Here is a 106,741-nt window from a genome sequence, read left to right on the forward strand (position 1 = left end):
AAAACAAAAAAACAGGTTCAAGCGTAGTACTATTTGTGCAAAAGAAAAAGGAGGAATCAAGAATCTAATTCATATTTGTTTACATTTACATGAAGAGACTCTGGAGGGATACGTAAGAAACTAATAACAATGGTTACCCACTTGTGGGGTGAGGGAGAACTGGGTAGGGGGGGATAGGGTGGTGGGGAGATCTTTTAATACAGTATAATTTTTGAACACTGAATATCTTATCTATTCCAAAAATTAAATTTAAAAAAGTAGAAACCTTGAAAATTAAATATATGATAAACAATACTTAAAACACTCAACAGATCAGCTAAAGAGTTGACTGGACAAATCTAAACACTAGATTAGGGAAATCTCCCAGAATACCGTCCACAGAGATAAAGAGACAGAACATTTGAGAGAAAAGTCAAGAAACTTGAAAGATAAATTAAGATATTCTAATACCCCATTTAACAGTAATTCCAGAAGCAGAAAATAAAGAGAATGGAGGAGATGAGGAAATCCTCAAACTTCCCCACGTCCAAATAAATGTATTAATCTATAGAATGAAAGGGACCACAGAGAACCAAGCAGGAAGAACAAAAGAAATCCACCCCTAGACAAACAGTGCTGAAATTTTAGAACACTAGAGAAAAAGAAAAAATTGTAGAGCTTCAGAGAAATACACAGTTTAACTACAAAGAAATAGGAATCAGGCGGCATAGACTTATCAACCACATTAGATGCCATGCCAGCAGGTAATGGAGAATTATCTTCAAAATTCAGAAATTTTTTAACCTAGAATCCTATACCTAGTCAAGAGTATTCATGTGGAACAGCAAAATTTAAAAATATTTTTTAAACATGTGAAGGCTCAGAAAGTTTACCACCCACAGAATCTCTGGGGAAAAAAATTTACTTAAGGACTCATTCAATCGAAACATATAGTGAATCCAAAAAGGAGGAAAACAAGAGATAAAACAATCAATGATGAGCAAATAATCAGTAAAACTTATGACTGTTGATGCATAAAGTACACAACCCCCAAATCTCATATATGCAGATTATCTTTAAACATCAAGAGAAAAAAATGTTTAGATATGTGTGAAAACTTAAGGATACCAAAAGAGCTCAATTTCATCTGTCATCAGGGAAATCCAAGTTAAAACCACAATGTGATACCCACCAGAATGACTAAAATAAAAAAGAAATTACCAGGAGTTGGCAAGGATGTGTGGCGACCACGTATGCTTCTTGGGTACATAAGTTGATGCAACCACTGTTGAAAACTGTTTGGTAGTATCTACAAAAACTGAGCCTATGCGTACCCTATGACCAAGCAATTCCACTTCTAGACATATACTCAACAGAAGTGCACACAGCCCGTTTGCTTAGGGCTGGCCTGTAAATGTATATAATATTGCAAATACCAATAGAACTAGGAATCATAGTGGAAGTCTTTAACACAACTCTCGGAATCAATAGGTCAAACAAAAAAAATAAGTGTACAGACAATATAAGTTATACAATATAAGTTATAATTAATAAATTTGAGATGAACATATAACTTTGTACAGGGAAAAGTCACTAAAACCGACAGTTTGTTAGACTACAAATTAATTTGTTTTTTATCTTTCAGCAATATAGCAGAATTGAAGTCCCCAGACCTTCCAGCTACAAAGTATCTTTTAAAAATACTAGAAATAAAAAATATATATATATATATAAAACTTTGGAATCAATAGGTTAGAGAAACCTGGTGAAGTCAAAATATAAAAATGTGGACACAATTAAAGGAATTTTCAGGTATTATAAAAACAGAAAAATATGTTATCATTGATGGAACTTCTAAAGAATGTACTTCAGGGAGAAGGAAAGTGATCCAAAGAAGAGTATCTGTGATCAAGAAGGAATGAAGAGTGAAGACAATGGTAAACAGGTAGATAAGTTTAATATTAACCTAGAAAATAATAATAATAATAACAGCAATAATGTCTGCTTTGAAGGGTTAAATTAAAAATAGAGCAAAGGGCAGATGGGAGGCCACAGGAATTAGAGGCCCTTGCCTCCATCAGAAGGAGATTGATTACATAAATGATCTAATCTTTCGATTCAAAGGCTAGAATTTGAGTAAAATAAACTCAAATTGAGTAGAAAGAAAAAGAACAGAAATTAATGACATAGAAAAAGAAAAATGAATAGGATTAGTCAATACATCCAAAATCTGGTTCTTTGGAAAGACTAATAAAGTAAGCAAGCATTAAGCAAGTCTGACCAATTAAAAAAGAGAAAAGGCAGACATGCACACAACACGCACGCGCACAAACACACACACGTATGAACAAGAAAAAGAGTGCGCCACAGATATGAAAGACTTTTTTGCTTGCAACAGGCTACTATACACATTATGCTAACATATATTAAATATCAACCATGTTAATGATTTTCCAGGAAGATATAAAGTATTAGGTTGACTTTGGAGACAGAAAACCTGAGAAAAGTCAATGATAATGGAAAAATCAAGAGGTAGTTAAATACTGATACCAACTTCCTTAAAAACAAAAACAAAAAAAACACCAGCAGCCCAGGCGGTCTGCAGTCAGATTGTGCCACACTTCAAGGTGCAGATCGTTCTTCTGCTTCAAAGCATAGAAAATAATGGAAACTTTCCCCACTTAATCAGTGAGGACAGCATAACCTTGATTATGAACTCAGACAAAAATGGGAGGGTGGTGAAAAAATATATACCAATCTCTTACAAATATAGATACCAGAACCCTAAATAAAATGTTAGCTAAGTGAATCTATCAAACAACCCAGACGTGTATTTTAAATTATCCCAGGATTTTAGAGACAGAAAAGCTAGCAGAATAATCACCTATGTTTAATAATGTTAAGAAGAAAACTACATGGTCGTCTCAATACATGCTATACAAAAGCATTTGGGGGAAAAAATCAACAAAACAGAAACTTAATCTGATAAAGAAGATACTTAGTGAAGATACACTGGGAACATTCCCCGAAAACCAAGCCCAAGACAAAAATGTCCTGTTTTACCCTTAACAGTCCACACTGTGGAGAAGGTGGTCCATAAAAAACAAGGAATGGGGCTTCCCTGGTGGCGCAGTGGTTGAGAATCTGCCTGCCAATGCAGGGGACACGGGTTCGAGCCCTGGTCTGGGAAGATCCCACATGCCGCGGAGCAACTGGGCCCGTGAGCAACAACTACTGAGCCTGCACGTCTGGAGCCTGTGCTCTGCAACAAGAGAGGCCGTGACAGTGAGAAGCCAGTGCACCGTGATGAGGAGTGGCCCTCGCTCGCCACAGCTGGAGAAAGCCCTCGCACAGAAACGAGGAACCAACACAGCCAAAAATAAACAAATAAATAAATAAATAAAATTTAAAAAAAAAAAAAAAAAACAAGGAATGAGCACAAACGTTAGAAAGAGACATCTGTTGCTTCTTAACAGAAGAAAAGATTACGCACCACAGGCAGACACATCAACTTGAAAAACTATTAAAACAGAGTTCAGATCTAGTTTGGGGCACAAAATTAAACTCGCTTGCTTTGCGAGTTCATCGTACAAAGCCATTTGCTGTAGAGTTAAGGCATCAGGGTTGACAGGTTTTGCTCCCCTCACCCCGTCTTAAATGAAACAACATCTTGTTTGAAACTAGACGACAAAAATCTTCTGAAACCAAAATTTGCTCCGAAGGGTTGACTTGTGCCGACTCCATGGGACTTTATCTGCTGCCTGCAGCGCCCGCAGCTGCTAATGGATAAGCGTGTCGACCAGTCCGCGAAATTCTCCCGATAGAGGGCAAGGGAGAGCAGCTTCCCCGGAACGCGTTATTTCTAACCGTACACCGCTTATTATATAAACTTACCTGATGGCAAATGCACGCCCACAAAAAAAAAATGAGGTATTCAGGGTCCCACTTCCTTTAAAAAAAGAAAAAAAAAAGAAAAGAAAAGAAAGAAAGCATCTAAAACTAACTGTGCTTCCAGGATGCGCAGGGAGGAGGCGTCCCCGCTGCGCTCCTGACAGGCTGCGCGCATCCCGGGCCACCGGGCATCCAAACGGCGCCGGGGCTCCAGGTGCGCCGCGCGGGCCCCGCCAGCGCAACGGTGCCCACGGCTCCGCGGAGCCGGGATTCCACGGGCCGGTCGGCCCCCGCCACGCAGCACTCAGGACAGCTCCCGCGGGGCCGCCGCTCGCCGGGCCGCGGGCGCCTCTGTGGCCCAGTGTCCGCGGCACCGGCCTCCGTCCTGAGCTCCTGGACACCCCCGGCCCGGAGGGGAGGCCGGCCACCTGCCGCGCCACCCGCGACCCGGGTCCTGGCACCCGACTGGGCGGGCAGGACGCCGCCTCAGTGACGGGCAGCCCCGCGCCCCGCGCCGGACCCCGCATCCCGGACCCCGCACGCCGGATCCGGACACGCAGCCCGCGTAAACGACGCCGCTCAGCCGTGAGGAATGGGCGGTCGGCGTGGCCCCTACTCACCAGCCAGCTCGGCTCTGCAGCCCGCAGCCGCCGCGGCTCGCGCGCTCGCTCCCTCACTCCCCGAGGGGGCCCCCGCCACCAAGCGGCGCCCCGGAGGCGCCGACAGGGGGCGCGAGCGAGCAGCGCGGGGCAGCCTGGGAGATGTGGTCCCGCGGCCCTGCGCCGTCTCCCGCCCGCGCAGTGCCGGGGCCGCCCAGCGTGGTACCTGGACCCCCAAGCTCTGTGCCCGGGCCGCCCAGCGCGGTACTTGGACCGCCAAGCTCGGTACCCGGACCGCCCAGCTCGGTGCCCCGACCGCCAAGCGTGGTACCCGACCAGCAGCTTCAGCATCGCCTGGGGACCTGGTGGAAAGGCAAACTCTCCCTCCCCATGAGGCTACGCAGGGTTTGCTGCATTGAAAACTCTAGGGGTGGGGTGGGGGTGCCAGCAATCTGCCTTTTGCAAGCCCTTCAAGTGACTCTGAAGTTTCCTCAGGTTTGAGAACAACTGCTCTACATTCCCCCGACCCCCCCACCCCCACCCCCACCCCCGCCAAGGGACCTCATCTCACCTATGGCATCAGTTACACACATAGCACACACACATCCATACGTCCCCAGGTGCACTGCCGGCCCAGACCGCCCCTCTCCCTCCCGCCGGCAAGTCTCAGTGTCCACCCAACATCTCCTCGAGGATGCCTCTGAGACACTCAGACTCATCAGGGTCAACACCAGACTCGGGATCCCCACTACCCCCTTCTGGTTCTGCTCCAGTGCGCCTCGTGTCCACTGCATTCATCGACGCGGAAGTCACCTAAGACCTTAGCGGAAGCCGAAGGGGCCGAATGGCAGGACACTTAGTCATACTTGAGAGAGGATCGGAAGAGGAGAAAGGAAGGGAGCGAGGAAAAAAACAACCCGTCAAGACGTGGGGGGAGGGGAAGGACAGGTGCCAAGTGTAAGGTGTAAGAGTTCCCTGGAAGTGTTACTGAGGGAGGGTTGTTTAAAGATGTTGAAGTATTTATGACAAGAATTCAGTTAAGAGGAGCTGTGGGCTACACAGCAAAGAACAAGATAGCTCACACTGTATGATTCCTAAGAAGTTGTACATATGTGAGTGGGCAGGCAGAGTCTGAGGGCAAGTAGAGGGATGAGCCAGGGCTAGAGGTTCTCAGGGGCCATATGTCCCCACACCTTCCCCCCACTCGCACGCAGGAGAACTTGCTGCGTCTGGATACGCTGTGGTTGTCACACTGGGGATGCCACCGCCATCTAGTGGGTAGAGGCCAGGGACGCTGCAGCATATAATGTTGGCACAGGACGGCCCCGCAACAAAGAAAGATCTGGCCCATATGCCAAAAGTGCTGAAGCTGAGAAGCCCTGAGAAAAGAAGAGAGGAAGTTGTCTGTGAGGACAGACAGGTGTGCGTGTGTGTGTGTGTGTGTGTGTGTGTGTGATGCTGAATCTAAACTGAGCAAGAAAAGAAGTAAGAGGGAGAAAGCTGAATGGCTGAAGGAAGTAGTGGGTCAGACAGACTGGAAGTTCTGATGGAGGGCAGTGATTTATTTATCTTCCTGGAGTCATTGAAAAACCAAGGTAGAGAGGAGCTTCTGGTAAGGGAATAGGATGGTCACGGAGGCCCAGGTCAGGATGTGAGGATGGACGTCTAAGGTGGGGGAGAGGCAGGGTCCCTGAGTACCATTATGTCAATTGTACAGCCTGGGGTTGGGGCGGAGGAGTGGAGTAAATGAGAGACCAAGGCCACGTACGTGGATGCGGAAACCACTGACACACACGGCAAGAAAGTAGAGAGATACCAGGAAGGGGAGGGGAGAGGGTGGTAAAGGCAAACGGTTGAAGGCTTGGACAAGAGTGCCGGGGGAGTTGTGGGCTGGCCCTGTAGAGAAGAGCAGGCTCAGGTGTCCTTAGGAGTTCTCAGTACAGTCAGTGTTTCCATCAAGGCAGAGGTGGAAAAGTGGAGCCCCCCAGAGTGCTTGAGGATAAAGAGGGATTTGCAGATATTCCAGGGGATTCTGGGTTGGGATGGGAAGGGTTTGGGAGGTGGGTTTGCAGAGGCGTGAGGGAGGAGAGGGGAGCAGGGGAGAGCTAGATCAGGAGCAAGAAATACAGAGCATGGGGGGACGTAGGGGTGGGGTCCTGTCTTATATCTTGGAAGTTGATTGAGCCTTAAGACCAGAGAATTTGCAGGGGGGAGGGGGGAGGAGGAGACATTCATCCTGGCAGCGTCTGTAATCTCAGCAAGTCCTGTGACAGCAGAGCCCTCACCCTGAAATGGTGAGTCTTAGTTACAATAAATTCCTAATAGAAAACCTATTTCATTCCTGGAATAATCTTACTATCATATATTTTTTTAATTGGGGCTTGATTCGGTTTGCTAATACTTTAGGATTTTTACACTGATATTCAAAAGTGAGAGTGGGCTATAATTTTCTTTTTGAATGTCTAATACTGTTTGGTTTTCAGAATCAAGTTTATGATCAACATTTGGAAGCTTTTGTTCTTTGCTTTTACTCTGGAACAATTGAAGTAGCATGAAATTTTTCTGTTCTCTGCAGTCTGATCACAGTCCAGGTGAAACTGTGTGGGCCTGATGCTTTCCTCGGGATGAATAACTCTTTAACAAGCTTCTTTATTTCTTCTGTGGTAATTTCACAATTTAGATTTTTAAAACTCTTATAGAGTTAGTTTTGATAAATTATAGTTTCCTCAAAACAAATTGTCCAGTTCATCCAGATTTCCAAGTGTATTTCCATAAAGCGGAGCAAAGCATTCTCTTGGGAATGTTTTTTTAAAAAATAAATTTATTTATTTATTTTTTTTTTGGCTGCATTGTGTCTCTGTTGCTGTGCGCAGGCTTTCTCTAGTTGCGGTGCACGGGGGCTACTGTTCGTTGCAGTGCATGGGCTTCTCATTGCGGTGGCTTCTCCTGTTGCGGAGCACAGGCTCTAGGGCATGGGGGCTTCAGCAGTTGTTACACACAGGCTCAGTACTTGTGACTCGCAGGCTCTAGAGTGCAAGCTCAGTAGTTGTATCCCAGACCACGGCTCGAACCTGTGTCCCCTGCACTGGCAGGCAGATTCTTAACCATTGTACCACCAGGGAAGTCCCTCTCTTAGGAACTTTTTAACTTCCCCCTAATTTCTTATTTTGTATATTTTCGCTTTCTTATGTTACAGTTTAAAATTGTATTTTTCTTTTCAAAGAATCAGCTCTTAGATTTATTTTTTAGTTCTATCATTTTTTGTTACTATTGTTTCCTAATTCATTAATTTCTGCTTTTATCTTTACTAGTTTATTTATTTTTTTATTTCTTCAGGGGTATTTTTGTTGCTCTTTTTCTAACCTCTTGAATTGGATGCTTAATTTTTCAATTCTTTTTGTAAATGTAAGTGTTTAAGGTTAAGACCCAGCCTTTAGATACAGATATGTACTATCTTAGATATAGCGCATAGTTTCTGATGTATCTCCATGATTGCTATTTTGTAAATATTTTTAAATTTTGGTTTTGACTTATTTTTTAAGTAGAATGTTTTTTTAATTGAAGTAAAGCTGACCTACAATATTATATTAGTTTCATGTGTAAAACATAGTGATTCAGTATTTTTATATATTACAAAATGACCACCACTGATGTCGAGTTTTTTAATCTGAAGCAAGAGTATGAGAGTTTTTAAAATTCCAGGCATTAGGGTCTTTTGTTTCTGATTTTGTTATTAATGTTTAGTTTTATTTCATTATGATCAGAGATCAGAAATCAATGTTGCCTGTACTACTTTATATTTTTTTAATATTTGAGTTTTCATTTGCAGCCTAAATAGGGTCAGTTTTTGTGAATGTTTTAAGGGCACTCAAGGAAAATGCATAGTCTCTGTTTTTGGCCTAAGGATTTTGATATGTATCAATGAGATATAACTTATTAACTATATTATGTAGGTCTTCCATATCCTTAGATGTATTTTGACCCGATGTAATCTGAGAGAAGTAAATTAAACTCTTTTACTACTACTGTGTTTCTTATTTCTCTGGAGTCCTACTTTATAAATGACGATGCTATGGTATTTCTGCACAAATAGCCCTCTTATACATTCCTCTTTTCATTATAAAGTGACCTTCCTTGTCTCATTTAACCTTTTGACCTTTCCCCTGAATTTAACCTTGTCTGCTATGATGACAAGCCTGATGAATTTTGCTTGCTTTAGCCCAATATCCCTTGGCCCTTTTATTTTCATCTTTTCTGAAGCCTTTGTCTTAAGTAAATCCCTTGAATAGGGCACCAAGTTTTGCTTTGTGATTCAATCTGGAAGTCTCTTTTCTTGGAATAGATGAGTTTAGCCGTAACATGAATGTGAGTTATTTTATGCCACGTTTTCAGCCTTTTTAGTCCTTCTTTATTCTTATATTGCATGCTTTGTGTTTGCTTTGCCTTTGTTCTAGGTGTGTTTCTCCTGATCATTTGGAAGGTTTGCATGTTTATTCAAGCAGCTGCCTTTACAACGATAACTTGACAGGATACTCTATTTCTCCAGACTGTTTCCGTTGACGCCATTCTGAACAATGAAACACAACACTTTTCCTCTTTTTTCTTTACCCCTTCTCCTTCTCTGCACTCAATGTCAAATGATTTCATCTTTCTTTAGTGTTTGTTTTTTTTTCATTAAATATGTTTATACATACCTCTGTTACTTGATTTTTTAATCAGTTTTAAATGAGATATTTCAATCCCTGTGTATAACAGATGAGGAAATCAGTGAGTTTAAATGCCCCCTCTTTTCTTTCCCTTTACATCCCTATTTTTGTTAATTCTACCATTCCCACATTACTGGGTTTGTAAAATCATCCGTTCTGCTGTGACCATAATCCCCACATTTGTTTTCGTCCCAGTCCTACGGTTAAACAGGTTCAGAATCCCTTTCACCAAAGCGTTTCCCCTGGATCATTTCGTTTTAGATTTCACCTTGTGATCTCATCTTGTGAAGATCCTGCTTCAGTAGTTTCTTCAAGAATTTATGGAAATGATAGTGTCTGATGAGCTTTTCATGTTCAAAAATGTTTGTTGCCTTTATCCTGAAAAGGTTTGACAGACTATAAAATTCTTGGGTGACATTTTTTTTCTTGAGGATGTAGGTATTGCTTCCTTATCTGCTAGCACTGAATCTTGCCATAATGAAGTCTGAAACCAGCCTGACTTCTTTTTCCTTATATGTGATTTAATTGCCTTGCTGCCCCTATGAAATCCATAAACCTCATTGATGTACATTTTGGAGTTATCCTTCTGTGCTTGTGTTTCCTGGGACAGAGTGGATTGACTCTATGGATTCAGCTCTTCTTTTTATCTGATCATTTTTCTTAAATCTTTAAATATTTGTTTTAATACTTTATTTCAGTCTAATTCTTGGGTGCACAAGCACCCTTTTCCCGTTGTCCCTGGAAAGTGCCAAGGTCTGCCCTCACCTTGGTAGTAAACTTGGCTGGCTCTTCCCAAGAGATCCAGGTTCCTCCTGTTTGACTTCTGTCAGCCCTCACCTGTTTTGGAATTAACACCTGTCTCCTAGCTTTATTAAAAATGGTGTTTCTGCTTCTGTCTCATATTGCTCCTTACTCTTGCGTAATTTCTGAAAGAGGACTGGGAAATTCCAACTTTATTTCACCATGTCTAAGCCAGATCCACTTTCGACCCTTTCTCAGCCCCTTCTATTATTTTAATTTCACCTGCGTCAGGGGACCATATCGTTGATTGTCCAAACCTGGATACTATGAGCGTGAAAGAGGGTGATATTAACGTGATGCTGGGACTCGCACTGTAACCTGGGATTATCTCTGGGGAAGCAAGAGGTGTGGCCACGCTTCCTATGGGGTGCTTGTCTTTGAATTGTCGAGTTTGGAGTTTCCATGTGCAGACCTATTTCAGCTGAACAGCCTTGCTCCCACCCTGCCTGGCACAGTTACAGGTCCCGGCACTGGCCCTGTGGGACCCGCAGTCCAGACCCCCAGTCCAGGTGTTAGCTGGGATATTAAAGGTACTGCAGATCCCGTCACCAAACCAGAGGCTGGCTTAGCTCAGTCCCCTGTCCTCCGCGGTCCCCGAATGGCTGCTTCACAAACTGTAACCCTGGACAGGTATTGGCTGCAGCTTTTCTTAGCACCATTTCAGGAGCCAGGAATCCCCCCTCAGGCCCTACAGCCCCATCTCTCATGAGGCCATTTCAGTTCTTATTGCCCACAAGTCGAGCCCCCAGCCTCCACTGCCTGATTTCAGACAGGGGCCCAGCAGTCCAGCGGCTTCAAGCCCGCAGCCCACTTTGCATCTCTGCCCCCCTCTAGTCCATGGAGATGCGTCAATGTCTTTGAGCCTGGATACATACTTAAATTTTGTTATTTTTATATTTCTTTGCTATATTTGAGGGATGAGTTTACAGTGCTATATTAAATAGAAATATCTGTGTGATTTCTACTTTGGGAAATATTCCATTCATAAATATTAGGCCACAAAGAAAAAAATCTCAAAAAGTTCCAAAATCAACAATCACACTGACCCTAATGCAATAAAATTAGAAATTAACCACAACATGATGTTACAAAAATGATTCAGGTCAGGGAGGAAAAAATAAATGAACATTAAAATTATCCACTGTCTACAGAAATAACCGGCAACATGAGAGTTATCTGTCAAAGCCTGGGGGAGGTTGACAAAGGAGGACTCAGGAAAATTGATCACCGTATGTGAATTTATTTGAAAACAAGAAAAACAAGCCCTAAAAATAAAGGAATCAAGTTTTCAACTCTAGAAGCTAGAAGACTGTAAGTGGAAGGAAAGGATTAATAAGAGTAAAGGCAGAAAATGTGTGACCTGGTAATAAAACAAAATACTGGTCCTGTACCTCTACACTCCTACACCCAATGCCCAATTTTCAGTTCTTTCCTTTTTTTTTTAGGTCCTAGTCATTTGAAAAAAATTTTATTGAAGTACAGTTGATTTACAATGTTGTGTTAATTTCCGCTGTACAGCAAAGTGATTGTTATACATATATATATATATTCTTTTTCATATTTTTTTCCATAAAAACAGCAAACATTGGCAAGCTCAAATTTACACCCATTCAGCCGAGTGCAGAGAAAGACGTCCAGCCCTGCTGACCGGTTTTGCTTCAAAATGCAAGGTCCCTTGGCCCTCGGCATTCCCCAGAAACCCAACTGTGTTTCTCTCCCTCTTCCTCTCCCAGAAAGTTATTTCCTTCCTTCTTTGTCCTCAGACCTCCAGCACTTCCTTCCCCTTCCTCAGCCTCAGCTGCTGACCTTGCTGAGAACCGAATGCATCCAAAGGGGAACTTCCACGTCCCGCACATCTCTGTACACTTGCGTCCAGACAGGCCTCCCCACCGGTCGGTCAGGATGGATGAACAGTCCTGGGGTCCCACCTCGGTTCTCCCCCTCCCCAATCCCCGCTCCGGCGCACCTCCCACCCGGCACTTCCTCCTCACTCTGCTGCTTCATCAGCTCGCTGCTCTCCCAACAGCACATAAACTTCGTGATCTTTCTCCCGTCTGATAAATATTCTTTTATTTCTTTTTTTTTCTTTTTTTTGATTAAATATTCTTTTAACCTCACCCCTCCCTCCAGCTACTATCCCACAAGTTTCTTTCCATTCCCAGAAAACTTCCTCCAATGATCTGTCTGATGTGCTGACTGTGTCTCTCTTCCCCTTCTCCTGCGAGCCCCCTCCCACCAGACTTTTGTCCCTGGCCCTCCAAGAAATACTCTGGTGGAGGTCATCAAAGACCTCTACACTCCTACACCCAATGCCCAATTTTCAGTTCTTTTTTTTTTTTAGGTCCTAGTCATGAAAAAAAATTTTATTGAAGTACAGTTGATTTACAATGTTGTGTTAATTTCTGCTGTACAGCAAAGTGATTCAGTTATACACATATATATGCATTATTTTTCATATTCTTTTCCATTATGGTTTATCACAGGATATTGAATATAGTTCCCTGTGCTCTACAGTAGGACCTTGTTGTTTATCCATCCTATATATAACAGTTTGCATCTGCTTATCCCGAACTCCCACTCCTTCCCTCCTCCACTCCCCTTCCCCTTGGCAACCACAAGTCTGTTCTCTATGTCTGTGAGTCTGTTTCTGTTTTGCAGATAACTTCATTGTGTCATATTTTAGATTCCACATATAAGTGGTATCGTATGGTATTTGTCTTTCTCCTCCTGACTTACTTCACTTAGTGTGATAATCTCTAGTTGCATCTGTGTTGCTCCAAATGGCATTATTTCATTCTTTTTTATGGCTGAGTAGTATACCATTGTATATATGTACCACATCTTCTTTATCCATTCATCTGTTGATGGACATTTAGATTGTTTCCATGTCTTGGCTGTTGTGAATAGTGCTGCTATGAACATACGGGTGCATGTATCTTTCTGAATTAGAGTTTTCTCCAGATATATCCCCAGGAGTGGAATTGCTGGATCATATGGCATCTCTATTTTTAGTTCTTGGAGAAACCTCCATACTGTTTCCCATAGTGGCTGCAGCAATTTACATTCCCACCAACAGTGTGGGAGGGTTCCCTTTTCTCCACACCCTCTCCAGCACTCGTTATTTGTAGACTTTTTAATGGTGGCCATTCTGACCAGTGTGAGATGGTACCTCACTGTACTTTTGATTTTCATTTCCCTAATAATTCGTGATACTGAGCATCTTTCCATGTGCCTCTTGGCCATCTGTCGTTATGTCTGCTTTGGAGAAATGTCTATTTAGGTCTTCTGACCATTTTCCAGTTGGGTTGTTTGGTTTTTTGTTGTCCAGTTTTCAGTTCTTAATTCTACCTGACCTTTCAGCAGCATCTGACCCAGCCCATCCCTTCCTCCTCTTAGTAATACTTTTCTCAGCCACACTCTTCGGGTTGTCCTGCTCCTTCTGGATGGACCTTCTCAGTCTCCTTTGCTGGTTCGTCCTCATCTTCCCACTCTCTTGACCTTGGAGTGCCCCTGAGTGCAGTCCTTAGACCACCACTACACTCACTCCCTTCGTGAGCTCACCCTGTCTCAGGGCTTTAAATGCCATCTATATACCAGGGACTCCCACATTTTTATCTCCTGCTGGGAGTTCTCCTCTGAGCTCCATCCTCATATATCCAACTGCAATCCTCAGCATATCAAATGCAATTTGCTCAAAAGTTAACACCTACTTTTCTCCTCAAACTTGCTTTTCCTGAAGCCTTTCATATCTTAGTTAATGTCAAATCTAGCCTTCAGATGAAAAATGTTGAAGTCATTCTTACTCTTCTCTCTTACACACCATATCCAATCTTTCTGTAAATCCGGTTGGCCCAATTTTTAAATCTATTCCTAAATCAATGAATTCTCATCATCTGCCCTGTGACCACCTGGTCCAAGCCACCTTCCCCTCTCACCAGGTGGTCACAGGGCACTTCAATATATTTAGCTCATGGTGAGATGAACCACTGAAAGAAGCTCCAGGTTTGGGTTCCATCCTTGGCATTAAAAAAAAAATGTGATAAGAAAATTCAGAAACCAGAAGTACATTTGAGGGTTTTGCTGCCACCTAGAGGACTGATGTAGTACTGAACTAGGCACCCTGAAATGCAGAGTCCCAAAGAGTAGGCTGCTTTTAACAGAATACAGCAGAATTATTTAGAGTTTTGAATAAGAACTTTTAGACGTTTTATGCAGGGATTCATAACACGTTGGATCATGGGCTCATGTTAAGATGTGATGAAACAATGAACACTCCAGATAAATGCACAAACCAATCCCACACATTTCCAGGGATCCTGGGACCCCCCCCCCGCCAAGACCATAGCCAGGTTCAGTCTCCAGTTAAGAACCTCTCTGTTACATGGGAATTAACTACAACTTCAGAATTCAAATTCAATTCAATTTCAAATATAAATACACTTTTTTCATATGGAGGCACATTCCTGCATGTGACATTAGCTGCATATACACAGGGAGCCATTGCAGGAATGAAGACATTTCTGGGTCTATAGATGGGATTAAATGAATGGCCAAGGCTGAGAGCACTGGTTTTGGGGTCAGACAGCTGCATTCTGAATCTGGGCTCTGCCACTGAGGCAGAATCTGTTAGTTGCCCCTAATACCCATCCTTACCCTCTGATATGGAACGAGAACCCCCAACTATATGAAATGTGTTGCTTCAGAAGAAACAAGGCTCTAGGTCCAGCCCCAGTGTTGACCCTCAACACAACAGGATGTTGACCCTGCTTTGTTCTGAGCCAATCAAAACACGGCTCTGTCTAGATGTCGCCAACATGCCACCCTTCCCGCAAATCCCAGAATAACTATGCTGTGCCTTGTTTGCTGAGTCCTCCCTGTGGGTGCTCAAGTGTGCAGTCCCTCCTTGCAGGAGGTAATGGCCTGATTTTGTTGGATGGCAGGTTCGTCCCTGGGGGCTTGGGCTGCCTGGGCCATGACCGTGTGCCTGACACATCTCTGCTTCTGGGCTTTGTCCCCAGTAGACTCTGCAATATTTATATTGTGTGATGCTGGGAGCATGTGGGTTTGTGCTGCCTTCTCACGACCATCTTCTGAAACCTGTCCAGGGATTTCCTCCTCGCTTTCCTCAAGTCCCGCTGCTCTGCAGGTGTTTCTCCCCTCACACCCCTCAGCCACAGGGTCCACTCTCAGAACACTTAGAACAGAGACTCCCTCTGCAACCCCAAGAGCAGCCATATCTTTCTCTCCCACCCCCTCCAGACTGGGTGATCATAGCACCTGGCAGCCTATGTAAATGAGCCACTGGAGCAGGTGGACTCCTCCCTCTGGAGCTGTGCCATGGCAGCACTGCTGGCACCTGCACAGGACGGGTGATATTCCAGGAGCCGGAGCACGAATCTCAGGGGGACGGGGATGGTGATCAAGCAGGCAGCCAAAGGTTGGTAGAGTGAAGCCACCAGACCTTCCTGACCTTCCTCCAAAACAGGGCACCTGTATTGATGGTCCCTTCCTGGGGGCCACAGTCTCTGCCCCCAGTTGTCCTGAATTCCTGTGAGTGTCCTGATGAGGTCCTTTTCATACCCCAGGGCCTAGAACAGGGCCTAGACCTTCAACACAAATAAATAACGAAAGCTGGCTTCCCTGGTGGCGCAGTGGTTGAGAATCCGCCTGCCAATGCAGGGGACACGAGTTTGAGCCCTGGCCTGGGAAGATCCCACATGCTGCAGAGCAACAAAGCCCATGCGCCACAACTACCAAGCCCGCGAGCCACAACTACTGAGCCCGCGAGCCACAACTACTGAAGCCCATGCGCCTAGAGCCCATGCTCCAAAGCAAGACAAGCCACTGCAATGAGAAGCCCACGCACCACAACGAAGAGTAGCCCCCGCTCGCCGCAACTAGAGAAAGCCCACATGCAGCAACGAAGACCCAACCCAGCCAAGAATAAATAAAATAGATTTATAAAAATAAATAACGAAAGCAATAGAACCATTGCAACAGTAACAGCTGTAGCAGCTACTACCTGTTGAGTGACTGCTTTAGGCTCAACTCTGTTCTAGGCACTTCCAATACATTATCTTTATTTTTTAAATTAATTTTTATTGGAGTATGGTTACTTTACAATGTTTTGTTAGTTTCTACTGTACAGCAAAGTGAATCAGCTATACAGATACATATAGCCCCTCTTTTTTGATTTTCCCATTTAGATCACCACAGAGCATTGAGTTCCCTGAGCTATACAGTAGGTTCTCATTAGTTATCTATTCCAATATATTATCCTTAAATGCACAACCACCCCCAAGAGGTAGGTGATATTTCCATTTTACAGATGCCACTCATCAACGGTAAGTACTTTACACAAGAACAAATATTGGGCTGGGGTAGATATCCGAATCACTGTTCCCAGACCTACATTCTTTCCGGTAAGAAATAACACTCTGGAACGGAACATTTAGGAGCCAGTGGCGTCAGTCTTCCTGGCTAACCTGGTGGAGACAACGGTTAAGAGATGGACTCACCTAGTCCTGCAGCTGCCGTGAGGAAACACCAGACAGGAAATCCCCGTTGGCCCCGTATACACAGACCATCCCCAGAACAGGGCCTCCCTCTTTCTGGGATATGGCCTCACCATCCCTCTTCTTCTCTCACATTGCAAGGGGGACAACTCTGGTCTTGCCAGCTCCCTCGTGGCACAATTAGCTAGCGGTTTTATCCGCTTGGCTACAGGGTCGACTTGTCTGACAACACCAAGGGCAAGGCTCAGTTTCTCTACACATTCATCTGTTATAAAAAATTCTTTAAAACATCTGTGCTCAAAAGCACCGTGCAGGCTTGAGTGGTCTTCGGATGGAAAGTTCATCCTTCAGCACCTCGGTCTGAGGAATCCCAGTTCAGGCAGGTTCTGGCCTCTGCTTGTGGCTCTGCTCGGCTTACAAACAAAAGCTGTCTGGGGGCGTCTGCGTTTCTGCCGCAGACCCGGATATCACACTTGCTTTCTGAGTCCCCTAAGTCAGGGCAAAGAGAATCAGGAACTGAAAATCATTCAGCCACTTCACATTCTCAAAAAGACACCTGTGCAAAACCTGGTTATTATTTTCAAATGAAATGAGTCATCAGGTTTGACAAACCAACCCTTTACGCAGCATGGCACAAAGAAAGAGGGCTTTAGAGGCAGAGGAAACCGTGTTCCAATCCTTGGCTCTGCCGTTTTAGCTGAAACGTTTTAGGCAATTCATTTGCCCTCTCTGAAGACTCATTCGCTCATTTGCAAAATGAGGCAAATAATAACACCTCAGATCTCAAGCTGCTGTGAGAATTAAATGTACCATTACTTTAATAGAATAAAAAGTCCCTTGGACGATATCTGGCATTCAGTACGCACTCAGCAAATGTTAGACTCTCATCTCTAGCTTTTCGTCTAGATACTGAGCATCTCAGGACAGATCCCTATAGTAACAGAATATGGGAGAGATGCCACCCAAATTCATTTTAAATGAATGAGATTGAGGGTATTGTACACAGGCAATTAAAGGAAGGGACAAGAGGACTGACGATAAAGGTTCGAGCTCGCTAGTCCCCTTTTGGGGGAAGGGAGACAAAACAATTTGCGGTTAAATGTCCAGCCTACCCCCTAGTCACTAGAATCAGGCAGACTGGTTAAATCAGAGCCCACCTGAGACTCTTTTTCATCTGCAAAATTAGACCTCTTATGGGAATTAAGTTTTCCAAAAGTATGTCTGGTAAGTGCTCAAAAATGATAGCTGAAAGATGGATAGACCTAGACATTATCATATTAAGCAAAGTATGTCAGAGAAAGACAAATATCATATGATATCACTTATATGTGGAATCTAAAGAAAATGATACAAATGAACTTATTTACAAAACAGAAATAGACTCACAGACAAAGAAAACAAACTTATGGTTACCAAACGTGATAGCAGGGGAGGGGGGGAGATCAATTAGGAATTTGGAATTAATATATACACACTACTATATATAAAGTAGGTAAACAACAAGGACCTACTGTGTAGCACAGGGAACTATACTCAATATCTTGTAATAACCTATAAGGGAAAAGAACCTGAAAAAGAATATATATAACTGAATCACTTTGCTGTATGTTTGACACCAACACAACATTGCCAATTAACTATACTGCAATTAAAAAATGATAGCTGAAATTCTCACCTTAAATTAGCACGTTAAAGAAATGGGCAGTCAAACCTCCAGGCTCCACAGATGCCCTGGAATCCGTGCACCTTTGCGACCCTACAAACCCATTCCCTCGGCTGCACTCCTGGCCGCTCTGAACTTGCCGGTCTGGGGTAGGGTGGTGGGCGGGGGGGGGTGAAGCGCGTGGTGTTTGCCCACTGCCTCCTCTGATCCCTGACTTGGGCCATTCCGGACCTTCTCGGTCTCAGCTGGCTCTACTGCCAGCTCTGCACCATGTCCGGACGGCTTCGCGCAGCGGTAAAGGGACAGCACCTCACCTCCCGCCCCACGCTGTGCCTCCCTCCCCGGCTCCGGCTCCGGGGCTCCCATACTGACCGCGCCCTGAGGTCTGTACCCCAGCGCTGAAGCGCAGGAGACTCGACGCCCTGTGGGGTGAATCCCCGAGCAGTGCGGGCTGGGAGCCGGTGGGCGCAGTTTGTACACTTCCCCGGACGCAGTTCCGCGGACCCGGCGGTCCTTCCCACTCACGGGCAACCCTCTCGGTAACACCGGCTCCCACTGGCTCCGCCCCCTTCCCCGCTTCCCTCCCCCCGTGAAGGCACCCTTAATGCAGCCCTGCTGGGAGCCCTCTGCTGCAGGCTTTGCTTTCTATGGTTGAAATTTGGGAGTTAGGATATTCATCAGTATAACAGCAATAAAAGCACTGTTATAAACAACAAGGTCCTACTGAATAGCACAGGGAACTATATTCAATATCCTGAGATAAACCATCATGGAAAAGAATATTTTTTAAATGTATATATATGTACAACTGAATCACTTTGCTGTACAGCAGAAATTAACACAACATTGTAAATCAACTAGACTTCAATGAAAATTTTTAAAAAGGCACTGTTGCTGGTGGGGAGTGGAGGTGCCAGTCCCCGCCAGCGAGCAGGGAGCCCCATGCAGCAAGATTACTCAGGCTCTCACCTGTGGCCATAGGTGTAGCTGAGGCACTTAGTGTCCCGGGGTAGCAATACCTGTAGTGACCATGCGGTGGCCTGGCTGCCAGTTGAAAAATGGAAGGGGTGGGGGGCTCAGGGTGGCTAATTACCAACTGGGGTCACCCCAAGAAAGCCACCGACCCCTTGTAAGGAGCAATTGCAGGACGGACTCTGCTGCAGAGCAGGCCCACAGTCTAACTGCAGGAGTGGCAGAGCTGAAAAAGAGTGCGTGGTCCCAATGGGACCCCACCTGATGGGCAGGCGTGGAAACCAACCTGTGAAGTGGGGGCATTTGAGAGGATACCCCTGAGCAGCTGAACCTGCAGACTCTTCGAGCCCCCTCTCCTCTCAGAGGAGGTGGGACCACAACCTCAGGGGAGGCAGGTGCCCTGCAAGGTGCCTCCGGTTCTGCTGGAGATCTGCCCTCCACTCCTGATGGCCTCAAAGCAAACAGCCAAGGCCAGGTCTCCACACAGCCATCCCTGCTCTGATGAGAGGAAACAGCACATGTGCCAAAGGACTCGTGGGGGCCACTGCACCTGGGCAGAGACCGGGGTCACATGGGAGGGTTTTGAAGCTGTCGGACTGGGGACCAGGTGGAATATAAGCCTGGGTAAGGGGAGTGTTTTCCCACTCGGGGGCCTTTGTCTGAAAGTCAAGATCCAGTGGTACAGCAAGAACACCCAGGGCTGTTCCAAATAGACTGTTGGGATGGAACTTGGCCTAGAGAAATGGGGACTGACATAGTCTTGAGGAAAGGTGAGAAGGGCTAAGGAGGTGGAAATGTTGGAATTGATTTACTGTGTAAGAAGGACACAGCCTCTATTAAGGCCACTGGCCTGAGGTGCTTAACGGTGGCAGTGCTCTGTCGGCTAGTGTGGCCAGTGAGAGGTGGCCATAAACGGGAAGAGGAGGCCAGGTGACTGCACTGAAATATCAAAGGAAGGCGAGTGTAATTATTGTGCCAGAAAACTAGGCTGGACCAGCTCTCAGGGGTCCTTAACCCACAGGGATCTGGGGCAGTTGTTATTGGGTCACTAGTGGGTCACTGTGTTCCTAGTGGGAAGAAAGATGGACAACCGACCAGGACACGCTGACTTATATAATTTAAAAAAAATCAAGAGCTCATGAGCAGAAGGCTGATGTCAGCTGTCCTAATGGAAAATCACGTTCCCTCCCAAGTTTCCAAGTATAAGTAAGTTCACAGGCCCAGCACTCATTGTTTGATAGGGAAGTCAGCTCTCCTTAAGGAAGGAACTTGCAACACCACCATACCTATATATAGCAAATATTTCCCCAATCATCCCCCCAGAGAAACTTGAGGTGATTTTCCAGGGTATCTATGCACCAGGGAAGGGAGAACACCAGAATTTCCAAGGACTTTGTGATATGGGATCTGTGATAAGACTGACTGAAACCCGAAAACTCAAAACATCACATGCTCCTGTGCTTAGAACGAAGGCCTATGGAGGTCAGATGATAACTAGTCCTAGCTCCAGTTTAGCTGACAGTGGGCCTAGGGAGTCTTCAGACCCACCCTGTGGTTATTTCCTCAGCCCCCAAGTGGGAACTAGAGTAACACAGCAGACACTCTCTGTCCCTGGCCCACACCCCCTGGGCACTGAAACCTGACAGCTTTACTGCAAACACCTGTGACTCTTTGTGTGTGGTCTTCCTTTAGCAGCTGGGCTGTGTCTGGAGCAGGTTGGACATGCCAGAGGGCTGACAATCCTAGGTGAGAAAGGTGGGGAGTCAGAATGTCCTGTGTCCTGCCAGAGGCTCCATCAGCTGACTGCATTTCCTGGGAAGTCCCAGAGGTCACTCCCTTCTCTGAAACAAGAAGGAATGAATTAGTGAGAAGGCCACTGGGTCATGAGGACCTGAATGGTGGCCCAGGACTTAGGGGAGGAGATGCTGCTATGGAACTGTGCTGCCTACTGTCAAGGGTCATAATGGGACTCCAGAATAGCAGAGCCCATGTGACAGCCCTAAACTGTCAGAAACATGGTGAATATAATTGCCACACCCAAGGTGGGAAAGGTGCCGAGGGTGACTTGACCCTCAGGATATGTGGAATGGCTGATCTAATGATGATTATGTCCCTGGAGGGAGATTGATGGGCAGTGTCATGGACTGAATGTTTGTGTCCACCCAAGTTCACATGTTGAAATCCTAACCCCCAGTGTGATGCTATCAGGATAGGGACTTTGGGGGTGATTAGGTCATCCGAGAGCCCCCGTGACTGGGATCAGTGCCTCTGTAAAGAAGACCCCAGAGAGATCTCTTGTGCCATCTGCCTTGTGAGGACACAGAGAGAAGACAGCCATTTATGAATCAGGAATCGGGCTCTCACAAGACACCAAATCTGCAAGGAATGAAAGTTCACTGGAGGAAACTACAAGTCCCAATGATGACAACTTCTCATTGGCTGAGCTGTGGTGTTTTCCATTGGCTGGGCTTGTTGCTGGGTGAGAAGAAAGCCTTCCTTCCACCCTCTGTGGTAGTAGAGCAGCGGCACTTCCTGTTCGGGGGGTGTAAGGTACCTCTCTCCATCTCCCCATCAGTAACTGATGTCTTCCTGTTGGGGTAAGTAATGGTGAGGGTTAGGGTGGGAGACCTCCCTCTAAAGGCCTTCTCAACTCCAATTTTAGTTGAGGTTTCCTTTTATTAATTATTAATTTTCACAGTAACCACATTAAAAAAAGTTCAAAAAGCAACAAGTGAAATTAATACCCGTATTTACTTAGCCCAACATATCTAAAATATTATCTTTTCAACATGGAATCAATAAAATATTAGTGAGCTGTGTTAAATTATTTTTTCATACCAAGTCTTCGGTATCTGGTGTATATTTTACACATACAGCACATCTTAATTCAATTACCCACATTTCAAGTGCTGAATAGCTACATGTATCTAGTGGCTACCATGTTGGACAGTGCAGGTCTGAAGAATCCTTCATCATCTGGACGTTCTGCAGAGCATGACACTGGGGCACTATATTGATGACATCATGCTACCTAGACCCAGCGAGCAAAAAGCAGCAGGTATTCTAGATGCCCTGGTAAGACACATACATGCCAGGAGGTGGGATATAAGCCCTACAAAGATTCAGGGGCCTGCCACATTGGTGAAAATTTTAAACCTGTTAGATGTTTGTGTAGAAAACAATTTAACTTGCCCAAAGGGGAGTCTGGCCTTAGCCCTGGGCTGCAGGGAAGTTATCTCTTTGCCCTTGGAATGTCATGTCTGATAGGAGTGTTTGGTTTTATTTGGCCTTGGGCCAGCCATCTAATAACAATGTGATTTGGGATGGGGCCTTTGGGTCATGCGATATCAGGCGTGACCTCTTGAGGGCCAGGTGACTGAGATCAGCCACAAGGGCAGTTAACCACGCTTATTTGATGGCGCCCTGCCCCGCCCCAAAAAATCTTTACACACCGAGGCTTGGGTAAGCTCCCCTGGTTGGCAATCCTCCATGAATACCGTTACAAGTCAATGCCTGGAAGAAATGCTGTCCAGACTCCATGGGGAGAGGACAACTGGGAGCTCTGTGTTTGGCACCTCCCTGGATTCTGCCCTTGGTATTTCTTCCCTTGGCTGATTCTAACCTGTATCCTTTAGCGGTAACAAGCTATAACTGTGAGTATATAACAGCTCTCGGTGAGTTTTGCAAGTCCTTCTGGCAAATTATCAAACCTAAGGGCGGTCTTGGGGCCCCCCAAACTTGTATTTGGTGTCATAAATTAGGGTGATCTTATGTGGACTGTGCCCCCTCACTTCACAGTTGGTTACTTTCACAATGTTATTAAATGTTTATTTACAACTATCTATATATTTAATACTTTCTTTGCTCTTTATAATGTCTTGCATATCAGACTTTCCATCTGATATCACTTTCCTTTGGCCTGTAGCAAATTCTTTAGAGTATCGTTTAGTAAGTTCTGCTGGTGACAATTTTTTTCCTGTTTGTGTCTGAAAATGTCTTATTTTGTGTCATCTTTGAAATGTATTTTGGATGAGGCTTGTAGTTACTTTTTCCAGCAGATTTAATTCCACAGTCTTCTGGCTTCCATTGTAGCTGTTGAAAAAAATCAGCAGCCAAAGTGTCATTCCTTTGAAGGTAATCTATTTCCCCCACCTCAGCAATGTTTGATAATTTTTCTTTGTTTCCTCAAGTTTCATTATTAATAATCTAGGTGTGTGTTTCTTTTTCTTTATTTTTGTGTGGAGTTCATAGTCCTTCCTGAACTGGTAGGTTGGTTTTTGTCATCACTTCAGGACAATTATCAGCCATTAATTTTTCAAATATTTCCTCTGCTACATTCTCTCTCTTCTCCTCTTCTGGGACTTTGATCAAACATATGGTAAACTTTCTCACTGTATTCTCTATTTCTCTAAACTTCACTACATGCTTCATTCTGGATATTTTCTTCTGACTCATCTTTTCACAAATTCTCTCTTTAGCTGTAACTCAGTTTACAGATCTATCTAGTTATTTTGTGTTTCAGTTCTAGAATTTCTAGTTGCTTCCTTTTCATATATACTCTGTCAGTTCTTATAGTTTCCAGTTCTCTACCCAAATTTCCAGTTCTCTGCCCAAATTTCCAGTTGTTTTTTATATCCTTGACTATAGTAAGCAGCATTATGTTAAAATCTATGTCCAATAATTCCACTGCCTGGTGCTCTGGTGTGACTATTCTATTACCTGCCACTTCTCTTGGCTCTTGTTCCTGACATATTATCTCTTCATGTGTCTGATATCTGTGATTGTGTGTTAGGCATTATTTTTGAAAAATTGTTTGTGGAAATAATTTGAGAATTTGAATGTTAGTATCTTATTCCAAGAGGATTTGCATTTGCTTCTATCAGGCACCTGGAGCACTAGCAATCAGGATTTTCTTAATTTACTGTTAGGGATTAAGGTTTCCTGAGTCACACAGATGACTTGAAGCTGGGTTGCATCCTGGCAAGGGCTGGTGTAGATTTTTCAGAATCCCAACCCAAAGCAGGCCCTGGGCTCCAACTTCTGTCTTTTTAGTCTGTGTTGCTGTCAAAAGCATCACTCAGCTTCTCAGTCTCTTTTCCATGAACAGTGGATGCTCCCAGAACAGGAGGCCCCAAACGCAGGACATGATTCACTGGATTTTGTTTTTCTTCTCTATCTTCACCTGGTAATTCTTTATTACCTTCTTATTTCTTCAATGTCTTTTAATATTTTGTTCACCCTTTTCAGCTTTCCTCAGCAGGTGGGTGGCTGGTCCCAATTACCTGTTCCACTGTTATTAGAAGTGAAAGTCTCTGTTATGCAAATGTAAGAGATTATTATTGTTATAATTTCCTGACTACTTGTTTTGGGTTCCTTTGATGGGAAAAATGTGCGCTAAACTCCCATTTACTTGGCATGATATAGAGATTACAGAAGAAATAAATTTTGTTAAGCCCAAATTGCTTTGATTCACCTTTGATTAAAACTAAAATCAGAGGCCACAATTTTTTTTAGAGATAAATTTTACAGAGCTATTGATACAAATGCTTTTGATAATGTAAAACACTGGGTTATGAATTAGCCTTTGTTAGACAGTTGAGGAGAATTTTAAGTTATATGAATATATATTCTGAATTTTGTTAAAAACCTTAGTTTTTATCTGCTTATTAAAAAGGTACAAGGAGGGCTTCCCTGGTGGCACAGTGGTTAAGAAACCACCTGCCAATGCACGGGGCATGGGTTCGAGCCCTGGCCCAGGAAGATCCCATAGCCTGCGGAGCAACTAAGTCCATGCACCACAACTACTGAAGCCGGGGCACCTAGAGCCTGTGCTCTGCAACAAAAGAAGCCACAACAATAAGAAGCCCATGCACCACGACGAAGAGTAGCCCCTGCTCAGTGCAACTAGAGAAAGCCCACGCACAGCAACAAAGACCCAACACACACAAAAATAAAAACAAATAAATAATTTTTTAAAAAAGTACAAGGAGCTTTCTTTTCCTATAATATCAAACAATTTGTTTGAATAGTTTCCTTGATGTTATGAATTTTTGATATAGAAAACTAACATGTGTTCGAATATTTGTTGTAGAACACCATTCATTTGATTTGTAAATCGTATTTGTCGTAGGAGATTAATTTTATTCACTGGCTTTGTGATAATTAACTTGCTGATTTTACCTCACTGATTTGTTGTAATTAATACAACTGGTAGAAAAAGCCTGTGAGGATTATCTTAAAATTAGGAACATAATGAAAGAAATTCCTTCTGGTAAAAACTAATTTTGTTTCACAAAAATTAAATTTGTTTTACGTGTAAATTAAAGTGGCTCTAACAAATTAACTTAGAAATGCAATGCAAAGTGTCAATTTGTCACAACTGGGTATTCAGGCTAATGGAATCTTCTTGCTTATTTTGATATTGTTGTTTTATTTTACCTCTATTCATATGTAGATCATCACATTCCAAAAGATTAAATGATAATTCTCTTAAAGCTTCCCTAAGCATATAAACACTTTAACAGGTGGTGATTCAGAAGGCGTCTGCACTGCTAAATATCTCTCATCCCCTCATTCTTGCCCAATAAATAGACATCTCATGCTGGAACATGGGGTAAATGGGAATTAGCAGCAGGTGGAGGGAAAGACAGGAGGAAGTGGTACAAGCAAATGTCCTTGAAGTCAGACTGATGGTGATTGAAATCCTGTCCCTACCCCTTACTAAGCTTTGTGATCCTGGGTAAGTTAACTTGAGCCTCGGAGTCATCAACTGTAAATTGGGGGTAATGATGGTAGCCACCTCACAAGGGCTTTTGTGGGGGAGAAGGTGAAGGATTACCTAAGATTGTGGTTATAAATCACTCAGTCCCTTGAGAGCATGTGATAAGTACTGTATAAATAATGACGGCTATTATTAGCTGACTGGTATGCATTTCGCTGTCTCGGGAATAAAGGCAGCTGCAGAATTTCTGCTAGGAGGGGCTCCGGAACAGAGATCACACTGGAAGGCGCGATAGGACCCTGCTTTTAAGTTGATTCTTTGCGTAGTTGAAGAAAAGAGGAAGGAGATTTAGAGGGACTGGAGCGCTTCCCCCCCCCCCCGCCCCCGCACCCCTTGTGCGCTGCTCCCGTCCCGGAGATGTTCGGGGCTTGTCTTGCCCTCCTCCGTCCCGTCCCATTCGTTCCAACCAATCAACCAGTCAACAAACACGAAACAGCCCTGCCAAGGGGTTGTGGACTCTGGAGAGAGGGCGCCGCACTTCTAGCTTGGAGGGTGGCCGCCCTGCGCTCAGGTCCCCGCGAGATGCCCCTTACCCCTTACACCGACCCAATGGGAACCCACCGAGACCCACCCCAGCCCCGCCCGTCCTGGACGTCAGCCCCATCTCCCTTTCCAAGGAGCAGGGGCAGCATCCGGGGTTTCACCGGCCACAGACCTCAGAGAGTGGTCCCCCTGAGCCAGGCTGGTGTCAGCGCACTGCTGACCCGCTCGGACCCGCTGCACCCTCCACCGTCAGACAGGGGTCCATTCCCAGCACCTGCTCAGGTCGGGGACACACTCGGGCATCCAGAGCCGCGGCCAGTCTCCTGTTCCCGCCCGGCCACTCTCCCCACCCAGGGAGAGGCTTGATCTTGGCTCTGGAGCCGACTCTGAGGTCCAGGCTTCGCCTCCAGTTAGGACGTGACCTTGGGCAGGTTATGTCTGTGTGTCCGGTTTCCCCCATACCGAGATCACCCCCAAGGACCATCATCAATCTGGAGGGTTTGGCACCTGCGCTCAGAGAACTTTCAATACGCATCAGCTGTGACTACCTTACATGCCCCGAACCCAGACAAATCTATCAACCTGCTCTGATTGTATGGTGAAAAGACCCCGGGTTCTGGTTACAGTCTCAACTGTAGTCTCAACACAGACACGCTGAATAATCTGGGACCAGTTGCCCCTTCTCTCTGGACCTCTGCTGCTCCGTCCGTCACCTGATGGACGTCAGATTTGAAAAACCCATTTATTGATCTTACAGGCTCCTCCCCGGCAGGAGCGCCCAGCTACAGGGATTACGCAGTCCTGTGGGAGGGGCCCCACGGGTGGGAGGCTAGTCACTCTGCTTTAGGGGTGAGGGAGGTCAGAGGTTCATAGGAAAATGGCATTTGAACGAGGCTGGAAGGATGACCCACTGGAGTCCGCCCGGTAAATAATGGCGAGGCTTTTATGTCGCTGCCCTTTCAGAGCTGAGCGTTCGCAGGGATCGCGTCCTGTAGTAGGCCCACGCTCATCCTCCACGGCTGAGGTCGCGGGGACCGCGGAGCCGCACAGAGCAGGTGGTGCCCGGAGTCCGCATCCCGGGACCTGGCCCGCATCTCGAGGCCCGCTCCGGGGTCCGCTCGCTGGGAGCACGGGGGTGCGGCCGCTCTAGCCGCCAGTGCCCTGGCCACACTTGGCCGTGGCAGGGGCCCCGCTTCCGGTAGGGTTGGGTTGACTCGGCTCGGGCAGCGCCCGCGCAGTCCGAGCGCACGAGAGCAGCGGGTTCCCGGGCCGAGCGCAGGCCGCGCGCGCGCGTCACGTGGGCGGCGCGGGCGCGCCCCGCCGCGGGAGGGGGCGGGGTCGGCGCGCGGCCTCCCGTGAAGCCCCGCGCGGGGAAGGACCGGAACTCCGGGCGGGCTGCTTGTTGTTAACATGGCGGCGGGAGCTACCGGCACGTCTCCAGGAGGCGGCGGGGCCCACACCCGGAAGACGGGTCTATTTTCGGCCTAGCGCGGCGGCCGCTGCGGACCCGGAAGTCCGGGCCGGTTGCTGAATGAGGGGAGCCGGGCCCTCTCCGCGCCAGTCCCCCCGCGCCCTCCGCCCCGACCCGGGCCCCGCCATGTCCTTCTTCCGGCGGAAAGGTAATGAGGGGCGCGGACGGGCGCGGGGCCGGGCCTGGGGCGGCGGGTGGTGGCGAGGCCGAGGCTGAGGCCTCTGCGCGGAAGGACGCTCTGTGCGCCGGGCCCGCGGTCTTGCGAGAGGGAGCGGGGCCTCCGCGCGGGCGGGCGGGCGCGCGGGCGCCCAGCCGGTTCCGAAGTGTGTGCCGGGACCCGCGCGGGGTGGTGCCTTTTGCGGACACCCAGCTTTTCGGAGGCGGGGTGGTGCGTGTCTTTGCGTTCGTACCAGAAGAAGGGAATTCCTTCCGTACTTTCTTTACGGAAGTTTCGGACTTGTCAGAATATTGAGGGGTTTATGTCTAAAAGCAACACGTGAAAAAATTGTTTTCTTCACCTAGTGCTCTTTTCCAGTTTCCCCTTTTTTCGGAGGGTGGGGTGGGGGAGCGGGATTCTGCTGTCCCTAAAGTGACAGTGCTTAACTTATGGCTAAAAGTCCCCTAACGAAAACGACTCCTTCTTTTGATGAATTAGCAAGTTTACGAAGTACTGGAACCCAAACTTCAGAAACAAACTGCTTATATTTCTGATTTTCAGTAGTAGCTGCCCAATTTTTGAGTAGAGGCAGCTTGATTTTGAGCCTGGGTAAGGTTGTTGGCGTTTCGTTACCTGTACGTATCCAGAGTGGACAAGTGTGGGCCTTCTGGGTTGATTAGTGGTTCTTGTATCGATTCTCGTTGCTTCCGGGAAAATTTACCAGACAAAAACGGGTTTTTGGGAAAGCACTAAACTAAATCAGGGACTTGGGTTCACGTGACAGCTCTGCTACTAACTCCGTCACCTGGGACAGAAAAATGTTAACCTTCTTTCCTCTCTCACCTGAAAATTCAATGATTCCTAAAGGCCCCATTCAACTCTATAAATTAAAGATTTCCTTATAAGTACGCACAGAGTTTTAATAACTGATGCCATGTGATGAGTGAATGAAACCATGATGAGTGAATGAAAACCACTCAATGAATGAAAGCGGTAAAATGGTACAAGGAAGGTTTATCGGTAAGGTACCTTGGTATAGGTAATAGCTCTCTAATTTGTTTGAGTGTTGGAATGGTTAGTTGTAGTGTTTTTTTCGGGGAGGGGGGGAGCATTCTGTGTATAATGAGGCAAATTGCACGTTGCACAATAGACTGTTGTCTCTATTCAACAAATACTTTTGAACGTCCACTGTTTGCCAGGCACTGTGCTAGGCCCTCAGTATTAAGCACTGAACAAGACAAAACCTTTATATCCATGGAGCTTGTTGTCTGCTGGGGTTGATGGACAATAAATCTCTCTCTCTGTCTCTCTCTGTCTCTGTCTCTCTCTGTCTCTCTCTGTCTCCCTCTCTCTGTTTCCCTCTCTCTGTTTACAAATTGAATACAGTGTTATGAAAGAGCTTGAGAGAAGAAACATATTTCGGTTTGATGTTAGTCAAAGGCCTCAGCAGGTGACCTTGAAACTTAGATCTGAAGGAACAGCAGGAGGTAACATATAGAGGCCAGGGAAGAGCATTCTAGGCACAGGGAGTAATGTGTTCAGAGGCTGGGAGGCAAGAGTTTGGTGCCCTTCAAGAAAGAAAAGAAGCCCACTGTGACTCGGGCTTAGAGAGGTAGACAAGGATCAGATGATTCAGAGCTTTGTAGGTCACGGTTAGGTGTTATTCCAAGTGCAGAAACAATATTACTTTTAAAATTTTAAAGAGGGGTGATTTGATCTCTTTTTATGTTTTAAAAAGATCATTCTAGATGCTTTTTGGAAACTGGATGTGGCAAGAATAGAAACTGGAGATGGTCTTATTTAGGGATCCCATCCAGTCTCTGAATACCATTTTTAAATACCACCTATCTGCTGATGACTCCCAAATTTATACCTCCAGCTTGGATTCTCTGCCCTGAATCCAGATTTTGTATCCAGCCGTTGGTCCACTTTATACCTCTACCTAATAGATGTCTAATAGATAAATCTTTAGCTTACTGTATGTAAAATTTCCCCTTAGATTTAGTCCTCCTAAACCTGTACATCACTTTTTCTCATCTTAACAAATTACATTTCTGGCCTTTTAATTGCTCAGGCTAAAACTTTAATACCTTCTTGAACCTCTTTCTCTCCTACTGTATATCTGATCTGTTAGGTCTACCCCAGAATATACCCAAATCCAACCATTTCTCACCATCCCTGACCATTAACACCCTGGTCTAGGGAGTCATCTCTATTTAGGTTGGGTGGTTAAGGAAGTCCTCTGAGGGTTGTCATTCAGATCTCAGCTTAAACGTCAAGAGGAAGCCAGTTTTATGAAGATCAAGGAAGCAGCATTATTTTGCTATAGGCTTCAATTTGGTTTCCCTTCTTCCATTCTCAACGCCTCTGGTGTATTTTCGAAATGCATTCTGCCACACCTGTGTTCAGATTCCCTCAGTGGCTTTCTGTACGTGGCCTCCATAATCTAGGTCCCGTTTCTTCTCTGTGTTCACCTCCTGCTTTCTTTCTCCATCATTCTTCCATTTATATTGGCCTCCTTGTTGTTAAGTACATTCCCACCTCAGGGCCTTTGCACTTATTCTCTCTGCCTGGAAACCTCTTCCCACAGATATGTGCCTGTTTTGTCCCCCATCTTCTTCAGGTTTTTGATTAATTGACATCTTAGTGAAGCTTTCTCTGACCAGCTTGCTTAAGATTGTAGTCCCCAGGCCCTGCACTCCCATCCCGTCACCCTACTTTATTTTTTCTATAGCATTTGTCACCATCTGCCGTACTATGTGTTTTATTAGGATGGAAGATGATTTCTGTTCATGGCTGTATCCCCATGTCGAGATTAGTGCCTGGGATATAGTTACAATATTAGTAAATATTTGTTGAATAATTAAAGTAAGAAAAATATTAGGAAGTGATAAGTGCTGTGCAGGGAATATAAACAGTGATGTGGGAGCAGATCACCAGATGACAATTTGTGTTTGGATAGTGAGGGAAGGCTTGTCTGAGCAGATGGTATTTAAATTGAGGTCTCAATGAGGAAGGAGAGCCAGCCTTGCAAAGGTAAAAGGAACTGCATTCTGGCTGGAAAGAACTGGTAATACAAACATCCTGAGGCAGGAAAGAGCAGGGTTTGTTCAAGGACAGAAAGAAGGCTGAAATGTGCTGGGAGTGGAGGGCAATGGGGCATGTTTTAGAGGTAGAGATAGCATGACTTGAGTAATGGTTGGAGTGAAGGAAAACTGGGAAAGCTTTGGAAAGCTTAGAGCTTGAGGTAGGAGGAGTCCAGAGCTCTCTTCCGGCAGTTGTGAGTTTGCAGAAACTCTTGGACGTCCGCGTGGATATGTCAAGGAGGCAGTTGGATGTACAGGTCTGTAGTTCTGGGAGGGGATCAGAATTTGAGTTCTGAATCTGGACCTAGAAGTATTTTGCATAAATGATGGTTAAAGACACAGGCGTAAATGAGCTTATCTGTGGAGTACATATGGGATATGAATTAGTTGTGTTGAAAGGCTAAGTTACCGTAACAGAGAGACACTAAGTACAATGGCTCAAACAAGGTAGACCTTTATTTCTGTCTTGTGTAACCGTCCAAGTCCCTGGTCATCAGGTGGCTTTGCTTCACGATCATTCAGGAATCATTTTCCTCCCATTGTGTTATTCCTCTTTCTCTTAGGGTATAGTCTTGTGTTATCAAAGCCAGATCATAGTCCCTTCTGTCAGCTTTCTGACTCCTGTTAAGGGGAAAGAGAAGCTTTGGCCAGAAATGGCACATACCTCTTCTGTTCACATTTCATTGCTGAGGACCGAGTCATATGGTCACAGTTAATTAACTCAGGGGCTTCTGGGAAATGGAGAGAAGCTAGCCAGTTGTGTGCCAGGATACATCACTCTTACTAGGAAGGCCAGGTAGAACCCTCTACAACCCTCTACACTGGCCAGGTAGAATCTCCTGCCATGCTGTAGACAAGGAGAGAGTTCCGGGGTTAATCCAGCTTTTAGAAGTTGAGGAACATGAGTCATTGGCAAAGGAGAATCGGCAAGAAAACGCCAGTGACATAGGAGCACAATATCATGGAAGCTAAGAGAGGGTAATATTTCAAAAAGGAGGGGTAAATGGGGAAGGGGCTGGAAGGGGCCATTGGGCTAAGGGTGGGGGGGTTGTTGTTTTTAAGATAAAAGATGCTAAACACATTTGTTCTAGGAAGGATCCAGTAGAGAGGGAGAAAATGATACCGAAGAGAGGTTACTTGCAAGAGTGAAGTTCTTGAAAAGACCTTAGGAGTTGGGATTAAAGCCTGGCTGTATCAAGATTTGATTAGGATACACTGAAGCTGGAAATGGCAATTGATACAACCACTTGTTTAAAAGTTTAAAAATCTTCAAACAATGCTATAGCTTGTTTATGAATACATAAATATATTAAAGAGTAAAAATGATGGAAACCATAAACATTCAACTTCTGAAATTTTTTTCTCTAGGAAGAGGGGGAATGAGTTGAGGGAGGGACTTTAGTTGTAACTGCAGTGTTTTATTTCTTTTAAAAATTCTTCTGAAGCAAATATGGCATAATGTTAAGATTTGCTAAACCTGAGTGTTCCTCATATTAAGGTCTAGTCTTGCCTTTGTTTTAAATGTTTCATAATAATAAATTATTATTTCTTATAGAAGAAATAGTAGTGCAAAATAAGATGACAGAAATAAACCACGTTAAATGTAAATAGAATAAAATCTCTATGGCTAAGAAATCTAACAAAAGTCCGTATAAAGGTGGACTAAAAGATAAAGACTCAAGTTGGGTAATAAGCCAAAATGCACCTATTTACCAGAGACACAACCAAAACATAAGGACGTAGAGAAATTGAAAATAAATGGATGCAAAGATATATCAGGCAAATGTTAACTAGAAGAAAGTTTGTGTGGTAGATGAAATACTTTAAAGCATAAGATACCATTAGGGCTAAGAAGGCCTGTAGATTATGATAAAACGAAAAGGGTACTAGGAAGATAAACTTTTGAACTTGTTTGTACCTAAATCAGTTTCAAAAGGTAAAAAACAGAATGTACAGAATTACCAGGAGAAGTCAACAAATTCGTCGTCATAGTTAGAGTTTTAAGAATGTTCTTTTTTAGAAATTAAGAGCAGTAATCACAATAAAAAGAAATGGGCTAACCCAGATAATAAAAAGATGGTGATCTTCAGATTGGTTTCCTGTACTGTTTAAATGTTAAAAAGGTCATGGGAAAGTTAAAAGTAAAAGGATGAAGACACATATCAGGGATATACAAACAGAAGGAAAGCTAGCATAGTCTTCACAATAGCACACACATGAAAAAAAGATGGAAAAGTTAAATTTGTGAGGGAAAGGGAACAAGAGTCATTATTCACAGATAATATGATTGCATACATAGAATATTCAAGAAAATCTAGGCTTCCTTGGTGGCACAGTGGTTATGAACCCGCCTGCCAGTGTAGGGGACACGGGTTCGAGCCCCGGTCCAGGAAGATCCCATATGCTGCGGAGCAACTAAGCCCATGTGCCACAACTACTGAGCCTGCGCTCTAGAGCCCGTGAGCCACAACTACTGAGCCCACATGCCACAACTGCTGAAGCCTGCGCTCCTAGAGCCCGTGCTCTGCAACAAGAGAAGCTGCTGCAATGAGAAGCCCAGGTACCACAACGAAGAGTAGCCCCCACTTGCTGCAACTAGAGAAAGCCCGCACGCAGCAACAAAGACCCAACGCAGCCCAAAAAATTAATTAATTAATTAATTTGTTTAAGAAAAAGAAAAAACATAAGAAAACTAAAGTGGGCTGTGTCAGATCCCGTAAGTTTCTCACTTGGCTTGAGCTACCATGCTCCTTCCTTCCTGCATGTGATCTTGCTAGTGTGTCTGCATTAGAATTTCCAGTGTTTTGTGTAATAGAGGAGAAATGGTATAATTTTTTAAAAAATTAATTAATTTATTTTATTTTTGGCTGCGTTGGGTCTTCCTTGCTGCGTGTGTGCTTTCTCTAGTTGCGGAGAGTGGGGGCTACTCTTCGTTGTGGTGCGTGGGCTTCTCATTGCGTTGGCTTCTCTTGTTGCGGAGCACAGGCTCTAGGCACGCGGGCGTCCGTAGTTGTGGCTAGCGGGCTCTAGAGCGCAGGCTCAGTAGTTGTGACGCGCGGGCTTCGTTGCTCCATGGCATGTGGGAACTTCCTGAACCAGGGCTTGAACCCTTGTCCCCTGCATTGACAGGCAGATTCTTAACCACTACGGCACCAGGGAGGCCCGAAATGGTATAATTTTTTAAGAGACAGTTGTTAAAGCTTGAGTAGTAGAAGTTTTAGAATGTTTGTAAGTTTAGAATATTTGTATTTGATGCTGTGGCAGGGATACACAGGAAGTCAGAGATGTTACACAACCAGAGAACTCTGTCTTTTTCTTCCGGTTGCATCTAGTAGTGAGTGGCACATGGTAGTAATGTTAACTAGCGTCTTAAGTTTACTGTGTCTTAGCTCGTCTTGTAAGCCCTTTACAAGTACTTATGTTTTCATCCACAACCCTCTCAGGTAGTCTCCACCGTGGCTGATGGAGAACCACACTGGGCAAGTACATGTTCGGTTTTGGTATGCTGGCTGGGAGGTGCTCTTGAGATGTCCATTTACACACGTTATCTTAACCACACAGTAATTCTACAGTCCGAGTTTTTCACCAGAGGTAAAAGAGTGATTTTTTTAGGGTCTAGCAGACCAGGGTTGAAATCCTGCCTGTTGAAATAACTCTTTACTAGCTCATAACAGTGACCTAGTTTTGTAAATGAAGGAAGTTGAGACTCAGAGAATTAAAGTAACTTGTCCAGCATCACATGGCTGTTGAATGGCAGAGCCCAGATTTGAACCCAGGTGTTCTGACCTTGTCTCTCCTTAAGCTCTGAGCGTGCTTGACCAAATGCTGTTCAAAGATCACTTCCTGAGAGAAACTTCCCCTGACAGCTGCCCTGCCCCACTCCAGGGCAGCTCACCCGATGTTGCGGAACTTTGAACACACTCACCTGTCAGAATAGAGCTGGTGTGATTTTTACAAGGTCTGGAAGGGGGTTTCTGGCTGTAGAAGTTGGTCATGGTGCTCTCTTCTCTTCCAGTGAAAGGCAAAGAGCAGGAGAAGACCTCAGATGTCAAGTCAGTTAAAGGTGAGTCAGCAGGTTGCAGTGATGAACTCTTTCATCCAGTTACGTTCTCCCTTCTTTTCCCATTAACCGTCTCTGCCTTCTTTTATGACTGTGACATATTTCCCTGTTAACTTATATACTCTTCAGCACCCACCATATAATAGACTTTTACTAAGCATTTATTGGTTGTCCTAGTGATTTCAGTGAACCAATGTCATCCTTACTAATCACACATTTGATTGTTCCCCAAAAGCAATTAGTTGACTGTATTTAAAAAAAAAAAAAGCAAAAAATACTCTTTACTGAGTAGTCTGACAACTGGCTTATGAAGCCTGGTTTTCTGTGGTTTATCTGGAAGTATGGATGCTTACAGTTTTCACTTCCTTATTACTTTGGATGAATGGCCTTAACCTAAAATTTATTTGGAGTCCTTTATTGAAATCAATATATTGTCCTTATTTATAGGCAAGAGCATGTTTTTTTTAGATTGTAATCTCTGTAGTTTTGACTGATTTCATTATGTCAATGTACAAAAATTGAAAAGGGAAAATTATAGTGAAAATTACTTTCATGACCATTACGTACAGATTTCATAGATGTAATTTATTTACGTGAATTCTAAAGATTGCCACTTATTTAGATTTTTCTTTTAAATGTTTGTATGTTGTGTGGCTAGCATTGAGTAGTAACTCCATATGCTCAAATTGCCAGAGGGACACTAATTATAACCTAGAGGTTTGTAAGATTAGGGAAGAAGTAGGGTAGCTTACAGCCTTATTTTCTGCTTATTTCTGATAATTTAAAGCCAGTTGGTTCATATTGCCTTTTTTAAGGAGAATTTGATTGATATTGGTAAAGACTTCAAGCCCTCAGCAAGCAGAGGCTTGTGAAGACTAGCCTTGATTGCAGTAGCAGGGGGACTTTGATGTCCGAGGCACACTAGCCTCTGACACTGTGACCTGGGGGAACTTTCCTCATTTGTACAATGAGGGGATTGGCCTACCTAACTCCTCAGTCTGTCCCAGGCTAAAACACTCCATGCTTGTACTCTATTTATGACGTACATAGTCTGTGCCCACGTTCACTGCCTTAACTTCAGAATAACACAGACGCAGCAGGGAAACAGGCCCTCAAGAAGTTTGCAGTCTGATTAGAAGGACATACTCAGACCCAGAACAGTAGCAAATAAACCAAAATCATAATAACTATGGTTTATTGAGCACCTGTTCTGTTCTAGGTGTTAGACAAAAATTGTGGCTGTAACAGTGAACAAAAAAGACTTGGATCTAGATCCTGCCCTCGTTGAACTCACAAATTGGTGGTAGGAAGAGGAGCATGAATCAGATGATGCACAGATGGCTTGGGCTAGATCAGCAGTAATGGAGATAAAGAGATCTGGGGCCTCCCTGGTGGCGCAGTGGTTGGGAGTCCGCCTGCCGATGCAGGGGATACGGGTTCGTGCCCCGGTCCAGGAGGATCCCATATGCCGCGGAGCGGCTGGGCCCGTGAGCCATGGCCACTGAGCCTGCGCATCCGGAGCCTGTGCTCCACAACGTGAGAGGCCCGCGTACCGCAAAAAAAAAAAAAAAAAAGAGAGAGATCTGGACAGAGCCGTGTGGGAGGTGGAATAGATAGAGCTTTGTTCTCGATTAGGTATGAGGGCGAGGAAGCTAAGGCTGGCACCCAGCTTTCTGTCAGGCCTAACACTGTGGCTGGTGGAGAACCACACTGGGCCAGTACCTGTTCCTTTTTGCTATGGTGGCTGGGAGGTGCTCTTGAGACGTCCATTTACACATGTTATCTTAACCACACAATAATTCTGCAGTCCGAGTAACCAGATGAAAGAGTGCTTTTCTATAGTCTAGCAGACCAGGGTTGAAATCCTGCCTGCTGAAATGCCTCTTTACTACCTCATTGTTGACTTAGGGCAAAGCACTTAACTTTGTTCTGTTTGTGTATTCATCTCCAAAATGAGGAAAATACTGGCCTTGCAGCATTGTTGTGAGAGATAAATGAAATAATGTACCCCCAAAAAAGTACATCGAGAAACCAGTACAGGGCTTCCCTGGTGGCGCAGTGGTTAAGAACCCACCTGCCAATGCAGAGGACACGGGTTTGAACCCTGGTCCGGGAAGATCCCACGTGCTGCGGAGCAACTAAGCCCGTGCGCCACAACTACTGAGCCTGCACTCTAGAGCCCACGAGCCACAACTGCCGAGCCCATGTGCTACAATTACTGAAGCCCGCACGCCTAGAGCCCATGCTCCGCAACAAGAGAAGCCACCGCAATGAGAAGCCTGCCTACTGCAACAAGAGTAGCCCCCTCTCTCCGCAACTAGAGGAAGCCCACATGCAGCAACGAAGACCCAACTCAGCCAAAAATAAATAAATTTACTTAAAAAAAAAAGAAAGAAAAGAAACCAGTACAGTGCCTTGTACATAGTAGGTTTTATATTGGTAGCTATTACCATCTAGTTTTAACAGAGTAGGCCCTTGATATGTTGGATTAGTTGTTAGTTATTAGTATTACAGGGAGTTCAGAGGAATTTGAGATCAGCAGACGGTTTCTGGAGCATAGGGAAGCCTTTATAGAAATGAGACTTAATGTGTATGAAATTTGAATGATAAGAAGGATTTGAGTGAAAGAGTCAATTCTTCCTCTTTGCCCTACCAGCCCAGCTTATTTCTTTGAGTATATACTGGGCAGAAGGACCTTCAGACTACTAAAAGGAAATTTTTAAGATAGATTGAGGTCACATTGTAGAGGATCTTAAAGACCAGAAAAGAGTTGAGACAGAGAAAACAGGGAACCACTATGGGCTTTTGAGCAGGATGTTGATGCTTTACATATGGCATTTATAGAGGTTAGTCTGGAAGAATCATGTAGGATGAAGACCCTAGAAGTGCTTTGCTGTGATACAAGAAGACCTGTACTAAGGGTGTGGTGTTGAAAATAAACAGGTCAGTATCTTGAAGGAAAAGTCAACAGATCTTGCCAAGTAAACAGGTACAGTGAGGAAGAGTGGGTCCAAGCTCTTGAGCTTTAGGGACTGGTGGATTGACAGAGATAGGGAAATTAGAGGAGAATTAGTCTGGAAGAAAATGTTTTAAGTTTGACGTTTGGAAAAATTGGCCTTGAGATGGTAAAGATGACAAATGAGAGGTTGGTTAGTAGCAAATAATTAGAGCCACAGGCTGGAAGTCGAGCCCAGAGGTCAGCCTGAGATCAGGTCAGGGTCCCCTCTGCCTCCAGCTCTGCAGGGGTGAGCCCTTGGAGCTGGCACCGGGAGGGCCCGAATCAAGCACATGTGTGAGACTTTCCCCTTGAATCAGCCAGAGTTACAGTTAATTCTGTTTTGTCTATTTTAGATAATTTAGATTTTAGATATCTGTTTTAGCTAAAGTTTTATCTATTTTACAGACATATCAAGGTCCCACTTAAGTTTATTTGGGTGGGGGGAGCTTACAGCTAAAAAAAAAGGCTTGGAAAATATTGCTCTAGTAATAACTGAAGGTTTGAGAATAAATGTGCCTTCTAGCAGAAGCAGTAAAAGAACAGAGAACCTTGGGAAGCGGAGGAGTGGTGGATGCCATGTCTGGCCCCATGGGCGCTGATACGTGCATTAAAGAGGAGAGGGAGGAGCTCTTGGGAGAGGAGAAGGGGGAAGAGTGCGGGACCACGAGGCCTTGGGGCTGGGATGCTAGGAGGGCGAGTGTGAGAGAGGTGGCTCTAACAGAGAAGTTAAAGAGAGAAGAAGGCTTGCACAGATGAGTTAGTATTATTTCACATCATCATACACGTCTAATTAGGAAACAATCAGAAAGTCTCACTGTTCTTGATGCAGGGTATTTGTATCTTGTCTGTACAAAAACCTAGATGTTATTGTTTATAAACCTACCAAAATGATTCTGCTCCCTTCAATTTATCATAAAAATAACAAAAAACAACTTCCTTCTAAAATTGAAAAAATCATTTGAAGACAACTCCATTGCATAATTCTCCCAACTCTTATTGAGTGACTGATAAATACATATGCCTAAGATAAACATTCTCATCTGCTTTATCCTGTAAACACATCTCACAGTAATAGATTGAATTACAGTACTATGTATTCTTCATAGAAGGTATTATGTGGTGTCACTCAGATTCTGTGTCTGGGAACCGTTTGCTAAGATGGAGAGCACTTATCTGTTGACCAATTTATCATAAATTGACTGCTCAATAAAATAAGTGGTGCTAGTAGGCAGAAGTTTAGTCATCTGAGAGTACTTATATTGAGGGTGTGGAATGCTCAGTGACCTGTATGTTTCTAGCCTTCTTGCTATAGCAATGCACAAAACCAAAACTTCTTAAAAACCTTTCATGAGAGTCTTTGATATTTGTCTAGAATAAATGGGATAGGTGGAATGTTAATTCAGCTGTAGCAACAAGTTCATAGGGTTACTTTGACCATATTATAATATGAAGTTGATGATTTCCTGCTAACACATTGGTGACTAACTTCTTTATTCTGAAGTCAAAAGGATGATATTAATATTTCTTCAGACTACTAAAGAAAATATGTGAATTTTTAAGTATGCTTCATCTTTAGGCAGCTTGAACTTTGATCAGTTTTTATTAGATGGTGGAATTTTGTTACTCAATTAAAAAGTAAAATAAGTATCAGGAGTATTTTTCTAATTTTTTTCCCGTAAGCTTTTATTTTGGAATTTTAATTTTGTTCCTTCAGCAAGCATTAAGGAATTGAAAAGGGTCCATGTTTCAGAATGTTTGCTGCCTTTGGTACTTTCTGTCTTCAGTAGAGTTCTCAAAGAGAACTCAAAGAAAGATCTCTCTCTCTTTTTTTTTTTTTTTATTTTGCGGTACGTGGGCCTCTCACTGTTGTGGCCTCTCCCGTTGCGGAGCACAGGCTCCGGACGCGCAGGCTCAGTGGCCATGGCTCACGGGCCTATCCGCTCTGCGGCATGTGGGATCTTCCCAGACCAGGCATGAACCCGTGTCCCCTGCATCGGCAGGCGGACTCTCAACCACTGTGCCACCAGGGAAGCCCGATCTCTCTTTTAAGTTACATTTTTGGCACAGTATTTTGAGAATTACAAATAATACTAGGACATTTCTTTCCAATTTTCTGCTGCTTGGTTAATTTACCGTTTCCCCAAGTATTTTTGTTGAGTGTATGTACTTAAGAGGAGTGTTACAAAATCTAATTTTTAAAGTTCCCTTAAAGCCCTCTTAGGAGACAGTTTTAGACTATCAAATTGTGTTTAATTTTTTACAATTTTTTGAAAAATTATAGCTTCAATATCCGTACATTCCCCACAAAAAAGCACTAAAAATCATGCCTTGCTGGAGGCTGCAGGACCAAGTCACGTTGCAATCAATGCCATTTCTGCCAACATGGACTCCTTTTCGAGTAGTAGGACGGCAACACTTAAGAAGCAGCCCAGCCACATGGAGGCCGCTCATTTTGGTGACCTGGGTAAGTGACTCTGAGTTTTTGTTAACTTCCTAGGAGGAGGGAATGAGTATAATATGTGAAATTCCGAGGATACCGAAGGATACCGAACTGTGTAATTGGATGGGACTTTGAAAAAAATGTTTTAACTGAAATAACAGCTATAAGTGTAATTAATGGATGACTCCATGTTGTGTTTCTATAAATATAAAAAGCATGCCCAGTAGAAAAATGGGCCATTTCCAGAAGAAGAAATACATTTGGCCACTAAATATATGAAAAGGATGTCTCACTGCAGTAATACTAGTGAAACGCAAATTAAAATAATGAGTTAATGTTCCCCCTAACACACTGGCAAATATTTAAAGTTTGATAATTGGGATGTTAATGTAGATGCAGAGAAATAGCCACTCCTGTATAGCAGAAGTATAAATTGATATAGATTTTTTGGAAGGCAGTTTGCAAGTATTTATCAAAAGATAAAGTATAAGATGTAGCCCTCAGATATGCTCCCATATGTGCACAAAAATGTATGTACAAGTATGTATGAGGCTATTCATTGCAGTAATGTTTATGATAGCAAACAATTAGGAACAACATACAAATATCCATTAATAGAGAAGTAATCCAATTATGATATACCCATTCTCTGGAATACTATGTAGCTATATGAAAGCCTTCAGAAGACATTGAGAAATGTCTAAGATATGTTAAAGTGAAAAAAGGTGGTCACATAGTGGTATTTATAGTAGGATCTCTGTTATGTTAAAATAATTCCTCCCTCTCCCCACAAAAAAAGAAAAGACGTGCAGGAGATCCTTGTTTTCTGAATATTTGTTGCCCAAATTTCTGTACTTATAAAAATTGTATGTCAGTTTATCATAAATTGAAAAAAATCTGTGAATGGATTGACTTTACTAAAATTAGTCCCTCTTTTTTTTTTTTTTTTTTTTTTTCTTTTTGCGGTATGCGGGCCTCTCACTGTTGTGGCCTCTCCCGTTGCGGAGCACAGGCTCCGGACGCGCAGGCCCAGAGGCCATGGCTCACGGGCCCAGCCGCTCCGCGGCATATGGGATCCTCCCAGACCGGGGCACGAACCCGTATCCCCTGCATCGGCAGGCGGACTCTCAACCACTGCGCCACCAGGGAGGCCCCAGTCCCTCTTTTGATATCTCTCTCTGCTTAACATTTGTGTGTATTCAGAGCTGAGGTGTCAGTCTTTGTGGGTCACCCTCAGCAGTGCACTGCAAATGACATTTGTGTTGGTCACAAAGTAAAATTGTAAGTTTCACTGGATTACTCGTATGTCTGGTGGGAATGTAAAATGGTAGAGCCACTCTGGAAAACAGTTTGGCAGTTTCTTATAAAGCTAATCATGCAGTTACCATATGACCCAGCCATTGCAGTTTTAGGCATTTATCCCAGAGAAATGGAAACTTATGTCCACAAAAAATCTGTACACCAGTGTTCATAGCAGCTTAAAAGCCAAAAACTGGATGTCCTTCAACAGGTGAATGGTAAACAAACCGGTACATTCATACCACAGAACACTACTCAGCAGTAAGAAAAAAAGAATAAGCTGTTGATACACATAACAGTTTGGGCAAATCTCAAGGGGATTATGCTGAGAGAGAAATGTTACTCCATTCTGGGGATGGCAGAGAGGTAGAATGGGAGACAGAAGAGTGCTTGCCATTGCCTGGGGTGGAGGAGGCAGCTGTGAGAGGCCGCATGAGGCACCTTTGTGTCACGGGGCTGTTCCGTGTCTTGGTGGTGTTTACACGTATCTACACATGGGACAGAATTGCATAGGACTAAATACACAAGTGAGTGCTGGTAAAACGGGGGAAATCTGAATACGGTTGGTGGATTGTGTCAGCGTCAGTATCTTGGTGTGATATTGAACTGCAGTTTAAAAGATGCTACCATAGGGGAAACTGGGTAGAGGGTGCACAGGTTCTCTCTGTGTTACTTCTTCTACGTGCGCCTGAATCTGCCAGTATCTCAAAATTAGAAGTTTGATTTTAAAAAGTGCTTAAAGTCTTACAATGGATCAAGATTTCCCTGCAGTTCATGAAAAGAGATGTTGGCAGAGATGAACTAGTTAATATTGACAGTAGGATAGTTAGCAAGGATGATGATACACCAAGTGCTTCAGAAGAAACATCAAAGGATTAAGAAAAGCCCTTTTGAAAAACTGATGAAGCCCTCAGTAAATTTTATGAAAATGAGCCTCTTTACGTCATGCTTTGAAAGTTAAACTTTTTATTTTTTTCTTTATTCTGATAATTAGCTTGTGGTTATAATCATAACCTAAATTTAGTTAACTATAAAATAAACTTCTATTAAGTTTTATTAAGTTTGGTTTTATTTTTCAAGATAAAATCGCAGAGCTAGCTCTTTATTTTGTTATAAATAATGCTAAGAGTTCATAACATCTTTCTAGCTATATCCACACATCCACAATTTTTCCTCAGGATAAGTTCCTAGAAATGGAGTTACTGGATTGAAATCCAAAGAGGTCTTGCCATTTTACATTCTCATCATCCGTTTTGCTATGCCCTGGTTAGTGCTTGTTATTTTTTTTAAAAAACATCTTTCAGTTTGACAGGCAAAAATGTTATCTTCTATTAATTTGCTTTTCTGAGATTTTTAATGAGGTTGGGTTGTTTAAATATTTTTATTGTAAGTTTTGGCGGTTGTTGTCTGTTACTGAACTGCTAACTCTTTTGCTTCTTTTAGGCAGATCTTGTCTGGACTACCAGACTCAAGAGACCAAATCAAGTCTTTCAAAGACCCTTGAACAAGTCTTGCATGACGCTGTTGTCCTCCCTTATTTCATTCAATTCATGGAACTTCGGAGAATGGAGCATTTGGTTAAGTTTTGGTTAGAGGCTGAAAGTTTTCACTCTACAACTTGGTCCCGAATAAGAGCACACAGTCTGAACACGGTGAAGCAGAGCTCACTGGCTGAACCTGTCTCTCCTTCTAAAAAGCACGAAACTACAGCAGCTTTTGTAACCGACTCTCTTGACAAGAGATTGGAGGATACTAGCTCAGCCCAGTTGGAAGGAATTGACCTGAATGATAGAACTAGCAACGCTCAGAATCACTTGCTGCTTTCCCAGGAATGTGACAGTGCCCATTCTCTCCGCCTGGAAACGGCCAGAACTGGAGCTCATCGAGGTTCCGTGGAAACCCAGGAATCCTCCAGACTTATAATAGCCAGTAGAAATAGTCCCTCTTCTCCACTAAAGGAATTATCAGGAAAATTAATGAAAAGTAAGTGTGTGATTTTTGTCTCTCTTTATCCTGTTTTGTTGTGTATTTAAAAAAAATTTTTTGAATCTGTTTACAAAGTGAAACTTGAGATGGGGAATAAAAGGGTTGGAATAGTTTTCTCCCACGCCCACTTGCAGATTTGGGAGTATTTGGGTAGTGCCCTGGAGTAGGGTCCGTGTATGAAAAAGGCAGAAGGTCTGTCTACAGTGATTGGATCCTCTAAGAAAGACGTTGGCAGAATTAACAAATGAAGAAGGGTCAGGGGTCATGCTGCTTTTTCCCTTCCACAGATTTTGAAATCAGATCCTTACCCAGATAGGCTGATTTCAGCCCTGTCTCAGTCTTAGTTTTATTAATATTTTACTGTAGTTTGCAGATAAAATTATTTTTTAATTGCCAGCAGGTGACATTAATTGAGTTCTGTGCTAGAGGTGTACTTGGATTTCATGGAATAATCACAGCATCTCTGTGAGGTAGGCAGTTACCCCATTTTACATGTGAGAAAGCCACCGTTTAGGAAGGTGGAGGAGCCTTCCAGCGTTACACAGCAGGTGGGAGCTGGGATTAAAGCCCTGGCATCTCAACACCAGCACCTCTTTCTCTTTTCTATTAGTTTGTTCACTTTTCAATGATCACCTCCTGGAATTCTGATTAGACAGCTTCCAATCCATGCTTGTCTGCTTCTCTTTTATCGTTTCTTTTCTCAGAGGTCTAGATGATTTCTTTTCTGGATTTTCCTTGTGTGTTTTTTTCTTTTCTCTTTACTACGAAGACTTTATGAGGGCAGTTTTAAGGTCCACAGCGTAATTGAGGGGAAGGTACAGAAATTTCCTGTATGCCCTTCTGCCCCCGCACTTGCGTCGCCTCTCCCACTGTGAATATCCCCCACCAGAGTGGAGCACGTGTTGGCATCAGTGAACCTGCCTGGGCACATCGTAATTACCCAAAGTCCATAGTTTACTTTAGGGTTCACTTCTGGTATTGTATGTTCTCTGGGTTGGGGCAAATGTATAACGACATGTAACTGTCATTATGGTGCCATATAGAACATTTTCACTGCCCTAAAAATCCTCTGTGCTCTACCTGTTCATCTCTGTTTACCTGCTAATTTGACCCTGGCAACCACTGATCTTTTTCCTGTCTCCACAGTTTTGCGTTTTCCAGAATGTCATGTAGTTAGAATCATAAATAATAGCCTTTTCAGATTGGTGGTGACTTCTTCAGATCTTTTAGTTCATTGATTCTCTCTTAAAATGGGTCTAATCTGCTATTGAGTCAATCTTTAACATGTTATTTTAATCTAAAAGTTAGTGAATTTTTCATTTATAGAAATTTTGTTTCTTCAGATTTGCCTGGTCATTTTTTAGTTTCTTAGTCCTTTAGTCCTCCATCCCACTTTTGAGCCTTTTATTTATTTATTTATTTAAATTTATTAAACATATATTCATTATCTGAGAAGCCCAGTATCCCAGTTTTTGTGTATTTGAATCAGCATTTATTTGTTTCTTCAGATTCACACTCTTGGTAGCCTGTGATTTTAACGGGTTTTGGCTGTGAATATATGTCTTTGGATTTTTATCTTTGGTAATTCTTTGAGGACTCTGATTACAAATTGCGTTTTTGCAGAGTGTATTTACATTTGCTTTTTTAAAAATTTATTTATTTAATTCATTTATTTTTGGCTGCATTGGGTCTTCGTTGCTGCGCACGGGCTTTCTCTAGTTGCGGCAAGTGGGGGCTCCTCTTCCTTGAGGTGCATGGGCTTCTCATTTGCGGTGGCTTCTCTTGTTGCGGAGCACGGGCTCTAGGCGCGCGGGCGTCAGTAGTTGTGGCACGTGGGTTCAGTAGTTGTGGCTCGCAGGCTCTAGAGCACAGGCTCAGTAGTTGTGGCATGCGGTCTTAGTTGCTCCGCGGCATGTGGGATCTTCCTGGACCAGGGCTCGAACCTGTGTCCCTGCACTGGCAGGTGGATTCTTAACCACTGCACCACCAGGGAAGCCCCTGCATTTGCTTTTGCCATGCTTCTGGGGCCAACTTCATTACTATCCCATTATCACTTAAAACTGAATTTTTGTCTTGGGTTTTTCAGGCCCTAAACTCTTAAGGCCTTCTGCCTGGTTTTGGTCTAATCTACTCTGTTTGGGCCCTGGGCAGCTGCCCTTGAAAGTGCAAGCCTCAAGTCTCTTGGAGTTGGTGGATTTTCTCAGGTGAATGCCCTCTCTCTGGTACTTTTGCCCATCTTGATTTGTACTGACTCCTACAGGTCCACAATTCCTTGTCTGCAGTCCAGAAATCCAGAAAGCTTTGCCTATCACAAGTTATTTTTTCAATGAACAAAACTTGACCTGAAGAGATGTGAGCTTATTGCAGAGTCATGAATGTGATCGTCTCACATGCTGCTGGGGTATTAAAATGGTATATATAGGGACTTCCCTAGGAGTCCAGTGGTTACAGCTTCGAAAACAGTATTGTAACAAATTCAATAAAGACTTAAAAAATTTTTTAAATGGTATACATAAACACAGTGCGTTACCTCTGTAAAAACCTCAAATTCCGAATTCTAAAATATTAGTGGTCCCAAAGCTTTCAGATAAGGAGACTGCTTGTACTTGTTTCTGTTTCTCACTGTTTCCCACAGTCTCTGATGTAGTTTTCAGAAGCATTTGGGGAGAATTCAGTATTAGGAAGTGTTTCTTTGAACATCTAGTGAGGCCTGTTTCTGGAAATGAAAGTCCAAAGTCTGTTTCTTTGATTGTAATAAACTTTATTGTTTTGGGAAACTGTCTTTGTTTTGGTGTTAATTTATTTCAACAGCAGTGGAGTAATTAAAAGAGTACTAGTTTTTCATTTTTTGTTATTTAAAAATTTTGCATGCAGTGAATTTGACACCTTTTGATGTGTACTTGAGTTTTAACACATGCATAGATTCCTGTAACTATCATCTGTTAACTTTAATAATATAATAGCCAGTCATTTTACCAGCAGAAGCAAGTTTACTTGGAAATAGCCAGAGGAATTGCAGTTTGAGATAGGCGAATTGTGGTGGACTATAGGCAAATCCAGAGAAGGGGAGCTTGCTTTTTTTATATGGAAAAGCTGGGGCGCCGGTAATAACCGGAGACCATCACAGGAAGCTGGGGGTCCAAAGTGTGGAGCCTTCTCATTGGTTGGGCTGCTACGGTGTCTGATTGGCTAGGCTGCCCTGGGGCAGAGAAAAGTTTTCTTCTTCCTGCTGGATGATAGAATAGACAACATCTTCCTGTTGAGATGCAGGTGCTGGTCTCTTCCTGTTTGGGGTAATGAGGATGCCTCACGGGGCGTGAGAGCTCACCCTATAGGCCTGTCCCCACTCCAACTTTAGCTGAGGTTTCTTTAATTCCACACATCACAATCAAGATGAAGAACAGGGCTTCCCTGGTGGTGCAGTGGTTGGGAGTCTGCCTGCCGATGCAGGGGACACGGGTTCGTGCCCCGGTCCGGAAAGATCCCACATGCCACGGGGCGGCTGGGCCCGTGAGCCATGGCCGCTGAGCCTGTGCGTCCGGAGCATGTGCTCCGCAACGGGAGAGGCCACAGCAGTGAGAGGTCCGTGTACTGCAAAAAAAAAAAAAAAAAAAAAAAGATGAAGAACAGTTCTGTCACCTTTGTAGTTAAACCCTGTATCCCAGCACTTGACAACTACTGATCTATTTGTCTCTTTTTTTTTTTTTTTTGCCTTTTCTGGAGTGCCATATAAGTGAATTTATATAGTATGTAGCCTTTGAGACTGGCTTCTTTCACTTAGCATAATGGCTTTGAAGTTTACCCATGTTGTTTCTGTCATTGCTTTCTATAGCCAAGTTCCGCTGTATGGATGTTCTGTCCATCCACCTGTTGAACCACGTTTGGATTGTTTCCAGCTTTTGACTATGAATAAAGCTGCTATAAACATTTGTGTACAGGTTTTTGTGTGGACAAAAGTTTTTATTTCTCTGGAGAAATACCTAGTAGTGGATTTATGTGTTAAATGTGTGTCTAATTATATAAGAAACTGCCAGACTGTTTTGTAGAGTGGCTGCACCATTTTGCATTCCCAGCAGCAATATATGAGAGTTCTAGTTGCTTTATTTCCTTGCCAGCACTTGGTGTAATCAGCTTTTTGTTTATTTGGGGGTTTTTTTAGCCATTCTAATAGATGTGTGGTGGTATCTCATTGTGGTTTTACTGTGCATTTCCCTAATGTCTGAGGATGTTGAATGTTTTTTCATGTGCATATTTGCCATCTGTATCTTCGGTAAATTGTTCCAGTCTTTCCCAATATTTTATTGTTGAATTTTGAGGTTCTTTATATGTTCTGGATATAAGACCTTTATTGGCTATGTGACTTGCAAATGTTTTCTCCCAGTTTATAGTTTGACTTTTCATTCTCTCAACAGTATCTTTCAGAGACCAAAAGGACTTTTTTGATTAAGTCCAATTTATCAACTTTTTTCCTTTATGGATTGTGCTTTTGGAGTCATGCATAAGAGCTCTTTGCCTAATCAAAGGTCATGAAAATTTTCTCCTGTGTTTTCTTCTAAAAGTAATATGATTTTTTACTTAACATTTAGATATATGATCTATTTTCAGTTAATATTGTATAAGCTGTGGTGGTTAGGTCAAGTTTTTGTTTCGTTTTTTTTTTTTTGCGGTACGCGGGCCTCTCACTGTTGTGGCCTCTCCCGTTGCGGAGCGCAGGCTCAGCGGCCATGGCGCACGGGCCCAGCCGCTCCGCGGCATGTGGGATCCTCCGGGACCGGGGCACGAACCTGTGTCCCCTGCATCGGCAGGCGACTCTCAACCACTGCGCCACCAGGGAAGCCCTTAGGTCAAGTTTTTTTCTTTTTTCTTTTCACGTATGGATCATTCCATACATTATTAGTTAAAGACTACTCTTATGCCATTGAATTGCCTTTGTACCATGGCCATATTTGTGTAGGTCTATTTCTGGACTCTCTGTTCTGTTCCATTGGTGTATATGTCTGTTCCTTTACCTGTACCACACTGTCTTGATTACTGTAGCTTTGTAGTGAGTCTTAAGATTGGATAGTTTGAGTCCTCCAAGTTTGTTCTTTTTCAAAATTGTTTTTTCTATTCTAAGTACCCCTCCCACCCCCGATATAAATTTTAGAATAATCTTGCCAGTATCTACAAGAAACCGTGCTGGGATTTTTATTGGAATTGCGTTCAGCCTATAGGTCAGTTTGGGGAGAATTTACGTCTTAACTGTATTGAGCCTTAAAATCCACAGATATGATGTGTGTCTTCATTTACTTGGGTCTTTGATTTCTTTCCTCCACATTGAATAGTTTTCAGCATACAGATCCTTAATGTGTTTTGTTATTTGGTGCTATTGTGAATAGTATGTTTAAAAATTTTTTGTTTCTAGTTTTTTTCATTGCTACTACATAGAAATATCAATATGATTGACTTTTATATGTTGACCTTCTATTCTGTGGCCTTATTACTCAGTTGTTATTTCTAGGAGCTTTTGTGTAGATTGCTTGAGTTTCTTGTCTTGTTCCTGATCTTAGAAAGTATTCAGTCTTTCACCATAAAGTGTGAGGTTAGCTGTGGGTTTTTGTAAATACCCTTTATCAGGTTGATGAAGTTCCCTTCTCTTAATAGTTTACTGAGAGTTGTTGCTGTTTGAATCATGAATGGTGTTGAATTTTGTCAGATGTTTTTTCTGCATCATTTGATATGACCATGCGGTTTTCCTTCTTTGGTCTGTTAATATGATGGATTACGTTGATTTTTTTTTTTTAATATTGAATAAGCTTGCATTCCCAGGGTAAGCCTCATTTGGTTGTGGTGTATTAGTCTTTTTATATGTTACTGGACTTGATTTTCTAATTTTTTTTTTTTTTTTTTTTTTTGATTTTCTAATATTTTGTTGAACATTTTTGCATCTGTTTAGATGGACATTGGTCTGTAGTCTTCTTATACTGCTTTTGTCTAGTTTTGGCATCAGTGTAATTCTGGCCCCATAAAATGCAGTGTCATTTCGTGGAAAACAGCTGACAGTATTTATTGCCCAGTGGTAAAATTTAAGTTTTCAAGTGAAACTTAGAATTTGGAAAACTTCTATTCACCACCGTGTGCTCTAACAGCTTTATAGAGTGTTCTGATAAGATCATTGTGATATTAATGATGTGATTTCTTTTTTTATACCATATGATGCAATGCATCAACATTTGTAAGATCTTCATAAGTCAGCAAACCAATATTTTCTACAATATTTGAAAATATATGATGTTATAAAATCAATCAATGAGTAAAAGACTCTTTAAACATGGGAGATAGACCAATAGATATTAATGTAACAGAATACAACAAGTTCATTATATGGTTTCAGGTTCTACCTTCTAATTAACCTTTAAGGAACTACCACTTTTCAAGTTTTAGTATAGTATCAAAGAAGAATATATCCACAGTTATCTCAGAAAGCTATTAAAATACTCCTTTTCCCAATTACACATCTCTGAGGCCAGCTATTCTTGATATAAATAAAAGAAAACCATTTCTCTATTCATAACACTTCTGACACCAAATATGTGGGTTTCCCACACTAAGCAATTTTCTAATTCTCTGTGGACAGTAACTGGGTACCCTATAGTTTAATTTATTCTGGCACTACCCGGAGTTATTGCAGACCCCCCCAGGTTAAGGGCTCAGTCCAGAAGACTGTCCCTCCACTTCAGATGCCAGTCACAGGTCCCAAGTTGTCACCTGTACTTCCGGCCAACCAGCTATAAATCAGGGGTTCCCACTACCCCTTCCTCTTTCAATAATTTGCTACAACAGCTCAGAGAACTCAGGGAAACACTTTATTTATGTTTATTAGTCTATTATAAAGGATATTGTAAAGGATAGAAATGAACCGCCACGTGAAAGGGTACATAAGGCAAAGTCCAGAAGGGTCCCAAGTGCAGGAGCTTCTGTCTCTGTGGGGTTGGGGTGCATCACCCTTCCGGGACATGGATACATTTCGCCAACCCAGAAGCTCTCTGAACCACTTCATTTAGGGGTTTTACGGTTCTATCACATGGGCCCAGTTGAGTAAATCATAGGCCATTGGTGATTAGCTTGATGGTCCCCAACCCCTCCACCCTCCCCAGAGGTTGGGGAGTGGGGCTGAAGTTCCGTGGTTGCTTCTTTGGCAACCAGCCCCCACTCTGCAAGAGTCACCTCATTACCATAAACTTTTCCCCTGGTTGAAATCAGAGGCTTATTATAAATAACAAAAGATGCTCCTCTGGCCCCTGCCACTCAGGAAATTGCAAGGGTTTTAGGAGCTCTGTGCCAGGAACCAGGACAAAGACTATACATACATATACACACACACACACATATACATACTGTATATATACACACACACACACACACATTTCTTCTCATATCATGAGAGCACAATATATTTCAACCAAAACAAAAAAGCGCAACAGATTGAATGCCAAAGCAGATTTGAGAATCTAACAGTTTGTTATCAAGACAAATAGAGATGCAAAAATGTAAAATGATGCCCTCTTCTTATTAATTTTTTTCAGTTTGGGAAACAGTTATTTTCTGTAAAAAATGGTATTTATGTTAAATTTTAACAGATTTAATATTGTTAATTTAAACTGAATAATTTTTTCTCATTTTAATTTTTAATACCTTACTATCTATAGATAAAACTCACATAAACAAAAGCTCTTTAGGGTCCTCAGTAATTTTTAAGATTTCAAAGTCCCAAGACTAGGAAGTTTGAGATTCACTGTTTTAACGTTCCAGGGTTGTTGAAGGTCAAATGAATGTATTCATGAATATGAAATTTGGTAGAATATGTAAAATGTAGACTTAAAAATGATTTTTGAGCTCCCGCTCTGTAAGTCCTTCAGGTTAGGACTTTGGAAAGTAGAAATGGAACGAGGATGTGTAGAGTGATGGCTGTTACTCACCAGCTTGTCAGCTGAGGGGAGGAGGGCCACGGGGTCACGTGTAACTCCTCTGCTCCAAGAACCAAGCGGTGCGGAAGCAACGTTACTGTGGAGGCGGTTTTGTCCTATGTATATTTACAAAGATACTTATTTGTAATAAAAGAAGTGTTTGTGTGTGTGTGCCTGGGCGCACAGCAAACAAACCCTGCTATTCATGAATATGGTCCGTTACTGGTCCAAGTTGCTTTTTGATTTTTGAAGTTGTCCCCTTCTTCCCTTGCAGGTATAGAACAAGATGCAGTAAATACTTTTACCAAATATATATCTCCAGATGCTGCTAAACCAATACCAATTACAGAAGCCATGAGAAATGACATCGTAGGTAAGCAGTGCTTGAAGCTATGGCACCAAAAAAAAAAAAAAAGCCTATTTTTGGTTATTATTAAGAGAATTTTTCATGAACATGTAATTCAACATATACCTTCCTTGTCTGTTTTCAGGGTACTTTATTATATCTGATTGTAGCTCACTTCAAAAGTTTCCCTCTTACTTGTTGGACCCAAATAATGAGATTTTTTTACTTGAATAATAGTAGCACATGTTTACTGAGTACTTACTGTGTCCCAGACAATATTCTAAGCATTTCCCATTGACAAACTCATTCAATCTTCTAAAGAACTTTGCAGCATAAATACAGTTATTATTTTATAAGTGAGGAAGCACAGAGAAGGTAAGTAATTTGCCCGAGGTGACAGCTCAGACACGGCAGTTAGGACTTGACACCAGACCCCTACATGGTAACGAGTATGCTGTTCGGCAGTGTTTTTCAAACTCTGGATTGGGACCAGTCTCCCCATAGGTCCTCACCCCCCTGCCAAAAAAGACCGGACTGGAAACATCAAAGTGCTTCACAGTAGTAAGGGCAAATACACACCACTTCAGAACATTGTTTCCATCATATGTACATATATATACTGAGTCACATAAATACATTTTTCTGTAGGTCATAATAAAAATGTTTGAAAGCTTTGACTATGTTGTATCAGAAAGACTTCAGGTACACCTGTAATCACAGATACAAGGGTTGATTTTTTCATTGAACAGATTTATTATACTCCCATTAAGTCCTAGCACTAAGTTTTGAGTTTTTAATACAAAAATTAAGTGTTTTTGATTTCTGAACGAAAGCCTGTTATTCTGCTCCTAGCAGAGTCGTCCCAGCGTGGGGCTCTTTCGGTCTTTTCTCGTCACTGGGGACAGCAGAGCCCCTCCCGGTCTCAGCTGAGCCTCTTGAACTGGCCGCGTACTTCCAGGGCACACCTGCTGTCTGCCGCAGGCTGCCCGGTGCTGCCCCCATTGTTTCCCTTTTCTTCTCCCTCGCAGACGCCTGTGACACACGGGTCTTGTGGCTGTTGGTGGCTGTCCCCGTCTGCTTGTATTTTGGAGTTTTCACCCAGTTTTGTTGCAGATGTTGTCATGGGATTTTGGTTTTTCTATGTAGTTCCTCTGTTTCTATCTGAATATTTGTTGCTAATATTTGTTGCTAATATTTTTAGACTTTCCTAGACCAACTGTGCCTAATAATAACTGTTAGGTGTCCAAACAGATTAGCATTTGGCTATTTGAGGAATTGGTTGGCTAGTAATTCCACTGGGTGTTTGTACCAATTGATAACTAAACTGTCTGGGGTAGGTGAGAAAAGGAGAGAGTTTTGAGTCAGACATTTTAAAATGAAGTGTCACTGCAGTTCTAATTTTCCTTTCCTTAAACTTTATCAAATTAACGATGTAATCCCATGAGGGGAAAAATCCGAAGGATCAAGTTGATAACATTTAGTGATCAAGAAGTTTCCATTCCAGTGTGTATTACTATGCGTTTTAAAATGTTAATTACCTCTATGTCTTTAGACCACTCACTTTTCCTCTTTGGGCCTCATTCTTTTGAATCCTGCCCTAATTATTTATCTCCTCTTCAAGCTGGAATATTTTAATATAGCTGTACTTCAAGTTAAGTTATGGTTTGAAGAAGCCTCCACTTAAGCTTTTATTGTGTATCCTGCCTGCCTGGTTTTGTTGTAGATGTTATCTCTGGGGTTTTAGTGTTGCTGTTTAATTTCTTTGTCTTTATGTGGGGAATTAATTAGATTGACCTCGAAACTGTGCTTCCACTGCTTGTTCCATCTTCCACAAATCCTTGAAGTGGTGGAATTTTTAAAATATTGTGGAGGTACAGTTGACAGAATATGCTGATGGTTTGGAAGTGAGTGGTGTGAGAGGAAAAAAGGAATCAAGGGCTTCCCTGGTGGCGCAGTGGTTGAGCGTCCGCCTGCCGATGCAGGGGACACGGGTTCGTGCCCTGGTCCGGGAAGATCCCACATGCCGCGGAGCATTTAGGCCCGTGAGCCATGGCTGCTGAGCCTGCGCGTCCGGAGCCTGTGCTCTGCAACGGGAGAGGCCACAACAGTGAGAGGCCCGCATACCGCAAAAAAAAAGGAATCAAGCATGACTTCATTTTTTTTTAACAATATATTTTTTAGAAGTTTTATAGTTTTATTTTTACTGATTGATTGGTTGATTGCTGCATTGGGTCTTCGTTGCTGCGTGCCAGCTCTCTAGTTGCGTCTAGCAGGGGCTACTCTTGGTTGTGGTGAGTGGGTTTCTCATTGTGGTGGCTTCTCTTGTTGCAGAGCATGGGCTCTAGGCGTGCAGATTTCAGTAGTTGTGGCACACAGGCTCAGTAGTTGTGGCACATGGGCTTGGTTGCTCCACGGCATTTGGGATCTTCCCAGACAAGGGCTCTAACCCATGTCCCCTGCATTGGCAGGCGGATTCTCAACCACTGTGCCACCAGGGAAGCCCCGACTTCATTTTTTTAAAACCTGCATACCTTGGGGAGTATTTGTAAGGTAAAGAAGATGCAGGAGTAATGGCTGGCGGGGAACATCGGGAGTTTCGGTTTCAGACATCCAAATGCTGAGCACCAAGTAGGCAGTTGGATGTTAATGTTAGGAACTCGTGAGAGAGGTCTGGGTTGGAGAGGTGTGTTTGGAAGTGATGAGCCTGTGGTTGGGTTTAGAGCTGTGAAACTGAGTAACATCCCTGGGAGGAGTGTGGTGAGTGAGGACGCGAGGTCTGAGGACTGGGTGCTGTGGCAGGTCTAACATCTGGAAGAAACAGCCAGTAGTGGAGGCCTTCCTGCATCAGCTGTGTATCAAGAGAGCAGTTTTTTCTGGAAGCCAAGTGAAAAGCTCATTCTGGGAGGAAGGGAGTGATCAAAGATGGCAAGTCGTGCTGATAGGTTAGGTAAGGTGAATACCAGGAATGGGATGGACTTGGCAGTGGTGGGCATCTTAATTACAGTGGACCATTAGGGACAAAACTTAACTAGAGGCGTCTTAAAAGCAAATAGGAGGAGCGGAGACAGCAAGTATGGCAACTGTTCGAGGCGTTTTACTCAAAGGTGAGCTGGCAGGGGGTGTTAGACAAGGGACAGTGGTTTGGGGTTTTGTTTTTAAGGTGACGTGTCACAGCATGGAAGGTGTATGACAGCATGCAAACACGTATATATGTATCACATACAAACAGTTCATAGCTGGTGAGAATGAGGCAGTAGGAGGACGTTGATACAGTGGGGAGACGGGGCAGTTGCTGTAGAAGAGGTGCCTTGAGAAGGTAAGAGAGGATGGGACCCGGTGCTCCTAGAGTTTTCCAGATAGGAGCGAGGACAGTTCACCTGTAGTAGCAGGAGAGATTGCAGAGGCAGTGATGCGGGCAAGTTGGTAGAGGTGGTGGGAGCGGATGGAATTTGTTTTCTGATTGCTTGTTTTCCAAGTCATCAGCAAAGAGGGTAGAGCAAGAGGCGCTAAGACGTCTGCAGAGAGAGGAGGTGTGCTGTAATGGACCAGGTAACTGTAGCACGATCCTTGGGTTTCATGAAGGTCCCACTAAGGTCCTGAACTTGAAGTGAAACCAGCCATCATGGTGGGGTTTTTCCAGCCATGTTTAAGAGCCAGCTAGTAAACAGCTTATTGATTGGTTGCAGTTTATTTAGGCAGTTCCTAATTTTAGCCCATTTTATGTTTTAAAATTTCTACCGGGCTTCCCTGGTGGCGCAGTGGTTGAGCGTCTGCCTGCCGATACAGGGGACATGGGTTCGTGCCCCGGTCCGGGAAGATCCCACATGCCGCGGAGCAGCTGGGCCCGTGAGCCATGGCCGCTGAGCCTGCACGTCCGGAGGCTGTGCTCCGCAACGGGAGAGGCCACAACAGTGAGAGGCCCGCATACCGCAAAAAAAAAAAAAAAATTTCTACCAAATAACATTTTGATAAACAGATAATTCTTTCACAAATCCGTAGTTCCTTAGGTTACAACCCTAGAGATAGAATTGCTGATTGCAAGGGTATGTTCATTTTTAAAGCTTATGCTAGAAACTGCCAGATTGCCCTCCATAAAAAGATATACCCATTTATATGCCCACTAACACAAGTGTCAGTTTTCCCATGCCCTTGCCCAGGCATATGTATCATTAAACAATTAAGCTTATGGGTTGTTAAAACAATTTTGTGCCAAGCTACTAGACAGAAGGTGGTGTGCCTCCTCCTTCTAATATAAATTATATTTGGTTACTAGTGAGCACGCATATCTTTTTATATTGGCCATTTTATATTTGTTCCTTAGTGAATTTTTTTTCGTGTCCATTGTTCATTTTTCTTTCAAGACTTTCTTGTTAGTTTGTAAGAGTTCTTGATACATGAATGAAGATAATCTGTCATTCCTAAACTGTCATATATGCTGCAAATTTTTTCCCCCAGTTTACCCTTTTATTTTGTTTTGGAGGTGTTTTAAGGTATAGAAATTAATTTTATATTGTTGACTCTTGATTTGTGCTTTTGCATTTATGCTTAGAAAGACCTTCCCTGCCTCAGAATCAGCTGTTCACCTGTCTTTTCTCTGAATTCCATTTAAAACCTGCTCACCTTTATGCCTTTACAGGTACTTCCTACTTTGATTTACAAATGTGTATAGTTTGGATTTAGAGAAAAATTATTTACCATTTCTTTTACAGCAAAGATTTGTGGAGAAGATGGGCAGGTGGATCCCAACTGTTTTGTCTCAGCACAGTCCATAGTCTTCAGTGCAATGGAGCACGAGTACGTCGATTTCATATTTCCACGTTGTGCATTCTGGGGAGTTCGGGTTCAGCCTCAGGAATAGCTAAAGCCAAACTATCTTTGAGGATTTAAATACTTTGAATGTTTACAGGATCTTATAGACATTTCCTAAGACTATCTTGGGTAATGGTTTCTTTTAAGTATAAATTATGTGAGTTCTATTAAAAATAAAACAAGATTTTTATTTTTAATGTATTTCCTAAGTTAAAAGAATTTATTTTTAATTCTAAAGTCGTTAGGGGTGATTGTGACTGTAGTGTGATATAGTAACTGGTTTATCTATTTAAACAATGCATGTCTTTAGGTGGATATGCTGATTTGTTAGTGCATGCTTTAAGCTTAATGGATGCCATATTACTAAATCCACATAGATTTGTTGAAACTGCCTCCAAAGTTTTCTTAGATTAATTATTGCTGCATGCCCTCAAAAAAAATCTCCATATTCATTCTTTCATTTAACATTTATGAAAAGGGTGCAATGCACACAGTTTGGATGTAGTGCCTGCTTTGAAGAAAATTATAGCCTAATAAGAGAAATAGGGCATGTTCTTTGCTTACTGTAATAGGAGGTAGCGTGAGTTAGCTATCAGAGGAGAGCTGCAGGTCATTAAGAGGTGGGAGAGATTACTTACAGGGAGAGGAATCAGGAAGGCGCCACGGGAAGGGAGGTCACGTTGACCTACGCCGTTAAGATGCAGTAGGCACAGTGGGGAAAGAGTGTGTTCTTCCCAGCTGAGCTCTTTCCTTGGTCGGTCCCTCAAACTTTACCTTTTTGTCCATGTGCAGGCACTTTAGTGAGTTTCTACGAAGTCACCATTTCTGTAAATACCAGATTGAAGTGCTGACCAGTGGAACTGTTTACCTGGCTGACATTCTCTTCTGTGAGTCAGCCCTCTTTTATTTCTCTGAGGTAAAGTCTGCATTTCCTTTCACACTCTGTTAGAGCATTCCAGCCTCTGAGCTGTACATGCTGGGCCCTGTCTATAGAAAATAACATAGAAGAGACAAATCATTTCCAAACTGATCAGGTGGATTTAAGTACTGTGATTACTGTTTTAAGTTGTATCTAATGGCAAGAGTACTTGAATGGCATTAGTCAGATTAAAGAGAACATGAAAATTCAAAGTAAAGTAACTCTTAATTTTGAAAAACCTAATTAAACTGCTTATAAGAGAATGCAGATTTTTAGTTATTTAGAGCTGTTTTAAAACCACGAAATTTGATACTTGATTCCAGTGTATAAGTGTTTGCAGAGCAGACTTCAGAAGAGAGAAGGAAAAGTAGTAAATTTTTTCCTACTGTCTTCATTTTACTTTAGCCACTTGATAGGATTGCCCTTGATGGGACTGAAGCATTTGCAACGAGCAATGAGTATATTCATCTCTTTGAGGCATACGGTGTCGAGTGATGGGATTTGTTAGGCTTCAGCAAATGACTATTAAGCAGAGATAAGAGGGTTCCCGGTCTCACAAGCAGTAACTTAGACTCACACTTGCATCCTGCCTCTTGACAAGGATACAGTTATTCAGCTGATTTGTGTTTTCACTCCCTCTCTTTGCCTTAAGTTTAAGTCAGCATTTGCTCAGGTTAGTATGGCCGCGTGGAGTGGTGGAAATGATCAGGTATAAAAGATTTGGTCTGGTTGGTTTACCTTTTGTATGTTTGCCAGCGAGGAACCACTAATCCATCTTTAATTTTTACTCCAGTTCACTAAAGTTTGCATTCAGCTGTGTAGTGGTTGCTTTTTGTTGTTGTTGTTGTTAGGGTTTTTTTTGTTTTTCTCCCCCTAAAAGAATGTTTAAAAATTATTCAATCTCAAATGACTGTTAAGCTGCAGACTGGCATTAACTGAACAAGTGGATCTGTTTTGGGGTGGGGGGGTTTCTTTTGTGGGTTTTTTTTTTTCTTTATGTCCTGTATTTTAATAGTTGGGACTTAGATATAGACGAGAGATAGTGAGAGAAATCTGTGGATAGCCTGATTTTCCTCTTTTGTGTTTTTCCTTCCCAGTACATGGAGAAAGAGGACGCAGTGAATATCCTACAGTTCTGGTTGGCAGCAGACAACTTCCAGTCTCAGCTTGCTGCCAAAAAGGGCCAGTATGATGGACAGGAGGCACAGAACGACGCCATGATTTTATATGACAAGTGAGTCTTAGCGATAGATACATCCAGCTTTCCGCGAATATTGAATACTTGAAGCGTATTTCAGAAGTCACCTTGGTCTCTACCGCCAGGGAGCTCACAGGGAGCCGCATAAGAGCTGCTTTTCATTGGTGTGTTCAGAGTAGGGGGTTCTTAGAATAAGTTGCCGGCGGGGCAGCGGGAGGCTTGTGTGTGGCAAGCAGGATGATGTTGGTGGAGGTCACTGAGGGTTTCACAGAAGGGAGATTTGATTGGCGACTGAAGAATGGATTGAATTCTGCTAGCAGGGAAGGACACTCTTGGCAGAGTCACCGGTACGAGCAGCGCCATAGAAACTTTGCGTAATTGACACTTGGTCAAGGGAACAGGAGAAGATGAAACTAGCTGGAATCTATTGCAAAGGGTCTTAAATGTCTGTGTGGGGTATACCATGTTTTCTGGTGCAAGTCTGCTCAGCCAGATTAACTACTTGGTGAAGAGTAGTTATTCATTAGTTTTCACTGAAAATGAGAGGGCAGCACAATCTTAGTGTACAGAATTGAAAACTGTGTCTGTCCCCCCTTTCATCTAACTTTTCTTGTTCTGTAAAGAAAAGTAATGTGTTATTTGTATCTGTGAGCACTTGCTAAGAAGATAACTTGAAAGGCAGAGAAAAATCCATGGGATATTAGGGTTGGAAGAGAGCTGAGAGCATCTAGGTCAGTGGTTCCCGAACATCGCCAGGCAGGTCCGTGCTCCTGTCGGCATGAGAGTCACCTGGGAGCTTGTCAAAAATAGGTTTCCAGTCCTCTTCTCTAAGAGAGTCTGATTCAGCAGGTTTGAGGTGTGACCCAGGAATCTGATTCTGATGAATAGCCAGATTAGGGGGCTGGTTTGCTTTTCCCATTTTGCAGATGAGAAAACTAAGGCCCGCAGGGGTAGTGACTTTCTCCAAGTCACAGGGCAAATAAGTGGCAGAACTTGGATGCCGTTCTAATGTTTGTCCAGTGTTTATTTTTGTGCAGTATATTTGTGGGAAAATATTAATAAGAAACATTGTTATATGGATGTTAATGTAGCAAGCATTTACATTTAGAAATTTGAGGGAATTCCCTGGTGGTCCAGTGGGTAGGACTGCATGCTTTCACTGCCGGGGCCTGGGTTCAGTCCCTGGTTGGGGAACTAAGATCCCACAAGCTGCACAACACAGCCCCAAAAAAAAGGTCTGGGCTGCCCCAAAATTCAAATCGTGGAGGAATATTTGCCACCTTAGTTGTTGCAAGATGGGAGACTCACTTTTTGTTAAGAAAATTCTGATAACAAGAAAAAGGAAGAGTTTCTTCCTGCCGGAATAGAAGAGTGGCAGTAGTGAGGTCCTGGCTGGAGCTCAGTGCCGTGCAGAGCAAAGACCCTGCTTTCCCAGTGGATCCCATCTTCAAATTGGGAGCCATTTGTAAATGAAGATTACTGTGTGACATCCTCCCGGCACTGTCATTTTACCAGCTCCTGCCTATTTGTTTTTCTATCTTTACTTTTTAATATCATGCCTCATCAGCCTGTCTGTATTTGTATCATGCACAGGAGTTAGAAGCCACAGAATGCTCAAAAGACAACATATATGTTTTTCTGCTTTTAATGCTTTTTTGTATTCAGTTTATAACCAGTTTACCAAAACACCAGTTGCATTATATCCTGTGAAGTTAGAAATCTTTGAGTTATCATTGATTACTCCTTTTCCTTTCTACACCAGATCATTAGCAAATCCTGTTATTCTACCTAAATACATCAAATTCATCCACTTCACCCTCAATGCTATTTTGTTTTAAATTCCTACATGTATATTATGTATGCCACATACTTATGCTGGTATGTTCTCCTTTGTACCCTGTGCAGGGATCTTTTCTGTTCTCTTTCCAGGGGACATGTCCATGTCTTACCCTGTTTTAAATTTGTTTCTCCCAAGTGCTGAACAGAGACTAGGTGCCCATTAAATGTGTGCGATTGGTTTCTTTGCCTCAGTTGTAACCTGACCTGGAAAATCTTAAACAAGAACCAAAGATGGTGGCAGGCAGATAGGGAGGGGCACGTTGGCTCAGGTATCTCTTCGGCGGTGGGAATACAGGTTGCAGCAGGGCTGTCATCAACCCAGCTCTATAGTCCTAGGTCTGCAGGAGCCTCATAGAAGGTCCTCTGGTGTAGGTGCCAGAAATTGCTTATGATTGCTGTGAAGTTGGGGTTTACTTTGGCTGTCTTTCTGCCATAGGTACTTCTCCCTCCAGGCCACACATCCTCTTGGATTTGATGATGTTGTACGACTGGAAATTGAATCCAACATCTGCAGGGAAGGTGGACCACTCCCTAACTGTTTCACCACTCCATTACGTCAGGCCTGGACAACCATGGAGAAGGTAACCAAAACTTGAAAAGCGTTAAACTACAAGAAGTTTTTAACTGGTGGAACTCAGAAAATAGAACATGGGAAAAAGGAAACAGAACAGAACAGTGGGGCTTCCCTGGTGGCGCAGTGGTTGAGAGTCCACCTGGCGATGCAGGGGACATGGGTTCGTGCCCGGTCCGGGAAGATCCCACATGCTGCAGAGCGGCTGGGCCTGTGAGCCATGGCCGCTGACCCTGCGCGTCTGGAGCCTGTGCTCCGCAACGGGAGAGGCCACAACAGTGAGAGGCCCGCGTATCGCAAAAAAAAAAAAAAAAAAAAAAAGAACAGTGGAAAGTTGAAGCAGTGCAGCAGTGATGAGGGTGGGGGCTTTGAGTCTGACTTGATGTGTATTAATCTTAACCTTCATAGGCTGAGTGACTTCAGACAGCTACTGAAGTCTTTTAATGCCCTCTTCCTCCTCTGTGAAATGGGGCTAATATAGATACTTAGGAGTTATTTTGAGGATAAAAATGAGGTACGATGTGGAGAGTGCTTATTAGTAACGTAAGCATTAAAAAATGTTAACTGCTATTATTACTGCTATTATAACATCTTTTAGATAATTAGTATTGAGCAAAGTTAGCTTAGGGATGATCCAAATATTTCACCAAAACTCTCCAACAGGGTTGGAGCACTAGTTTTCTGTATCATGATCACTTATAGGATATCACTAATAGCTGCTTAATAAAGTGTTAGAATTTGTGAATCAGTTGTTCTTCTGATGAACTAAAGCAGATTTTACTAGGAATTGCAAGAGCCCAGGATAAGCCCATGAGGTTATTTTGCTCATATGTGTTATGTGCATCTAGGTGGAAAGGGATTAAGTAAGCACTGCCACATGATACCACACATAAAAACTGAATTTCGGGAATATGGAGGAGTTACATATAAAAATCAAATCTGGGCTTCCCTGGTGACACAATGGTTGAGAGTCCACCTGCCAATGCAGGGGACACGGATTCATGCCCCGGTCCAGGAAGATCCCACATGCTGCAGAGTGGCTGGGCCCGTGAGCCATGGCCGCTGAGCCTGCGCGTCTGGAGCCTGTGCTCTGTAGCGGGAGGCCACAAGAGTGAGAGGCCTGCATACCGCAAAAAAAAAAAATCAAATCGTTGGGCTTCCCTGTTGGCGCAGTGGTTAAGAGTCCGCCTGCCGATGCATGGGACACGGGTTGGTGCCCCAGTCCGGGAGGATCCCACATGCCGCGGAGCGGCTGGACCCGTGAGCCATGGCCGCTGAGCCTGCGCGTCCGGAGCCTGTGCTCTGCAACAGGAGAGGCCACAACAGTGAGAGGCCCGTGTACCGCAAAAAAAAAAAAAAAAAAAATCAAATTGTTGACAGGCTGGTGGTAAACTGGATAGACTATCGGCTATTGTCCAGGGTCGATAATTTTTTCATGATTAAAATTAAAATTTTCTGATCTTAAAGGAAAAGTTCAAGATATGTATCATATAAAGCATGTAAACTTTCTGGGTAATAAAGTTAAAATACAGAGAAAAACAAAATGTAAAAATATTTCTTACTGTGTATCTAGGGAACTTATACTAATTTTAATTTTTAAGAGTACTATCAAGTAAGTAAATGGGAAAAAGATATGTATGCTTCGTTCCCTAATACTTTGAGTATTTCTCTGCTAGGTATTGTTGTTATGGGGTAAACAAAAAAAGAAACATAGCTTCTACCCTCCTGGAGCTCTGTCTATAAGGAGAGCACATATTAAACACAGATGTAAATATTTACAGTTGTGCTAAATGCTGTGAAGGAAAAGTTGGTAGTAGGAAATGCCTATAATAAAGATGGGAACTTAACATCATTAATAATTTTTAAATGGAAATAAAAGCATCCACGTACCATTAGACATTTATTTAACAACTATTTGAAAAGACAGAACCCAGTGTTGGGAAGCCCATGTCAAAACAGATGCCTTGATAACGCTAGTGATGCATCCTCCACATTTATCAAAGCTAAAATGTTCATATCATTTAACTTAGGAATCACACTCCTGGTAATTTATCTTAAGGAAATCCGACTGAAAGTGAAAATCAGTATATACACAAAGACTTCAATATTTATAACAAACAAGAAAAATCTAGTTTCAAATTAGATCCCTCCCTGGTATCTAAGAAGTCTAGATAATCAAGTCCATTCAGTAGTTTCATGGCAAGTTTTCTGGGGGAAAAAATCTATAAATTGTACACATTGTAGTTTTAGTTACAATGTGAGCTGTGTACAGAGGGATAATACTTGCAGTGTAAGAGGAGGAGTAAAATCATGTATGCTAACTGGTAGCATTGAAGGTAAAATTTTATTGTAAAATAAAGTTTTAGTGTATTTGATTTCAACTTTAAAATAAATTGTATCCTCTCTTCAGGTATTTTTGCCTGGCTTTTTGTCCAGCAACCTTTATTATAAATATTTGAATGATCTCATCCATTCGGTTCGTGGAGACGAGTTCCTGGGAGGAAGTGTCTTGCTGACGGCTCTGGGCTCTGCTGGCCCCACTGAGGACTCCCACCCCGGGGCGGCCGACAGCTCTGCCATGCAGGTAGTGACTCCTGTGCCTCTGCACCGGGATTGTTTCGCTCAGATCTTAGCATCAGATCCCGTTTGTAGCTTTTAGGAGGTAGAAGAAACAAAGGAGAGATAAAATTAGCCTACTTACTATATATGCTAACCAAAGTCTTTGTGATGATTAACAGTGTGTCATATTGTAAGATGTCAGACCATTATTCTACTTGACACTGCAGCTCTTGCTTTATTTTTTTAAACACTTATTTATTTACTTATGTATGTATGGCTGTGTTGGGTCTTTGTTGCTGTGCGTGGGCTTTCTCTAGTTGCAGTGAGCGGGGGCTACTGTTCATTGCAGTGCGTGGGCTTCTCATTGTGGTGGCTTCTCTTGTTGCAGAGCAGGGGCTCTAGGCGCCCGGGCTTCAGTAGTTGTGGCTCTTGGACTCTAGAGCTCAGGCTCAGTAGCTGTGGCGCACGGACCTAGTTGCTCTGTGGCATGTGGGATCTTCCCAGATTGGGGCTTGAACCCGTGTCCCCTGCATTGGCAGGCAGATTCTTAACCACTGCTCCACAAGGGAAGCCCAACTCTTGCTTTAAATAATCAAATCACATGACATATTTATAGCCTCCGAAAAGTTGTTTGTATAATTATTTGGGAAATTTTAGTAACTAAATTTGGAATGCTTTTTTAGAGAATAATTGAGTGAACTCCTAGATTTATTAATACTTCACTGAAGGGCTTTTGGTTTCATTTTGAACTATAATGCCATTGTACATTTCCTTAGCCTTTTTTGGTTTTTTGGAGTGCTTTCATATATCAGGCCTTCTCTGACTGTCTGCAAAATCACACTAAGTGGGTTATGCCCAAGAACAGAGTAAGGAGGTAGTAAAAAGTTAATTGATTTTATTGAAGTCACACAGTAAGTGGCAGAGCCATGAATATATTCTCTGTCTAGTTTTTTCCACCATAAGTTTAATAATATAGCATAATTATTTTCTCATCACTATTGGCAAATAATTTTTTTTTTTTTTTTTTTGCGGTACATGGGCCTCTCACTGCTGCGGCCTCTCCTGCTGCGGAGCGCAGGCTCAGCGGCCACGGCCCACGGGCCCAGCCGCTCCACGGCATGCAGGATCCTCCCGTACCGGGGCACGAACCCGCGTCCCCCGCATCGGCAGGCGGACTCCCAACCACTGCGCCACCAGGGAAGCCCGGCAAATAATTTTTGACCCTGGGCCTTGGATAAATTTTCTTAATTTTTAAGACAGTACAGTTTTATTGCCATCAACAAGGCTGTCTGTCCTCAGTACCTTTTCCTCTTTTTGAGGTTGCATAGGAGGTGACCTGCTGAGTGTGGTTGCCATTTCGTTTTTTGATATAAGCTGGAATGCTTTGTTTTTATTTAGGTACTTAAAAGGTCTAGGTGCTAACCATAAAATGTATTTTTACATTTTTGGTTGAAGTATAATAACATATACAGAAAACTCTACATTTCATAACTACATACAGCTCAACAATTTCGATAAGCAGACCTAACCCATGTAACCAGCATCCAGATCAAGAAACAGGACGCGTTACCAGTATGTCAGAAACACTCGTCCCCCCTTCCAGTCACTATCCTCCTCTTTTCTTTTTTTTCTCTCTCTTTTTTTTTTTTGTAGAGCCTTATTGAGATATAATTCACATACCATACAATTTATCCATTTACACTGTATAATTCAGTGGTTTTTTAGTATGTTTATAGAGTTGCTAAACTCTCACCACAATTAATTTTAGAACATTTTTTCACCCAAGAAAGAAACCTTGTATCCTTTAACTATCACCCTCCTAATCCTCTGTCCTCCAGCCCTAGGCTACTGCTAATCTACTTTAACTTTATGTCTCTATAGATTTGCCTATTCCAGACATTTCATATAAGTGGAACCATATGATATGTGATCTTTATGACTAGCTTCTTTCACTTAGCATGTTTTCAAGGTTCATCTATGTTTTTAGCATGTATTAGAATTTTGTTCATTCTTATGGCCAAATGATATTCCACCGTATAGACACACCACACTTTGTTCATCCATCAGCTCATCGACATTTGGGTTGTTTCCACCTTTTGGCTGTTATGAACAATGCTACTGTACAATTTTTGTGTGGATATGGGTTTTCATTCCTCTTGGGTATATACCTAGGAGTAGGATTGCTGGGTCGAATGATATCTGTTACTCAGTCTTGGTAACTGTTGCTTTGTAATAAGTTTTGAAATCAGGAAGTGAGAGTCCTCCAACTTAGTTCTTTTTCAAGATTGTTTTGACTGTTTGAGGTCCCTTGCAATTCCATGTGAATTTTAGGATCAGCTTGTCAATTTCTAGGACAAAGCTAGTCAGGATTCTGATAGGGAGGGAGTACTTTGACTCCATAGATCAATTTGGTGAGGATTGCCATCTTAACAATATTTTGTAGTTTTCAAGTATAATTCTGTATTTCTTTTCTTAAATTTATTTCTAAATGTTTTATTCTTTTTGATGCTATTATAAATGTAATTGTTTTCCCAATCTCACATTCAACTTGTTCATCGTGTTTAGAAATAGTTTTGTTTAATTGAGGTAAAATTCACTTAACATAAATTTAAGCATTATAAAGTACACAATTCTGTGACACTAGTATATTCACAGTATTGTGTAGTCATCACCACAGTGTTTCATCATCCCAAATGGAAGCCTCGTGTCCATTAAGTAGTTACTCCCCATACCCACCTGGTATTTTGTTGTTGTTGTTGTTTTTGCGGTATGCAGGCCTCTCACTGTTGTGGCCTCTCCCGCTGCGGAGCACGGGCTCCGGACGCGCAGGCTCAGCGGCCACGGCTCACGGGCCCAGCCGCTCCGCGGCATGTGGGATCCTCCCGGACCGGGGCACGAACCCGTGTCCCCTGCATCGGCAGGCGGACTCTCAACCACTGCGCCACCAGGGAAGCCCCCCACCTGTTTTCTTCTAAGAGTTTTGGGCCTTTGATCCATTTTGAGTTAGTTTTATATATTATGTGAAGTGGGATTCAACTTTATTCTTTTGCATGTGGATATCTGGTTGTCTCAGCACTATTTTTTGAAGAAACTACTCTTTCACCGTTGACTGATCTTGGCACCCTTGTTGAAAATCATTTGACCTTAGATAGATGGGTTTACTTGTGGACTCTCAGCTCTACTCCATCATCTCTGCTCTGTGTCTGTACTTAGACCAGTACTACATTGTTTTGATTACTGTGGTTTGCAGGCTCTGTTTTGAAATCGGGAGCTGTGTGTCCTCTGACTTTGTTTTTTTTTTTCATTTGCAAGATTGTTTTGGCTATTTGGGTCCCTTGTAGTTCCGTGTGAATTTTAGGATCAGCTTTAACAGTTTGGTCAGGATTACACTGAATCTGTGGATTCCTTTAGGGAGTATTGCCATCTTAACAGTATTAAGTCTTACAGTCCATGAACATGGAATGTCATTCCATTTATTTAGGCCATCTTTAATTTCTTTCAGCAGTGTTTTGTAGTTTGAAGTGTACAATTCTTACACCTCCTGGAGTCAGTTTATCCCCGAGTATTTTATTATTTTCAATGCTATTATAAATAGAAATTGTTTTCTTAATTTCATTTTCTGATTGTTCACTAAGTGTGTAGAAATGTAACTGCTTTTCGTGTGTTTATCTTGTACCTTCAGCTTTACTAAATTCATTTGTTAGCTCTAATAGTTTTCTTGTGGATTCTTTAGGATTTTCTATATGTAAGATCTTGTCATCTGCGAATAGTAATAGTTTTCTTTCTTATCAACTTTAGACGCCTTTTATTTCCTTTTCTTGGCTAAACTGCTCTGGCTAGAACTTGCAGTATAGAAGTGGTAAAAGTGAGCATCTTTGTCTTTTTCCTGATTTCTCGGAGAAAGCTTTCAGTTTTTCATCATTTATTGTGATGTGTGGGATTTTCATGAATGCTCTTTATCAAGTTGAGGAAGTTCCCTACTATTCCTAATTTGTTGAATGTTTTTTATCATGAAAGGCTGTTGGATTTTGTCAGATGCTCTTTCTGTATCAGTTGAGGGGATTATGTGGGTTTTGGGGATTTACTCTGTTGTTACCGTGTATTACATTAATGAATCATCAGATGTTAAACCAACCTTGTATTCTTGGGATAAATTCCACTTAGTTGTGGTATATAATTATCTTTATATGTTGCTAGTATTTTGTTGAGGATTTTGCATCTATACTCCTAAGAGATAGTGGTCTGTAGTTTTCTTTACTAGTGATATCTCATTTTGGTATCTTACCTCAGTGGCCTCATGGAAGTATTTCTCTGTTCTTTTATTCTGGTGCCTCTTTCTTTTTAATTATGTGCCTTTCTCAGCATGTAAAGAGAGCCCTTTTTACCCCTACTGTAGAGTGTTCTATAAGTGTCTGTTCAGTTATTTTTTTTTTGTTATTTTTATTTTTTATTTTTTTTGTGATACGCGGGCCTCTCACTGTTGTGGCCTCTCCCGTTGTGGAGCACAGGCTCCGGACGCACGGGCTCAGTGGCCATGGCTCACAGGCCCAGCTGCTCCGCGGCATGTGGGATCTTCCCGGACCGGGGCACGAACCCGTGTCCCCTGCATCGGCAGGCGGACTCTCAACCACTGTGCCACCAGGGAAGCCCTGTTCAGTTATTTTTTAAATTTAACCTATGCTTTAATCATGGATGTTAAATGTATTCCTGTCTTTTGTTACTTGAAACAGTGCTGCAATAAGTACTCCTGTGTATAAGTCATTTTGCATAAGTGTGAGTCTGTCTATAATTGAATTATTAGAAGTGGAATTTCTGGGTCAACCTATGCCTCCGTATTTCACAAAAGTACCAATTCTGACTTGCTTTTTTTTTTTTGTGGGCATGAGGAGTAGGAGGTAGAATGCTGGTCATTTTAGAAAGTTTCCTTTATCTTCTCTTTTGTCACATGGCCACACTGAGAATCAAAAGCATTCATGTTTATCCTGTAAAAGTTGGGCTTTACATTTATTAGGCAAGATACATATGCCTGGAAGAATGGGAGTTTTGCCCGTTTGGAACGTAAGCACGTTTGTTGGAACTTCAGTCATTAAGGAAAATACATTTGCCACACAGATGCATGTGTCGTACGCTTTAGTATTGTGCTTCTCCCTCCTGTAGTTATGTTCAAGATGACATTTCAGAATCATTGCTGTTAAACATCTCATTAGTGACAGGGTTGAGTGAAAAGTGCATGTGTTTCAAACACTGAAGATTTTGTATGAATCTGTCATTCCAAACCCAGGACTATTTGACTCCTGGATAACATACTACTAACTTCACAATCTCTGTTGTAGTCTAGTGTGAAAAAAGCCAGTGTTAAAATTCTGAAAAATTTTGATGAAGCGATAATTGTGGATGCTGCAAGTCTGGATCCAGAATCTTTGTATCAACGGACGTATGCAGGGTGAGCATCTTTTTTATTTTTTAATTTAAAAATTGTTTTCTACTCTCTTGAATATACCTGCAGTGCAGTAGAGCATGGTTAAGGATGAAGGCTCAGGAGTGATTCCTGGGTTTCAATCTTGGCTCAGCTGCTTATGGCAAGCTACCTAACCTCTTTGTGTCTCAGGTTTTTCATGTGTAACATGAGGATAATATTCCTGCTTCCTTGGGCTGGTGAGGGGATTAAATGAGATAATATGTGAAAAGCATTTAAAACATTGCCGGATGTCAGTGAGCACTTGGTAAATATCATTGACATCATTATTCTACCACCATATATGACTCTGATGAGTGTCATGTTTACATAGTGTGTTTTAGGCTATCTCTTCCACATTTCACTGGCTTCATAGTTAACTATTTCAAAGTCTCTGTCTTAAAACCAAAACTAAACTACAAGGATGCCAATATCATTTATCATGGACTGTATAACTATTACTGTTATCCCTCAGTAACTGCAGGGGATTGATTCCAGGACCCCCTTGGATACCAAAATCTGAGGATACTCAAGTTCCTTATAGGAAGTGGCCTAGTATTTTAAACCTGTATAAATCATCTCTGGATTACTTATAATACCTAATAAAATGTCAGTGCTATGTAGATAGTTGTAAATACAATGTAAATGCTATGTAAATGGTTGGAATGCACAGCAAATTCAAGTTTTGCTTTTTGGAACTTTCTGGCTTTTTTTTTCCTACAGTTTTCAGTCGGCAGTTGGTTGAGTCTGTGGATGTGGAACCTGCAGATACGGAGAACCAACTATACTTGGAAAAATGGAATAAAATGATTCCTTTGTATTTAAGAATTAACTTGGTTGTTTATTTTATCCTGTAACAGAAAGACAGTGATTCCTGTGTTACAGCACTTCTTGATCCTTACCGCAGATCAAATCATAAAATCACTTCCTCTTCCCTAAAGATGGCTTGAAAACGCAGAAACCTGTGTAAAGGCATGATTATCGCACCCCAGTCCTGGCAGTACCATAAAAAAGGGATTTCAACATGTTTAATTGCTTTTACCAGAAAGTAAATTGATATTTCGGAGACTAAGAAGTCTGGAAAATACTTTTAAGTAAATAGAAGGTTATTTTGACCACATTGTCTTCAGCTGTATCAGTGTTGTAGTAATCTTTATTTCTTATTTTAGGAAATGGTGGACAGTAAGCCTAAATGAGTTAATTCCCAAAGAGGATATTTATTCTTAAGGAATGCTTGGTTCATTTATTTTAAACCTGACTTAAGAAAGTCTATCAATTGCAAGATGTTTTACTTCTATAGTTTTTTGTGTGTGTAAAATAAATATATTTTAATTTATAAAATTTAAATTTGTAAAATATATAGTATGTAAATACATATTTTTTAATTTATAAAATGGGTCATAAATAGAGAAATAATTATTTTTCTCCATCTTTAGAGATAGTTTTCAGTGTTTGTTTTAGTTTTATGGTTTTAGCATCTTCCTGAAATTTTTCTAAAGGCAAACAAATTTGTATCAGTTGTATTGGCACCCATATATTCATTGATGACTTATTAGGAAGGCTGTCTCTAAAATAAGATTCACTTTGCCAGAAATGAAATAATATATAGGCATCGTAAGATTCTTTTTTCTTCTTTTAACTTTTAATTACAAATATATTAATCTCTTCTTATAAAAATTAAATTTACAGATAAGGCTAATGTGCCCTTTGATTACACACCAATGCTTATTTTCCCCCCTTCCTTCTCAGGATAATCACTGTTATGTTATGGTGTATATTTTTGTTTGCTTATTTTTATGTAACTGATGTTATACTCTGTGCTGTATCTTGTGCTTTCACTCATAGTGAGTTTGGAGATTTTTCTATGTTAGTCTGTACATATTTACCTCATTTTTAACTATGTTGTAGTATTCCATAAATAATATTAATTATAGCTCATAACTGTGGCAAAATCTTCCATAATGTGGTATGTTACTATTTGGCTATTTTGGTATTAATGGGTTATTTAAATTGCTTGCAATTTTACTGTGATATACAGTATAACAAAGACTTCCTTTTATATTTCCTTGTACCAAGAAGCAGATTTAAAATTTTCATAGCCCTTAACCAATTTACAGTTTACCTTTAAACAGATCTGTACATTTTATATTCTTACCAATCATTAATAAAGTTACTAATTTTCCCCACATCCTTGTCAACAATAAATAATATCAGACTTTAAATGTTTTACCAATCTGGGTTTGTTGTTTATGAGATTCAGCTTCTTTTGTCCTGTTTGTTGGTTGTTCAGGTTTTTCTTCTGTGAATTGACTATCATCTCTTTTTCACATTTTTTTGTTGGGTAATTTCTTAGTGGTTTGTTGGAATTCTGTATGTTTCTGGTTATTAAGTATCAGTTACTGCATCTATTAAAAATAAGACCTCTCACTGTGTTCTTTGCCTTTTAACTTTGCTTTCTATTACTATAGCTTTATAATTATATAATTATATTTTTATCTTGTTAGGGGAAGTCTTACCTTTTTGTTTCTTTTACAAAATTATCTTGGCTATGCTTGTGCCTTTTCTGTATGAATTTTAGAACTGTGAGTTATCTGTTAACTCATGTTTCATAAACTTTTTGAGGATTTTGAATGGAATTGCAGTGAATTAAAGATTGCTTTCTGTGGGGACAGTTCTTTTTGAAATTAGCCCCACTTTGAGTAACATGGGGTAGATATAAATTGTATTTCTAGCTTTCTAGATCTAGAAAAAATGCTTAAAAATTAATTTTTTTAAATTTTAAATTGATTTTTAGAAAGTATGTTCTTTTCATACTTATTTAGGAAGATGACATTTGGAAGAGTTAGTGACTTGGGGCAGTTCATCCGAGAATCTGAGCCTGAACCTGATGTAAAGAAATCGAAAGGTTTGTGGTGTTTTTATACATTGTATCAAGCTTTTACTCACATTAGTCATTGACTGTAAGTAAAGGATCATTGAAGATTTAAACCGTTTATTTTGCAAAATAACTGCCATCTCTTTGACCTTGTGTTTATAGTCACGAGCGAGTGCAAGGGCTTCTTGTAATCAGGGCTCAGTACAGTCTCTGAATCAGAAGTTACTGAACTTGCTTTACCATTACAGAAGGCGCATCTACATGAAAAGATACTCTTCACCTTTTGATTTAAAGGCAAAATACCCAATCCAGGTTGGACTTAAGGCTTATCTTGATACCCTTTATTTTACTAAATTTCCTCTAAATTGCTGAAAGTTATTATGAAATATATGTGGAAAATATCAATAGGTTGAAATTGAAATCCTTTGTTTAATCAGCAAAAGAGTGCTTGGTTAATTCCAAGAGTTAAACACAGACATACTCTTTGTGACTGAGCTCAGCTTCCAAACAGTTGGTTTACACAGGAAGATTTAGGAAACCACTGTGGGTCCATTCAGATAATATCTAGAAATTTTTCAGTGTGATTGGATTGACAGTATTATCTTGAGTAAAAGATACTAACTTTTGTTAGAAGAAAATGTTCCCTTTTGATAAGTGTGTTTAAAATTAAGAGCTATTGGCAGTCTTCCTATTGAATTGAACTGCATTTCTATTCTGTTTATCTTATTTTTTAATACACGAATTGTTTAGGTAATGATTTGCACCACATTTTTTTTAATAGTTACTAACTTTAGATTTTTGTTTGTTTGTTTATTTTTGGCTGTGTTGGGTCTTCGTTGCCACGTGGGCTTTCTCTAGTTGCAGGTAGTGGGGGCTACTCTTCGTTGTGGTGCACGGACTTCTCATTGTGGTGGCTTCTCTTGTTGCGGAGCACGGGCTCTAGGCACGCAGGCTTCAGTAGTTGTGGCGCGTGGGCTTCAGTAGTTGTGGCTCACGGGCTCTAGAGCACAGGCTCAGTAGTTGTGGCTCACAGGCTTAGTTGCTCTGTGGCATGTGGGATCTTCCCGGATCAGGGCTCGAACCCATGTCTCCCACATTGGCGGATTCTTAACCACTGCGCCACCAGGGAAGCCCTGCACCACTTTTATGTTGATGAATAATCTACTTTGGGGTCAGATATAAATTAACAGAGTAAGCAAAAAGTGCAACAATTGTTGAAATAATTTAAACCAGGAAAGGGCCTGTTAACTTATTTGTCTTTATTAGTTTATCCAAAAAATTGATTTTATTTCCTATTTAGCCAGAGAAGTCTGAGGTACACAGTTGGGCAAGTGTAAAGACCGAAGGAAGTCTGCACAGCTCATTCTGTAAATAATTATTGAGTGCCTCCGTGCACTCAGACTCACGGGGCAGTTAGAAGATACAGAGCCTGTTGTTAAGAAACTTACAGTCCAGTAGTGTCTTTTATTGGGTAGAAGATGAATACTAGGAAGAGATCAGTGGTGGCCTAGGTGTAGAGAAAGTGCTGGACAGCCTCTGGAGGTATTGGTCAGGAAGGCCTCCACTGTCATCAGGTAGCTTCTGTCAGAGATGGTAATGGGGTCTCCAGTAGTAATAGAGTCTCTGAGCTGTTTGGGGTTTTTTTTTCTGAAGCTGGTCTTATTCCATTGACAGCTCATGAGGTGCTGCTGCTCCAGAGAATAGGTGTTGGGTGTTTGCAGTTTGTTTTTGTATTATATGAATTAAGATATATTAAAGATATATGAGCAAAGATAAAGGTAAGATGTACAAAAAACTTTTCCCCAAATCACTGTCTCTGCTTATTCTATTCATTCAGTCTCTTCATATTATTCATTTGTTCATTCATTCTAACATTTGAGTGCCTACTATATGCATCTACCACTCTAAATACTGGGAAGAAAATAAGATTCCTGCCCTCATGGAACTAACATTATAGTGGAGGGACAGTAAACAGATAAGTACAGTGTGCGTGTGTGTGTCTGTCTGTGTTTATACACAGACATAAAAGCAGAGTGAGGGACTGGAAGAGTGGTGGGTAGTGCTGTCTTAGAAGTGGTTGTCAGGAATGGTCTCACTGAGGAAGTAGCATTTTGAGTAGACACCTGAGCAGAATGGGGGACCAAGCCCTGGCTCATTCGAATTTTAGATGATACATCTGTGGGTACCGCCTTCTTGTTCTACAGGTGAAGAAGTTGAGGATCAGGGAAACTGTAACTCGTTAGGGATCACAGAGCAGATAGAGCGCAGCCTCGAGCTTTGGTTCAGAATACCACGTTGACAGCGGTTGTTTACAGTTCAGCTCTGCTCCCTCCCCCTTTCTCGATGAGGGCAGCTGCAAAGAACGTCAGTCATTTACCAACCTGTAGTTTCATTTTGGATTTTAAAGCTCTGATAGTAGAGCACAGAAGAAAGGGCTACGTTTTGGGGCGGGTGTATCTCAGAAGCGCCTGAGAATATGAGAGAACTTTGCTTCCAGGGCAAAGCAAGGTAATTTTTAAAGTTACCTTCACATCATCTAGGAGAAAGTGTAACAAGAAGGAATTGTAGAGGATGTTGTGAGAAGGTAGTCCCTGCAGTGGCAGTCTCCTCGTGCCCCGGTGCAGTGGTGGGAGATAGAGCGGCGTGTACACTGTGAAAGCCCGCGCATGTCATACTAAGAAGCCTGCGGTACTGTCTGTTGAGCACCAGAGATTTCTAAGCAGAGTGCAGTGAGATGCATTTTTCTGGCTGTAGTCTGCGAATGAATTGGAGTTGGGGAGAGACTGGTATCAGAGATTCAGGTAGTAGTCAGGTAGTATAATTTGCTAGTAATGTAGATAGAAGAAAAAGAGGATCCAAGGATAGGTAGTGGTAGCAGGAACTAGAAGGTCAGATTTATAAGACTTCCAAGGGGGAATTCAGGAGACTACATCCAAGGTGGAATTTGGTTACAGATTTCATACAGAGAGCAAATGAGGGAAGCAGATGAGTTTTCTAATATCGGTTCTCTAGATGAAGCATTATGATGTTAATTTTTAATAGAGGATTAAATTAATTTCTGAGAAAGAGGCTACAAGAAAAAGAGTACATGGGAGATAGAAGAGCTCAACTCGGAACATGTTATGTTTGAGATGCCTTAGGACAATTTGTAAGTATTGGTTTGACACCCAATGACAAGTTTTTGAGTTATTTGCATTTTGAAGGAAGTTAAAGCCACAGGAGGGGATGAGATGCCCCAGAGAGAAAGTGCTGAAGGGAATGGAATCCTGATGAAGCTCCTTGTTAAAGGGGGCAGGGATACACAGGAGTCAAAGACAGGGCATTAGAAGAGGAGGAGGGAGTGTTCACAAGTAGGCTGCCAACAGGGTGACCGCAGGGGAGCCCGAGGACAGAGCATTACGGCAGGGGTGAGACTATAGGCAGAGCATGTAATGTTGTGGCCCTGCTGGCTCTGCTTGGCTATAAAATTTAACTAGATCAGTGTTCAGACTTTTAGCTAATAATACAAAATATTGGGCTTCCCTGGTGGCGCAGTGGTTAAGAATCCGCCTGCCAAGGCAGGGGACACGGGTTCGAGCCCTGGTCTGGGAAGATCCCACATGCCGCGGAGCACTTGAGCCCGTGTGCTACAGCTGCTGAGCCCATATGCTGCAGCTACTGAAGCCCGCACGCCTACAGCCCATGCTCTGCAGCAAGAGAAGCCACCGCAATTAGAAGCCCACACGCCGCAATTAAGAGTAGCCCCAGCTCGATGTAACTAGAGAAAGCCCATGCACAGCAACAAAGACCCAACGCAGCCAAAAATAAATAGATAAATAAATAATAAATTTGTAATAATAATTAAAAAAAGAAAGAAAGCCATTGTTTTAATAAATAAATAAATAAAATAAAAATATATTAAGGGGAAAGGATCCAGGTTTTGTTTTTTTCATGAATGCTACAGTTTACTATAGCGTATCCCAGTCATTGAACTAATCAGGATCTTGCCTAAGGAATAATCTACCAACCACTTGGTTTAAGGCAAAGTTAGGATGTGAGCCTGTATGTATTAATGAAAGGATAAGCTGTGTATTTTATACCTGGAAATAGAGGCTAGCCTACGTCCTTGGTGACTCCTCAGCATCTAGAGTACAGGTGTAGATAGGCTTGTGTGTCCCCTGGGAAGTTGAGGTGTATTATGGCCTGGACGAAGCATGGGTGTTTAAAACTATGATCTTACCCAGCAAATTTACACAGACCAGAGATCCAGCACGTAGCAGCGTAATCTGCACTGGAAGCCCTTTTGTATAGGAGCTGATCTGAAAGATTTATATACATGACATCTCCTGATGTATTGCTAGATTCTTATCTCAAAACCAGATCCTGGTCATGGTTTTATTTGATCTTTGAATGTTTACTGCAAATTTAACACTAGATGATAGTTTCTTTCATCAAGTGAGGAGAATAGAAGAAAAATCTAGAGCTCTAAAACAGCTTTTCAAAGTTCTTCAAACCATAATATTTGCAAGTTAAATACTCTGTTATGATAGGAGCCAATATAATCAGTTTTTATTAATGGTTATATTCCTTAATTTTGGGGTGAGGTTGTACCCCAAAAATAGTATCTTTTTAAAAAGATAAATCTTTAAAAAAAGAATCTTTTAAAAGCTGGGGAATAGATGTTTAAACAAGAGCACTTTTTTAATGTAAAATTATGCATGAGGTCTACATTCAACTTTGGCTTTGTTTACTAGGATCCATGTTCTCTCAAGCTATGAAGAAATGGGTACAAGGAAATACTGATGAGGTAAATTCTGCTTTTAGTGTAAACAGATTCCTGTTTATAAGGGACACTTACTCTCAGCAAGGTTTCCAGTTTTCTCTTTCCTTAGTTCCCTTGCTTAAGCAGCATGGTACATCACTGCTTCCTTATCTAGGAGGTAACAAGAAGGGGTGGGCCCTTCCTAGCATCTCACAGTTGCCTGGTAGAGGCAGTGGAGGTATCCTCAGTCCAGGGACTCTGGCCAGTGAAAAATATCCAAGCAGTTAAGTTTCCATTAATCAGCAGGCACCAGTAATCAGTATAGAAACAAAAGCTCAAATGTTTCCTTCCTCACTGTCAGTTATACTTTCAGAAGTAGAGGCTTGCTTTTTTGAATAGTTAAGTACATTGAAAGATGAGAGTGGAAAAAGAAAGATGTTTTGTTCTGACCGCGTAACATGAAAATAGTCATGATGTCGGGTAGACAGTGAAGAGCATGTTAATATATCACAACCAGAGGGTGGCCCAGGTCCTTTCATACATGGGAATGTGCTTCTTCCCAAATACGTAGAAATGATATGCATATACAGGTGTGTTTAGGACATTAATAATGTTTGCCGATTCTTCTGGTGAATAACCATTATCAACAGTTTAATTACTTTTATAGGCCCAGGAAGAGCTAGCTTGGAAGATCGCTAAAATGATAGTCAGTGACGTTATGCAGCAGGCACAGTGCGATCAGCCACTAGAGAAGTCCACAAAGGTAAGGATGACTTGGGTTCTGATCTAGCGTGTGTAAAACTGAAGAGAACTAGATCCCAGAGACACACAGATTTAAAAGGGCATAAGGGAGCTTCTGCTTGTGCCGTTGAAGGGTTAACTGCTATAGGAATTGCCCTCTCATTATAAACAACTAGAAAACTGACAAACTCAATGAAACAGCTCTTTCCAGATATTAGACAGCAGGCAGTAGAGGACTTTAATCCTTGAAAGGAAGGTAACATTGAGATGATCCCTAGTTCACTTCCCAGAAGCAGTTTCCAAAGTGTAGGGAGGACAAACTGTAAGCTTTCAATGAATTTTAAAGGATTGAAAGCATACAGTTTCTTCTCTGACCATAAAGGAATTAAACAAGAAATCAGTAACAGAAAGATATGTGGAGGGAATTCCCTGGTGTCCTGTGCTTAGGATTCTGGGCTCTCACTGCTGAGGGCCTGGGTTCAGTCCCTGGTTGGGGAGCTAGGATCTCACAAGCTGTGTGGCACAGCCAAAAAAAAATAAAAGAGAAAGAAAGATATGTGGAAAATCCCCAAATATTTTGAAATTAAACAACATACTTCTCAGTAACCCATTAGTCAAAGAAGAAATCAAAAGGAATAGTAGAGGGCTTCCCTGGTGGCGCAGTGGTTGGGAGTCCGCCTGCCGATGCAGGGGACGCGGGTTCGTGCCCCGGTCTGGGAGGATCCCACGTGCCACGGAGCGGCTGGGCCCGTGAGCCATGGCCGCTGAGCCTGCGCGTCTGGAGCCTGTGCTCCGCAGCGGGAGAGGCCACAGCAGTTGAGAGGCCCGTGTACCGCAAAAAAAAAAAAAGGAATAGTAGAAAATATTTTAGACTGAAAACACAACATAGTAGAATCTGCCCTCCCTATTCGTGGGCTCCACATCTGAAGGTTTCACATCCATGGATTCAACCAGCCACGAATCAAAAATATATTAGAAAAAAAAAATTTTTCCATAAAGTTCCAAAAAGCAGAACTTGAATTTGCCGTGACCTGGCAACTATTTACATAGCATTTGCATTGAATTAGGTATTATAAGTAAGCTAGAGGTGATTTCAGATACACAGGATGAGGTGTGTAGGTTATATGCAAATACTGTGCCATTTTATATAAGGCACTTGAGCATTCTCGCATTTCGGTATCTGCAGGGGTCCTGGAACCAATCCCCCACCATTACTAAGGGACAACTATATTTGTGGGATACTGCTAAATCATTTCTTATAGGTAAATTTATAGCATTAAATATTTATATTAGACAAGAGGAAAAGTGACAGTCTTCTATCTTAAGAAACTAGAAAATGAGTAAATGAAACCCAAAGAAAGCAGAAAGAAGGAAGTAATAAAGGTGAATATCAATTACTTTTTTTTTTTGGATCTACTAAGTCATTTACACTCTTCCATTTTGTTGTTGCCTCTTCTCTCACTTTTCCCTTTCATGTGACTTTGGTGTTTTTGTTTGGGTTATTTTTTTACGTACTGCTTTAGGAAGGAGTGAGTTGAATGGTTGTGATTGATCTGCCACTTTCACCTGGAGGTCAGCAACAGTGATCGTTAGGAAATTCTGACTTGCCCCCAACCAAATCCTCTGTTTTTCTATGGCTTCACCAGCTGTCCCCACAAGAGCCACACAAATAACCCAGCAGATTGGAGGCAGCCACTTAGCACCCCCAGTTATCTCTTCAGGCAAAGACTCCCAGTTCCTCCACCAGCTTTGCTTTCTGTAACTTGAGTTGACTCACAAAGACTTCATGTGATAGGAGAACCTCTGCTCAGACTCTTTGTGAAGGTGTTGAACTCTTCTGTTGTCTACTTTATCAGGAGTTAGCAACACTGTGTTAGTTACCTGTGTTAGTCACCTGTATTCAGATGGAGGCGTGAACTTAGGTTTGGGTCCAGCATCACCTTTCCTTGCTAACTTTGTAGCCAGCTTTTTACTCTGTTATTACCAGGGCTTGGTTTAATTTTGAACTTTTCACTGAGCTGATTCATACCAAAGCTCTGTTTACTTTTGCGGATTCCATCCTCTTTTCTATATAAGGGTGATAATTTTTGCCTATATTCACTGGCTCAGTCAAACCCAGAATAGCAAATAACATGATAAAGGTGTATAAAGAAGTGCAAGGTAGTTATTTTTGTGATTCCCCATTGTCATGTTGATGATCAAATGTTTGACAATATGAAAATGTTCTTTAGAAACCATTTTGGAAAGCAGATGTTCAAACTTAAGGCTTTTCCTTGGAGTTGTGTGTTCAGATTTTATTACCATATGCTTTTCATTTCTAAGATACACAGATATATTTTGCTTTTAACCTTGCTAGACCTTCTCTTTGGCTGGCCAAGATGATTGTCCTGCCTGTCCTTTAGGAATCAGCAGTGTATTGGTATGGAAAAAGCAGTAGGCCGGCAGACCTTGTTCAGTCCATTTTTAGTATGTGTGACCTTTTGCAAGTTAATTTTCTCCGGTCCCTTCATTTCCTTATCAGTAGATCAGAGAAGTTGGACAAGAAAATCTCATAAGATTCCCTGTAATTCTCATTCCATGAATGTGTGAATGTGAGAAGTCCTGCACCCACAAAGGAGTACCCAACCCCTCTTTAACCCCTGTGGATACCTCTCTGCTTTGAATCACCTACTCTACATTTGTCTATAGAAAGCACTTGGGCATTTAATGTAAATGACCTCACAGCGTTACTGAATTGTTTCATGTGTTTATGTCCCATCTCACAAACAGCAGGGACCATGTCTTCTGTGATGTTTGTTTCCTCCCCAGTGCAGTGAAAAGGAGGACTCAGACTCAGAAGCTTGGTCTTAGGAGGCCAGAAGATCAAAGCTCTCTGTTTTCTTTCTAAAGGCTTTGGCGCATTCCATATTATGGCCCTGTCTTCATCTAATGAACCCCCTGTGGATGGTCACTTAGGTCGTTTGGGATCGTTCCCTGTTACAAACAATACTTTGATGAATTGTATGTAAGTCTTTGCCCTCTCTTATGAGTATGCTTTAGAGTTAATTCCTAGAAGCAGAATTATGTGTCAAAAAGTAGATATTTCGTTCTAATATCTGTTGCCAAAACGGAAAGATAAAAGCAAGTCTGGGTGCCAGTCCTCGTTATATAACCTTCAGGTGAGTTGCTTGGCCTCCTTAGGCTTCCATTCACTCAGCTGTAAATGAAGCTAATTAGTGCATTTTACCTCCTGTGACTGTAGTCAGGTCCTGGCTGTCATGAGCGCTGGTATGTAGCAGGCGCTCACTAAGTGTAAGTGTTGGTGCCCTTCTTCCTTAATCTGCAATGGTAATGTGTCACTGGTTGTAGAAATGTACCTTACCTTTTTCTTTTCCTTTCTTTCATCAGCTATGACTCAAGACCTGAGATAAAGGAAATCTGCTTTTGGAAAATAGGAGAACTTTTTTCCTTTGGTTGGATTCTTCCCCACAGCCAGTGAAAACAGAGCACTGTATTTCTTCTCACTGTTGTTCCCAAGAAAGACTGGCAGACAATCCTAGACTTCCACCGTCGGCAGAGTGTTGTGTAGACACACCTGCACGTGATGATCACACAGTGAAAGTTGTAGAGACAGAGTGGTGTTGTTTACATTACTAGAGAGTGACTAGTTTTCCAATGGCAATAACCCACGTGTGGAAGAGTGTTGGTCCACTGGGATAGGCAGGGGCCACACGCCATGGGAGACACAGAGGCGTAGAGCCGGTATTTGATGCACCTCCCTTGGCGGTGACCCACCCCAACAGCATCAGACAGCGGGTACCAGAGGGGCTTCACTTGGTCTCCTGAACAGGCAGGGGAGTCGGCCCCTCAGGAGCCAGGCAGTGTGGTGCCAGCAGGTGGCTTTTCTTGCGGGGAGCGGGGTCTGCACAGAGGCTTTAATTTGGAAGGAAGCTAATGGGCCGTGGGTCAAGTCTTGGTGACATTGTCCTCCCCTTTGGTGACAGTGTATGGTTTTCACGTTTTAATTGCTCCTGAGACGCAGTACTCTTAAAACCAGCTCCCCCGCTGCCGGAAGGGCGAGCCTCTGTGCTGCAAGTGGTAGGACTTGCTCCTCCGAGATTCTGGGCTCCGGTGACGTCACCTCCCCTCAGAGTAATTGTGGAAAGGGATGTGCAACAGCCATCACTTCAGTTTTCCCCTGTGGCTCCTTGAACAAAATGTTTATTCCCAGATTGTAGAGTTTTTAAAGAAGGTGGGCGGGCAGGTGTGGGGACAGAGAGGCACTCAGCTCTGACTCTCTCCTCTTCTTTGCTCTGCGCTGGGAAGTGTGCAGGTTGTGGCCTTTTTCTTCTGTCTGTGGGGTAACGAGAGGCCCCTCCCTGCACTTCCACTTGGTCAGCTTCAGGGTCTGGTCCTCGCTGCCATGGGCGGGGCCACCTGGTTGGCCAGCACACTCCATGCAGGCAGTGCCAGCGCTGCCTCACCACACGGACTGTTGGAGGGAAAGAACGTTCTCTTAGGTGTTACTGCTTTTGCTCAGACTTGGCAAAAAATACATATATACACATATGAATATATAATTATCACCTCTGTCCTTGAGAAAGTCTTGAATGAACAGAGAATTTATTCCACTGCAATATTTGGTTGTATAGACACGCACTGTTTCATCAACAGAAGAAGCAGAAAGGCTGTGTATGAGTTTTTGGTACTATGTACCACCTCTGTTATTCTTCTGAAGTGAAGTATTCATGTACTTAAACCATATTCTATTTAATTGTGTTTGATTTTAAAATATATATATGAATTATATTTAAAATTGTGTCAACTTTCTGCTTTCAGGGCATTTATGGCTCCTCTGTTGAGATGTGTTGATTCTTCCCAATATTTCCATTTGCTTTACAAGAACCCAGAACATGAGCCACTCCTGGACTCAGCCTTGTGTTTGGAGCATATGGCATAGACCTGAGGTGTTATTAGATGCATATGCTGTGATTGACTCACTTTGTTCTTTTAACAGAATATTTCCATCCACTTCACTTTGCTTCAACCTTTAAATAACAGAAAAGCAATATAAAGGTCATAGAATAAACTGTGGTTTTGGGTGACTCTTGCTGCCTCTGCATGGTTTGGAATAACATTTTCCGTAAGACTCTAGGCTATTTAAACTAGTGCTTTCAGTTAAGATACTGTCCAGTCATGTCTTTGTGTGCACTGTGTGCTTTGGAGCTAGAGATGTCGGTAGTTCTAAGGTTCTTAAAAGGAAAAGAATAGCAAGTTTGAGACTGGGTTACTTTTTCTGCCCCGCCCACTGTAGGACACAGAAGCAAAGTATGGCCTGAAACTGGTAGCCAGACAAGACATATGTTCTCACGGAGCTCCTTGCACTTATTTTCAGATTAGGATTGGAATCATCTGACCTCGAGTGCCAGGCTCTGTGTGGCATGCCCACAAAATAGGATTCCCTGGCAGGGTTTTTATAGGTTCAGTGAATCAACTGAACATCCGGCTTTATCATGATGTTGACATCAATGCATATTGTTAAAAAAAAATAGTTAGTGAAAAGGGGTACCTTTTGTAACTGGGCGTGTCTTCATCACTCATGTAAGATGTGATGAAAATTAAAAAAAACAAGTATCAGCTTAGCCCAGTGAAGAGCAATAAAACAGGGAGCAACTTTTTGTAACCTTTTCTACTTGGGTTTCAGCATTCAGTAGACGTTTGTAAAATGTAAGTAATTTACATTTCTGAAGCTTTGGCTAGTTCAGTAAGAATTTGGAGGTGAAGGTCGCTCTGAATAGAAAAGTACAGACGTCTTTGTTGTTTTAAGTACTGATAGCTAAGCACTGCTGAAGCGGCGGGCGCCTCTCTCATTACCGTGCTGTGGAGCCTGTTTGTACACAAGGACCTCGGCCCTCCCCTCCCCTGCACACCAGTTGATCGGACCAGTGTTGATCTTCTCCCGATCCAAACAGACCCAAGAACATTCTTTATCCAAAGAACTTTGCAAAGGGCAGGAGACATCCCCGTCCCTGTCTGGGGTGATAGCACGTATGGGGCACTTGCAAGTCAGGACCCCTGAGCCGGTGCCACGTGAACGAGCAGAGATCTGTACAAGCAGAAATAACAGACACGAGAGCAAGTGGGTGAGAGCAGCTGCATTGTAGCCTGGAGGTGGTGAAGGTTTCTGGCTCTAGTCCTGCATCCTTGCCCTGGACTCCATCAATTCCTCAGGTATCCTTAGGATGCACTTTGGCTTTTTAAAAGTCAGTCTGAAGGGAGTTTTTCCTTTGCACAACCAAAAGGACTTTGACTACAATACTACCAGATTGCTGTAATCACTAATGATCACATGTGCTCAGCATGTTTGCAAAATACTGGTGAATTCTGGAGAATTTTTCTTCAGTAAAAAGACACTCCCTCATTTTTCCAGGGGGGAGTTACTCAGGCCTGGGAAAAGGGCAGGTCTTTGGCCTTTTGTCGGATGGTCACCTTCTGGACCAGGGCCCTTGCACGCTTCCCAACTTCCTTCTGAAGGATAAACACCATTCCCCCTTTCAGCACCTACAATAAAACCCAGAAATAGAAGGGCATTTCTGTTAATGAGTGATAAAAACTTCAAATGAGGGAGGGCAATGATTATTTGTAAGCGCTGACCATTTCTACGTACTAGGTAAGGTGTCTGGCCGTTGGCTGGGGCCGGGAGCAGGAGTAAGGTCCAGCAGGACGTTCAAGGTTACAGCTTCAGAGACCCACCAGGACAGCTGCTGTGCGGGGCCCTCTGCAGATGAGCCCTGGGACGCCGCGGAGGCCTCTGCTTGGGCTCAAGAGTAGGAAGTGGGGTCCTACGCGGACTCGGGGTGGGGGGGTGGAAAGGGCCAGCAAAAGCCTGGAGTGCGTTCGTGACCACAGAGGAAAGCCCGTCTGCTCCCTCCACGCTGCCTCCTCTGGCTGGTGCACTGCCCGGGCACGACGGAGCACTCACGGGGCTGCTCCTCAGCTCCCCCCGAGGGAGTACTCGTGAGCCCAGGCAGGGGTGGCTGGACCCTGTTGGCAGTGGGCGGGCAGGTGCCCGAAAAGAGTGGCTTGCATTCAGCCAAAGGCAGCTGGCATTTGCCAAGGAGCAAGTGAGGGTTGTGACGGTGGCGTTTCCTCAGACGCCCGACTCCCCGATCTTGAATAGCCGCCAGGCTTAGCCCGAAATGATCCCAAGCCGGCCTCCACCTCCATCCCGGTAAGAACCCCACCCGCAGGCACCTCATGGAACGGCTCGAGCTGGGCCTCCAGACCAAGCAGAGCTCCCCATCTTGGCAAAGGGCCCTTTGTTCTTTCTAATGAGAGAGCTGCCGGGTTAGCAGGTGTTCACCTACAAAGTGTTGATGGTGCAGGGACACAAGAAGGGGTAAAAAAAAACCTCTGGGCCCCCTGGAGCTTCCATTCTACTGAGGAGGTAGAGGTTGGAGGTTCATCTGAAGTGGGTGCTGGTATTTTTCACTCAAGACAGCCCTTTGAGCCAGTGATTTAACACCCTTCCAAAGCCCTTCCTGGCAGAGGTCACCAGGTTTCGTGACCTCTTGTCCACGCCCTTCCACGTGCCCCAGCGGGCCGGTGGCTGTGAGGCTCCATTTCCTCGCTGTCACCTGGCTGACAGCGAGGGGTGGGCACCTTGACCCCGGGCCCTTCAGGCTGCTCTCTAATTCAGGTGGGCCTAGGAGCAGCCACAGCCCCGTGGGGCTCTCTGCAGAGCTCTGGGAAACGTGGAGCCTTAGAAGCTAGAAACAAGGGGACCAATGTAGAGCTGTGACACGCAGGTGATATAAAAACCCCAAGCTTGGAAAACCCAGCTCACTACTGAGCTGATGCCAAGAGGTGATCAGCCCCTTCCGAGTTCTCCTTTAACGAGAATAACCAGCACTTGAGTACTTGCCGTGTGCCGGGCACCGTCTCATGGAACCCATGTGATAATCTTGTAAGTGTGTACTTTTCCCTCGTTGTAAATGAGGAGACTGAGGCTCTGGAGGCAAAGGAATTCTCCAGGGGGATCAAGTCCAGGCAGCCATTAAAAACATTCCATTAGCTTAAAGCAGTGGTTCTAAACACTTCCGTGTGCATCAGGATCCCCTGGAGAACATGTGAAAATGGATTGCTGGGCCTCCACCCCTCCCCCCTGCCCACAGTTTCTGAGTTGGTAGGTCTGAGATGGAGCCTGAGAATTTGCATTTTAGCAAATTCCCAGCTGCTGCTGCTCATGAGACCGCACTTTTGAGAATCACGGCCTTAGAACATTTCCTGTAAATTGGGAAACGCATGTTTTCATTCCCTTTTATTGGGCATGCCCACATTACACAGAAGTGTAATTTGAGACCTATTACTCATTCACTCAAGCACATAAATCCTTTATCCATATTCAGATATTTGTCAAAGCCGAGGGGACCCAGATGCCAACCCACTGTCTCTGCCTGGGCAGGTCTGAGGCCGTCCAGGCAGGTGTCTCCCCCGGGGGTGAGGCTTGGAAGAGGCCCAGACCAGCCTCGGCCCCCAGTGCATTTGCTGGGGACAGTGCACGTGTCATCCCTTCAGGGCTGAGTCTGGGCTGGTGGGTCACACCGGAGTCCCGGTGGAAGCTTTTGCACAAATCCTGCCTGGCCCACTTCCTTCCAGCTTGTCTCCCAGGTCCTCGATGCCACCTGCCCCCGAGGCCCTGACCAGGCCTCTCCTGCCACCTCTCCCTTGGTGCCTCTTTTGAGGTCCCTCCCGCAGGGCTCGGGTGCCTTGTTCCCCTTCCTCTGTCTTCTCCCTTCAGCACACGCTCCCTGGGGGCCAGCTGTGGGCCTGTCCCCGGAGCAGACACTGCCCACCCTCCTTGCTGCCTAGGAAACAAACCCTGACGCATTGCTGGGGTGAGTGACCTGCTGGGGGCAGCCTAGGTGGACCCGAGGTTCATGGACTCCTGATCACAGTCTTGCCCCAGAACATGCCCACTGTCTGTTCCCTCAAAGTACCATTTCTTCACAGTCCCAACACGCACAGGCTGCGCCCTCCCCTCCCCTCCCCTCCCCTCCCCCAAATGGACCAGGACTCCACATCAGCATCGCCCATAACTGCCCACTGCTGGACCAGCCCTGCCATGTCCTCACTCCACATCCTCTATTACTGCCTGGGGAGGCTGTCCTCTTCTTAACCCAGATCGGGTCCACTCGCCCGTGCTCAGCATGGTCAAGCCACTGACACAGGATGACGGAAAGTGCAGCATTTATTGTAGAACCCCAAGCAAAGAGAACTGGCAGCTCTTGCTCTAAAGACCCAGGGCTTTCAGGGAAGGGTTTTAAAGACAGGGTGGGGGAAAGGGTTAAGGAGTGTGTGATAGGCTTGTGCACAGTTCTCTGATTGGCTGGAGGTGAGGTAACAGTGTGGTGGTTCAAGAATCTCAGTCATCAGCCTTCTGGTTCCAACCTGTCTGGGGTCTACGTGCTGGCTGGTCAGCATGCAGTTAACTTCTTCCACCTGGTAGGGGTTTCAGTATCTGCAAAACAGCTCAAGGATATGGCTCAGGATGTTATCTATAGCCCTTGAGGAACTAAAGGTCTTTTGGCTTTGTTCTATGGCTAAGCTATTATTATTTTGTTTTGTTTGACTGTTTCCCTTTGTTTTTGCATTTTCTCACTTCTCTGATTAAATCTGCTCTTTGGACCTCGGGGAAGCCCTAGGAGGCTAAAGCTTTTCATCACACAAGAGGTGGGGGACACGGGGTGGGTCTGTCCCCGGGAAGCCCCTGCGGGGTCCTGCCCGGCCCACTCTGGCTCTTTCTTCAGAGCTTTCATCCCTTTCTCACTCCTGCCCCAGCAAACTGCACTGTCCATGATGGCGACCCCGCCTGGGGCTCTCCAGTCACACCCATGGCCAGACTGTCATCTCCTGCAACTGCTCTGCCTCTGGTTTCCCCTCACATTTCAGCCCCCAGCAACCTCAAGCCATGCAAGCTTTGCAGGGTTACAGATGCCTCCTATTGGAATGGGTTGAAAGAGGGGTGAGAAGAAGCTTGGGAGTGATCCCAGGGGTTTTCCCCTCACTGTTACTAGAGTTGGGCTTTGTAAACCAGCGTCAAAGAGCAAGTTCAAAAGCAATAAGTGAGTAGTTTTGTTATAAGGATGACAGGTGGGGGCTGGGGAGGACCGTGCTGACGTGGGACTTGGGTCGGTCTTCCCAGTACCAGTGTGGGACACGTGTCTCATGCTGCATCGCAAACAACTCAGACACAAGGAGAAGCACTTCGAGAAACTGTAGCTCTATCATGATGAAGACTTTGGTATCCCAGATGCACATATAGTGTGAATAACATTGTTACTTGAAATGTGAGATGGGGAAAAAAGCAATATTTTGTACTGATGTATTCTTGTATATAATGTTATTTTAAATATGCATGTGTAACTAAATAAATTAGATATAACTAGACATCTGACTATTTTGTCAACATTCCAAAAACTTTAAATTCAGATTGATACCTTACTTTTTTTTTTTTTTTTTTGCGGTATGCGGGCCTCTCACTGTTGTGGCCTCTCCCGTTGCGGAGCACAGGCTCCGGACGCGCAGGCCCAGTGGCCATGGCTCACGGGCCCAGCCGCTCCGCGGCATCTTCACGGGCCGGGGCACGAACCCGTGTCCCCTGCATCGACAGGCGGACTCTCAACCACTGCACCACCAGGGAAGCCCGATACCTTACTTTTTTTTTTTTTTTTTCAATTTTTTCTTTAGGAAGACTGGGGCTTGCCTTAAATATAGAATCATATCATTCATTACCTCCCTGTGGTCTGCTGAATAAAATCCAAATTCCTTATTTAGCACTGAACGCCCTGCCTGACCCAGCCTCCAAGACCTTGGAGCCCTAGACCCTTAACTCCGCCTCCCCACACTCTTCCCCCGTGGGGTTCTGCAGACTTCTCCCCTACACTCTGCCTCAGGAAGCCCTTCCCCTTCGAAGACTCACTCCTCCCCCTCCTCCCAGACCCTCCCTGATGTCCGGTCCCCCTGAGTCCCCCAGGCACATCCTCACAGCATCCAACTCGGCCTTATCGTGGCTGAGTCCTGGCCCTGTCTGCCCCACCCGATGTGTGCGAGTTTTTCCCAGGGAAGGGTCCCAACCGGGGAGCGTGGCCCAGGAGATGCTGGGGAAGAAAAGAGAAAGTTTGCTTTAAATGAGCCAGGCCCAGCTCATGGTCTTCCTGGGCTCATCTGCCCAGAATCGCAACCAAGGCCTCCCATGCCTTAGGGGCCGAAGGGGTCCCTACCTGCTGGCGGCAAGAGGCTGATGTTGAGGTAGATATCTCAACCCAGGTCCAGCAGCTCACAGGTTGCCCAAGTGTCCTGAGACCCTTTCAGAAGGTCTGCAAGGTCAAAACTATTTTCGTGATAACACTAAGACGTGAATTGTCTTTTTCACTGTGAATATTTGCACTGATGATGCAAAAGCGATGGTGACCCCTTAGCAGGAATCTGGACCCACTGTGCCAGTGGTCACTGTACTCTTCCCCACCAGGCACTTGCCATTTAAAAAAAAGAGAGCCAGTTTCCCATAAGAGTGTCTTGATGAAGCAGTAACAGTTATTAATTTTATTAACTCGACCCTCAAGTGCCTGTTTTTAATGTTACATGGGACAACATGGGAAGGACACAGGAAGCCCTTCTGCACAGCAAGGGGTGATGGTTGTCTCCCGGAGAAGCTCTGGCCACCCGCCGTGGACCCCCATGAGGGCACACTCGACAAGCCGGTTATTCAGGCTTGGGTTTTGCGAAGACATTTTCGTGAAAATGAAGGAAGCGAGCCTATCACTTTGAGAAGAAAACACTGCCGGTATTTATTATATTATTGCCCGGGATGAAATTTGAGTTTTCAAGCAAAAACTAGAATTGTGGAAAACTGATATTCACCACAGCGGCCTTGATAGCTTCCCTTCCTGAAAGATGTTTCTGATGAGATCTAATATATGTGTGGTTTTTAAAAATATTGTATGATGAAATGTGTCGTATTTGGAAAAGCAGCGTAACCCAATGAACCAATATTTTCCAAATGACCGATGCATGATGCACAAAACAACAAGTAGGTGAAAGATTGGTTCAATGTGTGAGACCCACCCATAGGGTATGAAGGGTTCCGAGATGAGAAAACTTGAGAACTGCCCCACTGGTCCAACCTCAGGCCGGTGGAAGAAGCCACACCCAGGAGGCCAGACCTTATTTGCACTGTACTTGTTTGCATGAAAGTAGGTTTGATTCCACATGGTGCTCTATCCTTGCTGTGGGGTCTTCGGCCTTTCCCTCACCTCTCTGGGCCTCTGTGCCTTCTGTAGAAACGGAGATAATGATTCTTCAGAAACAGGTGGTGGCAGAGAGGGTTCGCTGGCACGGGAAACATTTGGTAGTGCAATCGGAAGGTCTGGATGATGTATGATGAAGAGGCTGGAGAGCTAGTTTTCTTTGGTTTAATTACAAAGACAGACCCGCCCTAATCATCTCCCAACTAAGGCTGCCCTCAGGGTGCAAATCAGCGGCTTTGTGTGCAGGCCCTGGGCTTGTGTGCGGGCTCCTCCTTAGAGGCGAGAGGCTTTGTTTATAGTCGTGCTGCAATCACCAGGTGTGGGGAGAACTGCTGATCCGAGGTCTTCGCCCAGCACAGGAGGAAGTGAGCGTTCTGTCCTGAGCGCAGGGCACCAGGCCACCTCCTCTGCCTCTGGGAGCCCCCGTCTGAGGTCAGCGGCACAGCTGGCGGGCCAGCCTCTCAGGAAGGAAGCTCGAGGAGGCTGGGGGCCTCCCTCAAAGGAAGCAAGAAGCAGAGCCATAGGCAACAAGGACCAAGACTGTGCACGGGGTCTGGGAGCAGAAAAGCAGTGGTCAGCGGAACCAGATGGAAAGCCTGAGACACAGGCGAGGTCAGCCCAGCATGGGGGGTGTCGGCAGGAAGTGGGTGGGGGAGCAAGCGGCCCGCTGTCATCCCCCAGGGGACTCACCACACCTGATCTCATGAGCCCGGGGGGCCAGGGTGTCAGATTCAGGGACAGTTCACGTTAATCAAGCTCCCACAGGCTGTAACACACAAATACAGGTCAGAAGCCCTCTTACTGATTTCTGAGGAAAAGTTCAACTGTCAAAAAGTAAACCAAGGACTTCCCTGGTGGCGCAGTGGTTAAGAATCCGCCTGCCAATGCAGGGGACATGGGTTCAAGCCCTGGTCTGGGAAGATCCCACATGCCGCGGAGCAACTAAGCCAGTGTCCCACAACTCCTGAGCCCGCGAGCCACAGCTACTGAGCCCGCGAGCCACAGCTACTGAGCCCGCGTGCCACAACTACTGAAGCCCGCACGCCTAGAGCCTGTGCTCCGCAGCAAGAGAGGCCACTGCAATGAGAAGCCCGCGCACCACAATGAAGAATAGCCCCTGCTTGCTGCAACTAGAGAAAGACCACGCACAGCAACGAAGACGCAATGCAGCCAAAATTTAATTAATTAATTTTTTAAAAAAGTAAGCCAAAAAGAGCATTTGACACAATCCAACATGCCTTCACGATAAAAACTCTCAGCAAAATAAGCTACGAGGACATACTGTACAGCACACGGAATATAGCCAATATTTTATAATAACTATAAATGGAGGATAACCTTTAAAAATTGTGAATCACCAAATCATGCACCTGTAACTTATATAATATTGTACATCAACTAGACTTCAATTAAAAAAAAAAAACGCTCAGCAAAGTAGGAAGAGAGGGAAACTTCTCTCAACTCTGATGTTTTTCCAACCCCACAGAATATACAAGACCAGGGGTGGGGTGAGCCTCATGTAAACTCTGGGCTCTGGGTGGTGATGACGTGTCCACACAGCTTCATCAGTGGTAACAGATGTACCCTGTGGTGGGGTGTTGATGGTAGGGGAAGCTGTGCGTGTGTAGGGGCAGGGGTATGTGGGGAATCTCTGCTTTCTGCCCAATTCTTTAACTGAGAGTTGACGTTTAGCATTGTGTAAGTTCAAGGGGCATGACACGGTGATTTGATGCATTTATATTGCAACATGATTGCCACCGTAGCGTTGGCTAGTTGGCTAACACCGCAGTTGCATCATACAATCATCGTTTCTTCTAGGGGTGGGAACAACTTTCTGCTCAGTTTTGCTGCAATGATGTTGTTCTTTCCTTAAAAACCTTACAAAGGCTTCTCATCTGACCCAGGGACCTGTGGGACCCTACAGCCTCTGGCCAGTTTTCCCTGTGACATCATCTCCAATCACTGTCCCCGGTCCACTCAGCCACAGCCATGCTGGGCAACAGGCACACCCCTCCCTCAGGGCTTTTGTACCTGGAATTCCTCCACTCTGCATGGATCACAGCCTCACTTCCTTCAGGTCTTGGGTCCAATGTCACCTCAGTGAAGTCATTCCGGGTCACCTTTTCTTAGATTGGGCCCCTCCCCCCATACTTCCTCCCTCCCTCCAAGATTTAGTTCTCTCCTTGGTCCCTGTCACTAGCTAACCTCCTAGCTATTTTATTTATCCTATTTATGGTCTATTTCCCCCACTAGAGAATAAGCTCCTCAAGGGTAGGCACTTTTTCCATGTCGTCTTCTCACAAACACTTGTTGGATGAATGAAGAAGTGACGTGTACAGTGGATGCGAATGCTTGTATCAGGAGATCCTGCAAAGCCACCAGAGAGCCAAAGACCCAGCGGTACTGAGTGAGCTGGACCAAAGCCAGGGTTACTCTCTGACCTTGGGTAACAGCGTTGGAGGCCCTCACCCATCGAGGCAACTGAAAATCCTAACCCTCTGTCTCCTTGACTCCGCTTTTTTACTCTTCCTAGGTTCCAAGCCCCTCTTTGGTTGGCATAGGCTTTCTTTTCTTCCTTCCTTCCTTCCTTCCTTCTTTCCTTCCTTCCTTTCTCTTTCTTTCTTTCTTTCTTTCTTTCTTTCTTTCTTTCTTTCTTTCTTTCTTTCTTTCTTTCTCTTTCTCTCTTTCCATCCCTCCCTCCCTCACTCCTTTCCTTGCTTTTCTTCTCTTTCTTTCCTTCTTTCCTTCCTTCTTTCCTTCTTTCTCTCTCTCTCTCCCCCCACCTCTCTCTCTCTCTCCCCCCACCTCTCTCTCTCTCTCCCTTCCTCCCTCCCTCCCTTCCTTCCCTCTTTCTTTCCTTCTTCCTTCCTTCCTTTCTTTCTTTCTCTTTCTTTCCTTCCTTCCTTCTTTCCTTCCTTCTTTCCTTCTTTCTTTCTTTCTTCCTTTCTTTCTTTCTTTCTCTCTCTCTCCCCCCACCTCTCTCTCTCTCTCTCCCCCCACCTCTCTCTCTGTCTCCCTTCCTTCCTCCCTCCCTCCCTTCCTTCCTTCCTTCCTCTCTCTTTCTCTTTCTTTCTTTTTCAGGAACTGCCAAAGTTTTTGTGTTTAACAGCACATCTGACCAAGGTCCAGGATGTGAAGTTACCGTGTTCAGGAAACATGGGGGGGCAGGGGAGGGAAATCACTCTATAAACTAACTATATAACATGTGCTAAGAAGAATGCACACTTTAGAATATAAAACATGTCCACGCGTAGTAGTTAGCTGCAAAAAGCCATCCGGCTTCTCTTGGCTTGTAGAAAGGGTGCTCCAGATTTCAGTGTAAATGAGCAACACTCAACTCTTCTGTGCGGCAGGGGTCTTGTCTTCACCATCCAGCTCTTCCACCCCAGCTTCTATCATGAGGTCTGCGATGTTTTTCTCCGGGTCATCCATGTGACTGCTCATGTCCTCAATTCTTCCAATGGTCTGGTTGGACGCGGTCTGCCATCTACCTTGCGTCTGTTGCAGGAGTGTCTGCACCACGGAGGTGAGGTCCTGCACAGTCTTGGGGTCAGTCTCGGCCACCTCCCTGGTTCCTGGCTTGGTGGTGCTGTCTCAGACCATCACCTCCACTTCCGTGTGTCCCCACAGACTGGCACAGGCCTTCTTAAGAGATGCTCGACTTTACTGCCTCACGGACCTGGAGTCACATTTTTTCTCTACATCTTGCGTGATCTCTGCCGTGAGCCACTGTGCTGACTTTGAACTCCAACTCTCAGGGCCAGTCCTCCAGTAAAACGTCTACTACGCCTGCTTCCATCACAGAAGTCCCTGGGCCCAACGCAGCAGACGGGAATAAAAGGAATGCCAGAGACATCGCAGAACAGAGGTGCTTCACTTAATCCATTATCCTGGGAAAATGAAAGAGCAATTTTTAAAAGTAGAGTTTTATTTTTATACCTTAGGAAAAGCTAAATTTCAGATGGATTTAAAAAATTAAATGCAAAAAAAAAAAAAAAAAAAAAAAGAACTTCCCAACTAGCACAGGAAACCCAGAAGATGGGGGAGGGGGGGAAAGAAATACATGTTTGCAAATTAAAAACGTGAAATGAGGGATACTGTAAAAAAGCAAAGGGTAAATTATGGATTTGGAAAAACACTAGTCTCAAGGCAAATGACAAAAGTGTGTGTATTATATAATTCCATAAAGAACTCTGATACGTTCCATTAAAAGAGACAAATCACAAAAGAGCAAATCCAAATGGCCTACAGATATATGAAAAAAATGTGCATACTCCTTAGTTTCCAGGGGAAAACATACTAAAGAAGAATAAAACATCATTTTATTGCCCACAGACTGGGAAAATTAAAGAGGTAGAAATGGAGCTGTGGCAGCACTTTAGGAAAGCAATCTGGAAAAATTCATTACATTTAAAAATCCATATACTTAGACCAAGCAATCCCACTCCTGGGAATCTATTCCAAGAAATAAAAGCACCAATACATAAAGGATTAATGTCATATAGCAGTGTTCATAGTGGCCAACACACACACACACACACACACACACACACACACACACCAGGGAGCAGTGAATGTCCAACAACAGAGAATGAGTGAATATATTCTGGTGCATCCACACCATGAAATGTGACGTAACCCATTAAAAAGGGTTAACCAGCTTTGCTCCAGTTAACTTAAAGGAATTCCATCAGTCAATACCTGAGAATAGCAAAATTCAGGAAAGTGTGTCATATGATCCCACGTTTGTCAAACTGACATACAGGAAGGATGTTTTCCACATACATGTTTATAAGCAACGGTCTATATATATTTGTATATGACAGTCATTGCATGGGGAAAATCTGTAATAGGTTGCTGACATGGGTCTCATGGGAGGAGAGGAAGGGAGAGGTGAATGCAAATAAAAGGGAAACAAACAAGAAAGAGGGGAGGAAAGCGGGGGCCCCAGTAGCATAGCACCATTTATACTTTTCTGAAATCTACATACATGAACACACAACTAAACTTCAACATAGTTTAAAATAGACATACTATCAGTATCCCTCTCACTCTCTAAAATTGTAAACAGATCGAGCAAGAGACCATGAGTATCTCTGCCAAGACTGGATGTCCCTTGTATTTTCAAATTTGTCTACACTAATATGCTGTAGCTTTTGTTACAAGTAAAGGTAACATTAGAGGGGGGCTTCCCTGGTGGCGCAGTGGTTAAGAATCCACCTGCCAACACAGGGGACACAGGTTTGAGCCCTGGTCTGGGAAGATCCCACATGCCATGGAGCAATGAAGCCTGTGCACCACAACTACTGAGCCCTCATGCCACAACTATTGAAGCCCACGCGCCTAGAGCCCGTGCTCCACAACAAAGAGAAGCCCCTGCTCGCTGCAACTAGAGAAAGCCCACACGCAGCATCAAAGACCCAAAGCAGCCAAAAATAAATAAATTAATGTATTTTTTTTTAAAAAAGGAAGTTTAAAGATAATATTAGAAACAAGAAAATCAGGGGAGGTTCCCTAATACCCACCAACTCCCTGTCATGGCCTGTGTAGCTGTACCAAGTCCACCCTCCTCTCCCGTCTGGCCTCAGCCCCTCTCCCTGCTTTACCTCCTGCATGCTCCCCGACAGCTCCCAAACCTCTCTCCCATCCAGGTGCTAAACAAACGCTTGTTGAATGAAGACCTGCTGTGTGCCCCCTTCACTCTCCCGGCTCCACCTCCGTCATCCCCTGCCCACTCCCTGCACCAGCTGCCCCGGCTTAGTCACCGTAGCTGGACCTGCACGCGGGGAACTCTTCCTTCCTCACGTGCACCCAACTCACTTTCCTGATTCACCTGAAACACCGCAGCCTCACCTGACTCCAGATTCGAGGAGCTGCTTCTCGTGCCATCTAGTTCTGCTCTCAACAGATCGCCCGGCTTGTGGGAAGCCCCGGCTGGCACAGGACAGGTAAATCGAGAGACAAGATGTATTCATTCAACAAATTGAGACTTTACTGTGTGTCAGGCCCTTTTCTAGGCCTGGAGGCTAGAGCAATAAATCTTTACATCCCAGTGGGGAACACAAATGGGGAACACGGGCTAGAAGGAGGTGAGGGGCCACACGGACGGAAGAGGGCTCCCGGCTGAGGGAACAGCAGAGGCAAAGGCCTTGATGGGAGACATGGGAGACATTCAGGAGGGACTGGAGAACCCCAGAGAGCCTTCCTGGAGGGGGCGTCTGAGCTGGGCCTTTGAGAGGGAACAGAGTCATGCCAGGCAGGATTAGGACAGCAGTGTGAAGGGGCGGGTGGGCCTGGGAAATGACTGGTCCATGGCACATCTGGAGCTGGTTTGTGGTGGGTAATGATGAGAAATAGGGACCTCCCTGGGCGTCCAGTGGTTAAGACTCCGCAATCCCAATGCAGAGGGCATGGGTTTGATCCCTGGTCAGGGAACTAAGATCCCGCATGCCCCACGGCGCAGCCAATAAAATAAAACAGAATAGAATAAAATACAATATAAAATAAACAAAGCAGGAATGCGTCAGGATCCAGGTCTCCTGACTCAGGGTCTGGGGCTGCCACAGCCTCTGAGGGAACCCAGAGAACAAAACCACTACCCACGTCCCCAAATTAACTTCCACCGATTTTCAAATCACCATCTGTCCAACCAATTGCCAAGAAGCTGTGGTCCCTGAGGGCTGCTCCTCGTGGCTTCAGAGGTGAGGCAACTGGTCCTCCTCCAGTGACACCAGCCCCAGAGGATGTCCCTGGGCTGTAGAATGCAGCTCATGACCTGCCAGGAGGAGGTTAAGACCGTCCTATTACACTCACCAAATGGATAAAAAGACTGACACCACCAAGTACTGGTGAGAATGCAAAGCAACAAACTCATACTCAGCTGGTGAGTGCAAGTTGTCCAGCCACCCTGGAGTCCACTTCATTACTGTCAGTGCTGAGATGTGCCCTGCGGCCCAGCGACTCCACTGCTGGGTGTGAACCAGACAGAAACATACGCACACGGTCACCAAAGTCCACATACACCGGACATGGCCTGGGTGCTTATCAAGAGCAGAACGGAGAGGTAACTCGAGGTTTCTTCACATTGTGGGACCTTGAGTAGCAGCCAGAAGGAGCGGATGACTGCAGACAACAAACTGAATGATTCTCATGCCCGTAATGCCAAGGAAGGAAGCCAGACACAAACCAGACAGAACTCAACCCACAACTGAGGTAGTATTACTCTCTTGGGGTCAGTGACTAGATGGGGCACGAGAGGGTCTCTAAGTGAATCCAGCTCACCCCAGCTGGTCAAGCCATGACCCGGGAGAGGCACCAGACATTCATTCCAGTCGGGCTGTGCCGGATCCTCCAGCCCCACCTGAGCCTTTCCTGAAGCGCCCCACCAGAACTCCTGACCCACAGAAGCCTCAACAATTGAGAAACACAAGCAAACGAAAAAAGGGTCTTGTTTGAAGTCACTATGTTTTTCAAGACAGCAATTGATTATTGAAACAGTTTTCATCCTTGATGGGCTGCTGAGGATAGGGACCAAATCTTTCTTGTATTCAAAGTGATGTTAAGAACATTTAATAATATTTAATACAAACAATGGCGTATGTTAATATACAAATAAATAATTTTAATCATTCTTTTTTATTCTCTAAGTAAACTAAACAACATATAACATTAAAGCCTCTTACCAATGCATGTAAGATGCAGCATGCATTACTTATTTAATTATTTTGAGAATTCCTGAATAATTTAATATTTTGAAATTGTTGGGTGATTATTTCTCTGATGTGGCTGTCACTAGTTAGATGAGGGCTCGGTTGAAACATGATTTAACAGTAGGGAACTACGGCAAACTCTTCTTGAGACTTCTCCATGAAATTTGAAGTCGTAAGGTGTTTCAGCATTCTTAATTTCAGAATAATTTCAGTATACTTAATAAGTAGTGAATGTCTCTTGATATTAACTATGCTGTTCTTGGCTCTGAATCTTTCTTAATCCTTGTAATAATCTCAGAGATTTTAAAATATAGTCAACATCTTTATCATCAAGTATATGTAAAATAAGTCATTAGTGTGTCTAATTAGTTGGCACAATTTTGTTAGTTTTTGTTCATCTTCAATCCACGAGGCTAAAACATCATGTGGATGAGTTTCCATTTAATAAACGGAAAGATTTAAAAGTTTACTCTAATTTTCACTTTTGTCATTAGATAATAAGTTCATTATCATAGAATTAAACAATCTAAAATTCTCTCTTGGAATTGATACTTTGTTTTATTTCTGATAGTATGGCATATCTATTTCTCTGTCTTCCATTCACTTTTCAGAGTTTCCCTTACTTAGTTTTTTTTTTAAATAAATTTATTTATTTAATTTATTTATTTTTGGCTACGTTGGGTCTTTGTTCCTGCGTGCGGGCTTTCTCTAGCTGCGGCAAGTGGGGGCTACTCTTTGTTGCGGTGCACGGGCTTCTCATTGCGGTGGCTTCTCTTGTTGTGAAGCACGGGCTCTAGGCACGCGGGCTTCAGTAGTTGTGTCTTGCGGGCTCTAGAGCGCAGGCTCAGTAGCTGTGGTGCATGGGCTTAGTTGCTCCGCGGCATGAGGGATCTTTCTGGACCAGGGCTCCAACCCGTGTTCCCTGCATTGGCAGGCGGATTCTTAACCACTGCACCACCAGGGAAGCCCCCCTTACTTAGTTTTATGTGTTCAGTCACCTTTTATCATTGGCTCAATTAATCCAGCAGTTCTCAAGCTTTTGTCTCAAGAGACGAGCCCCCTGACATATTTAGTGTATTAAAAATTAAAACTAAGAAGTTAAAAATATGTTTATTCTTAGTTTATTAAAAAAACACAATAATAAGCCCATTATAAATGAACACAAATAACATATTATTATGAAAAATAACTATTTTCAAAAACAAATTTAGTGAGAAAATGATTCTGCATCATCAGTGCCAACATTGACACAATAAAAAAGGCAATTCATATCTCTGTGTTTTTATGAAGAGTTGTGAACTCACCGGAACCTCTGAAAGTGTCTCAGAAGCTTTCAGGATACCACACTTTGAGGACCAGTGAAATGATCTACAAGCTTCAACAATATCTTGTAAAGATATTGCCTTTTCTATTATAACACATAATAGATAATGTATAATATCATTTATTAAATCCAAACTCTTAAAAATTTTCATTTATTTATTATTTATCTAGCCACTCCCATTTTACAATTTTTATTAAAATCTATAGAGCAGGATTGATAGAATTTTTAAACTGCTTTGTCATCCTAGGATAACAGGCTGCCTATCAAGTTTTAAGTCTTCATCCAAGTTCCATTATTTCAATCCCAGCTTTCAGATATTTTATTTCATTCTCCCTACTGTTTATTTGACATGTGCTAGTAAATATAAAATCTATGAAGGAAAGACTTAAAGCAAGTTAACTGATTTGCAAATTTGTTGCATCTTCCAGAGAAGCAACAAATTTGCAAATTTGTTTCTATATTTGGCTATTTGGCTGAAATGCTAGACTTTCTCCGTAGCATAACACTGGGCACCGTCTGTACAAAATCCATTAAAATTTTCACATAAATATTTATGATTGAAACCATTTTTCTTGAGCACTGACCATCAAATTTAATGTATGATTTTAGTTGTTGTTCTACTAGCTCCACATAACCCGCAAAGCCCACTAAACGATCTTCCAAGTGTTCAGTTTTGCAGTTTAAGTACAGTAACAGTCAGCCCTCTATATCCGCGAATGCGCAGTTGGTTGAATCCGAGAACGCGGAATCCGTGGATACGGAGTGCCCGCTGAACTACCCATTTTATGTAATGACTTGAGCATCTGTGGATGGGTCCTGGAACCAATCTGCCATGGATACGGAGGGACGGCTGTATTACTTGTTTGTGAGGCCTACAGCCAGATGGGGAAAATTCGCGAGCACTCTGGGAACTAGTGACTGCACGGGGCTGGAAGCCTGGGGGGCCTTGCAGATCGGGGTGGAGAATGCCTTGGGGGCCTGCAGAGCCAGGGGAAGGCCACGTGGTGGGGGTGTGCAGCGGAAGAGTGCTTCTTCCGCAGTGAGCACCTCGGCGAATAAAAGGCTCACTGTTTGGACCTTTACCCACCAACGTTGTGGACCCAGCAACTGACTTGGAGCTAGATGAGACAGAAAACTCCCTCGGGAACTCACGACCAAGGAGTGTGGTGTGGTTGTGGAGGATGGTGAGCCAGCGTCTGCAGACCAGTCCCACCACCTCCAGAGGGTGATGGGGCTGCTCAGAGGAAAGTGGGCTCCTCATCTCCCAAAGGAAGTGCAGGGTCAGAGCCTCAGCGCGTAGGCCCGCCAGAGAGACTGACCAGGATGAGGGTGATGTGGACCCCAGCGGAGATGGAGTCACAGCTACAGGTGGGGTCTGCCCCCAGCCTGAACCCTCGGGTCCCCACTCCCAGACTATTAAGGAAGAGGAGATAATGGAGGATGGCCGGCTCACTGTCCAGAGAGAAAAATGATGGGGATGGAAATGGTTGGGGCCCTTGTTTGCTGGTTGTCTGAGACTCCTTCGTAGGAGTTTTCTGGAGGATTGTGGGCCTCTGGACTGGTTACCCACCCCCCCCAACCCTTTCCCCATCCCCTGTCCAGCCTCTCCTCCAGGGGAGGAAGGGCCTGGTCTTGGCGTGGTGGGACCCCACTCACATCACCCCCTTGGGCCTTAAGTTACTGAGTGATGAGGCCTGGTTTCCCAGCGCAGCCCTCTTGGGTGCAGTCAGTGTGATGGGCGAGGCATGGGGTGTGGGCGGGGCCGGAGGGGGAGCTAATCCTGGCTGACGACAGTGGGCAGGTGGATTGTGAGGGGAGGGGACCAGCAGAGGACCAGTTCTCAGTGCCAGGGAACCAAACTCGGGCTGGGTTGGGAATGGTGAGATGAGCATGCAAACACAAGGGAGACGCAGTAGGTCCCCTACTTCTAAGGGGCTCTGTTCTGAGAGCACGTCTGTAAATCCAATTTGTTCGTAAGTCCAACAAAGTTAGCCTAGGTACCTGACTAACACAATCGGCTCTGTGGTGCTGTATGTAATAGGTTTATAATACTTTTCACACCAGTATATTATGTCTGCTGAAATAAATATAGGTATTAGGGATCCAAAGAAATCATAAAGACCACACATAATATTGATCTCAGTTTTAACAAATGTGGTCACAGTGAAGTAATTGGATTAAAAAGATGATATCTGATTTTATCTATCAATCCAATATCTATAATATCTAAAGTACATTCCTATTCAAAATTCTTCAGAGTGAAAATGGTTCTGATGAACCCAGAGGCAGGACAGGAATAAAGACGCAGACGTAGAGAATAAACTTGAGGACACGGGGAGGGGGAAGGGTAAGCTGGGATGAAGTGAGAGAATGGCATGGACATATATACACTACCAAATGTAAAACAGATAGCTAGTGGGAAGCAGCCACATAGTACAGGGAGATCAGCTCGGTGCTTTGTGACCACCTAGAGGGGTGGGATAGGGAGGGTGGGAGGGAGACGCAAGAGGGAGGGGAGATGGGGATATATGTATACGTATAGCTGACTCACTTTGTTATACAGCAGAAACTAACAGAACATTGTAAAGCAAATATACTCCAGTAAAGATGTTAAAAAAATTATTCAGAGTGAAATTATTTTATGGGCTTTAAATATAATTTTTAAAGAAATATTTTATTCTAAGTTCTGCACTAGTACCAAAGAAATGATCACTTCTATTTTTTTACTAGTACTGTACTCTATACAGTAATGCACAGTAAAGTACACAAAAGCACAACCACTTGTAGAGGATGCATGCACGTGAAAATGTACACCAGACGTGAACTAACTTAATGGGATTGGACACACGAACACACGTTCGCATCTTTGAAAGTTGCAACTTCGAAAGTTCGTATGTAGGGGACTTACTGTAGTTGAAGACTCGAACCAAAGTAGCAGTGGAGCCCGCCCACCTTCCAGCCCTGCTCGCATAAACACACACACACACAGGGCAGCTCTCACCCTGCCCAGAACTCAGAACCTCCCAGGAACACATGCTTCCCGCAGCTTGGCCTCCAGCCCCGGGTTCCCTCAGGAAGTCTAAAACCTTGGCTACGTGGTGAGCTTGCGGGACCTGGGTTTGTTTTCTGTCTCCTCCAACCTCTCTCCAAATCTTCATCCCATCCAAGTTCAGGGATGAGGCTTAAAACCTTAATAAATTGTATCTTATTATTTAATCTGTGGCTGGACCTGTGAGCAGCCCTGGAATCAGCCTTCTGGGAGTTCAGCCGGGGGCCCGCTCCTGGGCCCATGCCAGCAGCCTGGGATGTGTGGGCAGACAGACAGACAGACGAACAGAGCACAGTGGTGCTCTGAACATTTCCAAGATAAACTGTATTTCTCTTTAAAAACAAAAAAACAAAGCAAAGCAAAAATACTTGTCTGTGAAACAATAGACTTGTCGTTGATAATGATAGAAACTTTACAGCCTGACTCATAAGTTTTCCAAAGTTGTAGTCTGTGGTCGCCTAGGAGATGTGCCACCCAGACTCCCCTGGGAGGAAGGACGTGCTGTCCAGCTGGGGAGGGACTGTCAGTCCCCAGTTGTCTGCTTCTCCAGGACCTCAGCCCGAGAGCAGCCTGGCCACCCGGGGTCACGCCCTCCAGGGCAGCCCTAGCAGGTGACGGGTGAGCTGGGCTTTTTCGCCTCAACTCCAGAGCTTTCTGCTGGGGTGGCCCAGGCATGGCCAAGCCTGAATCAGGGTTCTCCCTATGCCAGTCACTGATGTCCTTCCTGTCCCTGTCCCTCCTGTCACTGGTGTCAATCCCTAATGAGCATCTCCATTCCAACTCCAGGTCAACATCTGTTTCTGCAGAACCCAGCTGGGATGGCTGTTTTCTCATTTCAGTAGGTAAGTGATTTACAAGAGGGAGCAAAAACCTAGGCTGCGGGCTTCTCTGGTGGCGCAGTGGTTGAGAGTCCGCCTGCCAATGCAGGGGACACAGGTTTGAGCCCTGGTCTGGGAATATCCCATATGCCACGGAGCAACTGAGTCCGCGCGCCACAACTACTGAGCCTGTGCTCTAGAGCCCGCGAGCCACAACTACTGAAGCCCACGCACCTAGAGCCCGTGCTCCGCAACAAGAGAAGCCACCGCAATGAGAAGCCCGTGCACCGCAACGAAGAGTAGCCCCCACTCGCCGCAACTAGAGAAAGCCCACGCGCAGCAATGAAGACCCAATGCAGCCAAAAATAAATAAATTTATTTAAAAAAAAAGAAAATTCCTGGCTGAAGTCTATTTTTCATATCATTCCAGAAGATTTGTGTTTATGATTCAGAAGATTTGTGGTTATATTTTCTAAAAGCTTTAAGAAATATATCCAAACTTTGTTGTCTCTTCACTTTATGTGCTTATTTCCATATTTTACTATAAAATCGTACACGTATAAACATCAAAGCTCTGCACACTAACAGTCCCGAGAATTTCAAAGCATCAGCAGTATGATCAAAGTAGAGACAATAGAACCAAAATAGAAGCAAACAGCAATGATGCGATTTGAAGAGAATAATTAACTGGTGATTCTCCTGATCTCAGAATGCCTGCCTGCCTGGGAGATGGGGCCGTGAACACTTGTCACATTTACTTGTCATAGAAGGTCCTTTTACCATCATAGCATCCCGTGGCATTTGGCTGATCAACTAAGTTTATGTTAGAATTTTTATTAGTAAGTGATTTCACCTCTCACTGTGGTTACTATTACACAATTTACTAACTGAAACATTTCGATAGTTTGTCAACAGGCATGTTTACACACACACACACACACACATACACACACAGTTACTAGAACAAAGGACAATGAAAGTGAACCAGATTGGCCACTTTGCACGCTTTCAGAAGTAAAGTAAAAATCCCCCTTGCTTGCATTCCTGATTAAAGCCTAAATTTGACCCCCAGTCACCCTTCCTGAGTTACCCACCCACCCCTGCTTCTCCACCCTCCCTGCAGCACCCACAGCCTTGGACAACTCGACCTGTCCCCATCAACTCCAGTCCCTGGCTTGAGATGATTGCTCAGTGCACCTCTCCTAAGCGGGGCTGATCAGAATCCCTTCCTGAAGAATTTGGGGTTGAGACCGCTGGCTGCTGGCTCTCTGCCCATCTGCCCTGTCCACGGAGCCCTGAGGGGAAGGAACAAAGAAGCAGACTCCTCCTCCAGTCCCAGGCTCTGCTGGGAACCCGAGAGCCACACTTGTATCTTTATCTACATTCCTCTTTTATTTTTTTGCTTTATCACATTTGACGTTGGTTATGTGCTTATTGACATAGTCCTAACTAAACACTAACTAAACATCTCCTTAGCAAAGCTCTCCCACCCTACATGTCCCCCCCACTTCTCCTCGGTAGTGAGCCCTGAGGTCAGAAATCCTTCTGTGCATGCTGCATGCTTTATTTTTTAAAGCAATTGTGTGTTCCTGGGGCCCCTGTTTAGCCTGTGTGTACGGGATGGGATGCAGGTCTGAATTAAGGGCTTCTAGTGGCTTCTTTAAAACATCTCCATAAGGTCCTACTGTGGGGATGTAATTTTAATGATATTAAATATAAACAGCTCAAAATTGTATATTGATTATTAGCTTCAATTAACTTCAATTCCTAGTGGATGCAACCTTGTGAACAGGGCTGAGTTAGGAATGATGTCTCATGCACCGGCTCAGCTGACAGAGGATACACCTGTCCTCACCTGGATGGTGAGGTGACCAGCAGGAAGGTCGAAGCACTGCTCCCGGAGGGTGCTGAGGCCCCACGAGGCACCTCAGTGACAGATCCTGAAACCAGCAGCTTTGGCACCTCAGGACAGCCTGGACAGCTCACCCTCTGCTCCCTGGGATGTTGGCTGTTGTCAGGTACTGCATGGGAAAAGCCTGCCAGCCTTGGTCCAGGTGTGTTAGCCCTCCCCATTGCTTCCCTGCTGTCCAAAAATTTTATACCCATTGATTCTTCACAGAAAGTTTATAGGAAGTGAATTCTCCAGGCGACAGTTAGATAAACAACTCTTACACAGGTGTAATGGTCCATCCCTAGAACTGCAGAGCTTGCATTCTGTTCACCTAAGCACCACCTGGGGACTGGACAGAGGAGGGAAGGGGGAGACCCCAGCACTGGGCCGAGGGAGGGGAAGGGTTGCCTATGGCCAGCTTTGATCTCACTTTACTTACCCAACACACACTGAAATAGCGCTTTGTAGAACCAGGTAATCTTCCAAGCTCTTTCCACATTTCAGTCCTTCAATCCTCTCAACAACCCAATGAAGGTATATGTTGATGTTATATCTTCATTTTACAGATGAGGAAACCTAGGCAGGGGAGGTGAAGTGGCTGGTCCAGGGTCCTACAGCCCATAAGATATTTATCCCAGAGAACTACTTTTCAGTGAATTTTGGCACATTGAATCCTATATCCTATTTAAATACTCATGTTTAAAGAGAAAGGAAGATAATCTTTCAAAGAGGTAAGGAATCATCTCTACGTGAATTTTTGTGTGTATGTGCAAACTTGCTTCATTTGCTCTTAATTTTTGAAGGCTGCAGACTTTCACAGGGTCTAACACGCACCTGGGCCAGATTTTGAAGTAGGGAGGGAATTAGGTAGGTGTGCACAGTGGGAGCATAAACCCAAGACCCCATATTTTAAGGGTTTCAGGAAGGGGCCAGTTCCTCTCCGGAGATTTCCTCCACTGACTGCCTCAGGTTTGGAGGTTCTCAGGGTCCCTGTCTGGCCTTCAGAGGTCATTGTGCAGGGATGGGCCTGGGGTGGGAAATGTAGCTCTGGAGGTGAGGGATAACCTAAGAGCAAATACGTTAAACAAGTGAACATACAGTGCATGATAGGACCTGAGATTTCTGACATTCTCAAGCACGTGGTTTATAAAATGATTTCGTGGGCTTCCCTGGTGGCACAGTGGTTGAGAATCTGCCTGCCAATGCAGGGGACACGGGTTCGAGCCCTGCTCTGGGAAGATCCCACATGCCGCGGAGCAGCTGGGCCCGTGAGCCACAACTACTGAGCCTGCGCGTCTGGAGCCTGTGTTCCGCAATGAGAGGCCGCGACAGTGAGAGGCCCGCGCACCGCGATGAAGAGTGGCCCCCGCTTGCCACAACTAGAGAAAGCCCTCGCACAGAAATGAAGACCCAACACAGCCTAAAATAAATAAATAAATAAATAAATTTATTTAAAAAAAAAAATGATTTCGTAAGACACCTCTGAGGGAAAGGTGACAAATAAGTTCCTTGTCGCTTGAACGTTAATAATCGGGTGGAAAAGAAAACTCCCTTATGTGATGTAAGGTAAGTCTTAGGTCACACCGGCAGGACACCGGAGGCGAGAATCAAGCGTTCTCACTAGAGCCTTGAAAGAATGCAAAACTGAGTCTGCGAGCATTGGCAATTCTCGGGGAGGACGATCCTGAGCTGTCATCAGCTTCTCACAGAAGCCAAGAGACCCCAAGAAGTGCAGGATCCCTGCCCTACACGACGTCGTGAGGGACCCTGAGCAGTA

At 43.7% G+C, this 106,741-nt stretch overlaps 1 protein-coding gene across 9 annotated transcripts; it reads left to right on the top strand.

Moving 5' to 3' along the window:
• Positions 1-27,171: 27,171 nt before the first annotated feature.
• Positions 27,172-88,411, top strand: AKAP10 (A-kinase anchoring protein 10). Of its 9 annotated transcripts, XM_081218762.1 has the most exons (15): positions 27,690-28,009; positions 35,120-35,167; positions 40,444-40,626; positions 43,345-43,884; positions 52,108-52,206; positions 56,889-56,973; positions 57,781-57,904; positions 59,005-59,141; positions 61,381-61,525; positions 63,926-64,099; positions 69,408-69,517; positions 72,352-72,434; positions 77,138-77,190; positions 77,813-77,908; positions 81,274-88,411. In XM_081218762.1, the coding sequence occupies exons 1-15, from the start codon at positions 27,922-27,924 to the stop codon at positions 81,277-81,279; spliced, it is 1,971 nt and encodes a 656-aa protein (XP_081074888.1). In that variant the 5' UTR covers positions 27,690-27,921; the 3' UTR covers positions 81,280-88,411. The 9 variants fall into 9 exon arrangements, with proteins under 9 accessions (XP_081074887.1, XP_081074886.1, XP_081074885.1 ...); XM_081218761.1 differs by lacking the exons at positions 27,690-28,009; positions 77,813-77,908; positions 81,274-88,411 and adding an exon at positions 27,172-27,314 and having other exon boundaries at positions 40,507-40,626; positions 77,138-77,747; XM_081218760.1 differs by lacking the exons at positions 27,690-28,009; positions 77,813-77,908; positions 81,274-88,411 and adding an exon at positions 27,172-27,314 and having other exon boundaries at positions 77,138-77,746.
• The last annotated feature ends 18,330 nt before the right edge of the window (positions 88,412-106,741 follow it).

This window comes from Mesoplodon bidens (assembly GCF_964165515.1).
Source record: "Mesoplodon bidens genome assembly, chromosome: 19".
NCBI classification, from domain to species: domain Eukaryota; kingdom Metazoa; phylum Chordata; class Mammalia; order Artiodactyla; family Ziphiidae; genus Mesoplodon; species Mesoplodon bidens.

What these genes read in the sequence shown, in the direction of transcription:
- AKAP10 (XM_081218758.1), top strand. Translation starts at nt 27,922, where the DNA reads ATGAGGGGAGCCGGGCCCTCTCCGCGCCAGTCCCCCCGCGCCCTCCGC. An exon ending in AGATGTCAAGTCAGTTAAAG is followed by an intron (nt 35,168 to 40,443) that starts GTGAGTCAGCAG and finishes GAAAAATTATAG; the next exon opens with CTTCAATATCCGTACATTCC. An exon ending in CGCTCATTTTGGTGACCTGG is followed by an intron (nt 40,627 to 43,344) that starts GTAAGTGACTCT and finishes TGCTTCTTTTAG; the next exon opens with GCAGATCTTGTCTGGACTAC.